Source organism: Ranitomeya variabilis, chromosome 4, assembly GCF_051348905.1.
Source record: "Ranitomeya variabilis isolate aRanVar5 chromosome 4, aRanVar5.hap1, whole genome shotgun sequence".
NCBI classification, from domain to species: domain Eukaryota; kingdom Metazoa; phylum Chordata; class Amphibia; order Anura; family Dendrobatidae; genus Ranitomeya; species Ranitomeya variabilis.
The window spans coordinates 640,418,213-640,562,391 of record NC_135235.1 but is presented as its reverse complement, the minus strand read 5'-3'; the positions used below and the strand labels follow the sequence as shown (position 1 = coordinate 640,562,391).

General features: G+C 44.3%; 2 protein-coding genes across 3 annotated transcripts; both read right to left on the bottom strand.

Annotated features, from left to right (window-relative positions):
• Window positions 1-23,894: 23,894 nt before the first annotated feature.
• LOC143767370 (uncharacterized) lies at window positions 23,895-77,072 on the bottom strand. The gene is made up of 8 exons (XM_077255657.1): window positions 76,996-77,072; window positions 51,917-52,063; window positions 51,611-51,787; window positions 51,404-51,527; window positions 51,226-51,320; window positions 46,082-46,172; window positions 26,448-27,773; window positions 23,895-24,093 (listed from the first exon to the last, which is right to left on the bottom strand). The coding sequence occupies exons 1-7, from the start codon at window positions 77,020-77,022 to the stop codon at window positions 26,695-26,697; spliced, it is 1,740 nt and encodes a 579-aa protein (XP_077111772.1). The 5' UTR covers window positions 77,023-77,072; the 3' UTR covers window positions 23,895-24,093; window positions 26,448-26,694.
• Window positions 77,073-96,591: 19,519 nt separating this feature from the next.
• On the bottom strand, window positions 96,592-135,638 carry LOC143767371 (uncharacterized). 2 transcript variants are annotated; one of them, XM_077255659.1, is made up of 7 exons: window positions 135,562-135,638; window positions 115,877-116,026; window positions 115,588-115,764; window positions 115,381-115,504; window positions 115,205-115,302; window positions 114,108-114,198; window positions 96,592-99,973 (listed from the first exon to the last, which is right to left on the bottom strand). In XM_077255659.1, exons 2-7 carry the CDS (start codon window positions 115,931-115,933, stop codon window positions 98,799-98,801), a joined length of 1,722 nt encoding a protein of 573 aa, XP_077111774.1. In that variant the 5' UTR covers window positions 115,934-116,026; window positions 135,562-135,638; the 3' UTR covers window positions 96,592-98,798. The 2 variants fall into 2 exon arrangements, with proteins under 2 accessions (XP_077111774.1, XP_077111775.1); XM_077255660.1 differs by having other exon boundaries at window positions 96,592-99,970; window positions 135,562-135,624.
• Between the last annotated feature and the right edge of the window lie 8,541 nt (window positions 135,639-144,179).

The following is a 144,179-nucleotide window of genomic DNA, read 5'->3' as shown; positions in this document are numbered from 1 at the left end:
GGCGATCTTTTTGTGCTAAGATGGGCATTGATTTGTCGTTTTCATCTGCCTTCCATCCTCAGACTAATGGTCAAACGGAGCGAACTAATCAGACACTGGAGGCTTATTTGAGATGTTTTGTTTCTGCGGACCAGGATGATTGGGTGACCTTCTTGCCATTGGCGGAGTTTGCCCTTAATAATCGGGCTAGTTCCGCTACTTTGGTTTCGCCATTCTTCTGCAACTCTGGTTTTCATCCTCGTTTCTCCTCGGGTCATGTTGAGTCTTCTGACTGTCCTGGGGTGGATTCCGTGGTGGATAGGTTGCAGCGGATTTGGAATCATGTGGTGGACAACTTGAAGTTGTCATAGGAGAAGGCTCAGCGTTTTGCCAACCGCCGCCGCGGTGTGGGTCCCCGACTTCGTGTTGGGGATTTGGTTTGGTTGTCTTCTCGGTATGTTCCTCTGAAGGTTTCCTCTCCTAAGTTTAAGCCTCGCTTTATTGGTCCTTATAAAATTTTGGAAGTTCTTAACCCGGTTTCTTTTCGTTTGGATCTTCCGGTGTCGTTTGCCATTCACAATGTGTTCCATAGGTCTTTGTTACGGCGGTACGTTGTGCCTGTGGTTCCTGCTGTTGAGCCTCCTGCTCCGGTGTTGGTTAAGGGCGAGTTGGAGTACGTGGTGGAGAAGATCTTGGATTCTCGTCTCTCTAGACGGAGGCTCCAGTATTTGGTCAAATGGAAGGGCTATGGTAAGGAGGATAATTCCTGGGTGGCCGCCTCTGATGTTCATGCGGCCGATTTGGTTCGTGCCTTCCACGCTGCTCATCCTGGTCGCCCTGGTGGTCTTGGTGAGGGTTCGGTGACCCCTCCTTAAAGGGGGGTACTGTTGTGAACTATACTTTTTGGCTCCCTCTTGTGGTCACTAGTGATTTGGCACTTGGATTGTCTTTTACCAGGTTGGTGCTCACCTGCTTCGTTAGGCCTGGGGTGTTGCTATTTAAACTTCTTGGATTCTCAGTCCAGTGCCTGGCATCGTTGTAATCAGTTCACTTCTGTTTGCTCCTGTCTTCAGGTCCTGGTTCTTTGCAAGATAAGCTAAGTCCTGCTTTCGTACTCTTGATCATTTGCATTGTTCATATTTTTTGTCCAGCTTGTACAATATGTGATTCCTGTTATTGCTGGAAGCTCTAGGGGGGCTGATATTCTCCCCCCACACCATCAGTCGGTTTGGGGGTTCTTGGATATTCAGCGTGGATATTTTGCAGGGTTTTTTGCTGACCATATAAGTCTTCTTACTATATTCTGCTATTAGTCAGTGGGCCTCTCTTTGCTAAATCTAGTTCATTCTTACGTTTGTCTTTTCTTCTTACCTCACCGTTATTATTTGTTGGGGGCTTGTATTACTTTGGGGTCTTTTCTCTGGAGGCAAGAGAGGTCTTATTTTCCCTGATAGGGGTAGTTAGTTCTCCGGCTGGCGCGAGACGTCTAGAACCAACGTAGGCACGTTCCCCGGCTGCTGTTAGTGTTTGCGCTAGTATCTGGTATATGGTCAGCCTAGTTACCACTTCCCTATGAGCTGGTATTTATGTTTTGCAGACTTTGCTGTAATCTTTGAGGTTCCCTGCCATTGGAACCATAACAGCCTCCCTCATGGAAGCAGGCAATATTCCCCTCTCCAGTGACTCCTCAAACACCCCACAACAATCTGGTCAACAACTCTTCAGAAAGGACATCATAGATCTCAACAGGGACGCCGTCAGCCCCCGGAGCCTTCCCTCCCGCCATGGACCTCAAAGCACCCTCCAGCTCTTCCACCGTAAGCGGCCTATCTAACGAATCTCTATCCTCAGCTTCCAACCTAGGTAAATTAGCTTCCTCTAGAAATTTGGCAATTTCACCTTCCCTCTGTCTCGTATGTGATGCATACAATTTACTATAAAAACCCTTAAAACCTTCCAAAATTTGGACCCCCTGTGTTACAATGCTTCCATCTTCTAATTCCAGAGCATGTACATGTGTCGAGTCCCTCTGAGCGGACGTCACTACTGACAGCAGGTGACCTGTTGTGATCCGCTTTTTGGCTCCCCTGGTGGTGGCTGGTGGTACTGGAGACTTGTGTGTGCTTTTCTGCCTCAGCTCACCTGCTTCCATCAGTTTTGGGAGTTCCCTATTTAGCCTTGCTCTCCAGTCACTTCCTTGCCGGTCATCATTGTAACCTGAGTCATTCAGTTGCATGTTCCTGCTACTAGTCTGCTGATCAGCTAAGTGGTCTCTTGTCCTTATTGTTTTGTTTTTCTTGTCCAGTCTACAGTTTTGTCATTTCCTGTTACTGGAAGCTCTTGTGGACTGAAATTGCCACTCCTGTGTCATGAGTTGACACAGGAGTCTTAAAGTAATTTCAGGATGGGTTTTTTGAAAGGGTTTTTCAGCTGACCGTGAAGTCCTCTTTTGTATCCTTCCTCTATCTAGTAAGTGGACCTCGCTTTGCTAAATCTACCTTCATACTGTGTATGTCTTTTCCTCTGAACTCACCGTTAATATACGTGGGGGCTACTATCATCTTTGGGGAATTTCTCTAGAGGTAAGCCAGGTCTGTTCCTTCCTCTTCCAGGCGTAGTTAGTTCTCCGGCTGGCGCATGGCATCTAGGCAGCCGTAGGAATGCTTCCTGGCTACTGTTAGTTGTGTGGTAGATTTAGGTCACGGTCAGCTTGAGTTTCCATCACCCGAGAGCTAGTCTGTTATTTTTGTGTTTCTGATGTTCCCATGCCATTGGGGAATCATGACAGTGACCCACCTTCTCCCCTTCCGCATAAAAGGCCTCTCTTTGGAAAGCTCTCGCCCTCTCTGCTTTGCGTAAGTGTACCGTAATTTGTTAACCTCCTCCTGAGCCATCTTCATTCGGTTCATGGTGTCCTGAGAACGTAGATTACTCAGTGCAGCCTCCGCTGCCTTCAATTCCTCCAATATAACTTTGTCAGACTCCCTTGTTTGTGTTTTATGCCTAGATATCCCTTTAGATAATACTCCCCTCAAATAGGCTTTCATGGTGTCCCAAACCACATGTTTCGCTGCGCTACCATCATTAAATTTAAAAAATTCTCCTATCTCTTCCCCAATCTTTCCCATGTCAAGAATTTGTAACCAGAAGGGGTTAATCTTCCAACCCAATTTAGCCATCACCCCAGGGCCTTCAATTTGCAGTGTTACCACCAATGGACTATGATCCGACACTACTCTAGGCATATATTCTATCTCCTGTACCAACCTATCCATTCCTTCATTACCCAGAGCCATATCGATACGGGATAGAGAGCCATATGTCGCCGAGTAACATGAGAAACAGTATGTATCATTATGACGAACTCTCCATAAGTCTCTCCATGCCACCTCTTTCAAATAACTACCAAACGCTGTTAAATTCCCCTCCTTCCTCAACATAGCATGCTGCCCCCTATCCCAATGGTCATCAATAATATTGTTCATATCCCCAATTATGAGCAACGGGACTCCTCCCCACCTGGCAGATATATTTAGGATTTCCTGTAGTTTTTTCCCTGAGTACGGTGGAGGAATATACACCGACACGACACATAACAGCCTAGCATATATCTTACACACCAAGAATACATATTGTCCATCACTATCTATTACAACCTCCACTTCCTCGAACGGCACACTTGTATGCACAAGTATTGACACTCCTCTAGCATAGGCCGAGAATGTCGCATGATATGCCTTTCTCACCCATCTTTTCTGCAATAAACTGTTTTTTTCCTTAACTAAATGAGTCTCTTGAAGGCATATCAGCGAGGGTCTCTGCTTCAAAATATATTGCAGAATAGCCTTACGTTTGATGTCATTCGATAGACCCCTAATGTTCCAGCTCAAAATTTTAACTTTATCCCCCATCATTTTGCATAATGGAGAATCTGCTCAACTTCCTTCCGTTGGTCTCCCTTACCCCTCTAACCTGAACCCCCCTACCCCAAACTCCCCCCCAAGCCCTCATTATTACAAACAAAACCCTTCCCTTACCCTTCCCTTCCCACTACCCTTCCCGTCCCACAATAACTTCCTCCCCCAAAACTTTTTACCAATCAAGAAAAAATCTCCTACTCCCTCTCTGTATGAGAAAGGGGAACGCGCTGTCGCAATCCCAACAGTGACTCAAAAGTCAACACCAGCTCCCAATAGGTTTAACACTCTCCTTCGGTCGTTCCTCCCTCCGCCCTTCAGAAACAGAATATAGAAACAGTTGCGCCGCCGAACACAACTTTAACACACAGGAATCACATATCAGACTCCTCTAGTAATAAACCAGAATAAATCAACAACTCAATTTTCTTTCCCTCCCCCAACCATCAAAATAGCCTGAAGTTGACGTCTGATCTTCCTCAGCGGATCTTTTCTGCTCCAATACGTTTTGCATTCAGATCCAGCCAATGAGACACCTCCTCAGGATTTTGAAAAAAGTGGACCTTTTCCATGGCCACCACACGTAGTTTAGCCGGATACAGCATAGAATAAACCAGACCCAGTTCACGTAAGCGTCTTTTTGCCTCTCCGAACTTCATCCTGAGCTTCTGTACAACTGTGGAATAATCAGGGTATATAGATATTCGGTTGCCATCAATAGATAATTCCTCCATATTTCTGGCTTTTCTTAGCAAAATATCTCGGTCTCTGTAATTTAGAATTTTGGCTAGAAAGGTCCGTGGGGCGGAGCCAGGGGGCAGAGGTCTGGTCGGCACCCAGTGAGCTCTTTCTACTGCAAATAATTTAGTGAGACTGTTACCTCCAACCTTAGTTTTCAGCCATGTCTCGATAAAGTCAGTGGGGTTGGTCCCTTCTGCCTTTTCAGGCACACCAACAATTCTCAAATTGTTCCTGCGCGAACTATTTTCTAAATCATCAGTTTTAAGTTCCAACTCCGCAATGCGCTGGACATATTTTTTCTCTCTTTTTGTCAGTTCAGCAATTTGATCTTCTGCACCTCCCACTCGCTCCTCCAGCATTTCAACTCTCCCCTCCATCTTGTGCATAGCCGAGCGAAAAGAGGTAACTTCCCCTTTAAGGTCATCCACCTGGGCAGTTAGGGTTGTCAATGCAGTCTTACAGAATAATACTGCAGAAAATATGTCTTTCAGGGTTGGCTCCCCAGCCCCCTCATCACTCAGAGACCCCATTTGTGCAGCATATTCCTGGGTCAGTTCAGTAACCACATTCAGTGGAGCAATCCTCATAGCTGGTATTGCAATAGGTGTTATGGGGGCTCCGCTCACCATCCCTTCTGTCTGTGCCCCAGACCTCACATCCATTTGCCCCCCTAAGTCTGCCGCTCCTCCTGTTACCTCTCCACCGACTCCCTGCATCGTCCGTCCTGAGTCCTCTGCTCTGGCGAATTGCTCCAATCTGGCGATCACCTCAAGCCGCCTCTGGTATGCAGCATCTGCCCTTGCCGCTTCTTCCACAGCGCTGCCGGCGCCATCTTGGGAGCGCGTGCTGCCCGCCATCCCGACTTCTTTCTGCCTCCTACGTGTCATTCCTTTCCGTCCGCACAGTGCGGCCTGTACCCTCCGCTCCCCGGATGTCCAGGAGCACTCTCTCCGGCTTTTGGCGTTCGGCGGCGCCTCCGAAATGTCCGGATCACCGTTCGGGCAGCAGGGAGAGGTCCGACACACGTCCTCTTACATCTCCTGCTAGGCCACGCCCCAAGCTCATGTATAATCATTCTAATCGCTAGGTCTAAAAGAAAGGTTAATTCCAGGAAAGAATAATACGTGCAAAATAGCCCAATTTGTATCCCTAGATGAGTACAAAGGGTGAACCAATTCTCAAATATATACATATACGCATATATATCTCTTGTGCTCTAAGTTGCAGAGCCATGCGATACATATAGGGGTATAAAAGTAAGGATAGTGACTAAGTACCACTGAGAATACCGGTGACCCCGACCGCAGTGCAAGACACCTAAAGGAGCAGATATCCCAGGCCAGCAGCTGCCATACCTCATATGAAGAAAATGCCCGGGTGATTAGAGTCCGTGGTGCGGTACTGGGTGGCCGCACGTGTCTTCTTGTATACGCGCTAGGTGATCCCAGTGAAAAAGAACTTCCGGTGACTGGGAGGAAAAGAAATGCAGAGTGCGCAAGCGCATGCAATCATAAAGAGCTGAATGGGAGAGGAAAATGCTGAGTGCCTCTGTAGCAACCGTGCATGCGTGGCTAGTGGGGATCCGTGCCTGCCTGCTGTAAAGGGGAAAAAGGAGAAAGAAAACAGCCATTATATAGTGACAGAACTCCTATATTAACCTATCCGTACAGGTAAATACTGGCATAATGTAAATAAATGTAAATAAACAGACCCCCAGGATGATATATGCATGGGAAGAACATATAAAGGTCACATGCAATTATAAGGTTATACCTACTCAATAACAAAATTGTCAAAGTTATTGATATCTATGGACATTTCTTATGCAGATTAATATATAAAAAAAATAATTCATATTTAATATCGGAATATATAGCAAAAGGTCTGTATGAAATAGGCACCATCATAATTATTTAATAATTATTTAATACATGGCCTCGTATTCCCTATTTAGAACCAATGGAAAAAGTGTCTGTAACTTATGAATCCAGTAAGCTTCAAACACCTTAAGTTTATTGACCCTGTCGCCCACTCTTCTGGATAGTGGGACACAATCAATAACCTGAAACCTAATTTGCGCTATAGTATGATTATTTTGGGAAAAATGGGCAGGAATAGGTAACAGGTTGCGCCCACACCTAATAGTGGATTTGTGTTGAGATATGCGGTCTTGGATATGTTGGGTAGTCTCACCCACATATCCGAGACCGCACGGACACTTAATTAGGTACACTACATAATAGGAATCGCACGTGTAATGTCCTTTAATTGGGAATCTGCGACCTGAGCGTGGATGTGTGAAAGAATCCCCCTTAGAGACATTAGAGCACTGCAAGCACCCTAGACATGGGAAAGTCCCATTGCGTGGGGTGCTAAGAAATTTTTGTTTCACCACGGGCTTAGATGGGCCAACATCTGCTCTTACGAGAAAGTTCCCTATATTTTCTGACCTCTTATTACAAATAATGGGTCTGGTGTTAAACTCGGGAACGTCAGGATAGGAATTTTGTAAAATATTCCAATGTTTCAATATACATTGGTGGATACATTGTTTAAAGCGATGGAATACATTCACAAAAGCAATCCTAGGAGTCTTCGGTGCAACCAAAGATATTGTTGTCCCATCTTTTTTATCATGAATAGTAGATGTATAGCCCCTATCGTGAAATTTCATGTCCATCTCCCTGTGTCTATGGCGGCAAATGACTGGATTTGAGACAATTCTTTTAATCCTGTCATGTTGGGACTTAGGTAATGCCCTTTTAATATGTCGGGGATGACTACTTGTATATAAAAGTAGACTGTCCTTATCAGTAGGTTTAACATACAAGTCGGTTTCAACCCTACCATCAGTCTGTACAGAGTGATAATCATACTGCATAGAAAAAGAAATGCCAGATGTACTGGAATTCAAATCCCCATGGAAGCATAACAGGGTTTCAACATTACCAGTCCAAATAAGGAACACGTCGTCAATAAAACGTTGCCAAAATATCACATTTGAGAAAAAGAGGGTGACAGTACACAAAGGAAGTCTCGATAGAGTTCATAAATATGTTGGCGTATGGGGGCGTGACATTGGACCCCATTGCTGTGCCTTTCTTTTGTATATAGTACTGGTCCTCAAACAATTTTTTTTTGTAAGAATCAATTTTAGCAGGTCTTTACAAAATTGTAACTGATTATCTGTGAAATTCGTATATAATGTAATAAATCTAATTACTGATTCAAGGCCTTCTTGATGCCCAATGTTGGTATACAAACTCGTAACATCCATCGCCACTAGTAGGCAACCGGGAGGTAAGAGGCCCAAATCATTCAATCATTTTAGAAAATGTGTGGTATCCTTCAAATAAGATCTCATATTGGATACAATTGAAGATAAGATTTTTTCTAGTGTCATTGGTAAAGGTGACAGAATTAAGTTGGTGGAAGTAACTATAGGTCTCCCGGGAGGTCTAAACACATTTTTGTGAATCTTTGGGAGTGTATAAAACACCGGAATAACCGGATGAGAGTTAATCAGAAAATCCCCCAGTTTGTGGTCAATAGTTTCCAGTTGCTGATAGTGTGTTACCAACTCTCTAATCTGTCTAGCTATATCAAAAGTAGGATTATTGGGTATGGGTGTATAGGTACTAGTATCCCCAAGATTTGAGCGGATCTCACCAATGTAGTAGGACCGGTCTAACACCACAATGGCACCACCCTTATCCGCAGGTTTTATAATTAAATTCCTGTTAGTTTTTAATCAAGTAATGACCTATATTCCTCCTTAGACAAATTATTTTTTACTTTAATGAGACCCTTGTCTATTGTTTTCAAAATGGTTTTAACATCTCTTTGCACAACTTCAATAAAAGTCTCCACGGGATGATATGACCACGGTGGTTGAAATGTACTAGGAATCTTCAGACCTAAGGATTTTAATGAAAAACGCTTTTGTACCGATGATATGCTAGCAATGGTGTCCTGTGACTTGTCAGAGAAATGTGCTTAAAGTGTTATGACCCCAATGGCGAGGGTCTCAGAGGAACGTGGAAGTCTGCAGAATACAAAAATCCAGCTCATAGGGCAGTGGTAACTGGGTTGACCATATATCTACTCCTAACGCCAACACTAGAAGTAGCCGGGGATCATTCCTACGTTGATTCTAGATGACACGCGCCAGCCGGAGAATCTAGCTACCCCTAGTAGAGGAAAACAAAGACCTTTCTTGCCTCCAGAGAAGGGGACCCCAAAGCTGGATAGAAGCCCCCCACAAATAATGACGGTGAGGTAAGAGGAAATGACAAACACAGAAATGAACCAGGTTTAGCACAGAGAGGCCCGCTTACTGATAGCAGAATAAAGAAAGGTAACTTATATGGTCAACAAAAACCCTATCAAAATCCACACTGGAAATTCAAGAACCCCCGAACCGTCTAACGGTCCGGGGGGAGAACACCAGCCCCCCTAGAGCTTCCAGCAAAGGTCAGGATATAGATTAGGAACAAGCTGGACAAAAATACAAAACCAAAACAAATAGCAAAAAGCAAAAGGCAGACTTAGCTGATATAACTGGAACCAGGATCAGTAGACAAGAGCACAGCAGACTAGCTCTGATAACTACGTTGCCAGGCATTGAACTGAAGGTCCAGGGAGCTTATATAGCAACACCCCTAACTAACGACCCAGGTGCGGATAAAAGGAATGACAGAAAAACCAGAGTCAAAAAACTAGTAACCACTAGAGGGAGCAAAAAGCAAATTCACAACAGTACCCCCCCCTTAGTGAGGGGTCACCGAACCCTCACCACGACCACCAGGGCGATCAGGATGAGCGGCATGAAAGGCACGAACTAAATCGGCCGCATGAACATCAGAGGCGACCACCCAGGAATTATCCTCCTGACCATAGCCCTTCCACTTGACCAGGTACTGAAGCCTCCGCCTGGAGAGGCGAGAATCCAAGATCTTCTCCACCACGTACTCCAACTCGCCCTCAACCAACACCGGAGCAGGAGGCTCAGCAGAAGGAACTACAGGCACAATATACCGCCGCAACAAGGACCTATGAAATACATTGTGAATAGCAAACGACACAGGAAGATCCAGACGAAAAGATACAGGATTAAGGATTTCCAATATCTTGTAAGGCCCAATAAAACGAGGTTTAAATTTGGGAGAGGAGACCTTCATAGGAACAAAGCGGGAAGAAAGCCATACCAAATCCCCAACGCGTAGTCGGGGACCCACACCGCGACGGCGGTTGGCAAAGCGCTGAGCCTTCTCCTGTGACAACTTCAAGTTGTCCACCACATGATTCCAGATCTGCTGCAACCTATCCACCACAGAATCCACCCCAGGACAGTCAGAAGGCTCCACATGACCCGAAGAAAAGCGAGGATGGAAACCAGAGTTGCAGAAAAAAGGCGAAACCAAGGTGGCGGAACTAGCCCGATTATTAAGGGCAAACTCAGCCAATGGCAAGAATGTCACCCAATCGTCCTGATCAGCAGAGACAAAACACCTCAAATAAGCCTCCAAAGTCTGATTGGTTCGCTCCGTCTGTCCATTAGTCTGAGGATGGAAAGCAGACGAAAACGACAAATCAATGCCCATCCTACTACAAAAGGATCGCCAGAACCTGGAAACGAACTGGGATCCTCTGTCTGACACAATATTCTCAGGGATGCCGTGCAAACGAACCACGTTCTGGAAAAACACAGGAACCAGATCGGAAGAGGAAGGCAGCTTAGGCAAAGGAACCAAATGGACCATCTTGGAGAAGCGATCACATATCACCCAGATAACGGACATGCCCTGAGATAGCGGAAGATCAGAAATGAAATCCATGGAGATATGTGTCCAAGGTCTCTTCGGGACAGGCAAGGGCAAGAGCAAACCGCTGGCACGAGAACAGCAAGGCTTAGCTCGAGCACAAGTCCCACAGGACTGCACAAATGACCGCACATCCCTTGACAAGGAAGGCCACCAAAAGGACCTGGCCACCAGATCTCTGGTGCCAAAAATTCCCGGGTGACCTGCCAACACAGAGGAATGAACCTCGGAAATGACTCTGCTGGTCCACTTATCCGGGACAAACAGTCTGTCTGGTGGACAAGACTCAGGCCTATCAGCCTGAAATCTCTGCAACACACGTCGCAGATCCGGAGAAATAGCTGACAAGATAACTCCATCTTTAAGAATACCAACAGGATCAGTGACTCCAGGAGCATCAGGCACAAAGCTCCTGGAAAGAGCATCGGCCTTCACATTCTTTGAACCTGGTAAATACGAGACAACAAAATCAAAGCGGGAGAAAAACAATGACCAGCGGGCCTGTCTCGGATTAAGGCGTTTAGCAGACTCGAGATACATCAGATTTTTGTGATCAGTCAAGACCACCACACGATGCTTAGCACCCTCGAGCCAATGACGCCACTCCTCAAATGCCCATTTCATGGCCAACAACTCCCGATTGCCCACATCATAATTTCGCTCGGCAGGCGAAAACTTCCTAGAGAAAAAGGCACAAGGTTTCATAACAGAGCAACCAGGGCCTCTCTGCGACAAAACGGCCCCTGCCCCAATCTCCGAAGCATCCACCTCAACCTGAAAGGGAAGTGAGACGTCAGGCTGGCACAAAACAGGCGCCGAAGTAAACCGGCGTTTCAACTCCTGGAAAGCCTCCACGGCAGCAGGAGCCCAGTTAGCTACATCGGAGCCCTTCTTGGTCATATCCGTCAAAGGTTTCACAATGCTAGAAAAATTAGCGATAAAACGACGGTAGAAGTTAGCGAAGCCCAAGAACTTCTGAAGACTCTTAACTGACGAGGGCTGAGTCCAATCAAGAATAGCTCGGACCTTGACTGGGTCCATCTCCACAGCAGAAGGGGAAAAAATGAACCCCAAAAAGGGAACCTTCTGTACACCAAAGAGACACTTTGAGCCCTTGACAAACAAAGAATTTTCACGCAAAATTTTAAAGACCAACCTGACCTGCTCCACATGCGAATCCCAATTATCAGAAAAAACCAAAATATCATCCAGATAAACAATCAAAAATTTATCCAGATACTTCCGGAAAATGTCATGCATAAAGGACTGAAAAACTGAAGGCGCATTGGAGAGCCCAAAAGGCATCACTAAGTACTCAAAATGACCTTCGGGCGTATTGAATGCGGTTTTCCATTCATCACCTTGCTTAATGCGCACAAGGTTGTACGCACCACGAAGGTCTATCTTGGTGAACCACTTGGCACCCTTAATCCGGGCAAACAAGTCAGACAACAGCGGCAAAGGATACTGAAATTTGACAGTGATCTTATTCAAAAGCCGATAATCAATACAAGGTCTCAAAGATCCGTCCTTTTTTGCCACAAAAAAGAATCCCGCACCAAGAGGGGAAGAAGACGGACGAATATGTCCCTTCTCCAGAGACTCCTTGATATATGAACGCATAGCGGTATGTTCAGGTACCGACAGATTAAACAGTCTTCCCTTAGGAAACTTACTGCCCGGGATCAAATCTATAGCACAGTCACAGTCCCTATGAGGAGGCAGTGCACTGGACTCAGACTCACTGAAGACATCCTGATAATCAGACAAATACTCCGGAACTTCCGAAGGCGTAGAAGAAGCAATAGACACAGGCAGGGAATCCCCATGAATACCACGACAGCCCCAACTTGAGACTGACATAGCCTTCCAGTCCAGGACTGGATTATGGGTCTGTAACCATGGCAGCCCTAAAACAACCAAATCATGCATTTTATGTAAAACCAGGAAACGTATCACCTCGCGGTGTTCAGGAGTCATGCACATGGTAACCTGTGTCCAATACTGCGGTTTATTTGCTGCCAATGGTGTAGCATCAATACCCCTAAGAGGAATAGGATTTTCTAATGGTTCAAGAGTAAAACCACAGCGCTTAGCAAATGAGAGATCCATGAGACTCAGGGCAGCACCTGAATCTACAAACGCCATGACAGGATAAGATGACAGTGAGCAAATCAAAGTTACAGACAGAATAAATTTAGGTTGCAAATTACCAACGGTGACAGGACTAACAACCTTAGCTATACGTTTAGAGCATGCTGAGATAACATGTGTAGAATCACCACAGTAGTAGCACAAGCCATTCTGGCGTCTATGAATTTTCCGCTCATTTCTAGTCAGGATTCTATCACATTGCATTAAATCAGGTGTCTGTTCAGACAACACCATGAGGGAATTTGCGGTTTTTCTATCACATTGCACCGAATTAGGTGTCTGTTCAGACAACACCATGAGGGAATTTGCGGTTTTCCGCTCCCGCAACCGCCGGTCAATTTGAATAGCCAGTGCCATAGTATCATTCAGACCTGTGGGAATGGGAAAACCCACCATAACATTCTTAATGGCTTCAGAAAGGCCATTTCTAAAATTAGCGGCCAGTGCACACTCGTTCCAATGTGTCAGCACGGACCATTTCTGAAATTTTTGGCAATACACTTCAGCCTCGTCCTGCCCCTGAGACATAGCCAGCAAGGCCTTTTCTGCCTGAATCTCAAGATTGGGTTCCTCATAAAGTAAACCGAGCGCCAGAAAAAACGCATCAAGATCAGCCAATGCCGGATCTCCTGGCGCCAGCGAAAAAGCCCAATCCTGAGGGTCGCCCCGTAAGAACGAAATAACAATTTTTACTTGCTGAGCAGAATCTCCAGATGAACAGGGTCTCAGGGACAAAAACAATTTACAATTATTCACGAAATTCCTAAACTTAAACCTGTCTCCGGAAAACAGTTCAGGAATCGGTATTTTAGGTTCTGACCTAGGATTTCTGATAACATAGTCTTGTATGCCCTGCACACGAGTAGCCAGCTGGTCCACACTTGTAATCAAGGTCTGGACATTCATGTCTGCAGCAAGCATAGCCACTCTGAGGTAAAGGGGAAGAAGAAAAAAAAAAAAAAAAAAACTCAGAATCTTCTTTCTTATAATCCCTCTTCTGCAATGCATTAAACATTTAATACTGGCCTGGCAAACTGTTATGACCCCAATGGCGAGGGTCTCAGAGGAACGTGGAAGTCTGCAGAATACAAAAATCCAGCTCATAGGGCAGTGGTAACTGGGTTGACCATATATCTACTCCTAACGCCAACACTAGAAGTAGCCGGGGATCATTCCTACGTTGATTCTAGATGACACGCGCCAGCCGGAGAATCTAGCTACCCCTAGTAGAGGAAAACAAAGACCTTTCTTGCCTCCAGAGAAGGGGACCCCAAAGCTGGATAGAAGCCCCCCACAAATAATGACGGTGAGGTAAGAGGAAATGACAAACACAGAAATGAACCAGGTTTAGCACAGAGAGGCCCGCTTACTGATAGCAGAATAAAGAAAGGTAACTTATATGGTCAACAAAAACCCTATCAAAATCCACACTGGAAATTCAAGAACCCCCGAACCGTCTAACGGTCCGGGGGGAGAACACCAGCCCCCCTAGAGCTTCCAGCAAAGGTCAGGATATAGATTAGGAACAAGCTGGACAAAAATACAAAACCAAAACAAATAGCAAAAAGCAAAAGGCAGACTTAGCTGATATAACTGGAACCAGGATCAGTAGACAAGAGCACAGCAGACTAGCTCTGATAACTACGTTGCCAGGCATTGAACTGAAGGTCCAGGGAGCTTATATAGCAACACCCCTAACTAACGACCCAGGTGCGGATAAAAGGAATGACAGAAAAACCAGAGTCAAAAAACTAGTAACCACTAGAGGGAGCAAAAAGCAAATTCACAACATTAAAGTCTCAAAGTCCTAAAAAAAGATGCAGATCCTGGTCAACCTGGAATGTATCAAAGTGAGGTACTGGACAAAAGGTTAAACCTTTTTGTAAAAGTGTCATTTCAGTGGGGGAGAGGATCTGAGAGGAGATGTTATAGATGATATTATTGGAGGTGGGGGTATCCCTACCTGAGACCTCGTGATCGTTCTCTGTCGAACTGTATTTTCTCTTTCCCCTCTGCGTCTTCCTCGGTGCGGACGGGTACGACGTGCCTCTAAAAAAGATGCTCGTGGAGTTCCAAAGTCGCTGTCCGAGCTGGTAGAGATAGAACTGTTGTTTCTCTGAAATGTTCTTGGTCCTCTGAAGGAGCCAGTGGAGCACCATCAATACACTTGGTTATTTCTATAGTCGTTGGTGTCTCTTAGAAACTTCGTCCTCTTCTTGTTTTGTAGACTATTAAGAAATTCAGAAATAATATTATCAAGCTTAGTTTTCAGTACCTTGAAATCCTCAGGTGAGGTAGTATCAGTCAGTTGTTGTTCAGCCGCGGAGATTTTTCCTTCTGTAAAAAAATCAATTGTCAGAACTATAAGGTCCATAGAACATTTATTGAGGATGGATTCGAATTTGACACAATAATCGGTGTTTTCTTGGAACAATGTCGGTCTAAGTGGGACCCTGAGGCCTCGAGGGATGAGTTGTACTTTATGATACTCCGCCAATGTTGTCGAACTCCACGAGCATCTTTTTTAGAGGCACGTCTTACCCGTCTGCACCGGGTATCATAATTTCCTATTGGTTTAAAAAATAGCGTTTCTGTATCTAGCAGTTGTACGACTGGTGCAATCCGGGTAGAGAAAATCTTACATGGCAATTTAGCAGGAGCAATAATCTTCAATACTGCTCTTTTGGAGTGTGTCAGCAAGAAGATTGAAAAAAATTATAATTTTCTATTAGCTTAAAAAATAGCGTATCTTTATCTAGCAGTTGTGCGACTGGCACAATCCGTGTACAGATAATATTACGTGACAATTTAGCAGGGACAATAATCTTCATTACTCTGCATTTGGAGTGTGTCAGCAAGACAATTTAAAAAAATTATAATTTTCTATTGGTTTAAAAAATATATATTTATCTAGCAGTTGTGAGACTGGTGCAATCCAGGTAGAGATAATGTTACGTGACAATTTAGCAGGGGCAATAATCTTCATTATTTTGCATTTGGAGTGTGTCAGCGAGACGATTGAAAAAAAAAATCATAATTTCCTATTGGTTTAAAAAATAGCGTTTCTGTATCTAGCAGTTGTGCGACTGGCACAATCCGGGTAGAGATAATCTTACATGACAATTTAGCAGGAGCAATAATCTTCAGTAGTCCACATTTGGAGTATCTCAACAAGATGATTGAAAAAAATCATAATTTCCTATTGGTTGAAGAAATAGTGCAGCGCCCCAGAGTCCTGGTCGTTGCAGTACTGTGGCTCCGCCACTACGGGGAGCTATGGTATGTCTGATGGCACTGAAGGAGTTCATCTGATCAGGTATCACAGACACCAATACATTTCACAGTCGGGCCTCCGGGGGGAGCTAAGGGTTCTATTCACTAGGCCACTCCCCACCATAGTGGGTAAACTGGGGGTCAGGCAGGAAGTTAGATCAGAAAGCTGACTGGGTTGGAACCAGGCAACACCTTGTGGCAGAGGGTGTTGTGGGGGAAGATACAGTAGGGTCTCTGTCAGGGGTGGGATCCTGACAGAGGCTTGGCAACTTGAACGAACGTAACGGGACCGTGCCTGCTCAGCATAGCGGCGGTGCCCAAGGAAGGATTAGAAGCGAGATAGATTGTGCTGAGTGAGAAACGAGATCAAGCAAAAGGAGAAATACCAGTAGGAGTCGTGCTGTAAGACCGAAGCAACATCCTACTGAGGCGCACTACCGGTGGCCGGAACGCCGAGGGAGTATCATAACATTCAGCTTCAAGCAATACTCCAAACAGCGGCAGGACAGTCAGTTTAAGGCGGGCTGTCTAACTTAAATCACCTATGCAGTCTTGGGGGGCAACTTGTGGAGAGGGGCGACTCTAGGGTCCCGGAAGAGCTCCGAGCCTACCTGTCAAACGGGTGCCGTTCCAACCAGAACATCAGGGAGGGACGGAGGATTAGCAGAACATCATCTAATCGAGTTGTGAGGGAACTTAAGAAACAGACACAACAGTTGTGGGGACTTTCCGTAAGCACAGCAGGGAAGGACCACAACACATAGCGCTAGAAGGAAGGCACCGATTTCCACCTGTGAAGAGAACTCTGGAGGTGCCATTGGACCGGCCGGACTTGCGCAGCCTGGTGAACCGTGTTCTGGACTGAGGACCCAGAGATCATCAGTAAAGAGGTAAAGAGACTGCAACCTGGTGTCCTCATTATTTACTGCACCGCACCATCGACATCCGTCACATCATCTACTGTGCGCCCCTCGGCAGGGTCACGGATCGGGCCTAGCCACCGTGACAACCCCAGAGCAGAGACTCAGAGGCCCGGTACCGGGTACCCCTCGGCCCTGCGGCAGTGGGGGGGCGCTACAATAGCATATCCTTATCTACCAGTTGTGTGACTGGCGCAAAGCCTGCATAGATACGTGACTATTTACCTGTAATTTATCTCAGTCTGCGGTTCACGTGTATAATCAAGCTGCGATCTCCAAAAAAATAGCCACACACTGCTAGATACAGTGAATTTATACGTAAGACCTTTGTAAGGGTACTTTTGAAAAATAAAGCCAGTATTTTTTAGTTTCATAAGCATAATGCATTCAAGATGATAAAGTGTGACATTAACTGACGTGGATGTGGTGGTGCCCGCCAAGGCCGTGTGACAGATCCGAAGGTGACTATATCTCGTTCTAGGTTCATGTCAAAATTTGGTCAGCGCACTACACCACTAACAAACCCAGACAAGTGTGAGGATATTGTGGGTTGGATGGCAGACAAAGGCTCCAGTGTGTTGACAAGCAGCAGCACAAAGTCTTCCATACAATCTCATCTCAGTAGCCAAGAGGCTGGACCTCTGAATCCTCAACCTGGTCCTTCTTCCTCTCACCATCAAGAGGAGACATATGACCCCAATGCTGGAAACTCTGAGGAACTGTTTACGTTCCCTTGTAATTTGTCAGGCCTCTCAACATGCATCATTAAAGAGGGTCATGAGGTGGAGTGCAGTGATGCCCAAACATTTGAGTACCCACAGCTAGGTGGAGGACAATCATGAGGCACAGTTGCCATCCGGTCAGCCTCAGCTTTTTTAATCGCAGCTCAGAAGGAGAATCAGATTGACAAATTGGAAGAAGACATGGTTGATGATGAGGTCACTGATCCAACCTGGCATGGTGGCACGCCTAGCGAGCACAGCAGTGCAGAGAGGGATGGATGGATCTGTAGCAAAAAAAAGTGCAACATCTGCAAAACCAAGCTAAGAAGAGGCAAGAACAATGCCAACCTGAGCACCACCAGCATGAAAAAGTACATGGCAGCTAAGTACCCCAGTAGGTGGCCGGAATGCACGGGTACCAAATCTGTGTCTGAGGGTTAAACCACTGCCCCTTCCCCTGTTTTATGGCCTTCCCAATTTAATGACCATGAAGCAGGCACTGGTGCCTCCTGCCCAAAACCAGTGGTTGCACACATAACAGTCAGTAACCACGTCCACCTTGTTGTCCCAGCACAGTGTTCAGTTGTCCATGCCCCAGACATTTACTACAAAGCAGAACTATCCAGCTACCCACTCACAGGCCCAAATGATAAACACCCACATTGCCAGATTTCTAGCCCTGGAAATGTTGCTGTTTCAACTTATGGGAACTGAGTCTTTCCGTGACCTCTTGGCAGTGGCAGTCCCACGATACTCGATTCACAGCCGACACCATTTTTCCCAGTGTGCCGTCTCCGCATTACATAAGAACATGTTACACAATATCAGCCATGCACTGGCCAACCCAGTAACAGGAAAGGTCCACCTAACCACAGACATGTGGACAAGTTCTTGTGGTCAGGGATGATATATTACCCTGATGGCACACTGGGTTAACCTGGTGGAGTTTGGGACAGAGTCAGAGGCTGGAACATCACACATCTTAACTACACCAAGAGCAGCGGGCCCAACTTCCATCATAATATCTCCTCATATTCAACTTACTGTCTCTCCTCCTCCTCAGCGGAACTAGCCTCACCATCAGTACCCAGATGGGAAATCTGCAGCACTGCCTTGACAAAGTGGACGAATGCTCTACTGAAGCTCATCTGTTGAGGTGAAAAAGCTCACAACTCAGCCGAGCTGTTGAAAGGGTTAAAAGAACAGACTGATCAGTGGCTCTCCCTGCTGAACCTCCAACCAGGTCTGCTTGTGTGCGATAATGGGGGTACTTGGTGGCGGCTTTAAAGCTCGGCAAACTGATACATGTTAAATGCATGGCCCACGTGCTGAACTTGGTTATACAGCGTTTTTTAAAAACATACCCTGACGTGCCTGACCTACTTGCCAAGGTACACCGTTTCAGCGCACATTTCCAAAAGTCATCTCAGGCTTTTACCGGTTTAGCTTTGCTGCAGCAGCGCTTTAATTTGCTTTGTCACAGACTGATTGGTGACCTGCCCACACATTGGAATTTGACCTTCCATATGTTGGCAAGGCTGTGAGCAGCAGAGGACAGTCTCTGAATTCCAGCTTCTCAGTGCCCATCAGAGTAACACTCAGCCCCCACACATAACAACTGCCGAGTGGGCGTGGATCGTTGACCTATGTGAGGTTCTTCAAAACTTTGAGTACGGCACCAAGATGATGAGCACTGATGATGCTATTATGAGCGTAACCATCCCACTGCTCTGTCTATTAAAACGTTCACTGCAGAATCTGAAAGAGGAAGCTTTGAATGCCGAAAAGATGGCTATGAAGCAAGATTGTACAGTGGCTGATACCACACAGCCCAGCCTCACACAGTATTCTCAGGCCACATGGAGTGATGATGAGGAATAGGAGGATGAGAAACAGTATCTTTTGCTCTGCATTACAGAGAGGACTCCCAATCTCAGCTTAATGCCTGTCATCATGGGTGGCCTGAAGGAGGAGGAGCCTATGTGTCATGAGGAGGAGATGATGGTTACTGTTCTTCCTGATGAGGACACTGAACATTTGATACTTTGCAGTCTGGCACAGATGGCAGAGTTCATGTCCAGAATCCTTTCCCAAGACCTTCGTGTGAAAGGTTTTGCACCTTTCTTGACCCACGGTACAAGGAGAATTTTGCTTCTCTAATGTCGGAGGCAGACGTGCCATTTTCAAGTGCGTGCATGCCAGAGGGCAGTAGTGGAAGACTTGCTCAAAATATTACAATCAGACAACAGTACTGGCTCTTTTCGCCCACAAGGATTACAGGGGAGGTCCACAAACACCAGGTGCAACTCAGGGGGGAAAATGTCCACCAACTGTGGCATTTTCATGAGACTGACCCATTAACAGGGGCTATATGTGGGTGTAACTATGACGAAGAGGGAGAAGTTGACCAAGATGTGAAGGACTACATAAGTGACCTTACCAGCATCTTTCCTGATCCTTCAGTACCCTTTAACTATTGGTTTTTCAAGTTACACACTTGGCCTGACCTCTCCTTGTACATCTCGGAGCTGCTGACATGCCCTATCGCGAGTGTGTTGTCTGAGCGGGTTTTTAGTTCGGCAGGTGCACTCATAAAGGATAGGCGCACACGGCTGTCAAAGGAAAATGCAGACAGGCCGACTCTTCTAAAATTGCTGGATTTCCTTAGATGACGGCAATGTTATGGAAAAGCAGGCCAACATTTTTGGGGGAAGTTGTTTTAACGTCCATCCCTTACCATCCAAAATCATGTTTTCAGGAAATCAACTCCTCCTCCTCCTGCGTCTGCAACAAGTACTTAAGTGTTCATCTATGAATACCCTACAGGGGTATTGTTTTGTACTTTTTGAAATCTTTGCACATTTTGCAATGGTGAAACTTGTACTCTCTATCTCTACCTCTTGTAATAACCGCTAAGTGTATTGTGATGTCCAAATAATGGCATCTTTCAGCTGGTCTGAGAGAGACCCTTTGGCTAACTGCAAAATGTATTGTGAGGTCCCCATGACTGTCTCTTTCAGCATGTATGATACAGACCCCTTTGGTAATTTTTGGAAGCATTTTTACATTGTGCAATGGTCACATTTCTACTCCCTATCTCTACCTCTTGTAAAAACTGCAAAATGGATTGTGAGGTTCCCATCACTGCCTCCTTCAGCGTGCATGATACAGACCCCTTGGGGTAATTTTTGGAAACCTTTGTACATTGTGCAATGGTCAAATTTCTACCCTCAATCTCTATATATTCTATTATTCTATTTTTTTTTACTGTGTTGCCCTTCTCACGGTCTCTTAAGCTTGTACCTGTAGCCTGATGTTGATTTTTGGGTCTGCACTTGGACATTTTGGAACATCAATGCATTATTATGCTCCACACAATTCTTCAGGTTTCAGCCTTACACAGAATAATATGAGTAATGAAACATGCTCTATATATATGCTGCTTGCTCGAAAATCTTACCCACACATCCCTTTATAAAGGGAAATTTGACATATCTCTGTTAGCATATGCCATATACTGCTCATATGCGCAGCATCCCAGTAGGTGAAAAAAATCTGTGTTTGATGGTGAAACCACTGGCCCTTCCCCTGTCTTACATCCTTCCCAATCTGCTGTCCAGGAAAGAGGCACTGATGCCTCCTGTCCACAACCTGCAGTTGCACAGACACAAGTCAGCAACCATGTCCAGTTCATTGTCCCAGCACAGCGTTCAGTTGTCCAACTTGTCCCTTATCAGCATATATGTCTGTTCAAACATTGTTAGTTTGATAGGGTATACATATTTGTTATCACTTTACATTGTCCAGTGCTGGACAAAGACCATCGCTGTCTTTTCCAGGCTCCTAAATGAGACTTACGATTTTTATTAAACTGTCGCTTCCTTTACATTTTCTAAATTTGGGTCCTTACAAAAAAATAGTGGTGGGGTATTGGCCAGTTTCTGTACTTTTAAGCATGTCTAAGGGTACTGTCACACAGTGCCATTTTGATCGCTACGACGGCACGATCCGTGACGTCGCAGCGATCGTATGATTATCGCTCCAGCGTCGTAGACTGCGGTCACACGTTGCAATCACGGCGCTGGAGCGATGCCGAAGTCCCCGGGTAACCAGGGTAAACATCGGGTTACTAAGCGCAGGGCCGCGCTTAGTAACCCGATGTTTACCCTGGTTACCAGCGTAAACGTAAAAAAAAAAACAGTACATGCTCACATTCCGGTGTCTGTCCCCCGGCGTCTCAGCTTCTCTGCACTGTGTAAGCACAGCGGCCGGAAAGCAGAGCGGTGACGTCAGACGTCACCGCTGTGCTCGCTTTCTGGCTGTCCGGCGCTCACAGTGCAGAGAAGCTGAGACGCCGGAGGACAGACACCGGAATGTAAGTATGTACTGTTTGTTTTTTTTACGTTTACGCTGGTAACCACGGTAAACATCGGGTTACTAAGTGCGGCCCTGCGCTTAGTTACCCGATGTTTACCCTGGTTACAAGCGAACACATCGCTGGATCGCTGTCACACACAACGATCCAGCGATGTCAGCGGGTGATCAAGCGACGAAAGAAAGTTCCAAACGATCTGCTACGACGTACGATTCTCAGCAGGGTCCATGATCGCTGCTGCGTGTCAGACACTGCGATATCGTAACGATATCGCTAGAACGTCACGAATCGTACCGTCGTAGCGATCAAAATGGCACTGTGTGACAGTACCCTAAGAGACTGGGTTAATACACGCCACAAACGTATTCAGGCTGCAGTCTTACACATATTGGAACATGGTCATTGCCACGCTAAGGCCTTTACCTGAGCTCTGTAGCACTGCCTGTCACCTGAGTAATACCCTCCATAGACCTCAACACTCTCTGGGACATATCCTGTAATTACTCCATTGTTGCTCAAAACCATGCAAAGGATACATTCTGCCTGGTTGGACAGTTTTCAGAAGAACTGTGTAGGCTTTAGCATATTGCCCGCAAGAGCAGAGTCCTCTCCCATCTGTATCAGTTTGTCATTCTTAGTTTGCTTAATGTAAATGACGTCTATAATTTGTATGTAACCCCTTCTTATGTACAGCACCATGGAATCAATGGTGCTATATAAAAAAAAATAAATAATAATAATAATAATAAATTGGTCAATGGCACTCTTGTCTCTTTACCTTGAGGAGTCTGCTTCCAAATAAAATGAGGCTTGTACATGTTCCTGATATGAGCTTCAGGCCTGCCAGACTGAGCACAATACAGGCCCTTGCTTGCATATATAACACAGGTACTTGGATGCAGTGACAGAGGCGTGGGGCGGGGGTTAACTATTATTTACCTAATTAACAGTAATAAACTCCTCGCATCGAGATAACAGTGAATGGGGATGCAGGGTAAACAGTATAACTACTATTCAATACAGTCTTTATATCAGGTTTAACTTGTCATAGCTCCGCTGTCCATTACTCTCTGGAAGTCGAACAGGTGATGAGATACTGGCGGAGGCCAGTGTAGCGTCTTCGGGCCTCCTCGCCCAACACATGGTCTCACTTCTGGCGGCAGAGGGCAGTCACCGGCTTTGCCCGCTGAGCCCTTAGTCCATCAAACTGCGCAGCTGAAGAGTGAAGCACTCTGCAATATTCCAATCAGCGTATGTTCCTCTGAGCAGCCACCACCTGGATATCCATATTGCAATGCTCTGCCAGGCGCGCGTCTTCCCTGCACGCCTGCTGGTACTTGTGAGTCTTTACTGTGCCCATCCTTGATCTGTGCTCTGCGGCTGGGAGCCTTTCTCAACAAACTCCCGCTCGGCGTGCTCTGACCTGTATGCTCGGTGACGCTCCACAAGTCCATACTGCACCCGGCCCTTATCAGTGCGGCACAGGTCCTCTTTCACTTAGCCCTCCGGCGGGAAGCCCTCTCTTTTCCTGCCCAAACCTCCTTATACTCCCCTGACTCTATTTTTGAAAGCATTGTTACTGTGCAGCATTTTTACCACAACTGCCAAAAACGTTTGCAAAGTACTCTAAGGCTACACTGCTGCATGTTTGACACTGCCTGTTTTTGCTTCATCCAAAATACAGCGTTTTACAGTTTAGGCAAAGTTGATGGGATTTATAGATATCTCATGCCCACCATGCTTATTTGTAATGCTGCATAAACTGACCTGTGGTGCGTTATACATATTCGTGGCATGTCAATTACTCTTGCGGGTATATTGAGCTTTCTATGGAGAATTTCTCCATAGACTTGCATTAGTTGCGGAAATTATGCAGGTAAAAAACGCACGTGCATTTTTAATGTATTTCCGCTGAGAAAACACCTCAAAGACGCATGTAATCTGCACCTAGATATGTCAATAAAATTTTGTCAAAGCCAAATACCAAAAAGTATCAAAACAAAGCAGCTTTATTTAAATATTTAAACATGACATTCCAACAAGACAAAATTCAGAGAAAAAAATGCATGTTAAAAAATGCACTCAAAAACGCAATAAAAAAAGCAAGTGACCTACTTTAAATAATAGGGGCAGAAATGGTGCAGAAATTCTGCAATATCAAAACGCACCAAAAGCGTTTGGGAACGTAGACTTAGGCCGGCGTCACACTGGCGAGTTTTACGGACGTAAGAGCGCAGAAACTACGTCCGTAAAACTCGCATAACATACGGCACAATTATTCTCAATGGGGCTGCTCCTATTAGCCGTATATTACGGTTCAGTATTATACGGCTTTCTACGGCCGTACAAAATCGCAGCATGCTGCGTTTGTCAGCGTACTGCGCAAAAAAAATCGCCAATGAAAGTCTATGGGGGCGAGAAAAATACGGATTCCACACGGACCAGCAGTGTGACTTGCGAGAAATACGCAGCGGTGTTAGTGAAAAGTCGGTAATTCAATTGCCGGCTTTTCATTTCTCCTGCACAAACCCGACAGGATATGAGACATGGTTTACATACAGTAAACCATCTCATATCCCCTTTTTTTTGCAGATTCCACACTACTAATGTTAGTAGTGTGTATGTGCAAAATTTCAGCGCTGTAGCTGCTAAAATAAAGGGTTAAATGGCGGAAAAAATTGGCGTGGGCTCCCGCGCAATTTTCTCCGCCAGAGTGGTAAAGCCAGTGACTGAGGGCAGATATTAATAGCCAGGAGAGGGTCCATGGTTATTGGCCCCCCCGTGGCTAAAAACATCTGCCCCCAGCCACCCCAGAAAAGGCACATCTGGAAGATGCGCCTATTCTGGCACTTGGCCACTCTCTTCCCACTCCCTGTAGCGGTGGGATATGGGGTAATGAAGGGTTAATGCCACCTTGCTATTGGAAGGTGACATTAAGCCAGATTAATGATGGAGAGGCGTCAATTATGTCACCTATCCATTATTAATCCAATTGTAGGAAAGGGTTAAAAAACACACACACACATGATTGAAAAGTATTTTAATGAAATAAACACAGCGGTTGTTGTAATAATTTATTGTTCTCTCAAATCCATTTGCAGTCCCTCGCTTGGCAACATAATAAACGCACAAGATACATACCTTCTGATGTACTGTCAGGTCCAACGATGTAATCCATCTGAAGGGGTTAACTAATATTACAGGCAGGAGCCCTGCTATAATGCAGCTGTGCTCCGTGCCTGTAATCCCCGGCGAATGAATGAAATCTAGGTCATTGACCTACATTTCCTTCAGTCGCGGTGATGCGCCCCCTGGTGGATGTCCTCATATGACCTGGAGCGTGGGAAAAAGTTCCCAGGCTGCAGTTCATGAGAACATCCACCAGAGGGCGCCTCACCGCGAATGAATGAAATGTAGGTCAATGACCTACATTTCATTCATTCGCAGGGGAATTACAAGCACGGAGCACAGCTGCATTATAGCAGGGCTCCTGCCTGTAATATTAGTTAACCCCTTCAGATGGATTACATCGTTGGACCTGACAGTACATCAGAAGGTATGTATCTTGTGCGTTTATTATGTTGCCAAGCGAGGGACTGCAAATGGATTTGAGAGAACAATAAATTATTACAACCGCTGTGTTTATTTCATTAAAATACTTTTCAATCATGTGTGTGTGTGTTTTTTAACCCTTTCCTACAATTGGATTAATAATGGATAGGTGACATAATTGACGCCTCTCCATCATTAATCTGGCTTAATGTCACCTTCCAATAGCAAGGTGGCATTAACCCTTCATTACCCCATATCCCACCGCTACAGGGAGTGGGAAGAGAGTGGCCAAGTGCCAGAATAGGCGCATCTTCCAGATGTGCCTTTTCTGGGGTGGCTGGGGGCAGATGTTTTTAGCCACGGGGGGGCCAATATCCATGGACCCTCTCCTGGCTATTAATATCTGCCGTCAGTCACTGGCTTTACCACTCTGGCGGAGAAAATTGCGCGGGAGCCCACGCCAATTTTTTCCGCCATTTAACCCTTTATTTTAGCAGCTACAGCGCTGAAATTTTGCACATACACACTACTAACATTAGTAGTGTGGAATATGCAAAAAAAAGGGGATATGAGATGGTTTACTGTATGTAAACCATGTCTCATATCCTGTCGGGTTTGTGCAGGAGAAATGAAAAGCCGGCAATTGAATTACCGGCTGTTCACAGATATCGCGCTGATTGAAATCTAAATACAGAATATATATATATGTGTCACAATGACATATATATATATATATATATATATATATATACTGTATATATGTTTTCCCGAACATTTGAGCACATAAATCCATTAGATGTCGGTTTTGCAAGCCTGCGCGAAAATCTCGCAGTACGGATGCCATACGGATTACATACGGAGGATGCCATGCGCAAAATACGCTGACACACCCTGACTACGGATCACTATTTTGGGAACATTTCTCCGTATTACGGCCGTAGTACGGACGTATAATACGTGGCGTATTGTCTTACGCCAAGTGTGACGCCGGCCTTAATGTTAATTTTGCAAACATTGTTCATGTATAGGTGAATCATTTATAAACAAATTGCTTTTCCATAAAAAATAATCATTAATATTTGAATACATTTACTAAGCATGATCTAGTAGTCTAAATTGTTTTCTCTTTTAGGCATGTGAATTTTCTTCAGGATAAATTGTTTTCTCTTTTATGTGACTTTTCTTCAGGATAACTTGTATTTTTTCTTTCATAGCAATGTAATTATAATAAGAAATTGTCTACTTAAAACCATTTCCACATTCTAAACATGGGTATGGCTTCTCCCCTGTGTGATTTCTCTGATGTCTAACAAGATCTGACTTTTTCATAAAACCTTTTTCACATTCTGAACATGAAAATGGTTTCTCCCCTGTGTGAATTTTCATATTTGTATCAAGGTGTGATTTTTGAACAAAACTTTTCCCACACTCTGAACATGAAAATGCTGTTTTCTTTGTGTGACTTTTCTGATGTGTAACAAGGCTGCGTTTCACATTAAAACATTTTCCACATTCTAAACATTGATATGGCTTCTCCCCTGTGTGAATTCTTCGATGTGTATAAAGATGTGATATCTGAACAAAACTTTTCCCACACTCTGAACATGAAAATGGTTTCTCTCCTGTGTGAATTCTCAGATGTATATCAAGATTTGATTTTTGAACAAAACTTTTCCCACACTCTGAACATGAAAATGTTGTTTTTACTGTGTGAATTATCTGATGTGTAACAAGTCTTCGTTTCACATTAAAACCTTTTCCACATTCTAAACATTGATATGGTTTCTTCCCTGTGTGAATTCTCTCATGGCTGACAAGTTCTGCTTTCCTGCTAAAACATTTAAAACATTCTGAACATGAAAATGGCTTCTCCCCTGTGTGAATTCTCTGATGTCTATTAAGATCTGAATTCTTGATAAAACGTTTTCCACATTCCGAACATGAATATGGTTTCTCTCCTGTGTGAATCTTCAGATGTTGCACAAGATGTGACTTCTGAACAAAACATTTCCCACATTCTGAACATGAAAATGGTTTCTCCCTTGTGTGAATCCTTAGATGTCGCGCAAGATGTGATTTCCGAGCAAAACATTTCCCACATACTGAGCATGATAATGGCTCCACCGCTACATGAGCATTTATATGTTTAACAGCTATTCCTTGACTTTTCTTTTGCACATTGGTCGTTGATGAAGCAGGAGAAAGAATCCACTGAAAAGAATCAGATGCTAAACTGTGAAGAGCCTGACGTGTATTTGGGATAATGCAATGTTCTTGACGATTATCTGTTATGATACCATGACCATTTGCTGCAAAATCTAAAAATATCAGAAATTCATAGATATGTTAATAGTATGCAATTGAAGAAAAATGAAAACAGTATTTTCAAAACAGCGTGTTTTGTTTAGACTCGCATATGAGGGCTATGCTCAGAAAAACACGCAGATAATCACCTTGTCTGCTATCAATGAGGATTAACCCCTTTACGACCTATGCCATATAGGTATGTCACAGATCGCCTCCCCGTTTGATGACATGTCAGTTGATTTCATCAGCTGACATGTGTCCATAACAGCCACGAGTGGATTCGCTGTTAATATGTTAAATGCTGCTGTCAGTCTCTGACAATGGCATTTAACATGATAGCTCCGGAAGTGCATCATTAACTTCGCCAATCGGCACCCATCTCACATGACCGTGGGTTGCCAATGGGTTGGCATGACAACCCGGGGTCTGCAGGAGAACCCTGTGGTTGCCATTGCCAGATTACTATGAGTGCCGCCCTGTGGCCAGAGCTCATAACAGATGAGCATTTTAGCTACACATAGCAGGGCTACTGCTCTGCTATGTGTAGCACGGGTGATACTATGATCGCAGCTTCTAGTCTCCCATGGAGATCATTAACTCCTTAACCCCGGGAGCTTTTTTCGTTTTTGCGTTTTCGTTTTTCACTCCCCTTCTTCCTAGAGCCATAACTTTTTTATTTTTCTGTCAATATGGCCATGTGAGGGCTTGTTTTTTGTGGGACGAATTGTATTTTTGAACAACACCATTGGTTTTACAATGTCATGTACTAGAAAACGGGAAAAAAATTCCAACTGCAGTGAAATTGCAAAAAAAGTGCAATCAGACACTTTTTTGTTTAGCTTTTTTACTAGGTCCACTAAATGCTAAAACTGACCTGCCATTATGATTCTCCAGGTCATTACAGGTTTATAGACACCAAACATGTCTAGGTTCTTTTTTATCTATGTGGTGAAAAAAAAATCCACACTTTGTTAGAAAAAAAATGGGGTATTTTCCAATACTCGTAGCGTCTCCATTTTTCGTTGGGTGGGTGAGGGCTTATTTTTTGCATGCTGAGCTGATGTTTTTTATGATACCATTTTGGTGCAGATACAGTCTTTTCATCGCCCGTTATGGCATTTTAATGCAATGTCATGGTGACCAAAAACAAGTAATTCTGGCTCTTTTACTTTTCTCTCGCTACGCTGTTTAGCGATCAGGCTACTCCTTTTTGTAATGATAGATAGGGCAATTCTGAACGTGCAGATACCAAATATGTGTATGTTTGATTTTATTTTTATTGTTTTATTTTGAATGGGGCGAAAGGGGGGTTATTTGAACATTTCTTTTTTTTTTTTTTTTTTTTTTATATTGCAGCAGGCCCGGATCCAAGATGGCCGGGGCATCCGGGTCCTGCAGGGAGGTGGCTTCACTGCGCCTGCTCAGACCAGGCGCCAGGAAGCCTTCAGGAGGTGTGCACGTCAGATTGCCGATCTGATACAGTATACAGCAAAGTGTCAGATCGGCGATCTTACACTATAACATGATGCCCCCCCCCCCCCCCCGGGGCAATGTTATAGTGTAAAAAAAAAATATATTCACATGTGTAAAAAAAAATAAAAAAAATCCCCCCAAAAAATTAAAAAAATAAAATAAATATTGTCCCTATAAATACATTTCTTTATCTAAATAAAAAAAATATAAAAGTACGCATATTTAGTATCGCCACGTCTGTAACGACCCGACCTATAAAACTGTCCCACTATTTAACCCCTTCAGTGAACACCGTAAAAAAAAAAAAAAAAAAAAAAAACGAGGCAAAAAACAACGCTTTATTATCATACCGCCAAACAAAAAATGGAATAACACGCGATCAAAAAAATGGATATAAATAACCATGCTACCGCTGAAAACTTCATCTTGTCCCGCAAAAAACGAGCTGCCATACAGCATCATCAAAGAAAAAATAAAAAAGTTATAGTCCTCACAATAAAGCGATGCAAAAATAATTATTTTTTCTATAAAATAGTTTTTATCGTATAAAAGCGGCAAAACATAAAAAAATGATATAAATGAGGTATCGCTGTAATCGTACTGACACGAAGAATAAAACTGCTTCATCCATTTTACCAAACGCGGAACGGTATAAACACCTCCCCCAAAGGAAATTCATGAATAACTGGTTTTTGGTCATCCTGCCTCACAAAAATCAGAATAAAAAGCGATCAAAAAATGTCACGTGCCTGAAAATGTCACCAATAAAAACAACAACTTGTCCCGCAAAAAACAAGACCTCACATGACTCCGTGGACCAAAATATGGAAAAATTATAGCTCTCAAAATGTGGTAACGCAAAAAATATTTTTTGCAATAAAAAGCGTCTTTCAGTGTGTGACGGCTGCCAATCATAAAAATCCACTAAAAAACCCACTATAAAAAGTAAATCAAACCCCCATTCATCACCCCCTTAGTTAGCGAAAAATTAAAAAAAGTATTTACTTCCATTTTTCCATTAGGGTTAGGGCTAGGGTTAGGGCTAGGGTTAGGGCAAGGGTTAGGGCTAGGGTTAGGGTTGGAGCTAGGGTTAAGGCGACAGTTAGGGATGGGGCTAAAGTTAGGGTTAGGGCTAGGGTTAGAGTTAGGTCAAGGGTTAGGGTTGGGGCTAGGGTTAAGGCTACAGTTAGGGTTGGGGCTAAAGTTAGTGTTAGGGTTGGGGCTAAAGTTAGAGTTAGGGTTTGGATTACATTTATGGTTGGGAATAGGATTGGGATTAGGTTTAGGGGTGTGTCAGGGTTAGGGGTGTGGTTAAGGTTACCATTGGGATTAGGGTTAGGTATGTGTTTGGATTAGGGTTTCAGTCATAATTGGGGGGTTTCCACTGTTTAGGCACATCAGGGGCTCTCCAAACGCGACATGGCGTCCGATCTCAATTCCAGACAATTCTGCGTTGAAAAAGTAAAACAGTGCTCCTTCCATTCCGAGCTCTCCCGTGTGCCCAAACAGGGGTTTACCCCAACATATGGGGTATCAGCGTACTCAGGACACATTGGACAACAACTTTTGGAGTCCAATTTCTCCTGTTACCCTTGGGAAAATACAAAAATGGGGGCTAAAAAATAATTTTTGTGGAAAAACAAGATTTTTTATTTTCACGGCTCTGCATTATAAACTGTAGTGAAACACTTGGGGGTTCAAAGTTCTCATAACACATCTAGATAAGTTCCTTCGGGGGCCTAGTTTCCAATATGGGGTCACTTGTGGGGGGTTTCTACTGTTTAGGTACATTAGGGGCTCTGCAAACGCAATGTGACACCTGCAGACCAATCCATCTAAGTCTGCATTCCAAATGACGCTCCTTCCCTTCCGAGCTCTGCCATGCGCTCAAACGGTGGTTCCCCCCACATATGGGGTATCAGCGTACTCAGGACAAATTGGGCAACAACTTTTGGGGTCTAATTTTACCTGTTACCTTTGGAAAAATGCAAAACTGGGGGCTAAAAATAATTTTTGTGGAAAAAAAAGTATTTTTTATTTTCACTGCTCTGCGTTATAAACTGTAGTGAAACACTTGGGGGTTCAAAGTTCTCAAAACACATCTAGATAAGATCCTTGGGGGGGTCTAGTTTCCAATATGGGGTCACTTGTGGGGGGTTTCTACTGTTTAGGTACATTAGGGGCTCTGCAAACGCAATATGACACCTGTAGACCAATCCATCTAAGTCTGCATTCCAAATGACGCTCCTTCCCTTTTGAGCTCTGCCATGCGCTCAAACGGTGGTTCCCCCCCACATATGGGGTATCAGCGTACTCAGGACAAATTGGACAACAACTTTTTGGGTCCAATTTCAACTGTTACCCTTGGAAAAATGCAAAACTGGGGGCTAAAAAATTATTTTTGTGCAAATTTTTTTTTCAAAGCTCTCACAAAACATCTAGTTGACTTCCTTAGGGGGTCTACTTTCCAAAATGGTGTCACTTGTGGGAGGTTTCAATGTTTAGGCACTTCAGGGGTTCTCCAAACGCAACATGGCGTCCCATCTCAATTCCTGTCAATTTTGCATTGAAAAGTCAAACGGCGCTCCTTCCCTTCCGAGCTCTCCCATGTGCCCAAACAGTGGTTTACCTCCACATATGGGGGTATCAGCGTACTCAGGACAAATTGTACAACAACTTTTGGGGTCCAATTTCTTCTCTTACCCTTGGGAAAATAAAAAGTTGGGGGCGAAAAGATCATTTTTGTGAAAAAATATGATTTTTGTATTTTTACGGCTCTGCATTATGAACTTCTGTGAAGCACTTGGTGGGTCAAAGTGCTCACCACACATCTAGATAAGTTCCTTAGGGGGTCTACTTTCCAAAATGGTGTCACTTGTGGGGGGGTTTCAATGTTTAGGCACATCAGTGGCTCTCCAAACGCAACATGGCGTCCCATCTCAATTCCTGTCAATTTTGCATTGAAAAGTCAAATGGCGCTCCTTCGGTTCCGAGCTCTGCCATGCGCCCAAACAGTGGTTTACTCCCACATATGGGGTATCGGCGTACTCAGGACAAATTGTACAACAACTTTTGTGGTCCATTTTCTCCTGATACCCTTGGTAAAATAAAACAAATTGGAGCTGAAGTAAATTTTTTGTGAAAAAAAGTTAAATGTTCATTTTTATTTAAACATTCCAAAAATTCCTGTGAAACACCTGAAGGGTTAATAAACTTCTTGAATGTGGTTTTGAGCACCTTGAGGGGTGCAGTTTTTAGAATGGTGTCACACTTGGTTATTTTCTATCATATAGACCCCTCAAAATGCCTTCAAATGAGATGTGGTCCCTAAAACAAAATGGTGTTGTAAAAATGAGAAATTGCTGGTCAATTTTTAACCCTTATAACTCCCTAACAGAAAAAAATTTTGGTTCCAAAATTGTGCTGATGTAAAGTAGACATGTGGGAAATGTTACTTAAGTATTTTGTGTGACATATCTCTGTGATTTAATTGCATAAAAATTCAAAAGTTGGAAAATTGCGAAATGTTAAAAATTTTCGCCAAATTTCCATTTTTTTCACAAATAAACACAGGTAATATCAAAGAAATGTTACCGCTACCATGAAGTACAATATGTCACGAGAAAACATTGTCAGAATCACCGGGATCCGTTGAAGCATTCCAGAGTTATAACCTCATAAAATGACAGTGGTCAGAATTGTAAAAATTGGCCTGGTCATTAACGTGCAAACCACCCTTGGGGGTAAAGGGGTTAACCAGATGACTAAACGGTATAGCAAGAAAAAGAAGTCAAAACTCAGGACAGAATTACATTTTTTTGGGTCGCCACGACAACATCAGCTCAGCGCACTAAAAACAAGCCCTCACCCAACCCGAGATCATGAAAAATGGAGATGCTACGGGTATCGGAAAATGACGCAATTTTTTATTTATTTATTTATTTATTTATTAACAAATTTTGAAATTTGTTTCACCACTTATGTAAAAAAGAACATAGACATGTTTCATAGTGCTTAAGGTTGAAGGAAAACTTTAAGTCCATCTAGTTCAACCCATAGCCTAACATGTTGATCCAGAGGAAGGCAAAAAAAACCCATGCAGCAAACACAAAGCTCCAGCTATAAGCCAGTCCTGTGGTACAGACCCTGTTATTATGGAATCTTTAAAGATTAAAAATAATGGTCTATCAATGACTGTACTTAATTCCTGCAGTACTCGGGGGGTGTATCCCATCCGGGCCCGGAGATTTGTCAATTTTAGTGATTTTTAGACGCCGACATACTTCCTGCTGGTTGCAGTGATGTTTGGTGTCTATGAACTCGTAATGACCTGGAGAATCGTAATGGACGGTCAGTTTTAGCATTTAGTGAACATAGTAGAAAAACAAAGCAAAAAACATTTTTTTTTTAAATTTTCCAGTACAAGATATGTTAACCCCTTCATGACCCAGCCAATTTTGACCTTAATGACCTAGCCATTTTTTGCAATTCTGACCAGTGTCCCTTTATGAGGTAATAACTCAGGAACGCATCAACAGATCCTAGCTATTCTGAGAATGTTTTTTCGTGACATATTGGGCGTCATGTTAGTCATAAAATTAGGTAGATAATTTTTGCATTTATCTGTGAAAAAATTGGAAATTTGGTGAAAATTTTGAAAATTTCACAATTTTCAAAGTTTGAATTTTTATTCTGTTAAACCAGAGAGTTATGTGACACAAAATAGTTAATAAATTACACTATCCACATGTCTACTTTACATCAGCGCAATTTTGGAAACCAAATTTTTTTTTGCTAGGAAGTTATACGGGTTAAAATTTGACCAGCGATTTCTCATTTTTACAACAAAATTTACAAAACCACTTTTTTTTAGGGACCACCTCACATTTGAGGTCAGTTTGAGGGGTCTATATGGCTGAAAATACCCAAAAGTGACACCATTCTAAAAACTGCACCCTCAAGGTGCTCAAAACCACATTGAAGAAGTTTATTAACCCTTCAGGTGTTTCACAACAACGGAAGCAACATGGAAGGAAAAAATGAACATTTAACTTTTTAGTCACAAAAATGATCTTTTAGCATCAATTTTTTTTATTTTTCCAAGGGTAAAAGGAGAAACTGGACCTCAAAAGTTGTTGTACAATTTGTCCTGAGTACGCCGATATCCCATATGTTGGGGGGAACCACTGTTTGGGCGCACGACAGGGCTTGGAAGGGAAGGAGTGTCATTTGACTTTTTGAATGAAAAATTAGCTCCAATCGTTAGCAGACACCATGTCGCATTTGGAGAGCCCCTGTGTGCCTAAAGATTGGAGCTCCCCCAAAAGTGACCCCGTTTTAGAAACTAGACTCCCAAGGAACTTATCTAGATGCATAGTGAGCACTTTGAACCCCCAGGTGCTTCACAAATTGATCCTTAAAAATGAAAAAGTCCTTTTTTTCACCAAAAAATTATTTTAGCCTCAATTTTTTCATTTTCACATGGGTAACAGGATAAAATTGATCCTAAAATTTGTTGGGCAATCTCTCCTGAGTACGATGATACCTCATATGTGGGGGTAAACCACTGTTTGGGCACACAGCAAGGCTCGGAAAGGAAGGAGCGCCATTTGACTTTTGAATGAAAAATTAGCTCCAAACGTTAGCGGACACCATGTTGTGTTTGGAGAGCCCCTGTGTGCCTAAACATTGGAGCTCCCCCACAAGTGACCCCATTTTGGAAACTAGACCACTAAGGAACTTATCTAGATGCATAGTGAGCACTTTCAACCCCCAGGTGCTTCACAAATTGATCCGTAAAAATGAAAAAGTACTTTTTTTCACAAAAAAATATTTTAGCCTCAATTTCTTCATCGGGGTTCGGAAGGGAGGGAACACCATTTGAATTTTTGAATGCAAGATTAACTGGAATCAATGGTGGTGCCATGTCGCGTTTGGAGACCCCTGATGTGCCTAAACAGTGGAAACCCCTCAATTATAACTCCAACACTAACTCCAACACACCCCTAACTCTTATCCCAACTCTAGCCATAACCCTAATCACAACTCTAACCCCAACACACCCCTAACAACAGCCCTAACCCGAACACACCCCTAACCCTAATCCCAACCCTAACCCTAACCACAACCCGAACCCCAGCACACCCCTAACCCTAATCCCAACCCTAACCATAACCCTAACACCAACACACACCTAACCCTCATCTTAACCCTATTTCCAACCCTAACCCTAATCCCAACACTAACTCTAATTCCAACCCTAACCCTAAGGCTATGTGCCAACGTTGCGGATTCGTGTGCTGATTTTTGAACACCGTTTTTGAAAAATCAGCAGGTAAAATGCACTGCGTTTTACCTGCGGATTTACAGTGTTTTATGTGCGTATTTAACCGAGGATTCCTATTGAGGAGCAGGTGTAAAACGCTGCGGAATCCACACTAATTGACATGCTGCAGAAAATACAACACAGCATTTCCGTGCGGTATTTTCCGCACCATGGGCACAGCGGATTTGGTTTTCCATAGGTTTACATGGTACTGTAAACGTGATGGAAAGCTGCTACGAATCCGCAGCGGCCATTCTGCTGTGGATCCGCAGCCAAATCCACACCGTGTGCACATAATTCTAACCCTAATTCTAACCCTAACCGAAACCCTAATTCTAATCCCAACCCTAGTTGCAACCCTAACCCTAATTCTAACCCTAACCCTAATTGCAACCACAACCCTAATTGCCACCCTAATTCTAACCCTAATTGCAACCCTAACCCTAATTGCAACCCTAACCCTAATTCTAACCCTAACCACAACCCTAATTGCAACCCTAACCCTAACTCTCACCATAATTGAAACCCTAACCCTAATTGCAACCCTAACCCTAGTGGAAAAATAAAAGTAAATATATTTTCTTTATTTCATTATTTCCCCTACCTATGGGGGTGATAAAGGGGGTGGTTATTTACTATTGTTTTAATTTTGATCACTGTGATAGGTTCTATCACAGTGATCAAAATGTACCTGGAATGAATCTGCCGGCCAGCAGATTCGGCGGGCGCACTGCGCATGTGCCCGCTATTTTGGAGATAGCGGCCCCCATGGAGAAGACGGACGGACACCCAGAGGGACACCGGAACTCTGTAGGTACGGAGGGGTGAGATTGGACCACGGGGGGGTGTGAGATCGGACCGCGGGGAGGTGAGATCGAACTGCGGGGGGAGCGAGATTGGACCGTGGGGGGAGCGGATGGGAGGACAGAGGGGAGAGGAGGGCAGCGGAGGACAAGATGGAGGACGGAGGGGAGGAGATCGGTGGCGGTGGCAGATCGCGGTCTCCAGCCATGGCCGATGCAGCATCGGTCATGGCTGGATTGTAATATTTCACCAATTTTCATTGGTGAAATATTACAATTGCTCTGATTGGCTGTTGAAAGTGAATCAGTCAATCAGAGCGATCGTAGCTACTGGGGGGCGTAGCCACCCCCCCTGGGATCAAGTACAACTACTTCTGTACCTGCACGGTGGGTGAAATGTCAGTTAACCCTTTCACCTGACCTGCAGGAGTGTGATCCTGCCATGACGCCACATAGGCGTCACAGGTCTGATTGGCACCGACTTTCATGATGCCTACGTGTCTTTACAGGTTGTGAAGGGTTTAATATCAATGGTGTTGTTCAAAAGTACAACTCGTCCTGCAAAAAACAAGACCTCACATGGCCATTTTGACCAGAAAAATTTAAAAGTTATGGCTCTGGGAAGAAGGGGAGCAAAAAATGAAAATGCAAAACCAAAAATACCTCTGGTCGTTAAGGGGTTAAACTTGTAATAATTACATCAAGTTTATGAAAAAGCTCATTATTTATGGTGTTGACCCTTATATTTCCAGTATTCTGCATTTTTCCCTAATCCTGACTGATGATGAGGCGTTCTTATCTAAATCAGTGCTTGGTGTTTACTACAATTTCTGTGTTTTTGGTTGTCCACTTGTGTTTGAGGTTTGAATTCAGGTTCTCAATGGAATTGTGATCTTGGGAGTTTCCTGGTCATGGACCCAAAATTTCAATGTTTTGTTCAACAAGACACTCCGATATCGTTTTTGTCTTGTGGCCTGGTCTCCATCATGCTGAAAAAAGCAATTATTGTTCTTAACCAAAATTGTTCCTAGATGGTTGGAAGAAGTTGCTCTTGGAGGATTTTTACATCCAATTCTTTATTTACAGAAGTGAATTTTGCGCGAGACCCCTCCATGGATGAAGAGCAATAACACACATGAATGGTCTCAGGATGCTTTACCGTTGACACTACACAGGACTCATGGTAGCGCTCGCCTATTTTTCTCCGGACAATCATTCTTCCAGATGACCCATAAAGTCTGAAGGGGGTTTCATCAGAAAAAAATTATGTTATCCCATCCTCAGCAGTCCAATTCTTCCTGCATATTCTGTCCTAGTTATAGGACCAGGATGTTACGTATAATATAAGGCAATTCCTGAAATCGACCGTGATGCAAATCTAGAGATGCACACGGATCCATAAAAGTCTGCTTTTTTTAATGTCAATTTTTAAATGTAACTCAAACACATTTTAATAACCCACTGTAGTGCAACAGGTTGGTGCAGTGTGACAAACAGGCAGTGACCACAGGAAAAGTTCAAAAACAAAGTATCTTTAATGTCCAACGTACTCACAAATGGAAAACAAATGGTATCCTCCAGATCGCAGCCGGGAATGAAGACAGTCCGTATCCGAGACCGGTTGCCGAGGGCGACTGCACCACCATGCTAAGCTGAGGTGTGACAGACCAATTGGCTTCGCTTGGCTCTGTGTTACCTCACACAGGCTGAGCCTTGCAGAGTCACCTGCTCTGCAAGTTTGCAAACCAAGACTAACACACCTAACCTTTTGCTGCAGGGTTTTTTAAATGAAATTTGTGGCGATGGGCCACTTATAAGACCCGGCCTGGAGGGAGCAAACTGCTCCACTACCATCCTGTAGTTCGCTCCAAAAATAAAAGCCCATGCCGGGTTTTCTTAAATCTGCCTTGGGCAAATAGCTTGCTAGACTTACTTTTATTTTGCACTGCAATCACAGCTATGCCTGTAACTGCAATGCACTCCAGAGGCATCTCAGTCTGCGGGAGACATAGCGACCCTGGCCGCATAATGAGTCCTACTATAAAATGCTGGTGCAAGGAATCTTTTCTCATTCCTTTTTTGATAAAGCTAACGCGAATCACGCGTCAATGGGGTGTGCCTGGCTCCGTGGCATCTCAATTACTTCCATCATGGGTAAGCACTAACATAATTAATGGCAATTTTCTCCTTTTTGTGTGCAATGTCACTATGATAGCCCCAGGGATTTTCCTATGATAGGTTTTTTATTAACCAGACTTTTGGCTGTGGGCTGTCTGTTAGTATAAGGCTGGAGACACACTAGCGATTTTAAAATCATTCCGATTTTGATGTAGGAGAGTCGGACGAGTCTAGTGCAAGTGTCATGCGAGTGTAATGCGTTTTTTTATGAGAGCACAATCCGATTTTTCACACCCAGCATCCGATTTACATCAGAATGCAGTGCGATTGCTATATGATTGCAATGTCATTTTAAAGGGCCACTGTCACCCCCCTCCAGCCGTTATAAACTAAAAGAGCCACCTTGTGCAGCAGTAATGCTGCAGTCTAACAAGGTGGCTCTTTTAGTTTTTGATTCATTTATTACCTCAAAAAAGCGTTTTAAAAATTGGCCACAAATACCAGATATAGTATCTGGAGGCGGTCCGAAGCGTCTTCTATGAATCTCCCAACTGCCGTCACTCTTCTCTTCAGGGGCGATGGTCGCCGCCCCCTGCGCGCTGTTGCTTCTTAAATCCGGCGCCTGCGCTGTGCGTGCCTGCCTGGGGCCTGCGCAGTGTTCATTGTCAGTCACATCTCAGATGCCGGGTGCCTGACTGCGCCTGTGCGCGCAGTGTGCCCACCCTGTTCCTGAATCCCCGCCCCGCACTGTGTTATTCATTATGCACAGTGCGGGGCTGGGGTTCCTGGGCATGCGCACTGCGCTTGTCAGACGCTCCCCCGGTCCCTTGCCTTCCAGCGTTGTTCTTTGTGGCTGTTCAAAACGTCGGCAATGAAACCTGTATATTCCGGCAATGCTGGTTGTTGTAATAATTTATTGCTCTCTCAATCCATTTCCAGGCCCTCGCTTGGCAAAATAATAAACGCACAAGATACATACCTTCTGATGTCAGATCACGTCCAACGAGGTAATCCATCTGAAGGGGTTAACTAATATTACAGGCACGAGCTGCGATAAACCACTCGCTCGTGCCTGTAATCCCCGGGTGCTGAAAGGAAAGCTAGATCTGTACTTACATTGAGTCGCGGTGATGCGCCCCTGCTGGATGTTCTCATGAACTGCAGCCTGGGAACTTTTTCCCACGCTCCAGGTCATATGAGGACATCCACCAGGGGGCGCATCACCGCGACTGAAGGAAATGTAGGTCAATGACCTACATTTCATTCATTCGCCGGGGAATTACAGGCACGAGCGAGTGCATTAGCAGGGCTCGTGCCTGTAAAATAATTAACCCCTTCAGATGGATTACATCGTGGGAAGTGATCTGACATCAGAAGGTATGTATCTTGTGCGTTTATTATTTTGCCAAGCGAGGGCCTGGAAATGGATTAAGAGAGCAATAAATTATTACAACAACCGCTGTGTTTATTTCATTAAAATACTTTTAAATCATATGTGTGTGTGTTTATTAACCCTTTCATACAATTGGATTAATAATGGATAGGTGTCATAATTGACGCCTCTCCATTATTAATCTGGCTTAATGTCACCTTACAATAGCAAGGTGGCATTAACCCTTCATTACCCCATATCCCACCGCTACAGGGAGTGGGAAGAGAGTGGCCAAGTGCCAGAATAGGCGCATCTTCCAGATGTGCCTTTTCTGGGGTGGCTGGGGGCAGATGTTTTTAGCCACAGGGGGGCCAATAACCATGGACCCTCTCTAGGCTATTAATATCTGCCCTCAGTCACTGGCTTTACCATTCTGGCGGAGAAAATTGCGCGGGAGCCCACGCCAATTTTTTCCGCCATTTAACCCTTTATTTCAGCAGCTACAGCGCTGAAATTTTGCACATACACACTACTAACATTAGTAGTGTGGAATATGCAAAAAAAAAGGGGATATGAGACGGTTTACTGTATGTAAACCATGTCTCATATCATGTCGGGTTTGTGCAGGAGAAATGAAAAGCCGGCAATTGAATTACCGACTTTTCACTAACACCGCTGCGTATTTCTCGCAAGTCACACTGCTGGTCCGTGTGGAATCCGTATTTTTCTCGCCCCCATAGACTTTCATTGGCGATTTTTTTGCGCAATACGCTGACAAACGCAGCATGCCGTATAATACTGAACCGTAAAATACGGCTGATAGGAGCAGCCCCATTGAGAATAATTGTGCCGTATGTTATGCGAGTTTTACGGACGTAGTTTCTGCGCTCTTACGTACGTAAAACTCGCATGTGTGACCCCGGCCATATTCTTCAGCTCTGGCAAAAATTAAGAGACCACTGCAAAACTTTAAATTTGTCTTATTTTTCTTTTTATAGGTATATTTCTGAGTAAAATGTAAATTGATCTTTTATTCTATAAACTACTGACAACATGTCTCCGAAGTTCCAAGCAATAAAATTTGTATTTATTTTCTGAAAATGAGAAATGGTCAAAATGAAAAAAAAGCATTGGTTGCGGGCCTCAAATAATGCAAAAAAAAGAAGTTCTTAATCATTTAGAAGCAACAATACTAATGTTTTATCTCAGGAAGAATTCAGAAATCATTATTTTATGGAATAACCATGATTTTTAATCACTGCATTCATGCGTCTTGGCATGCTTTCCACCAGTCTTTCACACTGCTTTTGGGTGACATTATGCCACTCCTGATACAAAAATTTAAGCAGTTCTTTGTTTGATGGCTTGTGACTATCCATCTTCCTCTTGATTACATTCCAGAAATTTTCAATGGGGTTCAGGTTTGGAGATTGGGCTGTGAGCCCACATCTTTATCGGGACATGTCAACTGTTTTGAACAAGTGACATGCGCCCGCAATATCCACGGGTGGAATCACGATCCACCCGCAGCTATTAACCAGTTAAATGTCGCTGTCAAACTTTGACAGCAGCATTTAAATCTCGCTTTCGGCCATCGGGTCAAAAATACGCGCACCTGTGACTCCCGTCACATGATCGGCGGTCATCGGTTCGTCTCCATGACAACCAGAGGTCTCCTTGAGATTTCTATGATTGTCAGTGCCGGATTGCTATGAGCACCACCCAGTGGTCGGCGCTCATAGCAAGTCAGCAATTCAGCTATATAGAGGTGATCTGAACATCGTCTCTACGTAGCTGAGCCGAGTTGTGCCAGCTTCTAGTCACCTATCGAGACCATTGAAGCATGGCAAAAGTAAAAAAAAAGTTTTTAAAAATATAAAAAATAAAAAATATATAAGTTTAAATCACTCCCTTTTGCCCCATTCAAAACAAAACAATAAAAAAAATCAAACCTACACATATTTGGTATGGCAGCGTTCAGAATCGCTCGATCTATCAATAAAAAGAAAGGATTAAAATGATCACTAAACAGTGTAGTAATAAAAAAAGTCAAAACGCCAGAATTACGTTTTTTGATCACCGCGACATTGCATTAAAATGCAATAACGGGCGATCAAAGAACATTTCTGCACCGAGATGGTATAACTAAAAACATCAGCTAGGCACGCAAAAAACAGGCTCTCACCCAACCCGAGATCACGAAAAATGGAGGCGCTACGGGTATCGGAAAATTGTGTAATTTTTTTTCCTTGCAAAGTTTGGAATTTTTTTTCACCACTTAGATAAAAAAGAACCTAGACATGTTTGGTGTCCATGAGCTTGTAATGACCTGCAGAATCATAATGGCAGGCCAGTTTTAGCAATTAGTGAACCTAGCAAAAAAAGCCAAACAAAAAAACAAGCAAGGGATTGCACTTTTTTTTTGCAATTTCACTGCACTTGGATTTTTTTTCCCGTTTTCTAGTAGATCACATAGTAACATAGTTATTAAGGTTGAAGGAAGACTTTAAGTCCATCTAGTTCAACCCATAGACTAACCTAGCATGCCCTAACTTGTTGATCCAGAGGAAGGCAAAAAAAAACCCATGTGGCAAAGAGTAAGCTCCACATTGGGGGAAAAAATTCCTTCCCGACTCCACATATGGCAATCAGACTAGTTCCCTGGATCAACGCCCTATTAAGGAATCTAGTGTATATAACCTGTAACATTATACTTTTCAAGAAAGGCATCCAGTCCCCTCTTAAATTTAAGTAATGAATCACTCATTACAACATCATACGGCAGAGAGTTCCATAGTCTCACTGCTCTTACAGTAAAGAATCTGCGTCTGTTATTATGCTTAAACCTTCTTTCCTCCAGACGTAGAGGATGCCCCCTTGTCCCTGTCTCAGGTCTATGATTAAAAAGATCATCAGAAAGGTCTTTGTACTGTCCCCTCATATATTTATACATTAACATAAGATCACCCCTTAGCCTTCGTTTTTCCAAACTAAATAGCCCCAAGTGTAATAACCTATCTTGGTATTGCAGACCCCCCAGTCCTCTAATAATCTTCTCTGCACCCGCTCTAGTTCAGCTATGTCTTTCTTATACACTGGAGACCAGAACTGTGCACAGTATTCTAAGTGTGGTCGAACTAGTGACTTGTATAGAGGTAAAATTATGTTCTCCTCATGAGCATCTATGCCTCTTTTAATACATCCCATTATTTTATTTGCCTTTGTAGCAGCTGCCTGACACTGGCCACTGAATATGAGTTTGTCATCCACCCATACACCCAGGTCTTTTTCATTGATTGTTTTGCCTAGTATTTTACAATTAAGCACATAATTATACATCTTATTTGCTCTACCCCAAGTGCATGACCTTACATTTATCCCCATTAAAGCTCATTTGCCATTTATCAGCCCAAGCTTCTAGTTTACATAAATCATCCAGTAATATAAAATTGTCCTCCTCTGTATTGATTACCCTGCAGAGTTTAGTGTCATCTGCAAAAATTGAAATTCTGCTCTGTATGCCCCCTACAAGGTCATTAATAAATACGTTAAAAAGAAGAGGGCCCAATACTGACCCCTGTGGTCCCCTCCTGCTAACCGCGACCCAGTCCGAGTGTGCTCCATTAATAACCACCCTTTGTTTCCTATCCCTGAGCCAGCTCTTAACCCACTTACACATATTTTCCCCTATCTCCATTGTTCTCATTTTATGTATCAATCTTGTGTGGCACCGTATCAAAAGCTTTTGAAAAGTCCATATACACTACATCCACTGGGCTCCCTTGGTCCAGTCCGGAACTCACCTCTTCATAGAAATTGATCAGATTAGTCTGACAGGAACGGTCCCTAGTAAACAAATGCTGATACTGGGTCATGAGGTTATTCTTCTTCAGATACTCCAGTATAGCATCCCTTAGAATGCCCTCCAGGATTTTACCCACAGTAGAGGTTAAGCTTACTGGCCTATAATTTTCGAGTTTAGTTTTTGTCCCCTTTTTGAATATTGGCACCACATTTGCTATACGCCAGTCCTGTGGTACAGACCCTGTTATTATGGAGTCTTTAAATTAAAAAATAATGGTCTATCAATGACTGTACTTAATTCCTGCAGTACTCGGGGGTGTATCCTATCCGGGCCCGGAGATTTGTCAATTTTAGTGATTTTTAGACGTCGCCATACTTCCTGCTGGGTTAAGCAGGTGACATTTAATGCGGAATATTTGTTATCACTGATCATATTGTCTGCCATGTGATTTTCTTGTGTAAATACTGATGAAAAAAAGTCATTTAGCATATTGGCTTTTTCCTCATCCTCATCCACCATTTCACCCAGACTATTTTTAAGGGGGCCAACACTATCATTTTTTAGTTTCTTACTATTTATATAGTTAAAGAATATTTTGGGGTTATTTTTACTCTCTCTGGCAATGAGTCTCTCTGTCTCAATCTTTGCTGCCTTGATTTGCTTTTTACAGAATTTATTTAATTTTTTGTATTTATTTAATGCCTCCTCACTACCTACTTCCTTTAATTCTCTAAATGCTTTCTCTTTGTCACTTATTGCGCCCCTTACAGCTCTATTTAGCCATATTGGTTTCATCCTATTTCTAGTATGTTTATTCCCATACGGTATATACTGTGCACAGGTCCTATCCATGATGCTAATAAATGTCTCCCTTTTTCTTTGTGTATTTTTATGTCTCAGGATATCGTCCCAGTTAATTGCACCAAGATCATCTCTCATCCGTTGGAAATGTGCCCTCCTGAAGTTTAGTGTCCTTGTAACCCCTCTACTACACATGGTAAAACCAATGGTGTCGTTCAAAAGTACAACTCGTCCCGCAAAAAATAAGCCCTCATACGGCCATATTGACGGCTCTGGGAAAAAGGAATGAGAAAAACACAAACGCAAAACCGAAAAAAGCTTCAGGGGTGAAGCTGTTAAAGTGGGGTAACTTCGTCACACGCCTCGTCTATCTGTGGGCTAAATATTGCGCCATTTGAGGGCTCCATTTAATTTTTTTTGCTATGCTTCTTTATTGACACAATTTTGCTGTAAAAAAATACAGGCCAAATAATTTAACGTCTGGTATCTCCGTCACATGCCTCACCTATCTGTGGGATAAAAATTGGGGCATTTTTTAGGCTCCATTGAACTTTTTTTGCTGTGTCATAGCCGAGTTATTCACACTCTTTTGCTGTTTAAAAAAAAAAAAGGCCAGATAATTTAAAGTGGGGCACCTTCGTCACAAACCTCATCTGTTTGTGGGCTGACAGGCTGACTCTTATAAAAGTGAACAAGGGCTGTGCACTGTGTGGCCATTATACAGTGTTGAGCATCATGTGTCACCATTATACAGTATGGAGCACTGTGTGGCCATTATACAGTTTGGAGCATCATGTGTGGCCATTATACAGTATTGAGAATCATGAGTGGCCATTATACACTATGGAGCATCATGTGTGGCCATTATACATTATGGAGCATCATGTGTGGCCATTATACAGTATTGATAATCATGTGTGACCATATTTTTTTGTTTATAATTGTTTATGAAACATTGTGATCAGCAGTGCTAAATGGGTGTGGTTGGGACGTGGATATGGGTGTGACTAATTGTGAAATGGTTTGGTCAGAGGTGTGGCGTAAAATTCGCCGAGGCGCGCGCAAACTTTGTCCCTCTTTCCCTTCTTCTAAAGTTGGGAGGTATGATATGTTTTATTGTGCGCCTGGAAAAGTGGCGTAAGACTCTGATAACATTGTTCACAGCAGTGACCTGGGAGTCAGAAATGCTTCCAGGGGTCTTCCCCATGATGTTCACATGTCAGTTGTGCACTGTTCCCATCGATTTCCACGTTTTTAGACCCTAAAAAGACCCCCGATAAAATGATCTTGGACAGAACAGTGCAGCCTGCGGCTCACTGGTAATGTTTCTGCCCTCCATATCAGTCGAGAGTTTGGAATCCCTGGAACTGTGAAACATAAATTAAAAGACATCCACTAACCACAGTGTCCAGTGTTAGGGCTGTGAATACAAATGATCACTTCTACAGAGAAGACCACGCAAAATAGTGTAACAATTTTTTTTTTCCGTTTAAGCATTTCATCTGGATCTATAAACCCACATAAAAAACCATGTAAACAAAACACAAAATTTGAACCTAATACGGAAGCAGCCACTGACAGAGGAATTTGTGACTTCTCGGCATTTAGTGGTCACTACTCACCTGTGTGGTTATCTGTAGGAATCTCCTCTTTACACCACTCATCCCCCCTCACATATGTCTCTGTAGTATTAATATGGGGCAGATCTTCACCCTGAAACAAATATTGTAAAAGTCACAGACAGATGGAGAAGTTGTTAGAAATGATTTAGAAAATAAAAAAATATAAAACATTGACATGACGTTCACAAATGACATGACAGCAACAGTCATCACATAGCTGCAGGTCTCTTGTATAAATCCAGACTGTTGGCTCTTAACCCCTTCATGACCCAGCCTATTTTGACCTTAATGACCTGGCCGTTTTTTTGCAATTCTGACCAGTGTCCCTTTATGAGGTAATAACTCAGGAACGCTTCAACGGATCCTAGCGGTTCTGAGATTGTTTTTTCGTGACATATTGGGCTTCACGTTAGTGGTAAATTTAGGTTGATAATTTTTGTGTTTATTTGTGAAAAAAATGAAAATTTGGCAAAAATTTTGAAAATTTCGCAATTTTCAAATTTTTTATTTTTATTCTGTTAAACGAGAGAGATATGTGACACAAAATAGTTAATAAATAACATTACCCACATGTCTACTTTACATCAGCAAAATTTTGGAACCAAAATTTTTTTTTTGCTAGGAAGTTATACGGGTTAAAATTTGACCAGCGATTTCTCATTTTTACAACAAAATTTACAAAACCATTTTTTTTAGGGACCACCTCACATTTGAAGTCAGTTTGAGGGGTCTATATGGCTGAAAATACCCAAAAGTAACACCATTCTAAAAACTGCACCCCTCAAGGTGCTCAAATACACATTCAAGAAGATTATTAACCCTTCAGGTGCTTCACATCAGCAGAAGCAACATGGAAGGAAAAAATGAACATTTAACTTTTTAGTCACAAAAATTATCTTTTAGCAACAATTTTTTTATTTTCCCAAGGGTAAAAAGAGAAACTGCACCCCCTAAGTTATTGTACAATTTGTCCTGAGTACGACGATACTCCATATGTGGGGGGGAACCACTGTTTGGGCGCGCGACAGGGCTCGGAAGGGAAGGAGCGCCATTTGACTTTTTCAATGAAAAATTGGCTCCAATCTTTAGCGGACACCATGTCGCGTTTGGAGAGCCCCTGTGTGCCTAAACATTGGAGCTCCCCCACAAGTGACCCCATTTTGGAAACTAGACCCCCAAGGAACTTATCTAGATGCATAGTGAGCACTTTAATCCCCCAGGTGCTTCACAAATTGATCCGTAAAAATGAAAAAGTACTTTTTCACAAAAAATTTCTTTTAGCCTCAATTTGTTCATTTCCACATGGGCAAAAGGATAAAATAGATCCTAAAATGTGTTGCGCAATTTCTCCTGAGTACACCGATACCTCACATGTGGGGGTAAACCACTGTTTGTGCACACGGCAAGGCTCGGAAGGGAAGGAGCGCCATTTGACTTTTGAATGAAAAATTTGCTTCAATCGTTAGCGGACACCATATCGCGTTTGGAGAGCCCCTGTGTGCCTAAACATTGGAGCTCCCCCAAATGTGACCCCATTTTGGAAACTAGACCTCCCGTGGAACTAATCTAGATGTGCGGTGACCCCTTTAAACCCCCAAGTGCTTCACAGAAGTTTACAACGCAGAGCCGTGAACTTAGACCCCAATAGTTGTTGTGCAGTTTGTCCTGAGTACGCTGATACCCCATATGTGGGGGGAACCACTGTTTGGGTACACGTCGGGGCTCGGAAGGGAAGTAGTGACATTTTGGAATGCAGACTTTGATGCAATGGTCTGCGGGCATCATGTTACGTTTGCAGAGCCCCTGATGTGCCTAAACAGTAGAAACCCCCCACAAGTGACCCCATTTTGGAAACTAGACCCCCCAAGGAACTTATCTAGATGTGTGGTGAGCACTTTGAACCCCCAAGTGCTTCACAGAAGTTACAACGCAGAGCCATGAAATTAAAAAATTATTTTTCTTTCCTCAAAAATTATGTTTTAGCAAGCAATTTTTTATTTTCGCAAGGGTAACAGGAGAAATTGGACCCCAATAGTTGTTGCCCAGTTTGTCCTGAGTATGCCGGTATCCCATATGTGGGGGTACACCACTGTTTGGGCGCTTGTCGGGGCTCGGAAGGGAGGGAGCACCATTTGACTTTTTGAACGCAAGATTGGCTGGAATCAATGGTGGCGCCATGTTGCGTTTGGAGACCCCTGATGTGCCTAAACAGTGGAAACCCCTCAATTCTAACTCCAACACTAACCCAAACACACCCCTAACCCTAATCCCAACTCTAGCCATAACCCTAACCACAACCCTAACCCCAGCACACCCCTAACCCTAATCCCAACCCTAACCCCAACACACCCCTAACCACAACCCTAACCCCATCACACCCCTAACCACAACCCTAACCCCAACACACCCCTAACCATAACCCTAACCACAAGCCTAATCTTAACCCTATGTCCAACTCTAGCCCTAAATCCAACCCCAACTCTAATTCCAACCCTAAGGCTATGTGCCCACGTTGCGGATTCGTGTGAGATTTTTCCACAGCATTTTTGAAAAATCCACAGGTAAAAGGCACTGCGTTTTACCTGCGGATTTCCAGTGTTTTTTGTGCGGATTTCACCTGCGGATTTCCAGTGTTTTTTGTGCGGATTTCACCTGCGGATTCCTATTGAGGAACGGGTGTAAAATGCTGGGGAATCCGCACAAAGAATTGACATGCTGCGGAAAATACAACACAGCGTTTCCACGCAGTATTTTCCGCACCATGGGCACAGCGAATTTGGTTTTCCATAGGTTTACATGGTACTGTAAACCTGATGGAAAACTGCTACGAATCCGCAGCAGCCAATCCGCTGCGGATCCGCAGCCAAATCCGCACCGTGTGCACATAGCGTAATTCTAAGGGTATGTGCACATGCTGCGGAAAACGCTGAGGGTCCGCAGCAGTTTCCCATGAGATTACAGTTCAATGTAAGCCTATGGGAAACAAAAAACGCTGTGCACATGCTGCGGAAAAAACTGCGTGGAAACGCAGCGGTTTACATTCCGCAGCATGTCACTTCTTTCTGCGGATTCCGCAGCGGTTTTACAGCTGCTCCTATAGAAAACCGCAGTTGTAAAACCGCAGTGAAATCCGCAGAAAAACCACGGTAAATCCGCGATAAATCCGCAGCGGTTTTGCACTGCGCATTTATCAAATCCGCTGCGGAAAAATCCACAGAGGACCAGAATACATGTGCACATAGCCTTACCCTAACCCTATAAATATATTTTATTCATATAATTATTGTCCCTACCTATGGGGGTGATAAAAGGGGGGTTCATTTACCATTTTTTTTTATTTTGATCACTGTGATAGGTTTTATCACAGTGATCAAAATGTACATGGAACGAATCTGCCGGCCGGCAGATTCGGTGGGCGCACTGCGCATGCGCTCGCCATTTTGGAAGATGACGGCGCCCATGGAACAGACGGACGGACATCGGGAGGCTTGGTAAGTATGAGGGGGGGATCGGAGCACGGGGGGAGAGGACAGGAGGATGGGGGAGCGGACAGGGGGACGGAGGGGAGCGGAGCACAGGACGGAGGACTGGGGAGGAGATCGGTGGCGGTGGGGGGGGGGCAGATCAGGGTTTCCAGCCTTGCCAATGATATTGCAGCATCGGCTGGATTGTAATATTTCACCACTTTTCATAAGAGAAATATTACAAATTGCTCTGATTGGCTGTTGCACATTCAACAGCCAATCAGAGCGATCATAGCCACGTGGGGGCAAAGCCACCCCCCCTGGGCTAAAGTACCACTCCCCCTGTCCCTGCAGATCGGGTGAATTTGGAGTTAACCCTTTCACCCGATCTGCAGGGACGCGATCCCTCCATGACGCCACATAGGCGTCACAGGTCGGATTGGCACCGACTTTCATGACGCCTAGGTGGAGTCACAGGTCGGGAACGGGTTAATTCTAGCCAGCAGTCTTCATAACCAGAAAATTGTGTGAAGATCCAGACAACATCTAATGTCTATGATTAGCTTTATCCTCTCATGTCCACCAAGTATTAAACATACATCGAATGACCACATTATTAGTAACATCTAGTAGAAAATTGGAGCTTCACAACCTCAGCAAATCATCCTGTCACAGATTCCACTAGATGATGAAATAGTTCTGCAGGAATATTGGTCCATGTCAATAGGACAGCTTCTAGTAGTTACCACAAATTAGATGGAGGCACTGACATGCCCTAAACAACCGATTCTACATCCTTCCTTAATGCTCTATTTGATTAAGACCAGGAGAATATAAAGGTCGGGGAAGTATTTCATGACTATACGACTCTTGTGGCATGGTGCATTGTCCTTCTACTGTAAGCTCTAGTGTAGAACATCCATCTACAGTAATCAGAGGATCCAGAATTTGCCATTAAAACATTCTCTGCACAATCACTCTACCTCCACCAGCCTCAAAATGTTGACACCTGATAGGAAGAATACACAGATTCATGCTGAATGTGCCAAATTCTGATCCTCCTGGTTCAGAACAAATCTGGATTCATCTGATCAGACAATGTTTTCCACTGTTCAGTGATATAATTTCTGTTCTCTTTTGCTCATTTAATTTTTTCCTGTTTACCCGTTTTGTCTGCTGTTATGGCCCATCTGTGCTAAGAAATGACAGTTCAGACACATTAGTTGAACATCGTCATTGTATTCAGCTGCAATTTACATCACGGTGCACCACCTGTTACTCTGAATGATTCTTGATATATTGCTCGAGGAGTTATTTTTGTCAACCGATTCCACTTTCAATGGATGTTTTTTCTCAATCACAACAATCTCAGTATCCTCCAGACAGTATAGTACGTAAAAACCTCATCAGATTAGCAGTGTCTGAAATTACCTTGACTTGTTCAAAGTTACTCAGATCGCTCGATTATCCCATTTTTGTGTGGATTCACACCAAAACAGATCATTTCATATTATTCCCTGCTGCACTTCAGGGTCACAAGTCAAATTTCCACCCATGAAGAGGGATGTGTCTCTAATAAGTTATACATTCAGACTATAATACTGGTGGATAAAAGAGGACTGCACACAAGACCTTCTACACATAATAAGGAAGATTTAATGGCACCTTGTCTTAATCTACCTGATGATGCTGAGGGACATTGGGATTTTCTTGTTTACTTTCCTGCGGAAGAGGACGGGGACATCTCTCTGGTGTTGTCCTTTTACTGGATAGAACTGGAGAAAACACATACTGGAATTGATTTCATTCTTTTCACACAGATAATTATAGGCCGTGTGTATTTAGTCCTGTCTATTACCTGGTGATGTGAGAGGCTGGGGAACCTCCATCATGACGTCCTGGTACAGATCTTTGTGTCCTTCTAAATACTCCCACTCCTCCATGCTGAAATAGACGGTGACATCCTGACACCTTATAGGAACCTGACACATATAATGGTACCATCATCACCCCGATCCCTTCATAGCGTTTCTGTATAATGTTCCCGCATTCCCAGCACTGTCACCTCTCCAGTCAGCAGCTCAATCATCTTGTAGGTGAGTTGTAGGATCTTCGGGTCTTTGATATCCTCATGTATCAGGGGATGAGGTGAAGGCCCCGTGATTGGGCCCAGGGGTCTTTCACATCCCTCAGACAGAGGGGCCTGACAGCGCTCACTAGGGGTTTTCACTAATATGTAATCCTAGTTATGAAGAGACACATTAATAAATCTCACTACAGACATTTCCAGAGTCCTAACCTCTTCATTTCTGTCCATCTGTTATTCCAATAAATGAGAATGATGTAATGTGATGTCATCAGAATCTCTCACCTCTCCAGTAAGCCAGAAGAGCATCTCTAGGGTGAGGTCTAACATCCTCGCCGCCATCTTGTTCATGTTCCTATCCGTCCTTGACAGGTCAATCAGGAAAATTTTCTTATATAGATCTCCACTGAAAGGATCCGATATTGTAAGGACCTGAATGGAGAGTAGATGACAACATAACATCATAAAGATCCTATGTAAGAAATCTCCGGAGCTGTTACCGGCATCATATGATCATTATATCCAGTTATGGCCCCATCCTGCCCCCCGGTATAACACACAGTCCCATTATAGTCACATACAGAGATTTATCACATAATATCTCCAATCCAGCACCAAAAACACAGAACAAATCTAAAAGGAAAATCTAAATTATCTGAAACTTTCTTAAATATTCCATAAAAACAAGACATAAAGTTATACATCCACAGAGATCGGGACAGTAGGACCGGGGAAGTCAGTAATGGAAATGAGTGAATTTGTTCGGAAAACGCTCACCAATCTCAAATTTGGCATGAACGTAGCATATTCGGATTCATGTTCTGTGTCACAAGGATTTTTACTCTAAGTTCGGTTAATCTATGCATTTTCACTAATGATTTTGTTATTACTTTGGCTAGGATAGTGGTGATGTATGATGAGCGGCAGGGGGCAAGGGGAGATGTTTGATGAGGGAAGGTGGGGTGGAGAGGTTAGAGGAGCAGCGCGCTCTTTTTATTCCCCCTTAACTTTATGTATGTTGATTCCGGCCGCCAATCAGGACTCAGAAACCATCCACAATGTCATGACATAAAGTCTTATGTGATTGGCTGCCAAAGTCACATGTGAATATGTTGTTTTGCTGGCGCCATTGTCACAGTGTCACAGTGCAGAGATGTCGCTCCTGCGCTAGTGCTGCTGCTGAAATCTGAATCAGAAGGCTAGATTTCCACTTAAAAATCATTAGGCCTAATATTGGGCAGCAGCCATGAGGCCCAATTAGCTAATCCAAATCGATTGTGATAAAACTATGTTTCAGTGGCCAATCAGAAGGCCAAATTTCCACTTAAAAATTATTAGGCCTAATATTTGGGTGCAGCCACGAGGCCCAGTTAGCTTAAAAAAATCAAGGTCGTTGTGAGAATGGGAATAGGCTTGGTGTTCGACGTGTACTTGGGTAAGGTGTTAATGTTAATGAAAGCTCAACTGAACAAACACCACATCTCGTCCTATCCAAAGACCACTGACAACATCTGTTACTGGCCGACCTACTTGACTCTCTTTCTTTGGCAGCCACACAGCGGTACGTCGTGCAGATGAGGCTCAGAAAAAGCATGTTCTCCAGTGGATGGCAAGCGCTGCATTAAGTGGCCTCTCCTCCTCTTTCTTGACATCACACACAGTACAATTCTCAGAGGGAGCACACCAATCAACCTTGTTTTCCCCTGCGTCACAAATTTCCAAACGATCAACTTATTGTGGGGAACAACAGATGGGCTATTCTGCGGAGCTGTTCACACATTCTATTCCATGGGCATCAGAGGTATGCTCCGAAGAACCACAGTATCTAGAGGAGGAAAGCATTTGCACCGATGCCCCAAACTTTTCATGATGGATAAGGGGCCAGACAAAGTAAGGTCCGAGCAGAATTCAGACCCTCGTCACCAGACTTTAACCACCAAGGGTGGAAGTAATCCTGATGAGACTCATATCTGAGGTGCACTGTATGATATATATATTTTTTGAATTTATCTACTATATAATTGTCTAAGGGTCACTTCCGTCCTTATGTCTGTCCTTCTGTCTGTCTGTCTTTCTGTCACGGATATTCATTGGTCACGGCCTCAGTCTGTCATGGAATCCAAGTCGCTGATTGGTCTCACCAGCTGCCTGTCATGGCTGCTGCGACCAATCAGCGACGGGCACAGTCCGATTAGTCCCTCCCTACTCTCCTGCAGTCAGTGCCCGGCGCCCGCTCCATAATCCCCGCAGTCACCGCTCACACAGGTTTAATGCCAGCGGTAACGGACCGCGTTATGCAGCGTCAATAGTAAAAACATCTAATGTTAAAAATAATAAAAAAAATAAAAAATCATTATACACTCACCTTCCGCCGCCTTTCCCGCTCCTGGCGACGGTCCGGTGACCGGTCCATGCAAGAGGCAGGTTCCGTTGGCAAGAATGGTCTGCGAGAAGGACCTGCCATGACGTCACGGTCATGTGACCGCGACGTCGTCACAGGTCCTGCGCACCTGCGTGAGAAGGACCTGCCGTGACGTCACGGTCATGTGACCGCAACACGGTCATGTGACCGCGAAGTCATCACAGGTCCTGCGTGCCTGCGCGAGAAGGAGACGACAGAACTACAAGGGGCTCTCGGAAAGTGAGTATATGTTTATTTTTTAACCTGTGACATACGTGGCTGGGCAATATACTACATGACTGGCCAATATACTACGTGGCTGGCAATATACTACGTGGCTCTGTGCTGTATACTACGTCGCTGTGCAATATACTACATGGCTCTGTGCTGTATACTACGTCACTGGGCAATATACTATGTGGCTCTGTGCTGTATACTATGTTGCTGTGCAATATACTATGTGGTTGGGCAATATACTACGTAGCTTGGCAAAATACTATGTGACTTGCCAATATACTACGTGGCTGGGAAATATACTACGTGGCTCTGTGCTGTATACTACATCGCTGTGCAATATATTACGTGGCTCTGTGCTGTATACTATGTCACTGGGCAATATACTAAGTTACTGGGCAATATACTACGTAGCTTGGCAATATACTATGTGACTGGCCAAATGTGGCTGGGCAATATACTACGTGGCTCTGTGCTGTATACTACGTCGCTGTGCAATATATTACGTGGCTCTGTGCTGTATACTACGTCACTGGGCAATATACTACGTGGCTGGGCAATATACTACGTGGCTGGGCAATATACTACGTGGGCTGGGCAATATACTACGTGGGCTGGGCAATATACTATGTGGGCAGGGCAATATACTACATGGACATGCATATTCTAGAATACCCGATAGGTTAGAATCGGGCCACCATCTAGTATATATATATTTTGCTTATATAGATATGTATATATATATATTCTTGATACATTATAACATGAGATATAAATGTATGATTTCAGTAGATTATACGTATTGTTACCTGGGAAGTTGCTTCTTTTTAATTTATTTTTATTATATACATTATTGGTTGTTTACTTTAACGGTGCGGGCACCTCTTGTATGTGGTGTTACCCTTGACCACTTTTGTCAATAAAGGTATTTTAACTCTTTACTTTCTTGTCCTGTATTATCTTGGATCAAATGTTCGGATTCTCTCTTTTTTTTCTTTTTTCCTGTCAGTACTAGTGATGAGCGAGTGTACTCGTTGCTCGGGTTTTCCCGAGCATGCTCGGATGATCTCCGAGTATTTGTTAGTGTTTGGAGATTAAGTTTTCATCGCCTCAGCTGAATGATTTACAGCTATTAGCCAGGCTCAGTACATGTGGGGGTTGCCTGGTTGCTAGGGAATCCTCACATGTAATCAAGCTGTCTAGTAGCTGTAAATCATTCAACTGCGGTGATGAAAACGTAATTTCCAAACACTAACAAATACTCGAGCAATGAGTATACTCGCTCATCACTAGTCAATACACATGCAGGTGTCGGCTCTGCAGGTGGAGATATGGTGAGCACCCTCCCACCCACTCTATGAGTGCCCACATAAAACCAGCATGGAAGTGGACATGACTGCTGCTTTTGTTTCACCTAGTACAACACATCTTTCTCAGTCCACCATAACATCTACGCCTGCACCTCACTTACAGTCCAGCAGTTTATCCTGTTCTCTGTACTCCACCCTCTCTCATCAGAGCAGCCAGCCCTCGGTCCCACAGTTGTGGTCACGTAAAAGAATGTTTCCTCCTACACATGCTAAAGCTAAGAGCTTGAACTCCTGGATCTCCAATCTGTTTGCTACGGAAATGCTGCCTTTCCGCCTGGTGGATACAGACGGCTTCAGAAAGTTGATGGTTGCAGTCCCCCAGTACCAGTTGCCCAGTCACCATTACTTTCTAAAAAAGCTGTGACTGCGCTAAACCAGCATGTCACCAACATCACCAGTTCTCTGAAAAAAATCTATGTCTGCCAGGGTGCATTTCACCACTGACACCTGCACGAGCAAACATAGGCAGTGGTGTAACATCTCACTGACTGGGCACTGGGTGACTCTGGTCAATATGGGGACAGGCAGTCAAGGAGCTGCTCCACAAGTCTTTAAATTCCCAAGGCATGTGGGGCAAACCTCTGTACATAACACTTCTTCCACTGCTTCTGGCTACTCCACATCCTCTAGGGCCTCCACCCGTTCCCACAACCTCTCCCTTAATCCGACACACATTCAGTGTCAGTGTGGAACACCCGCCAGGTCCTAGGGGTACTCGGTACGGAGTCCGGTCGTTATTAAAGGGGAGGTCACGGTGGCGGTGATCCGATCTGTGATCCTGGGCACCCAAGTAAAAGGGATTGCCTTTAAAGGGATTTGGAAGGTGGTAAAAGTTTGTGACACCACCTGTGGTACTTGGTCAGGTGCAACCGACGCTGCTTAAAGGGGTCCTCTGGGGGTGATGGTACTGCAGCAAAGATGGTATCGCTTCCCACAGGTGAAGCTGGGACCCCAGGGCTCCCGGTGTGTTTTGGCTAGGATGGTGTGCTGCCAGAATAAACAGAGGACAGAGGGTTGCAGTCTCTTTACCTGGTTTACTTGTTGTAGTAAGCCACAGTTCAGGGTACCAGAAACAGGTGACAGTGGAGTCCAGGCAGCTTGAAAACTAGTAGAATCCCCTTTGCAGGTCAGATTGGGAGCCTTCTACTATGCGCTGAATAATAGTCCCTTGCTGCCTGGGGCTTCTTGACAAGGTTCTCTTTTACTCTGTCCTGGAACAGGTTCTCCATGGTAGGCAACTTGAGCCGTTCCTTGGGGTCTCTATCCACAGTGACTCCAGGATCTGGACGTTGCTATACCTCAGGGAGTAATGTGAGCAAGTCACTTCCAATTTCCTGCCCTTTGGTTCTGTCGTGTGACTTGTAGTTCCACACAGCCTCGGGCTCCCGGTGCCCAGGATCCGCGCTCTAGCTTAGAGGGAGCCCAATCGCAGCTCTCCTCTAGCTCCTAACTTCTACTGTGCTTCTTCACTGTTCCGTCTGTTACAGACTAACTCCTCCTCCAGACCAGAATGTATATATAACTAGGGAATCTCCCCTGAAACTGGGTTCAGAGCTCCCCCTTCTAGCCTGGAGTCAGAATGTGTTGCATGCACAGATTCCCTGCCAAAGGGATTCCCCCTCATCTCCAGGCATGGCATCACCCTCCCCGAGAGGAAGGCAATATCATTGTGCTACCTGAACTCCTGGGGTGCCACAAGTGCAGTGCAGATAGCATCACCCCCACCTCCATACTGCACAGCCATGGCTCACCGCAATCAGGCAGTGTTCAAATTAATATGCCTTGGAGTCACATAGCTCAATAGTTGTGGACAGCTATCCAGGCTAAGTTAGTGCAATGGCTGTTTCCACTGATCTTGGAGCCATTGAAGGCCATGCCAGGGAATGACAGTGCAAACGTGGTGGCGGCCCTACACCAGGGCAACCTCATACACGTGCCTTGCATGGCTCACGTCCTCAACCTGGTGGTACAGCAATTTCTACGCCACTATTCCAGCCTGGATGCACTGCAGGTGCCGCAGAAAGCACAGTCACTGTGTGCTGATTTTCACTGATCACACCACACAGGTGATCGACCTACCAGTTAATCATTTGATTTGCAATGTTCTGACACGGTTGAATTCCACTCTGCACATGTTGCAGTGACTATGGCAGCAGTGATGAACCCTGGTGCAGTATGTTCTTTTGTATAGCCTGTGCCAACATAGTACGGACGTGGTGCAAATCACACTTGCAAAGTGGGCACAGATGAAGGACCTCTGCACCCTTATGCAAAGTTTCAAAATGGCTACTAAGATGGTTAGTGCTGAAAATGCCATCATCAGCAATCAGCATAACTATTCAGGTCATCTACATGATGGAGCACACTTGAATAGTCTGCAATAAGAGGTGATGGTCCCAGAGGATGAGGTGGAGTCAGAGGAGGATGCAGAATAGATAACAAAATTACACATTTCTGGACTGTCATGGCACAGGTGGGTGCCATGGGAGGGTGGCTTACAGCGATCAAGGGGGGCTCATGGTACCATACAAACTGTTAGTGAAGGTGCAGGGGCCAAAGAAAAAGTGGTAGAGGATGAGGTGATGGACACGCAACAGTCAGGAGATTAAGAGGACAATGATCCCCTCTCTATTATCAGTAGTTGACACTGAGGGGATGGAGTAAGCAACATTGAGTGTTACCCCGCCACCAATACACTATGGACTTGGACCTCATGGAAGTGCCAGACAAATGAGCGTCTTCTTGTAGCATTATCTTCAACATGAAGCATTAAGCTTAGGGTTAGAAATAGTGCTAACTACTGGGTTGACACTCATTTAGATCCATTGTACAAGAGTAAATTTAGCCAGATGCCCCCCCACCCCACCCGGAACGGGATGCGCGCATGCTGGAGTATCAGGACACGCTTGTAGACAATCTTAATTGTGATTTTCCTCAAGACACAGTGCATCCCAGTTCTAGATTTCCATCCCCTGGTACATCAAGGTTTCATCGCAAAAACATTAGGAGCAGTGTGTCAAGCAATTTCTGTGAGTTGTTTCACACATTTTTTAGACCTGCCTGCGCACCAGCAGAATAGAGTACAAGTCTGACACGTTGTGAACGACTGGAGAGATGCAGGACAATCTGGAGCTCAATATCAATGCCATCAGGTGGAATTTGTACCCTTTTGCATTTTGGACTTCAAACATGGAAAAGTGGCCTGAGCTTACCTGTGAAGCCTTAGAAGTTTTGTCATGCCCTGCAACCAGCGTTCTCTCAGAACGTGTCTTCAGCTCTGCTGGTGGTGTCCTGATGGATAAGCACATCTAACTGTCCCCTGAAAGTGTAAACTGTTTAACTTTCATCAAAATGAACAAGTCACTGATCTCCAATGACTTTTGTACCCCAGTTGCAGACTTGGCAGACAAGGCAATGGTGTCGTTTTTAATGTCATGCATTGATCTCGCGTTATTGCGGTCTGGGCCATCTTTGTGATTTCTTCTGTGCCTGCTGCTGCTATTGCTGCTGATGTTGCAAACAATTTTTTTGAAATGTGGAAACTTCAAGTTGGGTCTCCATCTAGTGGGTTGCCGTATAAGTAGGGCTCCCAGACAGGCAGGCCTGCACTCACTTTCATTCAACTACTTGTGTTACTTTACTTACATTTTTCTACCAATAATTCTTTATGAAAGTGATGTTTGCGCCATCTGGGTATGATTGGAATAATAATAAAAAAAAACTAGGGGTGTTGCATGAGGTATCAGGGCTCCCAGCTAAGAAGGCTTACTTGAATTCCAAGCTGTGAATTCTAGGTCAGATCCTGATACCTCATGCATGGCTGACTCCTTCTTTGCCATTATAAAAAGGTTCTACTGTGGGTCAGTTGATGCCACTTTTCATGGTGTCTGCCCCTAATTTGAGCTTTTTATCCCCCCTCCCACACACACACACGAAGGTGTTGTCTATACATTTGGTTTTGCCTCCCACTGAATTCTAGCGAGATTTGGACACATTTGCCAAATCCAAACAATATTAGATTCTCTCATCTCTAGTCAGTAACAGATAATGATACAACATTAAGGCCGGCGTCACACCTAGCGTATAAAAATACGGTCCGTTAAAGGCTAGATACGCAGAAATGTTCCCTGAACAGTGTTCCGTATGTCATCTGTCATCGCAACTTTCCAAAATGGACATTTAACAGTTTTGAGGCATGAAATTAATTTAAATCATCATCAGCAACCCAATTTATTGCCTCTTCAACAGGTGGCAGCCTCCAGTCTGGCCATTTTGTTGCTGTGCTTCTGTTGGTGTGCTGGTGGTTCTTTGGCAACATGTCAGACCTACTTCATTTCACCCCAACTGAGCGTGTCTTATATAACTGGGTTTGTCACCCCGCTTTGGCCAGCCATACCCAGTGATAGTGGATCCGAGGAGGAGGAGATGAATGTGGGTCCATCCGCGTTTGAGGCAACGTCTCACTAAAGGCCATTTCCACCGGCTATATGCATCTCTGCGGACACATCCCAACAAATTTTTCCAGTATTGTTGCATGAGTATTACCACATTTGATATTTTGTTGGAGACAGTGCACCCTAGGATAACATTTCAGGACACCAGGATGCGGAAATGTATATCTGCAGAAGAGCATCTTCTCCTTACTTTACGGTATGTATTCCTCATCCTCACATACTCTTGATGATGATGTGATGTTGATGATGTGTCTCTAATAAATGAGTTATTTAATTATGCTTAGCATCTGATGTAAATTTATTATTAATATATCTACAAACTCAACTAAAATATTAGTTAGAATATGTAGTTAATGTTAAATTCACATAGTCAGTGTTAATTTTTGAAGGTACTGCTAGCCTGGCTTGTTAGTTCCACACAGTACTTGTGTGGTCTAGGAATGTTCTAAATCATTCAAACCTTGTAATTGTGTTTTTTGTCTGCTTTCAGCTTCCTGACAACTGGCCTTTGATATGCTGCCCTAAATCTGGAATTTTTAATTGGGAGGTCAACTATCTCCGGCATAGTCCGGTTTACCTGTGTTGAAATATGGTCCAGACTACACCAACTGGTCATGCCTGTGCCCAAGATGGAAGACTGGATGCGGATTGCTTGTCGCTTTCAGGAGCATTGTCAATTCCCAAATTGCATTGGAGCCCTTGATGGCAAACACATCAGTGTGCGTAAGCCGCCGAACTCAGGGTCTATAATTATAAGCAATATTTTTCGGTAGCCTTGTTAGCTGTGGTTGACAGTCACTACAGGCTTATAATTGTAGATATTGGGGCCTATGGGAGAACTGGAGACTCAAGAGTCTTCAATTCTCCCATTATGGGTCGGCGGCTGCGCAATAGCCAGTTGGACCTACTACCACCAAGTCAACTTCCAGGCTCCAATGTAGAAGCTGTGCCGTATGTCCTTGAGGCAGATGAGGCCTTCCAGTTAACATGTCACGAGGCCATATCCCCGTCGAAACATGGACCACCGGCGGCGGATATTTAACTTGCGTCTATCATGTGCACAGTGACTGGTGGAGTGCGGCTTTGGCATTCTTTGTGCCAAATGGCAGGTCCTCCAGTCAGCCATTCAGCTGAGTGAAGGCAACGTCAATGAAGTAAATAAAGCTTGTGTAGTCCTACATAATTTCACCAGACTACATGAATGCTCCTCATATGATGGTGTTGAAGGTGTGTTGGGCAATGTGGGTAGGCCTACACCACATGTCATCCCTCAGCGTCGTCCACTTTCAGGACTGGAAGTCCGTGATATCTTTACAAATTATTTTGTTACACCTCAGGGTGCTACTCACTGGCAAGATCATGCTGTCTCTATGTTATAATTTAAAAATTTGTTTATACAGTTAGGTCCATATATTTGGACAGAGACAACATTTTTCTAATTTTGGTTATAGACATTACTACAATGAATTTTAAACAAAACAATTCAGATGCAGTTGAAGTTCAGACTTTCAGCTTTCATTTGAGGGTATCCACATTAAAATTGGATGAAGGGTTTAGGAGTTTCAGCTCCTTAACATGTACCACCTGTTTTTAAAGGGAACAAAAGTAATTGGACAGATTCAATAATTTTAAATAAAATGTTCATTTTTAATACTTGGCTGAAAACCTTTTGTTGGCAATGACTGCCTGAAGTCTTGAACTCATGGACATCACCAGACGCTGTGTTTCCTACTTTTTGATGCTCTGCCAGGCCTTCACTGCAGTGGTTTGCAGTTGCTGTTTGTTTGTGGGCCTTTCTGTCTGAAGTTTAGTCTTTTACAAGTGAAATGCATACTCAATTGGGTTGAGATCAGGTGACTGACTTGGCCATTCAAGAATATTCCACTTCTTTGCTTTAATAAACTCCTGGATTGCTTTGGCTTTATGTTTTGGGTCATTGTTCATCTGTAGTATGAAACGACGACCAATCAGTTTTGCTGCATTTGGCTGGATCTGAGCACACAGTATGTCTCTGAGTACCTCAGAATTCATTCGGCTGCTTCTGTCCTGTGTCACATCATCAATAAACACTAGTGATCCAGTGCCACTGGCAGCCATGCATGCCCAAGCCATCATACTGCCTCCGCCGTGTTTTACAGATGATGTGGTATGCTTTGGATCATGAGCTGTACGACGCCTTTGCCATACTTTTCTCTTTCCATCATTCTGGTAGAGGTTGATCATGGTTTCATCTGTCCAAAGAATGTTCTTCCAGAACTGTGCTGGCTTTTTTAGATGTTTTTTCAGCAAAGTCCAGTCTAGCCTTTTTATTCTTGATGCTTATGAGTGGCATGCACCTTGCAATGAACCCTCTGTACTTACTTTCATGCAGTCTTCTCTTTATGGTAGATTTGGATATTGATACGCCTACCTCCTGAAGAGTGTTGATCATTTGGTTAGCTGTTGTGAAGGGGTTTGTCTTCACCATGGAGATTATTCTGCGATCATCCACCACTGTTGTCTTCCATGGGCGCCCAGGTCTTTTTGCATTGATGAGTTCACCAGTGCCTTCTTTCTTTCTCAGGATGTACCAAACTGTAGATTTTGCCACTCCTAATATTGTAGCAATTTCTCGGATGTTTTTTTTCTGTTTACGCAGCATAAGGATGGCTTATTTCACCTGCATGGAGAGCTCTTTTGACCGCATGTTTACTTCACAGCAAAACCTTCCAAATGCAAACACCACACCTCAAATTAACTGCAGGCCTTTTATCTGCTTAATTGAGAATTACATAACGAAGGGATTGCCCACACCTGTCCATGAAATAGCCTTGGAGTCAATTGTCCAATTACTTTTGGTCCCTTTAAAAACAGGGTGGCATATGTTAAGGAGCTGAAACTCCTAAACCCTTCAACCAATTTTAATGTGGATACCCTCAAATGAAAGCTGAAAGTGTGAACTTCAACTGCATCTGAATTGTTTTGTTTAAAATTCATTGTGGTAATGTCTATAACCAAAATTAGAAAAATGTTGTCTCTGTCCAAATATATATGGACCTAACTGTATATATAAATCGTTTTTTCAGTTAACTTACTGTGTGTGTTGATTTGACTTATTTAAGAAATGGTTTTTAATCTAATTAGGTATGGTGCATTAATTATTGTAAGAAGAAACATAAATTGGCTTTTAAAACGCTTTTATAACGCCAAAAACAAATTTGGTATTAACCAAAACAATATTCAACTCATATGGCTTTTGTGGCCATATCAATTTGGCAAAACATATTTTGAATATATACTTTAGCTATCAAAGCATAAAACGTTGGTGGAGGTGATGGCGGCAATACAAATTCAGTATCTTGCTGCCTTTGCTGGCCAAATTGTCCTTCACCCTTTGTGGGTGCATAATCTTGGCCATGCTGTACGTTTTGGCCATGGTCAGATTGCTGAGTAGCAAAGTGACCATATGGATATTGGACATGAGACTCCTGGGAATTATGGAACCCACGTGACTCATACCCCCCAATATGGCCATGTCGTCCAAACCCAGGTTGGGATCAGATTCCAACACTGGGTCTGTTCAAGTGGCCATATTGAGCAGGTTGGGTATAGGATGCCATTTGTGACTGTTTGTGGCAATGGTTGGTTTTGGTGGGGAAAGGGTTGAGGTGTAGGCACACGTGGAGGAGGTGCATCAGATCCCTGCTGAGCATGCACTTGTGGGGTTGCTTGAACTCTCATGAGGTTACGGCGTGTCAGCTGCCACCTCTCCAAAAATTCAAACACCTCATATGGGGTATTGGGGGGGTGCATGCATCAATAAGGATCTGAATGTACCCTCTCACACGTAGCCTCACCTCACGGGGTAGGGGACGGAGGTACCGGGCCAGGCTGCGGGAATATGTCACCTCACCCTCATCCTGGGCAGCCCTGGACAGATAGTTCAGAACCCCCCGTAACCACATGCCTCCTTGTATCATGGATCTCTCCTCTTCGTCGCCCACGGCAAAATATCACAGCGGGCTGTGGGGAGGCCTCCAGTAGTAGAGTAGCGCTGCTGCTGTTTCCCGGATCTTCCAGGCTGATGGGTGCTGGTCACCAAGGAAATGTGTCATGGTTCCCAATGGCAAGGGAACGTAAAAAACACATAAGTAACGAACGAGCTCTCGGGTGATGGAAACTCGAGTTGACCGTGAGCTAAATCTACCACACAACTAACAGTAGCCAGGGAGCATACCTACGGCTTCCTATATGCCACGCGCCAGCCGGAGGACTAACTACGCCTGGTAGAGGAAGAAACAGACCTGGCTTACCTCTAGGGAAATACCCCAAAAGATGATAGCAGCCCCCCACATGTAATAACGGTGAATTAAGAGGAAAAGACATACACAGTATGAAAGTAGATTTAGCAAAGAGAGGTCCACTTACTAGATAGCAGAAGGATACAAAAGAGGACTTCACGGTCAACTGAAAACCCTTTCAAAAACCATCCTGAAATTACTTTAAGACTCCTGTGTCAACTCATGACACAGGAGTGGCAATTTCAGCCCGCAAGAGCTTCCAGCTACAGAGAATTACAAAAACTGCAAACTGGACAAAAGGTACAAAACAAAAGGACAAAGTCCACTTAGCTGATCAGCAGACTAGTAGCAGGAACATGCAACCGAAGGCTCTGGTTACAATGATGACCGGCAAGGAAATGACTGGAGAGCAAGGCTAAATAGGAAACTCCCAAACACTGATGGAAGCAGGTGAACAGAAGAAGCAAAGTGCAAACAAGTCACCAGTACCACCAGCAACCACCAGGGGAGCCCAAAAAGCGGATACACAACAGTACCCTCCCCTTAAGGAGGGGCACCGAACCTTCACAAGAACCGCCAGGGCGATCTGGATGAGCCCTATGAAAGGCACGAACCAAATCCGAGGCATGAACATCAGAGGCAGTTACCCAAGAATTATCTTCCTGACCATAGCCTTTCCATTTAACCAGATATTGAAGTCTCCGTCTGGAAATACGGGAGTCCAAGATCTTCTCCACGACGTACTCCAATTCACCCTCCACCAGCACAGGAGCAGGAGGTTCAGTAGAAGGAACCACCGGTACCTCATATCTCCGCAACAACGACCGATGGAACACATTATGGATAGCGAAAGATGCCGGGAGGTCCAAACGAAAGGAAACAGGGTTAAGAATCTCCAAAATCCTATAAGGACCGATGAACCGAGGCTTAAATTTGGGAGAAGAAACTCTCATAGGGACAAAACGGGAAGACAACCACACCAAGTCCCCAACGCGAAGGTGGGGACCAACACGACGACGACGGTTAGCAAACTGCTGAGTCCTCTCCTGGGACAATTCCAAATTATCCACCACTTGTCCCCAAATCCGATGCAACCGATCCACCACCGCATCCACTCCAGGACAATCCGAAGATTCAACCTGACCAGATGAAAAACGCGGATGAAACCCTGAATTGCAAAAGAAAGGAGAAACCAAAGTGGCAGAACTAGCCCGATTATTAAGAGCAAACTCCGCCAACGGCAGAAAGGCAACCCAATCATCCTGATCCGCAGACACAAAACACCTCAAATAAGTCTCCAAAGTTTGATTAGTTCGCTCCGTCTGGCCATTGGTCTGAGGATGGAATGCAGACGAAAAGGACAAATCAATGCCCAACCTGGCACAGACTGCCCGCCAAAATCTAGACACGAACTGGGTACCCCTGTCAGAAACGATGTTTTCCGGAATACCATGCAAGCGAACCACATTTTGAAAAAACAGAGGGACCAACTCAGATGAGGAAGGCAACTTAGGCAATGGCACCAAATGAACCATTTTAGAAAAACGGTCACACACCACCCAGATGACAGACATCTTCTGAGAAACAGGGAGATCCGAGATAAAGTCCATAGAGATGTGCGTCCAAGGCCTCTTCGGAATAGGCAAGGGCAACAACAACCCACTAGCCCTAGAACAACAAGGCTTGGCCCGAGCACACACATCGCAAGACTGCACAAAAACACGCACATCTCGAGACAGGGAAGGCCACCAGAAGGATCTAGCCACCAAATCTCTGGTGCCAAAAATTCCCGGATGACCTGCCAGAGTAGAAGAATGAACTTCCGAGATGACTCTAGTGGTCCACTCGTCAGGAACAAACAGTCTACCAGACGGACAACGATCAGGTCTATCCGCCTGAAATTCTTGCAAAGCACGTCGCAAATCTGGAGAGACAGCAGACAAAACCACTCCATCCTTAAGGACACCAGCAGGTTCAGAATTCCCAGGAGAGTCAGGCTCAAAACTCCTAGAAAGAGCATCTGCCTTCACATTCCTAGAACCTGGTAAGTACGAGACCACAAAATTAAACCGGGAAAAGAACAACGACCAACGTGCCTGTCTAGGATTCAGGCGCCTGGCAGACTCCAAATAAATTAAATTCTTGTGATCAGTCAAAACTACCACCTGATGTCTGGCACCCTCAAGCCAATGACGCCACTCCTCAAATGCCCACTTCATGGCCAAAAGCTCCCGATTACCAACATCATAGTTTCGCTCGGCGGCCGAAAATTTTCGCGAAAAGAACGCACAAGGTCTCATCACTGAGCAGTCGGAACTTTTCTGCGACAAAACCGCCCCCGCTCCGATCTCGGAAGCATCGACCTCAACCTGAAAGGGAAGAGAAACATCAGGCTGGCGCAACACAGGGGCAGACAAAAAGCGGCGCTTAAGCTCCCGAAAGGCCTCCACGGCAGCAGGGGACCAATTGGCAACATCAGCACCCTTTTTAGTCAAATCCGTCAGAGGTTTAGCAACGCCAGAAAAACCAGCTATAAATCGACGATAAAAATTAGCAAAGCCCAAGAATTTCTGGAGACTCTTCAGAGAAGTAGGCTGCGTCCAGTCGTAAATAGCCCGAACCTTGACAGGGTCCATCTCAATAGAAGAAGGGGAAAAAATATACCCCCAAAATGAAATTTTTTGAACCCCAAAAACACACTTTGAACCCTTTACACACAAAGAACTCTCCCGCAAAACCTGAAAAACCCTCCTGACCTGCTGAACATGAGACTCCCAGTCATCAGAAAAAATCAAAATATCATCCAAGTACACAATCATAAATTTATCCAAATATTCCCGGAAAATATCATGCATTAAGGACTGAAAGACAGAAGGTGCATTAGAAAGGCCGAAAGGCATTACCAAATACTCAAAATGGCCCTCAGGCGTATTAAATACGGTCTTCCACTCATCCCCCTGCTTAATTCGCACCAAATTATACGCCCCACGAAGATCAATCTTAGAGAACCACTTAGCCCCCCTTATGCGAGCAAACAAATCAGTCAGCAAAGGCAACGGATACTGATATTTGACTGTAATTTTATTCAGGAGACGATAATCAATACAAGGCCTCAGAGAGCCATCCTTTTTAGAGACAAAGAAAAAACCGGCTCCTAAAGGTGATGAAGAAGGACGAATATGTCCCTTTTCCAGGGACTCCTTAATATACTCGCGCATAGCAGCATGTTCAGGTACAGATAGGTTAAACAAACGACCCTTTGGAAATTTACTGCCAGGAATCAGATCTATGGCGCAATCACAATCTCTGTGAGGAGGGAGTGAACCAATCTTAGGCTCTTCAAAAATATCACGATAATCAGACAAAAATGCCGGAATCTCAGATGGAATAGATGACGAAATGGACACCATAGGATTGTCCCCATGAGCCCCCCGACATCCCCAGCTTAACACAGACATAGCCTTCCAGTCAAGGACTGGGTTATGAGACTGTAACCATGGTAATCCAAGCACCAAAACATCATGTAAATTGTACAACACAAGGAAGCGAATCACCTCCTGATGGTCTGGAGTCATACGCATAGTCACTTGCGTCCAGAACTGTGGTTTATTACAAGCCAAAGGTGTAGAATCAATACCCTTCAGAGGTATAGGGACTTCCAGAGGCTCTAAATCAAACCCACAGCGCCTGGCAAAGGACCAGTCCATAAGACTCAGAGCGGTGCCTGAGTCCACATAGGCATCCACGGTAATAACTGATAATGAACAAATCAAGGTTACAGACAAAATAAATTTGGACTGTAAAGTGCCAATTGAAATGGACTTGTCAACCTTCCTAGTACGCTTAGAGCATGCCGATATAACATGAGCAGAATCACCACAATAGAAGCATAACCCATTTTTACGCCTATAATTCTGCCGCTCGCTTCTGGACATAACTCTGTCACATTGCATTTTCTCTGGCGTCTCTTCAGAAGATACCGCCAAATGGTGCACGGGCTTGCGCTCCCGCAAACGCCGATCAATCTGAATTGCCATTGTCATGGACTCATTCAGACCTGTAGGTGCAGGGAACCCGACCATAACATCTTTAACGGCATCAGAAAGGCCCTCTCTGAAATTTGCCGCTAAGGCGCACTCATTCCACTGAGTAAGCACAGACCACCTACGAAATTTTTGGCAGTATATCTCCGCTTCATCTTGCCCTTGAGATAGGGCTATCAAAGCTTTTTCAGCTTGAATCTCCAAATTAGGTTCCTCATAAAGCAACCCTAAAGCCAGGAAAAACGCATCCACATTGAGCAACGCAGGATCCCCTGGTGCCAATGAAAATGCCCAATTTTGAGGGTCACCTCGCAGCAAAGAGATTACAATCTTAACCTGCTGGACAGGATCTCCTGAGGAGTGAGGTCTGAGAGAAAGGAATAATTTACAATTATATTTGAAATTCAAAAACCGAGATCTATCTCCGGAAAACACTTCTGGTGTAGGGATTTTAGGTTCAGAAATAGGAGCATGTATAACAAAATCTTGTAAATTTTGAACCTTCGTAACAAGATTATTTAAACCTGCAGCCAAACTCTGGACATCCATGTTAAACAGCTAAGGTCAGAGCCATTCAAGGGTTAAGAGGAGGTAAGAAGCAGCTAGACAGCAATTAAGGGCTAGGCAGCAAAACTCTGAGGGAAAGAAAAAAAAAATCTCCCTTCAACACTTCTTTTTCTCCTGCTTCAGCCCAAACAATTAACACGTTGTGGGCCGGTCATACTGTCATGGTTCCCAATGGCAAGGGAACGTAAGAAACATATAAATAACGAACGAGCTCTCGGGTGATGGAAACTCGAGTTGACCGTGAGCTAAATCTACCACACAACTAACAGTAGCCAGGGAGCATACCTACGGCTTCCTATACGCCACGCGCCAGCCGGAGGACTAACTACGCCTGGTAGAGGAAGAAACAGACCTGGCTTACCTCTAGGGAAATACCCCAAAAGATGATAGCAGCCCCCCACATGTAATAACGGTGAATTAAGAGGAAAAGACATACACAGTATGAAAGTAGATTTAGCAAAGAGAGGTCCACTTACTAGATAGCAGAAGGATACAAAAGAGGACTTCACGGTCAACTGAAAACCCTTTCAAAAACCATCCTGAAATTACTTTAAGACTCCTGTGTCAACTCATGACACAGGAGTGGCAATTTCAGCCCGCAAGAGCTTCCAGCTACAGAGAATTACAAAAACTGCAAACTGGACAAAAGGTACAAAACAAAAGGACAAAGTCCACTTAGCTGATCAGCAGACTAGTAGCAGGAACATGCAACCGAAGGCTCTGGTTACAATGATGACCGGCAAGGAAATGACTGGAGAGCAAGGCTAAATAGGAAACTCCCAAACACTGATGGAAGCAGGTGAACAGAAGAAGCAAAGTGCAAACAAGTCACCAGTACCACCAGCAACCACCAGGGGAGCCCAAAAAGCGGATACACAACAGAAATGGCTTCTGCATTGACGGTATCCGAACCCACTATAGCCACTCTGTATCTCCTCCCTAAAATACACAAGAGTTCCACGTCGCCACCCGGTAGGCCTATAATCTCTGGCAGGGGAAACTTCCTTGAGAATATTAATAGATGGATTGATTTCCACCTCCAACCCTTGGTTTCTAATCTTCCCTCCTTTCTTAAAGATACAGGGGAATTGTTGCGCAGGGTCGATGGTTTGTGTTTTGGTAGTGATACTCTACTAGTTTCAGCAGATGTTGAGTCCCTCTACACGAACATCAGACATCGTGACGGTATTGCAGCCGTCAAATATTATCTTGAAACTTCTACACTTTCTTGCGGCTTGAGGGAACTCCTGCTGGAACTACTGGAGTTCACCCTTACTCACAATTTTTTTGTGTTTAAGGGGTCCTTCTACCTGCAGCTCCAGGGGACGGCTATGGGGGCGTCCTTTGCGCATTCCTATGCTTGTCTCTTCCTGGGGCTGTGGGAGAGGGACCTCTTCCTGTCTGACGAACAGGGGTCGGTGGATCATGTCCCACTTTGGACACGATACATCGACGACATCTTCTTTGTCTGGCAGGGCACATCCATCGACCTTGCGCAATTTATTTCTACACTGAATAGCAATGACCATAATGTCCACTTGACGTTTACATGGAGCACTGATAAAATAGATTTTTTGGATGTCACCATCTCCATAGACGCCGTGGGTATGGCTCAGACAGACATTTTTCAGAAGTCCACTGCCACCAATACGCTTCTCCATGCTTCCTCTGGACATCCATCCCATATGATCAGGTCTGTCCCCATTGGACAGTTCTTGAGATTACGCCGTATCTGCTCTACTGAGGCAGATTTCGAAAAAAGAGCTTCGGAATTAAGAGAACGGTTTCTGTCACGTGAATACAGTGGTAGATTAATTAAGAAAGCGTACCATAGGGCTAAATACATTTCCCGTCATCAATTGCTGTATGGGACTAGATCTGATACTGGACGTCAAGGTGATCAAGTGAGGTTTATTACTACCTTTAACTCGCAATCCAGTAGAATGAGGTCTGCGCTTGAAAAAGTATGGCCAATCATCGTTGACCCCATAATCAGCAAGTTTCTCCCTGACAAACCGTCTATTACTTTCCGTCTCTCTAAAAACCTTACAGATCACCTGACACAGAGTCATTATATGGGACCACATCCATCTACATTCTTGGATGGTGGCCGTGTTGGGGGTGGTTGTGTCCCTTGTGGCAGATGCATTGCCTGCCCTAATATTGATCGATATGCTACCTTCACGGACTCCTGCGGCAAAAGAACTTTTGATATCAGACAACGTATCACTTGTACTACAAGATATGTAGTATATTATGCTTCATGCCCATGTGGCTTAATATACGTTGGTCTGACAACACGCCAGCTGAAAGTCCGGGTTAGGGAGCACGTCTTGGGGATTCTGGCAGCATCTGAGCACACGGACACTTCCACCCTCAAGACGTTACCACGACATTTTAAGACCTTTCATGCCTGTGATGGCTCGTTATTGCGGGTGCGTGGCATTGATGCCCTCCGGATTAATATTCGGGGAGGTCAGTTATCAAAGCGTTTGGGTATGATGGAATCACGCTGGATGTGGACTTTAAAGACAGTCCATCCACATGGATTGAATGAGAATCTTTCCTTCGCTCCCTTTTTGTAGTCGCCCCGCTCCTGCGCATCTGATAATGTTTTGGAATGCTGCACTGTTTTTATATTTTATCTTTTGTATTATGTGATTTTAATATGTGGTTTTCTTTCTAGTATATGTATGCCTTATGTGTGATTACCATCGGAGTTGTACCTTTTGTGAGGAAGATGACACTTGACACGACAGGGGACACTATCCAAATTTATCAGTGTTGTTCTCCCTTTCTGATCGTCTTCTGCTGCTTACATCGGGGACTGTTTTTATGTTTGGACTATATATACAATTTTGTGATACACTGTTATTTCATATATGGTTCCCTATATGTATGCAGTAGGGTCATTAGATTTATAACTTAATGTTATCCATAAGGGGTATAGATTCCCTCTGTTGTGTCATTATATTTACGCTGAGTGTATATGTCTGTCTTTGTCCTCTTTGGGGAGTATTGTCATATTTGATATTTGTATTTGATAGATATACACTCACCGGCCACTTTATTAGGTACACCATGCTAGTAACGGGTTGGACCCCCTTTTGCCTTCAGAACTGCCTCAATTCTTCGTGGCATAGATTCAACAAGGTGCTGGAAGCATTCCTCAGAGATTTTGGTCCATATTGACATGATGGCATCACACAGTTGCCGCAGATTTGTCGGCTGCACATCCCAAAGATGCTCCATACAAGGCAGGATGGATCCATGCTTTCATGTTGTTTACGCCAAATTCTGACCCTACCATCCGAATGTCGCAGCAGAAATCGAGACTCATCAGACCAAGCAACGTTTTTCCAATCTTCTACTGTCCAATTTCAATGAGCTTGTACAAATTGTAGCCTCAGTTTCCTGTTCTTAGCTGAAAGGAGTGGTACCCGGTGTGGTCTTCTGCTGCTGTAGCCCATCTGCCTCAAAGTTCGACGCACTGTGCGTTCAGAGATGCTCTTAGGCCTACCTTGGTTGTAACGGGTGGCGATTTGAGTCACTGTTGCCTTTCTATCAGCTCGAACCAGTCTGCCCATTCTCCTCTGACCTCTGGCATCAACAAGGCATTTCCGCCCACAGAACTGCCGCTCACTGGATTTTTTTTCTTTTTCGGACCATTCTCTGTAAACCCTAGAGATGGTTGTGCGTGAAAATCCCAGTAGATCAGCAGTTTCTGAAATACTCAGACCAGCCCTTCTGGCACCAACAACCATGCCACGTTCAAAGGCACTCAAATCACCTTTCTTCCCCATACTGATGCTCAGTTTGAACTGCAGGAGATTGTCTTGACCATGTCTACATGCCTAAATGCACTGAGTTGCCGCCATGTGATTGGCTGATTAGAAATTAAGTGTTAACAAGAAGTTGGACAGGTGTACCTAATAAAGTGGCCGGTGAGTGTATACAGTTATATTGTGATATGTTTTATCCACATTCGGCATTTGTTTATGTTTGTTCACATTCTTGTCCGTCATATGGTTACCTGCATTTCTTCTTTACGAGTGCGCTTTTTTCACTTATGTGCTAGTTGGCACCATGACTCCGCTCCCTGTTGTCAGTCTGCTGTTCAGTCAAGTGGGGCCCCACGTGTTCCGACATCAGCTGAACGGGTAGCGGCGCATTCGGGTGATATAGTCGCTGCCATAGCGACGCTCTTCTATTTCCGGATCTGGGTTGTCACGCGGGCTCTTACCAGCTGAACCGGCAGTGACGTACATAGTTGATCGTCGCTGCTATAGCGACGTTTCCGGATGGATACCATTTATATGTGTATCCGTTACTAAGGTGACGTCATTCTACTTCCGGTTTTGCGGTAATCACATGGACTATATAAGATGGCACACATGTATCTACGGCACGCCCCCTGAGGAAGGTTTCTTAACCGAAACGCGCGTCGGGGTTAGCTGTGGACGGCGTGGTGACTGGCGTGTACACTTTGCTATGTTTCCCATTACCCTTTTTCATGATATATTATTTCTGCCTTATATGGATTGTCACCGGGATAGTTAATTATGGGTACACATCTGCTAATGGCTGTGCTGTGCATTAGCCGTGATATGTTTATTTTTGATGGTACCCTCCATCTATACATCTGATGTATGTTCTGTCCACTGCTCTCATTGGGCATTTTTCAGTGTCGCATTGTTGCATGTTCCCCCATGTTTCCCCTGAATCTGTTCAATAATTTTATTATAATAAAGCATTTTTGATACTTTGGACAAAAAAATTGCTGTTGGTGCTTTTTGTTTTTTCTTAGTGAGTTTTGCAGTTTGTCCTGTAACTGTCCATATGAATAGTGGGGGTTACTTTTTGGCTCTATTGGAGGGCCTTTTTCTTTGCTATTTTTTTCCCGAATGAATATAATGTCATTTTTTGTATATTTATCATGATGGGTGCTGGTGCAGCTTCTGGGCCTGTTGTTGGAGGAGCTTCTGGTGCTGGTGCAGAAGGACCTGGAGGGATGCAGCTGGAAGGCTCAGAAGATGGGCCAGCCACCTCTTTACCTTCCCCGACCAGATCAGTTATGGCCTCAGAATCCGACCCTGTCTCCCTCTCAGTGAGGTTGGACTGAGTTCTGTTATGAAAATGTGAAATAAAAAAGAAAAATTAAATATGTGAGCATAAAAAACATATGTGTAATGTGTTGTGATGTATGAACTTAAGGTCTGAGATCCATACTGGGATCAAGAAATGACAGGAGGTCATAATAGATATATTTTCTTTTTTAGATGCGGAAGGACCACTCCTGGCCCGCTGCTGCCTTTCCCTCCTGTAATGGTCCCTTATGCTGCGTCAGCGTCTCATAACATCTTCCACTGCAATGACAGACAATAAAATAATGTATAAGGGCGTTGGGCACAGTGGAACAACAAGTTTACAGAGATTGTAACATAGTCATGTGGCCTAGTAATCTGGATTTAAGGGGATAGTGTGAAAACATGTTATTTAGTGCAGTTTATAATATTATTTGAAAAACATGAGTGAACTTACTTATTTGTTGCTGTCCCTCATGTGGCCACTGTTCAAAATCCGAAAAAAGTAGCCCACATATCCTCCTCCATGCCGCCTCTTTTCTGGCCCGGTTGGAGTAGTTGGCATCTCTCTGGTCCCATATTTCTGGGCTTTCTTGGACCAAGACAAGAAGCAGTTCAACGTTTATGAGAGAAGCCATGCTGCAGGACTCTGTGGAGGCGTTCTTCCGGGATGTGTGGATCGCTTTTTGAGCTAATTAGCATGTCTAAGCTTCCTGATAATGGCTTGGCCCATTTCCTGTCACCTGGAAAAGGCTTGCGTATTTCTCACAAGTCACACAAATGGTCCGTGTGTAATCAGTATTTTTCTCGCCCCCATAGACTTTCATTGGCGTAATTTTGGGGGAGCACGCTGACAAACGCAGCATGCTGCGATTTTCTCAGACTGTAAAATACGGCCGAGAAATATACGGCAGATAGGAGCTGCCCCATAGAGAATCATTGGTCCGTGTGCAATGCGTTGTTTTTGCGCCTCTCCCCAGACTGTATTTCTCTCTAGTGTGACGCAGGCCTATGGCTATGTGCAAACGTTCAGGAATGTCTGCAGAATTTTCTTGAACAAAACCGGACTTTTTCTCCAGGAAATCAGCTCGCGTTTTTTCACATTTTTATCGCATTTTTTGAGTGTTTTATTCACGTTTTTTTCCGGAGCTTCCCAATGCAATAATATAGGGGCAAAAATGCAAAAATCTGCAAAATTAATGAACATGCTGTGTTTTTTACAGCAATGCGGGTTTTTTTGCAGAAAAAAATGCAGCATGTGCACAAAAATTGCGGAATACATTCAAATCATGGGATGCTTAATGAAAGCTTTTTTTTAGCTTTTTTTTTCATGGAAAACGGCCGAAAAAAATCCTGAACGTGTGCATATAGCCTTATTATATCTCCCGACAGTGACAACATGGCGGTGGAGATATGGTGGATAATGGAGACTGTACAGTAACAGAGCAAAATATTTAGAATTGAGAGTCCTCAGTGGTTGATACCTTTTAATGGCTAACTGAAAAGATGGTAACAAATTGCAAGCTTTCGAGACTACACAGGTTTCTTCATCAGGCAAAGACTAAAAGAAATTCTGAAGAATCATATTTATGCACAACATAGCACAGAAAAAAAAAAAAAACAACCATGGATAAGACAGGTGACATGAAGCAGAATTACCATGGGTGATAAACAGTTATGTCCATAAATATTGGTCCAGTTCTTAGATAAGGAATGTTTTATTTTCCTCTGATTGGGGTTGGTTCTGTTGTGATGACCCCACATAGTCTAAGGGGCAAGCTCCTTAGTTGATGTAAAAAGACATAAATCCATGCGACATATTCATTCCTGCAGTGAGACTGTCAAAGGTCGTCATCAGTTTATATTCCCAGACTCTTCTGTCTCTCTTAGATTTGAAGCTACCTTTTAACACAAGTAATTTCATGTCCATAATGTTATGATTCGGGAGACAAAAATGTATTGCCACAGGTAGATCCATTCTTTTTTCTCTTATTGTATGGGGGTGAGAATTCATTTTTGTTCTAAGCTTTTTCCCTGTCTCCCCCACACACAGACCCCCAGTTGGACATTTAGTACAAATGATTAAGTACACCAAATTAGATGTGATGCAGCTGACAGGGCAGAAACTGAGAACAAGGATGAACTCTCACCGCCATACAATAAGAGAAAAAAGAATGGATCTACCTGTGGCAATACATTTCTGTCTCCCAAATCATAGCATTATGGACATGAAATTACTTGTACTAAAAGGTAACTTCAAATCGCAGAAAGACAGGAGAGTCTGGGAATATAAACTAATGATGACCTTTGACACTCTACCTGCAGGAATGAATGTGTCACACGGATTTATGTCTTTTTACATCAACTAAGGAACCTGCCCATCAGACCATGTGGGGTCATCACAACAGAGACCCTAATCACAGGACAATAAAACAATTCTTATCTAAGAATTGGCCCAATATTTATGGACGTAACTGTTTATCACCCATGGTAATTCTGCTTCATGTCACCTGGCTTATCCATGGTTTTTTCCCCTCTTCTTTTTTTTTTCTACACTATGTTGTGCATAAATATGTGATTCTTCAGAATTTGTTTTAGTCTTTGCCTGATGAAAAGACGTATGTAGTCTCGAAAGCTTGCAATTTGTTACCATCTTTTCAGTTAGCCATTAAAAGGTATCAACCACTGAGGACTCTCAATTCTAAATATTTTTATATCAACTGGCTAACACGGTACCAAGATATATATCTTTCCTGTATCAGTAACAGAGCAGCGAGCGCCGTCAGGAGGGATGTGACCCAATATAATCAAATACAGACAGATCCTGATATAGCGACACAGACGGGAACACGTTCTGTCTCCTGGAATGTGACGGCAGCACTGAGGGGGTTAATGTCCCCCGCCCAGTAATGGGGAATCTCCAGCACCTACCTCCACCTGCAGAGCCGCACACCACATATATGGCTGTTCTGTGCGCACAGGACCTGTGATGAGGTCACAGGAGGGGAGGAGTCATTCTAAGAGTTTTCAGGAAATGATTTGTAACATGTGACTACTTGACCCCTCCCCTCCTGTGACATCATCACAGGTCCTATAGAAACAGAACAGCCATATAAGCTCTGTCAAAAATTAAGAGACCACTGCAAAATGTTCAGTTTTCAATGTTTTAACTCAGGAAGAGTTCAGAAATCAATATTTTGTGGAATAACCATGATTTTTTTTATCACAGCTTTCATGCTTCTTGGCATGCTTTCTACCAGTCTTTCACACTTCTTTTGGGTGACCTTATGACACTCTTGATACAATAATGTAAGCAGTTCTTCTTTGATGGCTTGTGACTATCCACCTTCCTCTTGATCACATTCCAGAGGTTTTCAATGGGGTTCAGGTCTGGAGATTGGGCTATCCATGACAGGGATTTGATGTGGCGGTCCTTCATCCACACCTTGATTGACCTAGCTGTGTAGCATGACGCATTGTCCTGCTGGAAGAACCAGTCCTCAGAGTTGGGGAACATTGCCTGAGCAGAAGAAATCAACTGTTTTTCCAGGATAACCTTGTATGCGGCTTGATTCATACGTCCTTCGCAAAGAACAACCTGCCCAATTCCAGCCTTGCTGAAGCATCCCCAGTAGGGTTGAGCGACTTTGACTTTTTTAGGGTCGAGTCATGTTTCGCAAAACCCAACTTTTTGAAAAGTCGAGTCGGGCGAAATCGGCCGATTACTGCGAAAAGTCGAGGATCGTCCGGAACATGAAACCCTATGCACGTCAATGGGGACATTTTTTTTTTCTTTCTTTCTTTCTTTCTTTCTTTCTTTCTTTCTTTCTTTCTTTCCTTCTTTCTTTCTTTCTTTCTTTCTTTCTTTCTTTCTTTCTTTCTTTCTTTCTTTTCAGAAGCCGTGACGTCATGGAAGGTGCTGAACGCGCTCATTTTAAACAAAGAAGGCTGCCGGTTACCAGCGGTGATGTCCAGGGGCCTCCGGACAGGTGAGTATATCAATATTTTGTATTTTAATTCTTTATTTTACACATTAATATGGATCCCAGGGCCTGAAGGAGAGTTTCCTCTCCTTCAGACCCTGGGAACCATCAGGGATACCTTCCGATACTTGAGTCCCATTGACTTGTATTGGTATCGGGTATCGGTATCGGATCAGATCCGATACTTTGCCGGTATCGGCCGATACTTTCCGATACCGATACTTTCAAGTATCGGACGGTATCGCTCAACACTAGTTGTAACTTGTATTGTTTAAGATTATTGTACTTGTTTTTATTATGTATACCCCTCCTCACATGTAAAACACCATGGAACAAATGGCGCTGCAATAATAAATAATAATAATTAGGGTGAAATAGGGAGGGTTTCATCCACTACCAAAACGTAAAAATCAGCTATTTGTTGAGGGAAATAATTGTCAGGACTCTGAACATTTTGATTACCTTTTGTGCATTACTGCCCTTTTCCAAGATGGCGTCTTTGGTCTCATGTGCCCTGTGTCTTCCGGCTATATAACTCCACCCCAGCCTTTAGTCTGTGCTAGAGTATTCTGCCTTGCATCCAGCTCCTGACCCCGGCGACTCCCTGGCTTTGCACCTGCTCCTGTGAACCTGTGTGGAGATCCTGCTACTCAGCTCCGTGTTTCTGCTGCATACATCGGTTTCCAGTAATCCTCCATCTGGCTGCTTGTGTTTGTTTCCATCTGCATTTGCTGGACATGTAAGCTGTTGCTGCTCTGCAGAAACCTGAGACTATTACCCAGGCCTCCCTGGTTGTGCTAAGATATTATTTGAACTGCCTTATAAGCATATATGTGTTTGGACTACCAAGGACTTATTCGTGTCAAGTATCCTCAAGAATAATTGTGCTTCATAGACTTTCTGCGTGATTGCATTTTCCTCTGAAGTTTCCTATAGACTGTTAAGCTGCATTTAATATTTACACCAAGTGTTGTGGACTTGATTTTCTGTCTGCACCTATTTGAACCACCGTGTGATAATATAGACTTTACCACTTATAAAACTGTGTCCTGTAGTTGTCTTGTTCCATGCAAAGAGTCTCCTGAGTTATCCCTTATAATTATTACAGGATACTCTAGCCTCGAAAGAGGAGACTGCTGGAACAATGACTGTAGAAAGCAGACTAGAGCAGGTGTTCTCCATAATTAGATCACTGCAGAAAGATGTGGAAGGTCTGCAAAAGAAGTTTGGAAGCTTTCAACACAATCAACAAGTGTTTGGACAAACTTTGCAGGACTTAAGCACCCGAATGGCAGTCCAGGAAAACAAACTTGTTGGCATGGAGTCCCAATATGGACGGGCTTTTCAGGACATAAGCACGCAAATAGCTGCACAAGCGACTTTACCCTCTGGGCAACCGCCACCAGCTAGCCCACCTAAGTTGCCCCCATTCAGATTTAATGGTGATTGCGACAAATTTCGTGGCTTTGTGAATCAATGTATGCTATATTTTGATGTGCATGCTGACCGTTTTCCTAATGATAGATCCAAAGTATTGTGTGTAATAATGCTGCTGACCGCACCAGCGCTCGCCTGGGCGAATCCGATGATTGAGTCTCGTGACCCACGGTTAAATAATTTGGATGATTTTTTGGCCTCTATGGCATTAATGTTTGATGACCCTAATCGCCGTGCAACCGCTGAATCTGCTTTATTGTCTTTACGCCAAGCTAAACCTTCTGTTATTGAGTATGCTACTGAATTCAGGAGATTAGCGGTAGATACTAATTGGGACAGTTATGCACAATTACCTATTTTTAAAAGGGGTCTGTCTAGCATTGTAAAGGATGAATTAGCTCGCTCTGAATCACCACAAGAGCTAGAAACATTTATACAGCATTGTGTGCGCATTGACATTCGCCTTACTGAGCGTAGGCAGGAGAAGTTCGCGGCATATAACCGTATTTCTAACTTTTCCCTTCCTTCCAAAGAGCCTGTAGGTAAAGCATCTCGAGAGGTAGAGGAGGTGCCCATGCAAATTGAGTCTGTTCAGAGGCGCGAGAGTAATGAGCGCCGGGAGCATCGCCTTAGAGAAAGTCTATGTTTCTACTGCGGCCAGTCTGAGCACTTTCTAATCAACTGTCCCAAGTGTCCCAAGCGGCCTAACAAGGTGCTAGCAGCAGTAGGGGAGTATGACAACTATGATGATGAATCTGACATCTCTGAATGTAGCCTGCCTTTAAACGCTGTATTCCATTCACTTTCTATGACTTCACCAGCCAAGGTGCTAAATGAAATGAACTCTCACTGTTCTCTCCCAATTAAGATCCTGTGTACAGGACAGTGGATTTCCAGTGCAGCTATGATTGACTCTGGTGCAGGTGGCAATTTTATGGATATCGCATTTGCCAAGGAACATGGTATTGAAATTCAGCAAAGAGCCTCTTCAATTATCATGGAAACAGTGGATGGGTCACCTTTAATCTCCGGGCCTGTGGATCAGGAGACCGCACCCCTTGAGATTTTGTTGTAGCCTAATCATCAAGAGCAACTCTCTTTCTTGTTAATTTCTTCTCCTCATTTTCCTGTGATTTTAGGCATCTCTTGGCTGCGTTCTCAGAATCCAACTATCAACTGGGAGACCAAGGAGATTATCTTTCCAACAAGGAGCAACTCAGCATTAACTGAAGCTGTCCCCGAGTCCACAGCTACAGAACCACCGGCACAGGTATTTACTTTACCTTCAACATATAAAGAGTTCTCTGACATCTGTGACAAGAAGAATGCAGATCAGCTTCCTCCACACAGGCATTATGACTGTCCCATTGAGTTGCTTCCTGGGGCAGCTATTCCTTTTGGTAACGTATATCCTTTGGTGGCACCTGAGCTTCAAGCCTTAAAGGAGTATATTGATGAAAATCTGGCCAAAGGCTTCATACGTCCTTCTTCCTCACCAGCAGGGGCACCTATATTTTTTGTAAAGAAGAAGGATGGGTCCCTGAGACCCTGTGTGGACTATCGAGAGCTCAATAAGGAAACCATACGGAATCGTTACCCTTTGCCTCTGATTCCCGAATTACTGCAAAGAGTCCGCCATGCTAAGGTGTTCTCTAAACTGGATCTTCGTGGGGCTTATAATTTGGTGCGTATTCATCCAGGGGATGAGTGGAAGACAGCATTCAGATGCCGGTATGGACACTTTGAATATCTCGTGATGCCCTTCGGGCTTTGTAATGCCCCTGCAATGTTTCAACACCTTGCTAATGACATTTTCAGAGATTTGTTGGACCAGTTTTTGGTGATCTATTTGGACGATATTCTAATCTTTTCTGACTCTCTACAGGAACATGAAGAACATGTCAAAGCTGTTTTAAGACGTCTGAAAGAGAACCATCTGTATATCAAGCCGGAGAAATGCGAGTTCCATCGTTCTGAGATACAGTTCTTAGGTTATATCATCTCTCCCCTGGGGCTGAACATGGAATTTGGTAAGATTAAGGCTATCCTTGACTGGCCGGTACCCAAGAACGTTAAGGAGGTGCAACGTTTTATTGGTTTTGCAAATTTCTACAGATGTTTTATTCCAAATTTTTCTGATATTGTCCGTCCCATTACTTCCTTGACAAAGAAGGAAAAGCCCTTTAAGTGGTCATCACAGGCTGAAGAAGCTTTTGATCGGCTTAAGATCTGTTTTACCTCAGCACCGCTGTTGATACACCCAGATCCAACACTTTCTTTCATTGTGGAGGTGTACGCTTCTGATAATGCCTTGGGGGCTATTCTCTCCCAAAGAACTGGAGAGAAGGAACTGATACATCCTTGTGCTTTCTTTTCCCGTAGACTAACCTCAGCAGAGAAGAATTACGATGTGGGAGACAAGGAATTGCTGGCTATTATTGCGGCTTTCAAGGAATGGAGGCATCATCTGGGGGTCTATATCAATGGACTTTATTGTGGAGCTGCCTACATCGGGGGGCATTAATACGATCATGGTGGTAGTTGATCGCCTGACTAAAGCTGCTCATTTTGTTCCATGCACCGGCCTCCCCTCAGCTAAGGATACAGTGAACTTGGTTATTCAGAATGTCTTCCGGCTGCATGGGGTCCCGGATGAGATCATCTCTGACCGTGGAGTACAGTTCACTTCAAGATTCTGGAAGGGGTTTTGCTCTGCACTCAATATTAATGTCAGTCTCTCTTCTGTTTACCATCCCCAGACCATTGGTCAGACTGAGCGTACCAACCAGACGTTGGAACAATATCTAAGTTGCTATGTTGGCCATCTCCAAGATGATTGGTTGGAGTTACTGCCATTAGCCGAATTTTCATACAACAATTCTCAGAGTGCCTCCACTAAGTTCACTCCTTTCTTTGCCAATCTGGGTTATCATCCATGTATCTTACCTAGGTCTCCGATTAATTCTCCGGTTCCAGCAGTTGGGGAAAGGCTGACTGAGATGAGGCAAAATCTGGAGGTTCTGAAGGAATCTCTGACCACGGCTCAAGAACGTTATAAGAGATCGGCTGATAGATTCCGTAAACCTGCACCCATGTTCAAGGTAGGAGATTCCGTGTGGTTATCAACTAAGAATCTGAAGTTAAACGTTCCTTCACAAAAACTAAGACAGAAATTCATTGGCCCTGTCAAGATCAACGGTATTGTGAGCTCTGTAGCCTGCCGTCTGAAGCTGCCTAGGACTATGAAGGTACACCCAGTTTTTCATGTATCTTTACTAAAGCTTGTATCTCCTAATACCTTCCAGGGACGTGTTGTGCCACCTCTGCAGCCTGTGGTGATTGATGGGCAAGAACAATTTGTGGTGGAGGAAATTATTGATTCCAGGATTCGCAGGAATCGGCTCCAATATCTGATAAGATGGCAGGGATATCCCCCTGAGGAAGACTCTTGGGAACCTGTGGAAAACATCAATGTCCAACAGAAGATCTCTCGACTTCATCAAAGATTCCCTGAGAAACCAGGTCCGGGATCATCCTGAGGCCGCTTCTAAGGAGGGAGCAATGTCAGGACTCTGAACATTTTGATTACCTTTTGTGCATTACTGCCCTTTTCCAAGATGGTGTCTTTGGTCTCATGTGCACTGTGTCTTCCTGCTATATAACTCCACCCCAGCCTTTAGTCTGTGCTAGAATATTCTGCCTTGCATCCAGCTCCTGACCCTGGCGACTCCCTGGCTTTGCACCTGCACCTGCTCCTGTGAACCTGTGTGGAGATCCTGCTACTCGGCTCTGAGTTTCTGCTGCATACATCGGTTTCCAGTAATCCTCCATCTGGCTGCTTGTGTTTGTTTCCATCTGCATTTGCTGGACATGTAAGCTGTTGCTGCTCTGCTTAAACCTGAGACTATTAACCAGGCCTCCCTGGTTGTGCTAAGATATTATTTGAACTACCTTATAAGCATATCTATCTGTGTTTGGACTACCAAGGACTTATTCTTGTCAAGTATCCTCAAGAATAATTGTGCTTCATAGACTTTTTGCGTGATTGCATTTTCCTCTGAAGTTTCCTATAGACTGTTAAGCTGCGTTTAATATTTACACCAAGTGTTGTGGACTTGAGATTCTCTCTGCACCTGTTTGAATCACCGTGTGATAATATAGACTTTACCACTTATAAAACTGTGTCCTGTAGTTGTCTTGTTCCATGCAAAGAGTCTCCTGAGTTATCCCTTATAATTATTACAGGAACACAAGCAGCCAGATGGAGGATTACTGGAAACCGATGTATGCAGCAGAAACTCAGAGCTGAGTAGCAGGATCTCCACACAGGTTCACAGGTGCAGGTGCAAAGCCAGGGAGTCACCAGGGTCAAGAAATGGATGCAAGGCAGAATACTCTAGCACAGACTAAAGGCTGGGGTGGAGTTATATAGCAGGAAGACACTGCACATGAGACCAAAGACGCCATCTTGGAAAAGGGCAGTAATGCACAAAAGGTAATCAAAATGTTCAGAGTCCTGACAATAGTACAGGTAGTACCAGCATATACAAAACCATTTTTGGGGGAGCTACATAATATTCCTGTGTAGCTGCCAATAATATTTTTTTTACCGCTAAATAATACTCCTCAGTGCCAGCATATAGTAAATTCCATTTTAAAATCTAATTGCTAAATAACATTCCTTGTCTATTGCTTAAAATAGCTAATATTTGTCTAGCGGTTGTGCGACTGGCGCAATCTGGGTAGAGATAAACTTATGTGGCAATTTAGCAGGGGCAATAACCTTCATTACTGCTAATTTAGAGTGTGTCAGCAAGATAAGTGAAAAAAATGTCTTTTGAGTTAAAAAATAGCGTCTTTATCTAGCAGTTGTTTGACTGGCGCAATCCAGGAAGAGATAATCTTACATTGCAATTTAGCAGGGGCAATAATCTTCATTACTGCGCCTTTGAAGTGTGTCAGCAAGACGATTGAACGATAATCAGAATTTTCTATTGGTTTAAAATTAGCATATCTTTAGCAGTTGTGAGACTGGTGCAATCCAGGTAGAGATAATCTTACGTGACAATTTAGCAGGGGCAATAATCTTCATTACTGCACATTTGGAGTGTGTCAGCAAGACGATTGAAAAAAAATCATAATTTCCTATTGGTTTAAAAAATAACGTTATAGTATCTAGCAGTTGTGCGACTGGTGCAATCCGGGTAGAGATAATCTTACATGACAATTTAGCAGGGGCAATAATCTTCAGTAGTCCGCATTTGGAGTATGTCAACAAGATGATTGAAAAAAAATCATAATTTCCTATTGGTTTAAAAAATAGCATATCTTTATCTACCAGTTGTGTGACTGGCACAAAACCTGCACAGATACGTAAACGTGACAATGACCTGTAATTTACGTCAGTCTGCGATTGACATGTATAATCAAGCTGCGATCTCCAAAAAAATAGCCACACATTGCTAGATACAGTGAATTTGTACATAAGACCTTTGTAAGGGTACTTGTGAAAAATAAAGCCAGTATTTTTTAGTTTCATAAGCATAATGCATTCAAGATGAGAAGGGGTGACGTTAGGTGATGTAGATGTAGTGGTGCCCGCCAAGGCCATGTGACAGATCCGAAGTTGACTGTATCTCGTTCTAGGTTCCTGTCAAAATTTTGTCAGCACGCTACACCACTGAAGAACCCAGACAAGTGTGAGGATATTGTGGGTTGGATGGCAGACAAAGGTTCCAGTATGTTGACAAGCAGCACCACGAAGTCTTCCACACGATCTAGTCTCAGTAGTGGAGTCTGGGCCTCTAAATCCTCAACCTGGTCCTTCTTCCTCTCACCAACAAGAGGAGACATATGACCCCAACCATGACCAATCTGAGGAACTGTTTATGTTCCCTAGTAATTTGTCAGGCCTCTCAACGTGCACCATTAAAGAGGGTCATGAGGAGATGGAGTGCAGTGATGCCCAAACATTTGAGCACCCACGACCATGAGAAAGGCATGTTGTGTCAATTGATGTCTGAAGAGGTGGAGCATAATCTTGAGGCACAGTTGCCATCAAGTTAGCCTCAAATTGCCGCTCAGAAGGAGAATCAGATTGAGGAATTGGAAGACGACATGGTCGATGATGAGGCCACTGATCCAACTTTTCATGGTGGTATGCTTAGCGAGCACAGCAGTGCAGAGAGGGATGGATCTGTAGCAAGAAAACAGGCAAGAAGAGGTAGTGGTTTCTCCAGAGGTAGAACACGGTCAACTGTTCCACAGAACCCCCCACTCGGCTAGATAACAGGCAAAAGGTGCGTTCTTCCCCTGTATGGCAGTTTTTTCTGAAAGTCTTTCAGATGAAATAACTGTGATTTGCAGCATCTGCCAAACCAAGCTAAGAAGAGGCAAGAACAATGCCAACCTGAGCTGTTTTGAATTCCGTTCTCGAACTCCCTCCTGTGGTCATGAATGGTACTTCGGTGAGTTCTGTCCATGGACTCCCTCTGGTGGCTGTGAGTGGAGCTGCTGGTTCTGAGATTCCTTTTCCACCTGCCCTCGTTTAGGGCTAGGTTGGATTCTCTATTTAACTCCACTCAGATCGTTACTCCATGCCAGCTGTCAATGTTCTAGTACTGGTTCAGATCTCTCCTGGATCTTTCTGAGGACCTGTCTACTCCAGCGAAGCTAAGTTCCTGCTTGTTCATTTGTTACATATGGTTTTTCTTGCTAAGGTCTAGTCCAGCTTGCTATCATGAAACTGCCTGGCTAGCTGGAAGCTCTGGGGGTGCAGAGTGGCACCACCGCACCGTGAGTCGGTGCGGGGGTATTTTTTGCACACTCTGCGTGGTTTTGTAGTTTTTTGTGTTGACCGCAAAGATCCCTTTTCTATCCTCAATCTGTTTAGTTAGACTGGCCTCCCTTTGCTAAAGCCTATTTCATCCTGTGTTTGTGATTTCCTCTTAACTCACAGTCAATACTTGTGGGGGGCTGCTTTTACCTTTGGGGAAATTTCTCTGAGGCAAGTGAGGCTTTGTTTCCTTTCTTTAGGGGTAGTTAGCTCTTAGGCTGTGAAGAGGCGTCTAGGTAGAGTCAGGCACGCTCCACGGCTATTTCTAGTTGTGTTGATAGGAGTAGGGTTTGCGGTCAGCAGAGTTCCCATTTCCCCAGAGCTCGTCCCGATTGCGTGTTTAACTATCAGCTCATTCCTGGTGCACCTAACCACCAGGTCCATAACAGTACAGCTGGCCCACAAAGTGTTAATGCATCTCAATAGAGGGAAAAGAGAGTTCTGAGACCATTTTTTTTTTTTTTTTTCTCTGCAGTGTATTGCCTTTCTTTTCCCCTTAAACTCTGGGTGGTTCAGAACTCAGGTGTGGATATGGACATTCAAGGTCTGTCCTCTAGTGTAGATCAACTCGCTGCAAAGGTACAAAACATTCAAGATTATGTAGTTCAGAATCCTATGTTGGAGCCTAGAATTCCAATTCCTGATTTGTTTTCTGGGGACAGATCTAAATTTCTGAGTTTCAAAAACAATTGTAAACTGTTTCTTGCTCTAAAACCCCGCTCTTCTGGTGACCCTATTCAGCAAGTAAGAATCATTATTTCTTTGTTGCGTGGCGACCCTCAAGACTGGGCATTCGCCCTGGTGCCAGGAGATCCTGCATTGTGTAATGTAGATGCGTTTTTTCTGGCGCTGGGATTGCTTTATGATGAACCAAATTCTGTGGATCAGGCAGAGAAAATTTTGCTGGCTTTGTGTCAGGGTCAGGATGAAGCGGAGGTATATTGCCAGAAGTTCAGAAAGTGTTCTGTGCTTACTCAGTGGAATGAGTGTGCCCTGGCAGCAATTTTCAGAAAGGGTCTTTCTGAAGCCCTTAAGGATGTTATGGTGGGGTTCCCCATGCCTGCTGGTCTGAATGAATCAATGTCCTTGGCCATACAGATCGGCGCTTACGTGAGTGCAAAACTGTGCACCATTTGGCGGTATGCCTGAGCCTATGCAATGTGATAGGACTTTGACCAGAGCTGAACGGCAAGAATATAGACGTCAGAATGGGCTGTGTTTTTACTGTGGTGACTCCACTCATGCTATCTCTGATTGTCCTAAGCGCACTAAGCGGTTCGCTAGGTCCGTCACCATTGGTACTATACAGCCTAAATGTCTTTTGTCCGTTACTCTGATTTGCTCTTTGTCATCCTATTCTGTTGTGGCATTTGTGGATTCAGGCGCTGCCCTGAATTTGATGGACTTGGAGTTTGCCAGGCGCTGTGGTTTTTTCTTGGAGCCCTTGCAGCATCCCATTCCTTTGAGGGGAATTGATGCTACGCCTTTGGCCAAGAATAAGCCTCAGTACTGGACCCAGTTGACCATGTGCATGGCTCCAGCGCATCAGGAGGATATTCGCTTTTTGGTGTTGCATAATCTGCATGATGTGGTCGTGTTGGGTTTGCCATGGCTGCAGGTCCATAATCCAGTATTGGATTGGAAATCAATGTCGGTGTCCAGTTGGGGTTGTCAAGGGGTACAAGGGGATGTTTCATTGTTGTCAATTTCTTCCTCCACTCCTTCTGAAGTCCCTGAGTTTTTGTCGGATTACCGGGATGTATTTGATGAGCCCAAGTCTAGTACCCTACCTCCTCATAGGGATTGTGATTGTGCTATTAATTTGATTCCTGGTAGCAAGTTCCCTAAGGGATGACTTTTCAATTTGTCTGTGCCAGAACACGCCGCTATGCGGAGTTATATAAAGGAGTCCTTGGAGAAAGGGCATATTCGCCCGTCGTCGTCACCATTGGGAGCAGGGTTCTTTTTTGTGGCCAAGAAGGATGGTTCTCTGAGACCTTGTATAGATTACCGCCTTCTTAATAAAATCACGGTCAAATTTCAGTACCCTTTGCCTCTACTGTCTGATTTATTTGCTCGGATTAAGGGGGCTAGTTGGTTCACCAAGATAGACCTTCGAGGGGCGTATAATCTCGTGCGTATTAAACAGGGCGATGAATGGAAAACAGCATTTAATACGCCCGAGGGCCATTTTGAGTACCTGGTGATGCCATTCGGCCTTTCTAATGCTCCCTCTGTGTTTCAGTCCTTTATGCATGACATCTTCCGAAAGTATCTGGATAGATTCATGATCATATATTTGGATGATATTTTGGTCTTTTCGGATGATTGGGAGTCCCATGTGAAGCAGGTCAGAATGGTGTTCCAGGTCCTTCGTGCTAATTCCTTGTTTGTGAAGGGATCTAAGTGTTCAGAAGGTTTCCTTTTTGGGTTTCTTTTTTTCCCCTTCTACTATCGAGATGGATCCTGTTAAAGTCCAAGCTATTTATGATTGGACTCGGCCTACATCTGTGAAGAGCCTTCAGAAATTTCTGGGCTTTGCCAATTTTTACCGTCGCTTCATCGCTAATTTTTCTAGTGTTGTTAAACCATTGACTGATTTGACCAAGAAGGGTGCTGATGTGGTGAATTCGTCCTCTGCGGCCGTTGAGGCTTTTCAGGAGTTGAAACGTTGTTTCTCTTTGGCTCCTGTGTTGTGTCAGCCAGATGTTTCGCTCCCTTTTCAGGTCGAGGTTGATGCTTCTGAAATTGGAGCAGGGGCTGTTTTGTCTCAGAGAAGTTCTGATTGCTCTGTAATGAAGCCATGCGCTTTCTTTTCAAGAAAGTTTTCGCCTGCTGTGCGTAATTATGATGTTGGCAATCGGGAGTTGTTGGCTATGAAGTGGGCATTCGAGGAGTGGCGACATTGGCTTGAAGGAGCCAAGCATCGCGTGGTGGTCTTGACAGATCACAAGAATCTGACTTATCTCGAGTCTGCCAAGCGGTTGAATCCTAGACAGGCTCGTTGGTCGCTGTTTTTCTCCCGTTTCAATTTTGTGGTTTCGTACCTTCCGGGTTCTAAGAATGTGAAGGCTGATGCCCTTTCAAGGAGTTTTGTGCCTGATTCTCCTGGGGTTCCTGAGCCAGCTGGTATTCTCAGAGAGGGGGTAGTTCTGTCTGCCATCTCCCCTGATTTGCGGCGGGTGCTGCAGGAGTTCCAGGCTGATAGACCTGACCGTTGTCCAGTGGAGAAACTGTTTGTCCCTGATAGATGGACTAATAGAGTTATCTCTGAGGTTCATTGTTCGGTGTTGGCTGGTCATCCTGGGATTTTTGGTACCAGAGATTTGGTGGCTAGGTCCTTTTGGTGGCCTTCTTTGTCACGGGATGTGCGTTCTTTTGTGCAGTCTTGTGGGACTTGTGCTCGGGCTAAGCCCTGCTGTTCTCGTGCCAGTGGGTTACTTTTGCCCTTGCCAGTCCCGAAAAGGCCCTGGACGCATGTTTCCATGGATTTTATTTCAGATCTTCCCGTTTCTCAAAGGATGTCGGTCATCTGGGTGGTTTGTGATCGCTTCTCTAAAATGGTCCATTTGGTACCCTTGCCTAAATTGCCTTCTTCCTCTGATTTGGTTCCATTATTTTTCTAACATGTGGTTCGTTTGCATGGCATTCCGAGGAACATCGTGTCTGACAGAGGTTCCCAGTTTGTTTCAAGGTTTTGGCGTTCCTTTTGTGCTAAGATGGGCATTGATTTGTCTTTTTCTTCGGCTTTCCATCCTCAGACAAATGGCCAAACCGAACGAACCAATCAGACTTTGGAAACCTATCTGAGATGCTTTGTTTCTGCGGATCAGGATGATTGGGTGACCTTCTTGCCATTGGCTGAGTCCGCCCTTAATAATCGGGCCAGTTCGGCTACTTTGGTTTCGGCTTTTTTTTGTAATTCTGGTTTTCATCCTCGTTTTTCTTCAGGGCAGGTTGAGCCTTCGGACTGTCCTGGTGTGGATTCTGTGGTGGACAGGTTGCCGCAAATTTGGACTCATGTGGTGGACAATTTGACCTTGTCCCAAGAGAAGGCTCAACGTTTCGCTAACCGCCGTCGCCGTGTTGGTCCCCGACTTCGTGTTGGGGATTTGGTTTGGTTATCATCTCGTTATGTTCCTATGAAGGTTTCTTCTCCTAAGTTTAAGCCTCGTTTTATTGGTCCTTATAAGATTTCTGAAATTCTTAATCCTGTATCATTTCGTTTGGCCCTTCCTGCTTCTTTTGCCATCCATAATGTGTTCCATAGGTCGTTGCTGCAGAGATATGTGGCGCCTATGGTTCCCTCCGTTGATCCTCCTGCTCCGGTGTTGGTCGAGGGGGAGTTGGAGTATGTGGTGGAGAAGATTTTGGATTCTCGTATTTCGAGACGAAAACTTCAGTACTTGGTCAAATGGAAGGGCTATGGTCAGGAGGATAATTCCTGGGTTGTTGCCTCTGATGTCCATGCTGCCGATTTAGTTCGTGCCTTTCATTTGGCTCGTCCTGATCGGCCTGGGGGCTCTGGTGAGGGTTTGGTGACCCCTCCTCAAGGGGGGGGGGTACTGTTGTGAATTCCGTTCTCGAACTCCCTCCTGTGGTCATGAATGGTGCTTCGGTGAGTTCTGTCCATGGACTCCCTCTGGTGGCTGTGAGTGGAGCTGCTGGTTCTGAGATTCCTTTTCCACCTGCCCTCGTTTAGGGCTAGGTTGGATTCTCTATTTAACTCCACTCAGATCGTTACTCCATGCCAGCTGTCAATGTTCTAGTACTGGTTCAGATCTCTCCTGGATCTTTCTGAGGACCTGTCTACTCCAGCGAAGCTAAGTTCCTGCTTGTTCATTTGTTACATATGGTTTTTCTTGCTAAGGTCTAGTCCAGCTTGCTATCATGAAACTGCCTGGCTAGCTGGAAGCTCTGGGGGTGCAGAGTGGCACCACCGCACCGTGAGTCGGTGCGGGGGTATTTTTTGCACACTCTGCGTGGTTTTGTAGTTTTTTGTGTTGACCGCAAAGATCCCTTTTCTATCCTCAATCTGTTTAGTTAGACTGGCCTCCCTTTGCTAAAGCCTATTTCATCCTGTGTTTGTGATTTCCTCTTAACTCACAGTCAATACTTGTGGGGGGCTGCTTTTACCTTTGGGGAAATTTCTCTGAGGCAAGTGAGGCTTTGTTTCCTTTCTTTAGGGGTAGTTAGCTCTTAGGCTGTGAAGAGGCGTCTAGGTAGAGTCAGGCACGCTCCACGGCTATTTCTAGTTGTGTTGATAGGAGTAGGGTTTGCGGTCAGCAGAGTTCCCATTTCCCCAGAGCTCGTCCCGATTCCGTGTTTAACTATCAGCTCATTCCTGGTGCACCTAACCACCAGGTCCATAACACTGAGCACACCAGCATGCAAAAGCACATGGCAGCCAAGCACCCTAGTAGGTGGCCAGAACGCCTGGTGTTATGGACTGGTTATTTAGGAGCGACATGCGACTAGCTCTGAGCAGGTGGTAACTATACAGACCGCAGTTTCTGATCTTAACACAACACTAGCAGTAGCCGTGGGATGTTCCTGTCACTCCCTGGACACCTCGTCACAGCCGGAGAACTAGCTACCCCTAAAGGTAGAAACAGGAAAGCTATCTTGCCTCAGAGAAAATCCCCAAAGGATAGGACAGCCCCCCACAAATATTGACTGTGAGAGGAGAAGGAAATGACATACGTAGTATGAAACAAGATTTAGCAAAGGAGGCCACTTCTAGCTATATACATAGTAAGGAAAGAACACTGTGCGGTCAGTAATAAAAACTAGAAAAAGTCCACCGCAGAGATATGCAATAATCTCCACACCTGACTAAAGGTGTGGAGGGCAAAATCTGCAGCCCAGAGCTTCCAGCTTAGCTGAATAGATCCATACTGATAAGCTGGACAAATGAGCAAAACATAGAATGTGCTGAACAATAAAGTCCACAACAAATGGACTGCAAAAGGACAAGCAAGGACTTATCTTTGCTGAACTGGACAGAGTGTCAGGGAAATCCAAAAGAGCAGTGGCTCCAAGCAGGAACAATTGACAACTGGCATTGATTGAGGGATAAGGCCAGACTAAAATAGCCGAGCCAGAAAGACGATCAGTGGAAGCAGCTGCTAATGCTAAATCCAAGAAGCAGCTATACCACTCAAAACCACAGGAGGGAGCCCAAGAGCAGAATTCACAAAAGTGCTACTTACAACCACCGGAGGGAGCCCAAGAGCGGAATTCACAACAGCCTGGGTACCAAATCTGTGTCTGAGGGTGAAACCACTGCCCCTTCCCGTGTTATGGCCTTCCCAATCTGATGACCATGAAGCAGGCACTGATGCCTCCTGTCAAAAACCAACAGTAACACACACAACAGTCAGCAACCATGTCCACTTCATTGTCCCAGCACAGCGTTCAGTTGTCCCTGCCCCAGACATTTACTAGAAAGCAGAAATATCCAGCCACCCACCCATAGACGATAAACACCCACATTGCCAGATTGCTAGCCCAGGAAATGTTGCTGTTTCAACTTGTGGGAACTGAGTCTTTCTGTGACCTCTTGGTGGTGGCAGCCCCACGGTACTTGATTCCCAGCCAACACTATTTTTACCAGTGTGCCGTCCCTGTGTTACATAAGCACGTGTTACACAATATCATCCATGCTCTGGCCAACTCAGTCACAGGAAAGGACCACCTAACCACAGACATGTGGACAAGTTCTAGGGATGATATATTTCCCTGATGGCACACTGGATTAACCTGGTGGAGTCTGGGACAGAGTAAGAGCTGGGACATTACACATATTAACTACACAAAGAATAGCGGGCCCAACTTCCATCAGGGTTTCTCCTCATTCCAGTTACTGTCTCTCCTCCTCCTCTTCCTCAGTGGAACTAGCCTCCCCATCATTCCCCAGAGCAAAATTGTACAGTGGCTGATACCATACAGCCCAGCCTCACATAATATTCTCGGGCCACATGGAGTGATGACAAGGAAAAGGATGAGGAGGAACAGGACATTTTGCTCTGAGCTACAGAGGGGACTCCCAATCTCTGCTTCATGCCTGTCATCATGGAAGGCCTGAAGTAGGAGGAGCCTATGCATCGTGAGGAGGAGAGGATGGTTACTGTTCTTCCTGTGAGGACACTGAACATTTGACACTTTGTAGTCTGCCACATATGGCAGAGTTCATGTCCAGATGCCTATCCCAAGACCCTCGTGTGAAAGGCTTTGCACCTTTCTTGATCCACGGTACAAGGAGAAATTTGCTTCTCTAATGTGGGAGACAGATGTGCCATTTTCAAGTGCCTGCATGCCACATTACTCTGGTGGAAGACTTGCTCAAAAGATTACCCTCAGACAATGGTGGTGGCAGAGGTACCGGCTCTTTTCACCCAAAAAGATTACAGGGGAGGGCTGCAAACACCAGGTGCAACTCAGGGTTGAAAATGACCACAAACTGTGCCATTTTCATGAGACTGTCCCATTAGCAGGGGCTATCTGTGGGTGTAACTATGACGAAGAGGGAGAAGTTTACTAAGATGGTTAAGGACTACTTAAGTGACCTTACCAGTGTCCTTCCTGATTCTTCAGTGCCCTTTAACTATTGGTTGTTCAAGTTGCACACTTGGCCGACCTCTCCATGTATGCCTGCTGCCATGCCCTATGTGTGTTGTTTGGGCGGGTTTTTAGTTCGGCAGATGCACTCATAAAGGATAGGCACACACGGCTGTCAATGGAAAATGCAGACAGGCTGACCCTTCTAAAATTGAACAAGGGCTGGATTTCCTCTGACTTTGAAAGCCCTTCGGATGGTAGCAACGTTATGTAAATGCAGGCCCAATTTTTTTTTGGAATATGTCTTAATGCTCATCCCTTACCATCCAAAACCATTTTTTCAGGAAATCAACTCCTCCTCCTGCTTCTGCAACAAGTACTTAAGTGTTCATCTATGTATACCCCACGTGGGTATTGTTCTGTATTTTTTGAAACCCTTGCACATTGTGCAATGGTGAAACTTGTACTCTCTATCTCTACCTCTTGTAATAACCGCTAAGTGTATTGTGATGTCCCCATCATGGCATCATTCAGCTGGTCTAAGAGAGACCCCTTGGCTAATTTTTTGGAAACCTTTGCACATTGTGCAATGGTGAAATATGTACTCTCTAACTCTACCTCTTCTAATAAATGCTAAGTGTATTGTGATGCCCCAATAACGGTGCCTTTCGCCTGGTCTGAGAGAGACACCTTGGGTAATTTTTGGAAAACTTTGCATTGTGCAATGGTGAAACTTACACTCCCTATTGTAATAACCGCAAAGTGTATGGTGAGGTCCCCATCACGGTCTCTTTCAGCATGTATGATACAGCCCCCTTGGGGTAATTTTTGGATACCTTTTTACATTGTGCATTCGTCACATTTCTACTCCCTATCTCTACCTCTTTTAAAAACTGCAAAATGGATTGTGAGGTTCCCATCACTGCCTCTTTCAGCGTGCATGATACAGACCCATTGGGGTAATTTTTGGAAGCATTTTTACATTGTGCAATGGTCAAATTTCTACTCTCAATCTCTATGTATTCCATTGTTTTTTACTGTTTTGCCCTTCTCACGGTCTCTCTTTGGGTCTGCACTTGGAAATTTTGGAACATCAATGCATTATTATGCTCCACACAATTCTTCGGGTTTCAGACTTACACAGTATAATATGAGTAATGAAACATGCTCTATATATGCTGCTGGTTTGAAAATCTTACCCACACATCCCTTTATAAAGGGAGATTCAACATACTGTATATGTGTGCAGTGACCTTATGTATAGGTATTGTGTGACTAGGAACATCTGTCCTGAAGGCTGTAGGTTCTCACCCAGGTGTTAATATGTATTTTCCTGAGACAAGTAGACTTCTGTCTCCAATCTCACCAAGGGGTACTGCTAGAAGCCAAGAAGAAAGGGAACATTTGACACCTCCTAGCTCTTGGAAGAGAGATGTCAATTATGGCCTGATAGTATCTCTGTGAGAACTCTTACCCAAAGGATCTCAAGAGAAAATAATATATTCATTGGGGGAACGGCCGTGGTCCAATCAAAAAACAAGCAATTATGATATTAACCTGAGGGGCTGGTCTAGAAACCTGACCTCTAGACCAAAGCTATAAATTAGGGCTGTATACAGAGAATGGTGTACACATGAGGGCAGCCTGAGATGCTGATGTGTTCCACCAACTCTATTCACCCCCCTCAGGGAGCAGAAAGCAAATTACCAGTTAGATGATTTCTCCAGTTTATTTTTATACTGTTTTGCATAAGTTGTATGTCTTTTTATTATCATATTTTCACACTTTTTAATGTAAACACTGAACCTTTTTGTATTAAAGTATAAAACTTTAACAAGTTGAACCTTGAATGTGTTAGCCTTATAAGTGGTAGACATTAGTAGTACTATTTCCGGGACTCATCACCCGTGTATTCGGTGAGTGGTGGCAGTGTGTATGAGCGGGCGTGTGGCCTGGGTCGGTGTGTGATTTATGCTCCCATTACAGCATAGGACAGAGGTTGAATGCTGGACTGAGAGTGGAAAGATAGATTAACCCTTGCAGGCACAACCCAAGTCACGTGCTGAGAGCGGGCACGTGGCGAATTAGTTACACCACAGAGTAGGGGATCCGTGACAGGTATATTGAGCTTTCTGTGCAGAATTTCCCCATAGACTTGCATTAGTTGTGGAAATTCCGCAGGTAAAAAACACATATATTTTTATTGTATTTACATTGAGAAAACGACTCAAAAACACATGTAATCTGTACCTTAATATGTCAATAAATTTTTGTCAAATACCAAAAAGTGTCAAAACAAAGCAGCTTTATTTAAACATGACATACCAAAAAGACAAAACTCAGAGGTAAAAATACATGTTAAAAAATACACTTAAAAACACAATAAAAAAAAATCGCAAGTAACCTACTTTAACCCCTTTCTGCCAGCTGACGGAATAGTACGTCAGCTGGCAGATCCCCTGCTTTGAGGTGGGCTCCGGCGGTGAGCCCACCTCAAGGCCGCGACATGTCAGCTGTTTTGTACAGCTGACATGTGCGCGCAATGAGCGCGAGCGGAATCGCGATCCGCCCGCGCCCATTAACTAGTTAAATGCCGCAGTCAAGCGCTGACAGCGGCATTTAACTAGCGCTCCCGGCCGCGCGGCCGGAGGTGCTCGCACCACTGACCCCCGTCACATGATCAGGGGTCAGCGGTGCATTGCCATAACAACCAGAGGTCTCCTTGAGACCTCTATGGTTGTTGATGGCCGATTGCTTTGAGCGCCTCCCTGTGGTCGGCGGTCAAAGCAACCCAGCATTTTTGCTACATAGAGGTGATCTGTGCTTCACCTCTATGTAGCAGAGGCGATCGTGTAGTGCATGCTTCTAGCCTCCTATGGAGGCTATTGAAGCATGCCAAAAATTTTTAAAAAAAGTGTTTAAAAATATAAAAAAAAAAAAAATATATAAAAGTTCAAATCACCCCCCTTTCGCCCCAATCAAAATAAAACAATTAAAAAAAAAAAACCATACACATATTTGGTATCGCCGCGTTCAGAATCGCCCGATCTATAAATAAAAACAAGGGATTAACCTGACCGCTAAATGGCGTAGCGAGAAAAAAAATCAAACCGCCCAAATTACGTTTTTTTTTGGTCGCCACGACATTGCATTAAAATGCAATAACGGGCAATCAATAGAACGGATCTACACTAAAATGGTATCATTAAAAATGCCAGCTTGGTACGCAAAAAATAAGCCCTCACCTGACCCCAGATCACGAAAATTGGAGACGCTACGGGTATCGGAAAATCGCACAATTTGTTTTTGTTTTTTTTTAGCAAACTTTGGAATTTTTTTTCACCACTTAGATAAAAAATAACCTAGACATGTTAGGTGTCTATGACCTCGTAATGACCTGGAGAATCATAATGGCAGGTTAGTTTTAGCATTTGGTGAACCTAGCAAAAAAGCCAAACAAAAAACCAGTGTGAGATTGCAGTATTTTTGCAATTTCATCACACTTGGAATTTTTTCCCGTTTTCTGTTACACAGCATGGTAAAACCAATGAAGTCGTTCAAAAGTACATCTCGTCCCGCAAAAAATAAGCCCTCACATGGCCATATTGACGGAAAAATAAAAAAGTTATGGTTCTGGGAAGGAGGGGAGCGAAAAACGAAAAAGCTCTGGGGGTGAAGGGGTTAAATAATAGGGGCAGAAATGGTGTAGAAATTCTGCAATATCAAAAGCTCATCATGGGAACGTAGTGTTAATGTTAGTTTTGCATACATTGTTCATGTATAGGTGAATCATTTATAAACAAATTGCTTTTCCATGACAAATAATCATTAATATTTGAATACATTTACTAAGCATAATCTAGTAGTCTAAATTGTTTTCTCTTTTAGGTGAGTCGCCCGTCTGGGCAGTGGGGTCCTGTTGCAATTAAAGGGGTGGTCACGGTGGCAGTGACACGGTCCGTGGCCCTGGGCGCCCAAGTAAAAGGGATGGTCTTTAAAGGGGTTGTAGAAATAATGAAAGTTTGTGACGCCACCTGTGGTTCTCGGTCAGAGGTGATGGTGCTGCAGCAAAGATGGTGTCGCTTCCCACAGGTGAAGCGGTGTCTCCAGGGCTCTCAGTGTATTTGGCAGGGATGGAGAATGCCGGCAAATAAATGGAGGACACATGGTTGCAGTCTTTACCTTGTTTACTGGTGTTAAGCAGCCTCATTCCAGGGTACCGGCAACAGGTATAGATGGAGTCCAGGTAGCCTGAAGACAAGTGGAAGTCCCCTTGGCAGGTCAGTTTGGGAGCCTTCCACTATGCGCTAGTCTATAGTCCCTTGCTGCCTGTAGCTGTCTAACAAGGTCCTCTTTCTTCCCCTGTCCAGGGACAGTACCTGCACGGTAGGCAACTTGAGCTGTTTCTTTGGGGTCTCTGTCCAGTGACATTGGACTCTGATTGCTGCTGTACCTCAGGTATTATGTGGGCAAGTCCCTTTTAGTTTCCTATCCTCCGGTTCTGCCGTGGGACCTGTAGTTCTTCATGACCTCGGGCTCCCGGTGCCTGGTTTCTGCGCTCAGTTTAGAGAGGCCCAGTCGCAGCCTTTCTCTAGCTTTTAATTCCTTCTGTACTCCTTCACTGTCTGCTACCAACTGTCACCTGTCTTCACCAGACTAACTGCCTCCTCCTCCAGACCAGGATGTTTATAGGGAAGTTCCCCTTGAACCGGTTTAGAACTCCCCCTTCTGGCCTGGAGTCAGAATGTGTTGCATGTAAGGTTACCTGCCAAAGGGATTCCTACTGTCTCCAGGCATGGCGTTACCCTCCCCGAGAGGAAGGCAATTCCACTGTGGTACCTGAACTCCTGGGGTGCCACATAGGCAGGATAACTTGTATTTTTTTCTTGCATAGCAATACAATTATAATAACAAATTGGCTACTTCCCTGTGTGTTTTTTATGATGTCTAACAAGATCTAATTTCTTATTAAAACCTTTTCCACATTCTGAACATGGGTAAGGCTTCTCCCCTGTGTGATTTCTCTGATGTCTAACAAGATCTGACTTTTTCATAAAACCTTTTTCACATTCTGAACAAGAAAATGGTTTCTCCCCTGTGTGAATTTTCATATGTGTATCGAGATGTGATTTTTGAACAAAACTTTTCCCACACTCTGAACATGAAAATGCTGTTTTCTTTGTGTGACTTTTCTGATGTGTAACAAGGTTGCGTTTCGCATTAAAACATTTTTCACATTCTAAACATTGATATGGCTTCTCTCCTGTGTGAATTCTCTGATGGCTGACAAGTTCTGATTTCCTGCTAAAACATTTACAACATTCTGAACATGAAAATGGCTTCTCACCTGTGTGAATTCTTTGATGTCTAACAAGAATTGACTTTGTCATACAACCTATTCCACATTCTGAACATGAAAATGGCTTCTCCCTTGTGTGACTTATCTGATGTGTAACAAGTTCTGATGTACTGTTAAAACATTTCCCACATTCTGAACATGAAAATGGCTTCTCCCCTGTGTGAAATCTCTGATGGATAACAAGTTCTGATTTCCTTTTAAAAGATTTACAACATTCTGAACAGGAAAATGGCTTCTCCCCTGTGTGTGTTCTGTGATGTCTAGTAAGATCTGAATTCTTGACAAAACGTCTTCCACATTCTGAACATGAAAATGGCTTCTCTCCTGTGTGAATCTTCAGATGTTGCGCAAGATGCGATTTCTGAAAAAAACATTTCTCACATTCTGAACATGAAAATGGTTTCTCCCCTGTGTGACTCCTCATATGTAGTGCAAGATGTGATTTATGAACAAAACATTTCCCACATACTGAGCATAATAAAGGATCCACCACTACATGAGCGTTCGTATGTTCAACAGCTATTCCTTGACTATTCTTTTGCACATTGGTCATTGATGGAGCAGTAGAAAGTAACCACTGAAAAGAATCAGATGCTAAGTCTTTACTGTGAAGGGTCTGAGGTGCATTTAGGATAATGGAATGTTCTTGACGATTATCTGTTATGTTACCATGTCCATTTGATGCAAAATCTAAAAATATCAGATATCCCTCTGAGCTTCTGGAATAGTTATCTGCTAAGAAAAAAAGTGATTGTTATTTAAAAATAACAGTGCCTTGAAATTAAATTATTATTTATATTATACACTTCTCAACACTGAAATTGCAACATCAAGAAGGAAAAGTCATGGAATCATGAAAATTGTCAAATCCATAGATATGTTAATAGTATGCAATTGAAGAAAAAATTAAACAATATTTTCAAAACAGCTTGTTTTGTTTATGCTCGCGTATGAGGGCTATGCACAGAAAAACATGCAGATATGGCCTGATACAGGATAGATATATATCTTGGTACCGTGTTAGCCAGTGGATAGAAAAATATGTAGAATTGAGAGACCTAAGTGGTTGATACCTTTTAACCCCTTAATCCCATATGACGTACTATCCCGTCGAGGTGGGGTGGGCCTTAATTCCCACCGACGGGATAGTACGTCATATGCGATCGTTTGCGCTCACGGGGGGAGCGCGGCCGATCGCGGCCGGGTGTCAGCTGACTATCGCAGCTGACATCCGGCACTATGTGCCAGGAGCGGTCACGGACCGCCCCCGGCACATTAACCCCCGGCACACTGCGATCAAACATGATCACAGTGTTCCGGCGGTATAGGGAAGCATCGCGCAGGGAGGGGGCTCCCTGCGGGCTTCCCTGAGACCCCCGGAGCAAGGCGATGTGATCGCGTTGCTCCGAGCGTCTCTTATCTCCTATCTCTGCAGGCCCCGGATCCAAAATGGCCGCGGAGCTGCATCCGGGTCCTGCAGGGACTACTTCCGGGTCCAGTGCAGGCGCTAGTAAGCCTGCAGCGCTGTCAGTCAGATCGCTGATCTGACAGAGTGCTGTGCAAACTGTCAGATCAGCGATCTGTGATGTCCCCCCTGGGACAAAGTAAAAAAGTAGAAACAAAAAATTCCACATCTGTAAAAAAAAAAAAAAATCCTAAATAAAGAAAAAAATATATATATTATTCCCATAAATACATTTCTTTATCTAAATAAAAAAGAACAATAAAAGTACACATATTTAGTATCGCCGCGTCCGTAATGACCCAACCTATAAAACTGTCCTACTAGTTAACCCCTTCAGTGAACACCGTAAGAAAAAAAAAAAAACGATCAAAAAAAACGCTTTATTATCATACCGCTGAACAAAAAGTGGAATAACACGCAATCAAAAATATGGATATAAATAACCATGGTACCGCTGAAAATGTCATCTTGTCCCGCAAAAAACAAGCCACCATACAGCATCATCAGCAAAAAAATAAAAAAGTTATAGTCCTCAGAATAAAGCGATGCCAAAATAATTATTTTTTCTATAAAATAGCTTTTATCGTAAAAAAGCGCCAAAACATAAAAAAATGATATAAATGAGATATCGCTGTAATCGTACTGACCCAATGAATAAAAATGCTTTATCAATTTTACCAAACGTGGAACGGTATAAACGCCTCCCCCAAAAGAAATTCATGAATAGCTGGTTTTTGGTCATTCTGCCTCACAAAATCGGAATTAAAAGCGATCAAAAAATGTCATGTGCCCGAAAATGTTACCAATAAAAACGTCAACTCATCCCGCAAAAAACAAGACCTCACATGACTCTGTGGACCAACATATGAAAAAATTATAGGTCTCAAAATGTGGAGACGCAAAAACTTTTTTGCTATAAAAAGCATCTTTTAGTGTGTGACAGCTGCCAATCATAAAAATCCGATATAAAAAAAGCTATAAAAGTAAATCAAACCCCCCTTCATCACCCCCTTAGTTAGGTAAAAATAATAAAATTAAAAAAATGTATTTATTTCCATTTTCCCATTAGGATTAGGGCTAGGGTTAGGGTTAGGGCTAGGGCTAGGGTTAAGGTTGGGGCTAGGGTTGGAGCTAAAGTTAGGATTAGGGTTGGGGCTAAAATTAGGGTTGGGGCTAAAGTTAGGGTTTGGATTACATTTACGGTTATGATTAGGGTTAGGGGAGTGTTAGGGTTAGGGGTGTGGTTAGGGTTACCGTTGGGATTAGGGTTAGGGGTGTGTTTGGATTAGGGTTTCAGGTAGAATTGGGGAGTTTCCACTGTTCAGGCACATCAGGGGCTCTCCAAACGCGACATGGCGTCAGATCTCAATTCCAGCCAATTCTGCGCTGAAAAAGTAAAACAGTGCTCCTTCCCTTCCGAGCTCTCCCGTGCGCCCAAACAGGGGTTTACCCCAACATATGGGGTATCAGCGTACTCGGGACAAATTGGACAACTTTTGGGGTCCAAGTTCTCTTGTTATCCTTGGGAAAATAAAAATTTGGGGGGCTAAAAATCATTTTTGTGGGAAAAAAAAGGATTTTTTATTTTCAAGGCTCTGCATTATAAACTTCTGTGAAGCACTTGGTGGGTCAAAGTGCTCACCACACATCTAGATAAGTTCCTTAGGGGGTCTACTTTCCAAAATGGTGTCACTTGTGGGGGGTTTCAATGTTTACGCACATCAGGGGCTCTCCAAACGCAACACGGCGTCCCATCTCAATTCCAGTCAATTTTGCATTGAAAAGTAAAATGGCGCTCCTTTCCTTCCGAGCTCTGCCATGTGCCCAAACAGTGGTTTACCCCCACATATGGGGTATCAGCGTACTCAGGACAAATTGTACAACAGCTTTTGGGGTCCATTTTCTCCTGTTACCCTTGGTAAAATAAAACAAATTGGAGCTGAAATAAATTTTGTGTGAAAAAAGTTAAATGTTCATTTTTATTTAAACATTCCTATAATTCCTGTGAAACACCTGAAGGGTTAATAAACTTCTTGAATGTGGTTTTGAGCACCTTGAGGGGTGCAGTTTTTAGAATGGTGTCACACTTGGGTATTTTCTATCATATAGACCCCTCAAAATGACTTCAAATGAGATGTGGTCCCTAAAAAAATGGTGTTGTAAAAATGAGAAATTGCTGGTTAACTTTTAACCCTTATAACTCCCTAACAAAAAAAAAATGTTGGTTCCAAAATTGTGCTGATGTAAAGTAGACATGTGGGAAATGTTACTTATTAAGTATTTTGTGTGACATATCTCTGTGATTTAAAGGCATAAAAATTCAAAGTTGGAAAATTGCTAAATTTTCAAAATTTTCCATTTTTATCACAAATAAACGCAAGTTATATCGAATAAATTTTACCACTATCATGAAGTATAATATGTCACGAGAAAACAATGTCAGAATCACCAGGATCCGTTAAAGCGTTCCAGAGTTATAACCTCATAAAGAGACAGTGGTCAGAATTGTAAAAATTGGCCCGGTCATTAACGTGCAAACCACCCTTGGGGCTTAAGGGGTTAATGGCTAACTGAAAAGATGGTGACAAATTGAAAGCTTTCGAGACTACTCAGGTCTCTTCATCAGGCATAGACTAAAAGAAATTCTGAAGAATCACAAATTTATGCACAACACAGCACAGAAAAATGCCATAGACAAGACAGGTGACATGAAGCAGAATTACTATTATGTGAGTGATAAACAGTTATGTCCATAAATATTGGAGGAGTTCATAGATAAGGAAAGTTTTATTGTCCCCTGATTGAGGTCTGGTTCTGTTAAGATGACCCCACATGGTCTGAGGAGCAAATTTCTCAGTTAATGTAACAAGACTTAAATCCATGCGACACATTCATTCCTGCACTGAGAATGTCAAAGGTCATCATCAGCTTATATTCCCAGACTCCTCTGTCTCTCTTAGATTTGAAATTACCTTTTAATACAAGTAATTTCATGTCCATAATGTTATGATTGGGGAGACAAATGTATTGCCACAGGTAGATCCATTCTTTTTTCTCTTATTGTATGGCGATGAGAGTTCATCCTTGTTCTCAGATTCTGCCCTGTCTCCCCTACATACAGACCCCCAGTTGGATATTTAGAACAAATAATTAAGTACACCACATTAGAGGTGACGCAGCTGATAGTAGGATACTACCTATCAGCTGACACCAGTGACTAGAGGTAAACGTTAAAACTGCGATCACAGCTGCACGCTCACGCTGTCTTTTGACTGACCGGTGATGATTTTACCGCCGAACAGAAGCGATATTTGCTGCACTTTCATGAACCAGAACCTGGTACCCGAACCCGAACTGTTTGTAACTGTTGGGCAGAACCCACCGGATCCAAACATCCAGGTGTTCGCCCATCTCTAGTTGTCTCCCATCAAGAATATTTACGATGACTCGGCAATTGCACAGGAGGCTGCTAGCAGCGGACCTTGATGATTTGCCCAAATGCATTTAGAGTGGTAGAACATTCCTTAGGCAACTATTAGTAACCTCACTGATAGCAGACAAGATATGGATGTGTAAGGATTTCTGCATGTGGCATCCTTAATCGACACTGAATAAATCGAGATTTTGTAATATTTTGTTTTCAGTTTTTCATCACTTGTAGATCATTACCATGTCTATTAATGCTGCAATTTTCAGAAATACATGATTTTTAATTCTTGGTGTTGAAATTTCAATGTTATACATTTTATGACATTACCATGCACCATACAATTCAATTATGAGTCCATTAACACAGTAAGCAACAAAGCAGGGATTATTAGATTATCTCAGGCCACCAGGTTACGTTGCTTCAATTTTTCACTTTTGCTGCAGCCATCTTCTCTGTAAGTTCATGTTTCACTTTGCCTGTCATCCATTGTTTTCAGTTACATGATCAGTGCAAAATCATAATGGGGAGTGGATTCCAGTGCTATTCGGTGGTGTCTGTTTTATACACTCTCTGACAGCTACATGCAGTCTACCAAAGAGCAAGATGTCACGATTTCCACTCTGTTTCTGTCTTTTTGTTACTTTGTATTGGAGCTGTCAGTCTGTGCTGGGTCTGTGATGCAAACACCTGTGTTCATTTTCCTTAATCAGGCTTCTACTTAAGCATGTTTGACACTGGAGGAAGGACCTATCGTACACTTGCTGTTGCCTGTGAAACATTGATCCCTCTGTGCTCGGTGCCTGACCCTGCTTGACTTGATTCTTTTCCCGGACTCTGACCCTTTGCTTGTGACCTGACTTTGCTTGTGCCTGCTCCCTATATATGTTTTGTCTCTCTAGCTTTTCCTGACCTCAGCTTGTGTATTGGACTTCGTCTCTGACATCCCTTTGTCGTACTGCGCCATTTCCTGGACTTGACTTTGGATTGTTTGACCTCCCTTTACTCACAGGATGTAGTATATATATATTTACTGCCGTGACTCGCATCACACAAGACACATGTAATGAGCAATATGGTCATGTACAAACCATGACTTTGGAGCAATAGTATAGATTTGTACAGTCGTTGCTAAGTTTTGATATCTGCACAATTTTGTTTTTCACAAACTTTGCTGCTTCAGTGTTTTTCGATCTTGTTATGGTTGCTAAAGTACATTGATCAGCATTTCATAACGGTTTAAACTTGTAATAATTACATCAAGTTTATGCAAAAGCTCAGTATTCATGGTGTTGACCCTTATATTTCCAGTATTCTGCATTTGTTTTCCTGGCAGCTGGATATCAGGTTGTAGGCCAAATCCTAACTGATGACTACCGTTCTTATCTAATCAGTGCTTGGTGTTTACCACAATTTCTGTGTTTTTGGTTGTCCACCCGCTTTTGAGGATTGATCACAGGTTTTCAATGGGATTGTGATCTTGGGAGTTTCCTTGTCATGGACCCAAAATTTCAATGTTTTGTTCAACGAGCCACTAATCAATCGTTTTTGTCTTGTGACCTGGTCTCCATCATGCTGGAAAAAGCATTGATGGTTCATCAACAAAATTGCTCCTGGATGGTTGGAAGAAGTTGCTCTTGGAGGATTTTCAGGTCCAATTCTTTATTCATGGTAGTATTCTAAGGTAAAATTTTGTGCGAGACCCCTCCACGGATGAAGAGCAATAACACACATGAATGGTCTCAGGATGCATTACCGTTGGAATGACACAGGACTCATGATAGTGTTCGCCTATTCTTCTCCGAACAATCATTCTTCCAGATGTCCCAAAAATTCTGAAGGGGGTTTCATCAGAAAAAATAGTTTTACCCCATCCTCTGCAGTCCACTGCAGTCCAATTCTCCCTGCATAGGCTGTCCTGGTTATAGGACCATGATATTGCGTGTAGTATAAGGCAGTTCTTGAACCCGACCGTGATGCACATCTACAGATGCACACGGATCCAAACAAGTCTGCTTTTTTTATTGTAAATTTTGAATGCACCATATTTTTCAGACTGTAAGATGCACCAGACCATAAGACACCCCCCCAAATTTTCAGAAGAAAAATAGGGAAAAAATTAATGCATTAAATGAGGGTCCGACTTACAATCCGAATTCAGCTTACCGGGGTATAGGGTGTGATCGGGAGCGCTGGAGTGGGGTCACAGGAGGTATTCGGTGGTCTGGGGATGATCTGACTCATCCCAGGCTGGTGCATCAGGTTCGGTGGTGTGGGGGCTCCACCATTTTGTGAAAGCCTGGAGCCCAAACACATCCATCCCAGGCTGGTGCGTGGCAGTTTTGGAGGTTATCAGTGGTGCAGGGGCTCCACTAACATTTTTGAAAGCCCGGAACCCCCTGAACTTCCATTGCTGTAATGCTGTGGTCTCCAGGAAAATGGCTGCCGGAGGCGGCGCATATGCAGAATGATATCTCGGCACCGAGATCTCGTCTCTTGACATCTCAATCTACACATGAGTCGCCTCCGGCAGCCATTTTCCTAGAGACCAACGCATAACAGCAATGGAAGTGTGGGGGCTCCAGGCTTTCACAAAATGTCGGCGGAGCCCCCGCACCACCGAGCGTCTCCGAAACTGCCACGCATCAGCCTGGGATGAGATTCCTGGTAAGTACATCTGGACTATAAGAGGCACACCCCCATTTTCCTCCAAAATTGTTTAGGTAGAAAGTGTGTATTATAGTCCGAAAAATACGGTAACTGAAACAAATTTTCATAACCCACACTTATGAAATGCAAGGTCTCCGACAGGGAGATTTCTGAAGCACTTTGTGGAAATTTGATGTAAATGTAGATAATAGCTTTAGGCAGGAATAGGAACACATTTAAGAGTGCAGTGTGACCTTTCCCTGAGTTATTGTGTCTGACTACATTTACCTATTTACCTCATTGCACTGAATAGATTAGTCAGGGACACGTGTGCACACCTTTTTCATGTAACACCCAGAGAGACAACTAGGCACACAGCACTTCAGAATGAGAACGTAGCATAAGGCCTCAATCAGACAGCTTCTTTTTTTTTTTGGTCATATGTGAAAAAATGTGGGGGGTTTTCATTATGTTGGAACAACTTTTGGGTCCATGTGTCACTTTTTATAATTCGTGTATTATACTTTTTTCTTATATGTTAAATACAAAAAGAGATTTTTCAAACCTTCTCATATCAACTGCTCAGTGAAGGATAGACAGTGCCCAGACGACACATGGATGGCATTTGAGTGTTTTGAGTTTATTCACAGACCCATTCACATTAATGAGAACATGTCATCCTCGAATCAGATAAAAAAATGGACAGACTTAGACTGTGTTCACACTTGGGAGTTTTGTCAGTTTCATTGTAGGAACAGACAAAAAAGAATTCATGATCGAAACCGATCTGCTGCAAAACTGATGCAAATGACAGGAGAGTGGCCCCATGGATTATTATGGGGTCCATTGGAGTTCCAATATATGTCCTTTTTTAGAATAGAAAACTAAAGTTCTGCATAATGCACTTTTTTGGAATTCTAAAAATTGACCTGGAAAACATGGATATTATTTACTGGTAATGTGTTTTTTTTGTAACCCATGACGGCACCATGAGAGAGGGGATCTGCCCTTCAAGACAAAAAGGGCAACTCCTCTCTCCACATCATTTGGTTTACAGAGCACGAGAGGGAACTCCCAGGTTAGTGTACACACCTAAATCATACATCTATATTCCCATTCATCCTTAACATCCACCAACACCAAAAAAGGGTGTATGAACAAAAGCAAAGATCCACTGATTAAAGAGTGCTTAAAAAGGGAGGGAATATAAGGGTGCCATCATGGGTTGTAAAAAAAACACATTGCCGGTAAGTAATATCTGTGTTTTTCAGTCACCCATGACAGCATCACGAGAGAATTACAGAGAATTATTTTTCTCTTACGGAGGGACCATAGCTTGTAGAACCCTTCTCCCAAACGTGAGGTCAGAGGAAGCACATAGATCCAGTCTATAGTGTTTATAGAAGGTGGATGGAGAGGACCATGTGGTCGCCTTACAAATCTGATTGATGGAGACATCCGTCTTCTCTGCCCAGGATGCCGCCACGGCTCTTGTGGAATGGGCCTTCAAACCTTCTGGGATGGCCCTACCTGCACTGACATAAGCTAGCTTAAGAGCCTCTCTGACCCATCTTGCTAAGGTCCCTTTGGATCCCTTAAGACCTCTTCTAGAACCCTGGAACGATACAAAAAGGGCCAACAGTCTCCTCCATGGTTCTGTAACCTCTAAATACCAAAGCCAACCTCTCCTAACATTTAGGTTGTGTAATTTATCTTCCTTAGGATTGCTAGGGTTAGAACAGAAAGATGGTATTATAATCTCCTGTGACTTGTGAAATTTTGTAATGACCTTAGGGAAATATAAGGGGGTCTAAACTCGAAACAACCCAATCCTCCAGAACTTGAGTGTAAGAGGGATCTGCTGACAAAGCGTGGATGCTGCTTATTATGCGGGCTGATGTAAGGGCTACTAGCAGAGATGTTTTTCGTAAGAGTATCCTATCTGAGGCAGAAGGTAAGGACTCAAATGGGCCTTCTGTTAATGCTGTCAAAATGAGATTTAAGTCCCAAAGAGGGGCTCTACAGGCAGGAATTGATCTAGCTCTACTACAGGCTTTGATGAACCTGGTGATCCATCTATTATCTGCCAGGTCACAACAGGTATAGCACCCCTAGGGCTGAGACATGCACCTTAAGGGTGCTAACTGAAAGACTGAGCTCTAGCCCTTTCTGAAGGAACTCCAGGATAAATGTTAAAAGGGATCTCCCCCACCAGATCCAACCCTGAGGAGAATAAGAATTTCTTCAAGGTCCTCCCATAGATCCGTAGATTGTGGTTACCGGCTTTCTACTGCTAAGAATTGTAGAAACTAACCTAGCCAAAAATCCCTTTTTTTAAGATCAACCTCTCAAATTCCAGGTTGTTAAATGCAGCCCAGACAGCAGAGGATGGAGAAAAGGTCTCTGGGACAGAAGATTCTGGTCCTCCCGGAGAACCTACGAATCCGAGATTGACATTGTTTTCAGCCAAAAGAACCACTGCCTCTTTGGCCAAAAGGGAGCTATGAGGATAATTCTTGCTTCGACTTCCCTGATCTTTATCAAGACTGATGGGATGAGACACACCGGGGGACAAGCATAAAGTAATCCGAGGGTCCATTTCATCCTGAAGGCGTCCACCATGTGAGGGTTCTCTCCTGTGTCCAAAGAGCAGAATTTCCGGACCGGATCGAAGGAGGAAATGTTAGCCTATTCGAACAACTGGGAACAACTGAGAGCTCCTAGTAGTGGGGAGGGCATTAAACGAGCTGCTGCCTTTTCTGCGGGGTCCCCATGTGAGGAGCTCTCAGTTGTTCTCAGTTGTTCGAATAGGCTAACATTTCCTCCTTCGATCAGGTAGCCTGTACCTAATAGTAGTCAAGGTGGGCTCCCCACCCCCTGGGACTGGCATCCATTGTAACCACCCTGGATACATTATTTACCCCGGGAACTCCTCTGGGTGCTAAATTTAATCCTAGCCACCATTGGCGAGAATGGATCACTGCCCAAGGAAGGATCAGCCTGCCTTCCAACCATCCCTGCAACATCACTTCCTTCTTTAGGACACATCACTCTAGATCTCGAGAATGAACTGTGCCCATTTCACAGCTGGAATACAGGCGGTCAGAGAACCCAGCAAAGACATCACTTTCCTGAGGGACATTTCCGGCTTCACCACTGCAGATGAAATGAGGCTTCTGATATTCTTTTCTTTCTCTTCTGGGAGGTGGCATTCTTGTCTTACCGAATCTATTACTAGACCCAGGGAGACCTGTGATGTTAATGGTTGTAGCATGGAATTTTTGAGATTCATACGCCACCCTAACCTTTCTAAGGAATGAGTCCCCCACAATCAGGAAGTCGTCCAGATATGGCACCACCAGTATGTCCTTTTCCCAGAGATGAGCTGTTACCTCTGATATTTTTGTAAATATCCAGGGACCTATTGCTAGCTCAAAGGGGAGTGCCATGTATTGGAAGTGTCTGGTTTCTGATTATATTTGCACTGCTACTCTGAGGAATCTACGATACTGGGTGTAAATTGGTAGAAGAGAACCTTCACTTTTTTAATCAGAAATAAGGGGGAGTAGAACCTATTTTTTATTTCCCCTGAAGGAACTTCTTCCAACACGATTCTCCTTGAGTGCCAGGACCTCGCTTTCCAGCACCAGTTGTTTGTGCGGGGACGGCTGCGTAGGGGTTTCGATGTATCTTTCCCGCAGGGAGGAATGGAATCTTAGTTTTAGGCCTGATCGTAGGATGTGAAGGATCCAGGCACTGGAAGAAATTCTTTCCCAAGTCGGGAGGAAAAGAGAAAGCATTCCCCCCACCCGGGAAGTCGAATCATTGAGGGTTTTTATTGGCTTCCTGGGAGGGTCTCATGAAGAAGAAACCCCTGCCTCCCCTAGATGGTTCTTCCAGCTTATCCCGATCTTTGGATAGCTTCTTGAGGGCATAATGTCCCTTCTGAAAGGATCACCGAAATTATGGAAAGTGGTTTTGGGGAAACCCTGTCTGATGTCCCCAGCTTTATCTAGCATTTCCTAGAGGGCAGGCCCAAGCAGGAATTGACCATCACAGGTGAGAGTACAGTTTAACTTTTGCCTGCCTGTCCCCTGGCCAACACTTTAGCCAGACCGCCCTACGACCCGCATTAGACAGCGCATTTGATCTGGCTGCCAACTTAGCCGAGTCTGCACAAGCAGGAATACTGCTGCCCCTTTAATGGTTGAGATCGAGGCTAGGATGGTATACCTTGGGACCTTTTGCTCCAATTGATCTTCCAAGTTATCTAGCCAAAATCTGAGATCTGGCTGTGCAAGCTGCCACAATCGCTGATCTTAGGGCACCTGCGGAGGACTCCCATGCTGGTCTGTCAGTCTTTCTATTCAATGGGTCCTTTAGCAAACCCAGAATCTTCAAAAGGCAGGGAGCACCTCCTGGATATCTTGGATATTGCTACATCCAGCTTAAAGGCTTTCTCCCAAGAAGTAGCAGCTTTTTCTTCAAAAGGATATTTCATTTTAAAGGAAGCCATAAATGGCCCTTTTCTGTCTGGTCTATCCCACTCCCTCTAAATGAGGTTCTGCACCTGTTCATTCACTGAGAAAGTCTGGCGTTTTCTCTGCTCGAGACTCCCGAACATTAAGTCCTGAACTGACCTCTTGGATTTCTGGTTTACCAGAACCATTGTGGACCTTATGGACTTAAATAACTTATCTGTTTCCTCTAAGGAAAAACAATGTCAACTCTCCGCGTCACTGTCAGATGAGGTGGAACTTCGATCAGATTCTCACAGGCCCTCTTCGTCTGACCCTGCAGAATCATCCGGTGATGAAGGGGACATCCTAAATCTCTTTTTTCTCCTAATGCTCCTATCTTCTGAGTGGGCCAGTGAACTTACGGATCTCTGTACCGCCGTTTTAGTCAAGGATCTCAGGCTGGCAGCAAAATTAGGGGAATCCTCTGAAATAGTCTGGTCTATACATGTTTGACAAGGCTTTTTTGACCATATTCTTGACAGCCCCTGTCCACAGAGGGGGCACTCCCTATGTTTTGTCTTCCCAGTACACTTCCTAGGGACCTCCTATCTCCCGCCCCAGAACACAAAATAAAGGCAGAGAGAGATATGGAGAAAAAAATTAGAAAAAAAGACCATTAGCTTGCTGAACTTTCTTGTAGATGACTCACCACTCGAAAGCTTTAGGCTATGTGCACACTCTGCGGCGTGCTCTGCAGGTTCTCCCGCAGCGGAATTGATAAATCTGCAGGGCAAAACCGCTGCGGTTATCCCTGCAGATTTATCGCAGTTTGTTTTGCGATTTCCGCTGCGGGATTACTCCTATACTATTGATGCTGCATATGCAGCAATATGCAGCATCAATAGTAATGGTAAAAATAATAAAAATTGGTTATACTCACCCTCTGATGTCCGGATCTCCTCGGCGCTGCACGCGGCGCTCCGGTTCCAAAGATGCTGTGCCGAGAAGGACCTTCGTGACGTCACGGTCATGTGACCGCGGCATCATCACGGTCATGTGACCGCGACATCATCGCAGGTCCTGCTCGCACAGCAACCAGACCGGACAGCCGCATGCAGCGCTGAGAGGTGAGTATAGCATCATTTTTTATTTTAATTCTTTTTTTTTTTACACTCTTTATGCTTCCCAGGGCCTGGAGGAGAGTCTCCTCTCCTCCACCCCGGGTAGCAACCGCACATTATCCGCTTACTTCCCGCATCGTGGGCACAGCCCCATGCGGGAAGTTAGCGGTTCAATGCATTCCTATGGGTGCAGAATTGCTGCGATTCTGCACAAAGAAGTGACATGCTGCGGGTTGTAAACCGTTGCGTTTCTGCGCGGTTTTTCCCGCAGCATGTGTACTGCGGTTTGCGGTTTCCATAGGGTTTACATGTTAATGTAAACGCTATGGAAACTGCAGCTGGACCCGCAGCATCAAAATCGCAGCGGATCCGCGGTAAAAACCGCGAAGTGTGAACATGGCCTTATACGGGTACTGCATCAGGAAGCTGGATGATGTCCGAAAGGTCTCCCCTGGAGACTGCAGACTCCTCAATCCTACTAGAGCTGCGACGACTCCTGCTGTACCTCACATGCTGCCCAAATGACCCCCACTGCTGCTGCCTCTTGGATTTGCATGTGGCTGCTACGGTGCCTGCTTCCTATGGGGATGAGATGGGCGTCTCCTGTCCAGCTTTTACAGCTGCTGCTGTAGTGGTGGTTGCACAGGCTGCTCCAGTGGTTGCTGTACCTCCATCTTGCCCACATTTCTGCCTGCCGGAGGTCCCTTTACATACCATCGCCACGTAGGTGCCGCTGGCCAGCACGCAGCCACTTCTGGTACCTGACCCTAGAAGTCGTATGCAAGCGCGTCATTTGGACACGACCTCCGGGGGCTGCGCACTTCCGGTTCGTGCATCCGACGGGCATCAGCCTGGATCCTGCTGGTGCTCTGTATTACAATGCTCTCATGGCGCCCCCTGAGAAGCCCCCACCGATGTGAGGGTTACTGTACACCGCGTTTGCCGTGACGTTCTGCATCTGCAGCCATTCTCCATATTCTCTTCTCCCTGTTGCACTGTATGCTTTATGCCCCGGGGATACGTGGGTGATGGGTACCAGCAATAGTCTGAGCCCCGCTCACACTCGCTCAAGGAGGGCACCCCAGTGGGGCCTCCGTGGTGCTTGCAGCACACTCTGGTGTTGGCCACAGCAGAGCCCATCCTCTGCCAAACAACTGACCACCCCAGGGCCAATAATCATCTTCTTCTTTAACCACTGATTTCCTGAGGGTTTACCATCAAGGACAGGAAACCAACTGATGCCGAGAGAGGAGCCGACCTTTTTATCTTGAAGGTTTCCTATCCTTGAAGGGCAGATCCCCTCTCTCGTGGTGCTGTCATTCGTGACTGAAAAATATAACTACCAAATTTATGTACCAGTATATTATAGACTGTAAAGAATGCTACTGATGTTATAACACTGATAAAATGATCTTGGACAGAACAGTGCAGCCTGCGGCTCACTGGTAATGTTTCTGCCCTCAATATCAGGTCTGAGTTTGGAATCCCTGGAACTGACAAACATAAATTAAGACACATTCACTAACCACAGTGTCCAGTCTTAGGGTTGTGAACACAAAAGAATTACTTCTACAGAGAAGACCATGCAAAATAGTGTAACAAATTGTTTTTCTGTTTAAGCATTTCATCTGAACCCATAAAATCCACGCAAAAAAACTGTAAACAAACACAAAATTTGAACCCAAGACGGAAGCGGCCACTGAGAGTGGAATCTGTGACTTCTCTGCATTTAGTGGTCACTACTCACCTGTGCGGTTATCTGTAGGAATGACATCTTTACATCGCTCATCACCCCTCACATTTGCCTCTGTAGTATTAATATGGGTCAAATCTTTACCCTGAAAGAAATTGAAAAAAGTCACAGACAGATGGAGAGGTTGTTAGTAAGGATTTAGAAAAAAAAAAAGATCAAAAATTATCATGTCGATCACAAATGACATGACAGCAATAGTTATCACATAGCTGCAGGTCTCCTGTATAAATCCAACTTGTTGGCTCCTAATTCTAGCCAGCAGTCTCTATAACCAGAAAATTGTGTGAAGATCCAGACATCTAATGTCCATGATTAGCTTTATCCTCTCATGTCCACCAAGTATTAAACATACATCAAATGGCCACATTATTAGTGACATCTAGTAGAACATTGGAACTTCACAACCTCAGCAAATCATCCTGTCACAGATTCCACTAGATGATGAAATAGTTCTGCGTGAATATTGGTCCATGTCAATAGGACAGGTTCTAGTAGTTACCACAAATTAGATGGAGGCACGTGCATGCCCTAAACAACTAATTCTACATCCTCCCTAAGATGCTCTTTTGAATTAGGACCTGGGCAATATAAAGGTCGGGGGAAGTATTTTATGACTATACGACTCTTGTGGCATGGTGCATTGTCCTTCTACTGTAAGCTCTAGTGTAGAACATCCTGGAATCAGAGGACCCAGAATGTGCCATTAAAACATTCTCTGCACAATCACTCCACCTCCACCGGCCTCAAATGATGACACCTGATAAGAAGAAGACACGGATTCATGCTGAATGTGCCTAAAAAAACCTCATCAGATTAGCAGTGTTGGAAATTACCTTGACTTGTTCAAAGTTACTCAGATTGCTCGATTATCCCATTCTTGTGTGGATTCACACCAAAACAGATAATTTTATATTACTTCCTGCTGCATTTCAGGGTCACAAGACAAATTTCCACCCATGAAGAGGGACGTGTCTCTAATAAATTATCCATTGAGTGTATAATACTGGTAGATAAAAGAGAACTGAACACAAGACCATCACAGCCTTCTACACATAATAGGGAAGATTTCATGGCACCTTTTCATAATCTACCTGATGATGTTGAGAAACATTGGAATTTTCTTGTTTACAGTCCTGTGGAAGAAGAGGACGGGGACATCTCTCTGGTGTTGCCTTCTTACTGGATAGAACTGGAGAAAACACATACAGGGCTGAATTCATTCTTTACATACAGATATAGGCCGTGTGTATTTAGTCCTGTCTATTACCTGGTGATGTGAGGGGCTGGGGAACCTCCATCATAACGTCCTTGTACAGATCTTTGTGTCTTTCTAAAAACTCCCACTCCTCCGTGGAGAAATATATGGTGACATCCTGACACCTTATAGGAACCTGACACATACAATGGTACAGTCAACACCCCGATCCCTTCATGGCGTTACTGTATAATGTCCCAGCATTCCCAGCAGTGTCACCTCTCCAGTCAGCAGCTCAATCATCTTGTAGGCGAGTTCTAGGATCTTCTGGTCATTGATGTCCTCATGTATCAGGGGATGAGGTGAAGGCCCCATGATTGGGCCCAGGGGTCTTTCACATCCCTCAAACACAGGGGCCTGACAGCGCTCACTAGGGGTTTTCACTAATATGTAATCCTGGTTATGGAGAGACACATTAATAAATCTCACTAGACATTTCCTCACCTCTTCATTTCTGTTATTCCCATAAATGAGAATGATGTAATGTGACGTCATCAGAATCTCTCACCTCTCCAGTAAGCCAGAATAGAATCTCTAGGGTGAGGTCTATCATCTTCGCCGCCATCTTGACCCTGTCCCTAGCTATCCTTCACAGGTCAGTCAGGAAAATTCTCTTATATAGAAGATCTCCACTGAAACGATCTGATAATGTGGGGACCTGAATGGGGAGAAGATGACGATGTAACATCATAAAGATTCCATGTAAGAAATCTGCGGAGCTGTTACCGGCGTCACATGATCACTACATCCAGTTAGGGCCCCGTCCTGCCCCCCCATATAACACGCAATCCAATTATAGTCACATACAGAGATTTATCACAGAACATCTCCAAATCAGCACCAAAATCACAGAATAAATCTAAAAGGAAAATCTAAATTATCTGAAACTTTTTTGATATTCCATAAAAAGAAGACATAAAGTTATAAAGTGCAGGGAACATCCAGAGATCGGGATGGCAGAATCGGGGACGTCAGTAATAGAGATGAGCAAACTTGTTTGGAAAATGTTTGCCAATCTCAAATTCGGTATGAATGTAGCACATTCGCATTCGCATTCAGTTTCATGAGCGTTTCCACTAATGCTTTTGTTATTACTTTGGCTAGGATAGTGGTGATGTATGATGAGCGGGGGAGGGGGTTTGTAGAGGTTAGAGGAGCAAGTGAAGAAGTTAGAGGAGCGGCGCACTCTTTTTTTTTTTCCCTTAACGTTATGTGTGTTGATTCCAGCAGCCAATCAGGGCACAGAAACCATCCACAATGTCATGACAAAAGGTCTTCAGTGACTGGCTGCCAAAGTCACATGTCTCTGGCCATATAAAAAGCGGATATCTTGTTTTGCTGGTGCCCTTGTCTCAGTGTCACAGTGCAGAGATGTCACTCCTGCGCTAGTTCTGGTGCTGAAAATGAACTTGTCCTGTGTGAATTCGATCTCCCAGCATCGAATTAGATTGTGCAAAAACAGTGTGGCAGGAAGGAGCAAGACGTGTTTTGCAGGAGCTCCTATGGGCTGCAGCTATAAGGGAGAATTTGAGCCCTAATGTCCGGATTCTCGCCTCCCAAACTGCTCCCCCGGTTTACCAATTACCCAGAGAACATTCGGGGAATAACGCCGGGATCCCCGGACTTCATGGTGGAGTGAAGGGGAATCTCAGACTGAGGACGAGGGCTGGGACTGTTTGCAGCCGTCATCTTGGACACGAGGGAGAGCTTCCTCACCTCATGCCTCTGCTCCTGTCGGGCTCCTCAGTCGAGAACTTCGGCTAACCACGGGAACGTGCTTTGGGGAGGATATCCTCCGATGCCCCTATGGAGTCACTCGCCCTCATCAACATTTCTCCAGAGTCAGTGGGGTGTTCAGTGAGGTGCATGCTGCAGGCCCTGTGAGGCTCTGCAGTGTGAAGCAGCAGGCTCTCCGTCCCTGCTACACAAGGTGGTGCAGTACATGCCTTAAGGTACTGTTACACTAAACGACTTACCAACGATCACGACCAGCGATACGACCTGTCGCCGGCAGTAACAGCGGTGACGTCACCGCTGTGCTCTGCTTTACGGCCGGCGCTGACACAGTCAGTGCAGGGAAGCTCTCGGCAGCAGCGCATGCATATTAGCAGCGCTCTTGCCGAAAGCAGTTTTAACCCTGTGGACGCCGGGGGATGTGACAGACATCAGAATGTGAGTATGTTATATTTTTTTTTTTACTTTTACAATGATAACCAGGGTAAATATCGGGTTCCTAAGCGCGGCCCTGCGCTTAGTAACCCGATATTTACCCTGGTTACAAGTGAACACATCGCTGGATCGGCGTCACACACGCCGATCCAGCGATGACAGCAGGTGATCAGCGACCAAAAAAAGGTCCTGATCATTCCCATCGACCAACGATCTCCCAGCAGGGGCCTGATTGTTGGTCGCTGTCACACATAACGAGATCGTTAGCGGGATAGTTGCTACGTCACCAAAAGCGTGACGTTGCAACGATATCGTTAACGATATCGTTATGTGTGACTCAGCCTTTAGTCCTGTCAGCCCTGATCTTTATCTCTATCTCGCACTGCCTGGAACAGAGGAAAATTAGCTGGAGACAGATGCTAGATATCTGCCCCTCCCCCCTCTAAAGTCCTCACATTGTGCAACACTGGCACTGAAATATATACATGAGACTTGGTGAGGTGACAGTGTATTCTGGATATAAACTTTACAAGAGGCCAAAGTCTAGAGGAGACCCTTTGTGTTGGGGGTGGATTAGTGCACCCTTCAATTGGGCAGTTGGGGGGGTCTGCGGTGCATACGCACACTGGAGCTTCTGGATAATCTTTTTTTTTATTACACATACCATAATATACTTCAATACAAAAATACCCAGACTCATATTGTTCAGTATGCCAAGCAAGTGTCGCCTAGCTACCTACATACCACTCCATGCTCAATGTACTAAAAAAGGAGAAACAGGAGTTTGTGGTAAAAAAACTTGTAACAAATCTTTATTAACACAATCAAACATATATTAACAGACAAATTTTAAAAGATGAGATGAAAAAGGACACCAACGCAGGCAACGCTCAGTACCATGTTAAATACCCGTCCAAAAGAACTCAATCAAAATGTGTTACAAATAACTCCATCCAATGCAAAGTCCATCCACACACTCCCAATGTCTATGGAGGGAGGACGATAATCATTATGACATAGTGGCTAATGCACAATAATATACGGGAATCCATCTTCCATGCTGCCACCTAAGTACATATAGTCATAACATCAATGTATATCAAGTTGAATGGGGGGTAGCCTTACCCATACCGAGGCACACCACTGGACGCACCCCAACGCGCGTTTCACCGCTCTAAAGCCTTGCTTTCTCCCCTTGAAAACATACCTCCCTGACTCAATAGAGGTATGGCGGGAAATTTATAAAACTCATTATTTCAGCGTTCCTAGGGATAATAAACATAGAAGCCACCTTCACAGATGGCTTTTTACTTTAATAGGCCCTTGGGGGGGGGGGGGTGTAACAGGTTCCCTCTAACTATCCCGTTGTGATTCTGCTACTATCTAGTGTCCAGACACGATATTACGTCTGAAAATTTCTTGGACATACAGATGAATTACCCTGGAAATTTCCCTGTCTTCTAACATGGGATAACTAATGCTGCAAAATATGGGTCTGTGAGATTTCTGGTTCAGACGCCGACCATATGAATTCTAATCATCGCATATGTTTCATCTGGCCATCTGATTTTTGAGCGTTACACACCTTCAGATAATTCTATTTGCGTATATGGACCGCCATTTACTTCGCAGTGGGCAAAAACAGCCCGTTTCCTCCTGTCTTGTTGATGTTTCAAACATTCCCAAAATGGCTCCCACTTTTGATCAAGAGGATCAATCACCCCAAACTGAGGGTGGGGAGAAGTTGGGCCATCTCTTTAATCAATCTCACACCTCTATTTCAAAATGAAAGGGGAGATACTAATGAATCCTTCATATTTGGCAGCTGAGGTCACGGCCAAATTACTGCCGGAAATTAAAAATATTATTCAATCCACTGCTTAATACTGGATCTACAGGATAGACACGACGAGCAGGCTGAACAGCTGACTGAATTGGAAACGTGTGTGTTGAGCATTGAAGATGATATACGTGATGACCATGCCAAAGTGATAGCCATCGTCTGTGAAAACACAATATTGAGAGATTGTATCGATGACCTATGCAGTGTTCCCCAACTGCAGTCCTCAAGAGCCACCAACAGGTCAGGTTATCAGGATTTCCTTAGTATTGCCCAGGTGATGGACTCGTTGCCTGTGCAGGTTCTGTAATTATCACCTGAGCAATACTAAGCAAATCCTGATAACCTGATCTGTTGGTGGCTCTTGAGGACTGGAGTTAGGGAACACTGACCTAGAGAATCGCTCCCGTAGAAGCAATCTACGTTTAGTGGGACTATCGGAGTCATATTTATGGGATACCCTAAAGTCACTTTGTGAAGATGATGTTTCAAGGGATATAAATCTATCCGAGGGCAGAAGGGTGGAAAGAGTCCACAGAATTGGTCTTCCGCCATCTACCTCTGCAGATCGGGAAGCTTTAAAACCACGACAGGTCATCATGAAATTTCTGAATTTAAATGATAAAATGGTCATTATTCGTGCCTATGAACAGCTGAACCATCTGCTGATGATTAGTGATGAGCAAGCATACTCGTTACTCGAGATTTCCTGTGCATGCTCGGGTGATCTCCAAGTATTTGGATGTGCTCGGAGATTTAGTTTCTGTCGCCGTAGCCGTATGCGGCTTCTGGACAGCCTGAGTACATGTGGTGGTTGCCTGTTTGTTAGGAAATCCCTACATGTATTCAGGCTGTCTAGCAGCCGCAAATCATGCAGCTACGGCGACAGAAACTAAATCTCAGAGCACATCCGAATACTCGAAGATAACCCGAGCATGCTCAGGAAATCTCGAGTAACGAGTATGCTCGCTCATCACTACTGATGATACAAGGCCTTAAGATTTTACTCTTTGAAGACTATTCTATAGAAGTAACTAGAAAATGCAAAGTGTTAGCTCCATATGCACCAGGCTCTACAAGGAAAAAAATCTGCTTTCAGCTCCTCTACCCAGCGACTTTACGACTGAAAGATTCTGAGGGTGCTTTTCATGAATTCATATCACCTGACAAGCCAGAGGCTTTTGTAAACAGGCTTTTATGTTCTACAGCCAGCTCTAATCGAGCCCCTCAAGCTGCTGACGATTCTCAACGACCACGAACCTCAGAGGGTTCTACAAGAGTGACAAATAAAGAATAACAAAAACCTACCAAATATAAGAGAAAAAATGTTTCATTTTCTCTCTCAAACTAAGAATTCCTGTCAGATAACTCAGCCCATCAGGATGACTCTATGTTATTATGAGAATCAGCTAAAGTGGTACTTTAGGGGAAAATTTTGGCGTATACTTTTAGACATAAAAAAAGTTCTTAAGAAATATGGTGAACTATCTAATGAATTAAAACAAACTTATAAGAAATTCGTACTCGATCCGTCCCTCATAAATAAAAACCTCTGGACACAAAAACATAATCTAACCAATATGCAGATTTGAGGGAAAAATGTATTTATCTACATCAGAAGCTTGCTTTTATAGATTTGGAAATAAATTGGGGAGAATGATGGCTATTTTGCCTAAGAGGGTGAGAAAACCACAGGGAATCCTCCAACCGTAAAAAACACGAAGTTCACACTAAAAAAAACGTAAAAAACACGAAGTTCACACTAGGCCTAAAACAAATATCTGATAGCTGGGCAAAAAGTACTAAGTCTCCTTAATAATAGTTAAATTATCCAATTAAAGCTGGAGAAGAAGCAGCAATAACGCGAAACGCGCGTTGGGGGTTCCCACACGTGGTCTATCGGTACTGAATTTGCTCTAGGGTTCATATGTGTTTTTGACGTGATGGTTGCCTTACACTATTACAGTACAGTACTGTTATATTGCACTATTTTTGTACTTTAAAGTAATCTTTTTTAGTATGTACTTTACTGATATCGTAGCATGGTCATATACAATTAGTAAACAGTGCTTGGCACTCTCTGCAAAAGGCATATAAACAACTATAGGGAGGCATGTGAAGTAAGACGTGTGTTCTCAATCATTAATAGGATAATATACCTTGTGTATCACTAGATGACAGTATAATAATAAAAAATGACCATCTTATGCATTTTGTCTATGATTTTGAATAAATCATGAAATTAATTATAGAGACCTATGAATGCACACTGTCTTCTTTCTCTATATTAGTATTTTAACAATATATCCATATGGGTAAAAAGTATGTACAGTTCCGTGTTTACACACTGAGGGCAGCCCTTTGAGAAAAATTATGTATGAAAATTTTTTGTACTACTATTGATACCACTTCGTACCTGAATGTACCATGTGTTGTTAAATCGTGTACTACCTTATAATGTCTAGGTTTTAATTAATTGTTTTATAGAGTTCCCCAGCTTTTTTTTTTGATAGGATAATTTAACCCTAAAACAATTAATGATATTTTGGGTTCCTTACATAGACTAGTGATGAGCAAATATACTCGTTACGCAAGATTTCTCGAGCACGCTCGGGTATCCTCCGAGTATTTGTAAGTGCTCAGAGATTTAGTTTTTATGACCGCAGCTGAATGATTTACAGCTACTAGCCAGTATAAGTACATGTGGCGGTTGCCTGGTTGCTAGGGAATCCCCACATGTAATCAAGCTGGCTAAGAGATGTAAATCATAAGAGATGTAAATCATTCAGCTGAGGTGAGGAAAACGAAATCTCCGAGCACTAAAAAAATACTTGGAGGACCCCCTAGAATGCTCGGGAAATCTCGAGTAACGAGTATATTAGCTCATCACTAATAAAGACCGATATAAAAATGCGGAACAAGCTTCCTCCTCTTCAGAAACACTCCTAGAAAAGGTCAAATTGCCCTCTTTCACAGAAGAACAAAAGCTTAAACTGAATAAACCTATCTCTTTGGAAGAGGTCACCAATACAATTAAACAACTGAAACTAAAGGTACCGTCACACTAAACGATATCGCTAGCGATCCGTGACGTTGCAGCGTCCTCGCTAGCGATATCGTTTAGTTTGACACGCAGCAGCGATCAGGATCCTGCTGTGATGTCGCTGGTCGCTGAATAAAGTCCAGAACTTTATTTGGTCGTCCGATCGCCGTGTATCGTTGTGTTTGACAGCAAAAGCAACGATACCAGCGATGTTTTACACTGGTAACCAGGGTAAACATCGGGTTACCAAGCGCAGGGCCGCGCTTAGTAACCCGATGTTTACCCTGGTTACCAGCGTAAAAGTAAAAAGAACAAACAGTACATACTCACCCGGCGTCATACCTCCCCCAGCGTCTGCTTCCTGACACTGACTGAGCGCCGGCCCTAAAGTGAAAGTGAAAGCCGCTCTGCTGTTAGGGCCGGAGCTCAGTCAGTGTCAGGAAGCAGAAGCTGGGGGACGCTGGGTGAGTATGTACTGTTTGTTTTTTTTACTTTTACGCTGGTAACCAGGGTAAACATCGGGTTACTAAGCGCGGCCCTGCGCTTAGCAACCCGATGTTTACCCTGGTTACCCGGGGACCTCGGCATCGTTGGTCGCTGGAGAGCGGTCTGTATGACAGCTCTCCAGCGATCAAACAGCGACGCTGCAGCGATCAGCATCGTTGTCGCTATCGCTGCAGCGTCGCTTAATGTGACGGTACCTTAAATAAAGCCCCTGGCCCAGATGGCTACACAAACGAATTCTACAAGCATTTAGCTTCTGAAATTTCCCCATTCTTAGAAACGATTTTTAATAAATTATCTCAGGGAGATCCCATTTTTCCTTCCGCAAATATGGCCTACATAAAATTATTACTGAAACCAGACAAAGACCATATCCAAAATAATGGCCGATAGACTGGCTTCCATTTTACCTCACCTCATATCTCCTGTTCAGGCATGTTTTGTAAAAGGTGGCTCAGCCATATTGAACATCAGAAACATACTTCTGGAACTGGATAAGATTAATTCCTCATCTGATTTAAAAGGTTCCCCTGCGATCATCTCATTAGATGCAGAAAAGGCCTTCGATAACATTAGGTGGGAGTGGTTATATAGGGTTTTAACCAAAATATCTTTAGGCCTTCTTTAATTACATATCTAATTTATATTCATCTCCAAGGGCTCAGGTATACACTCCGGGTTTTTTGTCAACTCCCTTCCCCCTTGAAAAAGGAACGAGACAGGAATGTCGATTGTCCCCCCTCCTCTTCAACTTAGCACTGGAGCCCTTAGTCCATATTTGATCAGATCTGAACACTTTCGGGAATTCAAACTAATAAGAAGTCAATTCAGGCTGCCTTTTTTGCGGATGACGTCATTCTATGTATATCTGATCCCACTCAACATCTGCCTATAGTGCTTGACTTACTTAAAAGTTTCGGTTCTTACTCTGGCTTCAAAATTAATAGAAAAAAAAAGAGAAATACTTCCACTAACTTTACTCAACTAGGTCTTTGGGAGGTATAACATTAGCTCCATCGTATATAACCTACGGTATTTGGGAATTAAAATAGGCCGATTACCAACATCTCTATACACCCTAAATTATCTCCCTCTAATTAAAAAAAAATACTACTAAGCTAAAGGCATGGCACAATTTACCTTTATCTTTTATGGGGAGGGCACACTTGGTGAAAATGATCAGTACAGCCAGGCTCATGTACCAACTACAAACCTTACCATTACTCCTGAAACATTCTGACGTCACCATACTCAACATGGCCTTCAGCCACTTTATATGGAGGGGGTAAATGTCCTAGGATTAGTCTGTGTATGGCGATGGAGTCTAAGTACGTCGGAGGTATCTATTTTCCAAAGCATTCGAAGCTATAATCTTGCCTGCCTCTCTCGCTATATAATAGACTGGCTTCACAAGAGACATACCGTATATACTCGAGTATAAGCCGAGATTTTCAGCCCAAATTTTGGGGCTGAAAGTGCCCCTCTCGGCTTATACTCGAGTCATGATCGGTGGTGGGGTCGGCGGGTGAGCACTGTCATATACTTACCTAGTCCCGGCGATCCTGGCGCTCCCCCTGCCTGTCACACTGTCTTCGGTGCCGCAGCCTCTTCCCCTGAGCGGTCACGTGGGACCGCTCATTAGAGAAATGAATAGGCGGCTCCACCTCCCATAGGGGCGGAGCCGCCTATTCATTTCTCTAATGAAGCGGTGCCGGTGACCGCTGATAGAGAAAGAGGCTGCGGCACCAAAGACAGGCAGGGGGAAGGAGCGGGACGCCGGGAGCAGGTAAGTATGTCATATTACCCTGTCCTCGTTCCACACGCCGGGCGTCGCGCCATCTTCCCGGCGTCTCTCCGCTCTGACTGTTCAGGCAGAGGGCGCGATGACGCATATAGTGTGCGCGCAGCCCTCTGCCTGATCAGTCAGTGCGGAGAGACGCCGGGAAGATGGCGCCGAGGAGCTGCAAGCAAGACAGGTGAGTATGTTTTTTTTTTTTTTTATTGCAGCAGCAGCAACAGCTATGGGGCAATAATGGACGGTGCAGAGCACTATATGGCACAGCTATGGGGCAATAACGGTGCAGAGCACAATATATGGCACAGCTATGGGGCAACGGTGCAGAGCACTATATGGCACAGCTATGGGGCAACGGTGCAGAGCACTATATGGCACAGCTATGGGGCAACGGTGCAGAGCACTATATGGCACAGCTATGGGGCAATAATGGTGCAGAGCACTATATGGCACAGCTATGGGGCAATGGTGCAGAGCACTGTATGGCACAGCTATGGGGCAATAATGGTGCAGAGCACTGTATGGCACAGCTATGGGGCAATAATGGTGCAGAGCACTATATGGCACAGCTATGGGGCAGTAATGGTGCAGAGCACTATATGGCACAGCTATGGGGCAATGGTGCAGAGCACTATATGGCACAGCTATGGGGCAATGGTGCAGAGCACTATATGGCACAGCTATGGGGCAATGGTGCAGAGCACTATATGGCACAGCTATGGGGCAATAATGGACGGTGCAGAGCACTATATGGCACAGCTATGGGGCAACGGTGCAGAGCACTATATGGCACAGCTATGGGGCAATAACGGTGCAGAGCACTATATGGCACAGCTATGGGGCAATGGTGCAGAGCACTATATGGCACAGCTATGGGGCAATGGTGCAGAGCACTATATGGCACAGCTATGGGGCAATGGTGCAGAGCACTATATGGCACAGCTATGGGGCAATGGTGCAGAGCACTATATGGCACAGCTATGGGGCAACGGTGCAGAGCATTATATATATGGCACAGCTATGGGGCAACGGTGCAGAGCATTATATATATGGCACAGCTATGGGGCAACGGTGCAGAGCATTATATATATGGCACAGCTATGGGGCAACGGTGCAGAGCATTATATATATGGCACAGCTATGGGGCAACGGTGCAGAGCATTGTATATATGGCACAGCTTTATGTGGAGTATCTATGGGGCAATGGTGCAGAGCATTGTATATATGGCACAGCTTTATGTGGAGCATCTATGGGGCCATAATGAACGGTGCAGAGCATTATATGTGGCACAGCTTTATGTGGAGCATCTATGGGGCCATAATGAACGGTATGGAGTATCTATTTTTAATTTTGAAATTCACCGGTACCTGCTGCATTTTCCACCCTAGGCTTATACTCGAGTCAATAAGTTTTCCCAGTTTTTTGTGGCAAAATTAGGGGGGTCGGCTTATACTCGAGTATATACGGTACCTATTCTGATTACAAACTGGAATCTGACTATGCCTGTCCATTTAATTTAATAGCCCTTCTCCATTCCCGGTTTGCCTTGTTACCCCCAGGAATTAAAGATCGATTATTCTTAGGGATACTAAAAACTTGGAAACTCAGTAATGAAAAAATTTGGTTTATCTTTTAGAGTCTCAAAACACCTTCCTCTATGGCGTAATCCTGAAGGACCTCTGCACCCTTTTGCAAAGTTTCAAAATGGCTAAGATAAAAAGAAGCCAAAATCCAGTCTGGTGCCGGCGCTACCGAAAATTGTAACATGTGATAGATCGGCTTATTTAAAAAAAATTTTATTCTAAATGTACCAAGCAAAAAAAACGCGTTTTGGCTTCAAAAAAGCGTTCATTAGTTAAAATACACATCCATACTGGAACAATAACCGTGTCTTTTTGAACCCTTTTTACAAAGGAAAAAAACTAGCACCAATACTCCACTTGATTTGCTTACTCCGCTTAATTAGATTAACTCTTTAGCACAGGATAAAGGATATAATTCACTAAGAGAAAAAAAGGAATTTATATGTAAACGTGAACCACATATCTTAAAAAGTTGTACTCTAGTGAAAGGTAATCATACATTATGAAGCAAAAAAAACAACAATCGAAGAAGATCTGACAACTGATTCTGTCATGTCGGACGCTGTTCACACTAGGGCATCCGACAGACAGCAGTAATTCCACTTACGTCCACTACACGCTCAGTGGCGTCGGCTAGATTTTATCCAGCTTGCTCTGGGTTAATCTAGCTGGTAATCAGGTTGGAGGCTAGGTCACGCCCACGGCCTTTAAATAGTCGCTCTGGACTTTGGGCGTCGCCGATTATAGCTTGTGCTTTTTGCCTAGTGATTCCGGTCTGGAGTGGTGGTCTTGTTGTAGGAATATCGTATCTGGTGGTGTATAATCCCTTGTCATATTCCTCCTTCATATTTGTATTTGTTTTGCCCTGTGCACATTATAATGTATTCCTGTGTGTCTGCGGCGTGGTGCGTTTTTCAGTTTTCCCTGTCTGTGCTTTCTGTGGGGATTGGTGTGTGGTCTCTTCACTGGGTGGCGGGTGGTGGTTTCAGCTTAGGGCTGAAACAGGAGTCAGGGTCAGGCCTGGCGGCCCAGACATGCACACCTTTAGTGTAACTTCTGGGAAAGGGACAGACAGAGTTTCCCTAGCCTGAGGGATATCACAGGGGCCCGGATAACCAACCTTAGTCTACCCAGTTCCCCCATGACAGATTCTTGGTAAGAACAATTATGGTGGCAGAAAAAAAAATAAAAAATAAAATAAAAAAATAAATTGTAATACACCTGATCGCTATATTAATAGGTATTAATATCTCTAAACTTTCTCGTTCACATCGCTCAGATTATTCAGGTGTAGGGCTTGTAACCGAAATATCCAAAAAGATTCCTTCTTGTTTAATATTTGATTGCGATTCAGCACTCGAGAAGGTGTAATTTCTACTGGTGTAACTGTTATTTGGAATTTTTTATTGTGCGTTAATAACATGTGCCGCGACAAGCTATGCTGAAGGAAAACGATTTTTGTATTGTGATGGTGTCCATTGATTCTTGCTCTGACTGTTTGTGTTGTGCGGCCACCATATTGGAGGCCGCAACAGCACATGATTACGTACACAACATAGTCACTGTCGCAAGACAAATGTTGCTTAATCTCAAAGACCTCACCCGTACTAAATGAACTGATCAAGTAAGCCCCAAGATGTTGCATGTATAGGAATTACTCAATCCACATTTCTAGACGCCCGGAGTTTTTATCAGAATCTTTGCATATGCACCTTGCACTAATTTTTTGGGATATTTTTTCTCAAGAAATCTGGCCTTAAGAATTTTTGCTTGTTCCACATAGTCAGGCTACACAGTCAGCCTCACTACTGCAATTCTTTAAAATGCATAGAAATTGACTATGTGGTACATTTTGCTTCCATTTGCAACAAAGCACACTACGGAATTCCAAAAAAAAGCTACTATCTACGTTTTTGAAAAAGGGTTTTGTCACTATGCGGCTGTCTTTGTGGCTAACTTCAAGATCTAGAAAAGTGATTTTATTTTTATCTAAATTTGCAGTAAAAGTAATTTGTGTATAGTTTGTTAATTAATTCCCATGCTTGTTCTTGTTTTTTTTTTTTTTTTGCTTTATAATGTATGATTACCTTTCACTAGAGTATAAGATTTTTAAGATATGTGGTTCACATTTACATATACCATATATATGCAGCACTCCAGGTGACCGGTTGCTGCAGTGATGTTGCTTTTCCTTCGGGAAAGGTGATGTCATGCTCAGAGGCAAAGGAGTTCTCTTCACCAGGTAAGGCACTTACATGCAACACATTCTAAATCCAGGCCAGGAGGGGGAGCTCAAGACACGGATTCTGGGGAGCTTCCCTAAACTATATGTTTCTTGACCTAGAGGAGGAGCTAGCAAGTTAGACACAGGAGTTGTAGGGAGAAGTTGGAAGGAGAAGGACTTCTGGAGCAGACTTGAGAGGCCTGGCAGCCACGAGGGAGCTGAAGCCTCTGGGAAGGAGCAACCTGTTAGGTTGCATGTGAAGCAGCCCGGAAGGGAAAGAGAACAGGAGAGAGGCAGAGCTCAGAGGGGAACAGTGGAAGGGCACCTTAGGAGCTGAAGCGCAGTATTACCTGTCCCAGGACAGGAGGAAACTGGAGGACTTTGTAGGAAGCTTAAAGCAGCAGGGACCTCACCTAGAAAGGCGAAATTAGGAAAGACTCATGGACCTCTACTGGGAAAGGAGAACTTTCACTTGCCTCTGAGCCGGCCGGACCACCATCATCCGTGCCTGGTACCCTGGACTGTGGCCAGCAACCTACAGTAAACCAGGTAAAGACTACAACTTGTCTCCGCCATTTTGTTCACCGGCTACACCATCTACGCCACACACCAAAGGACCATTGGGGACCCCGTTTCACCTGTGGGAAGTGTAACATCTGGGCTGCCGCAACATCCCCCAGGGGACCCCTTTAAAAGCAGCGTTGGTCCTATTGCTGACCAAACTCCACAGGTGGCGTTACAACAAACTTTATCCCTTTAAAGACCTTTCCCTTTAACGTTGATGCCCAGGACCACGGACCGGGTTGCCACCGTGACATCCCCCTTGAAAGACCAGGACCCGGTACTGAGTACCCCACAGCCCTGGAGGCGCGTCATATACTCGTGTATAAGCTGAGATTTTAAGCACAATTTTTTGTGCTGAAAATGCCCCTCGGCTTATACATGAGTCAATTGTTCAGAACGCTGGCGGGGGAGGCGGAGCGGCATAGCAGCGGCAAGAGGCGGCGGCTGTGGCACAGTGACAGCTGCAGCCGCCGGCTATCAGAAGACATCATACTCACCCTCTGTCGCTGCATCTCCGTCCCTGCATGTCCGTTGTCTCGGTACCAGCGGCTCTCCTCTCCTGTGCTGAGCGGTCTTGTGGTACCGCTCATTACCTTACCGTGATTAGAGGAGAGCCGCCGGCTCCGTGACAAGGGAAAGTGATGCAGTGATGGAGGGTGAGTATGACGGGGAGGGGGGGGCAATGTGAGCCATGCATATACAACCAGGTTAAGGAGGGAGCCGAGCCATGGGGGACGGGGGAGCTGAGCAATACGGTACAGGGGGAGCCACATACCAGGACAGGATGAGGGGACCCACACATACCAGGACAGGACAGGGAGAGCCAAGCATAGCAGGACAGGGATGAGGGGGACAATGCATACCCGGCTTATACTCGAGTCAATAAGCTTACCCAGTTTTCTGTGGCAAAAGTAGGTGCCTTGGCTTATACTCGGGTCGGCTTATATTCGAGTATAAATGGTAAATTCCTTTTCCTCTTAGGGAATTATATCCTTTTTCCACCTGTGCTAAAGAGTTAAACTAATTAAGAGGAGTAAGCAAAATAAGTGGAGTGTTGAGGCTAGTAACAACACCCCTCCCTTTTCCTTTGTAAGGCTATGTGCACACATTGCGGATTTTGCTGCGGATCCGCAGCGGATTGGCAGGATTCGCAGCACTTTTCCATGCGTTGTACAGTACCATGTAAACGTATGGAAAAGAAATCCACAGTGCCCATGGTGCGGAAAATACCCCACGGAAACACTGCATTGTATTTTCCGCAGCATATCAATTCTTTGTGCGGATTCCGCAGCGGTTTACACCTGCTCCTCAATAGGAATCCGCAGGTGTAAAACCGCAGGTGGAATCCGCACACTAATGCGCAACGTGTGCACATAGCCTAAAAAGGATTCATAAAGACATGGTTATTGTTCCAGTATGGATGTATATTTTATCTGGTTAAAGCTTTTTTTCAAGCCGAAATGCGTTCTTTTTACTTGCTACATTTAGATTTTTTTTTTTTTTTTTTAAATAAGCCGATCTATCACGTTACAATTTTTGGTAGCGCCGGCACCAGACTGGATTTTTGCTTCTTTTCACTTTTCACCTGTGGACAATTGAGGATTGCTTCGTTGACCAAGAGCCGTGCAGCAGACCGAGCTACTAGGACCTTGGTTGGGATACTCTCCCAATACACTGGTTCTTCTACCTCAGTTTGGTGAGTGCATTGTGTGGGGGTAAACCACTGTTTGGGTGCATGGCAGAGCTCGGAAGGGAAGGAGTGCCATTTGACTTTTCAATGCAAAATTGGTTGGAATTGAGATGGGACGCCATGTTGCGTTTGGAGAGCCCCTGATGTGCCTAAACATTGAAACCCCCCACAAGTGACACCATATTTTTCCACAAAAATTATTTTTTAGCCCCCCGTTTTGTATTTTCCCAAGTTTAACAGGAGAAATTGGACCCCAAAAGTTGTTGTGCAATTTGTCCTGAGTATGCTGATACCCCATATGTGGGGGGTAACCACCTTTTGGGCACATGGCAGAGCTCGGAAGGGAAGGAGCGCCATTTGGAATGCAGACTTAGATGGAATGGTCTGCAGGCCTCACATTGCGTTTGCAGAGCCCCTAATGTACCTAAACAGTAGAAACCCCCACAAGTGACCCCATATTGGAAACTAGACCACCCAAGGAACTTATCTAAATGTGTTGTGAGAACTTTGAACCCCCAAGTGTTTCACTACAGTTAATAACACAGAGCCGTGAAAATAAAAAATCATTTTTTTTTCCACAAAAATAATCTTTAACACCCAGTTTTGTATTTTTCCAAGGGTAACAAGAGAAATTGGTCCCCAAAGGTTGTTGTCCAATTTGTCCTGAGTACGCTGATACCCCATATGTGGGGGAAACCACCGTTTGGGCGCATGGCAGAGCTCGGAAGGGAAGGAGCGCCATTTGGAATGCAGACTTAGATGGACTGGTCTGCAGGCGTCACGTTGCATTTGCAGAGCCTCTGATGTACCTAAACAGTAGAAACCCCCCACAAGTAACCCCATATTGGAAACTAGACCCCCCAACAAACTTGTCTGGATGTGTTGTGAGAACTTTGAACCCCAAAGTGTTTCACTACAGTTAATAACGCAGAGCCGTGAAAATAAAAAATCATTTTTGTCCCACAAAAATGTTTTTTTAGCCCTCCAAATTTTTATTTTCCCAAGGGTAACAAGAGAAATTGGATGCCAGAAGTTGTTGTCCAATTTGTCCTGAGTACGCTGATACCCCATATGTTGGGGTAAACCCCTGTTTGGGTGCACGAGAGAGCTCGGAAGGGAAGGAGCACTGTTTTACTTTTTCAACGCAGAATTGGCTGAATTGAGATCAGACGCCATGTCGCGTTTGGAGAGCCCAGATGTGCCTAAACAGTGGAAACCCCCAATTCTAATTGAAACCCTAACCCAAACACACCCCTAATCCCAACCACAACCCCTAACCACCAACCCTAACCACACCCCTAACTCCAACACATCCCTAACCCTAATCCCAACCATAACCACACCCCTAACCCTAATCCCAACCGTAAATGTAATTCAAACCCTAACCCTAGCCCCAACCCTAACCCTAGTCCCAACCCTAACCCTAATCCTAACCCTAGCCCCAACCCTAACCCTAGCCCTAACCCTAATGGGAAAATGGAAATAAATACATTTTTTGAATTTTTTTATTTTTCCCTAACTAACGGGGTGATGAAGGGGGGTTTGATTTACTTTTATAGCAGGTTTTTTAGCGGATTTTTAAGATTGGCAGCTGTCACACACTAAAAGACTCTTTTTATTGCAAAAAATATTTTTTTGCGTTACCACATTTTGAGAGCTATAACTTTTCCATATTTTGGTCCACAGAGTCATGTGAGGTCTTATTTTTTGCGGGACGAGTTGCCGTTTTTATTGGTAACATTTTCGGGCACGTGATGTTTTTTGATCGCTTTTTATTCTGATTTTTGTGAGGCAGTGTGACCAAAAACCAGCTATTCATGAATTTCTTTTTTTTTTGGGGGGGGGGCGTTTATACCGTTCCGAGTTTGGTAAAATGGATAAAGCAGTTTTATTCTTCAGGTCAGTACCATTACAGCGATACCTCATTTAGATTTTTTTTTTATGTTTTGGTGCTTTTATACGATAAAAACTATTTTTTAGAAAAAATAATTATTTTTCCATCGCTTTATTCTGAGGACTATAACTTATTTTTTTGCTGATGATGCTGTACGGCAGCTAGTTTTTTGCGGGACAAGATGACGTTTTCAGCGGTACCATGGTTATTTATATCTGTCTTTTTGATCGCGTGCTATTCCACTTTTTGTTCGGCGGTATAATAATAAAGGGTTGTTTTTTGCCTCTTTTTTTATGGTGTTCACTGAAGGGGTTAACTAGTGGGACAGTTTTATAGTTCGGGTTGTTACGGACACAGCGATACTAAATATGTGTACTTTTATTGTTTCTTTTAGTTTAGATAAAGGAATGTATTTATGGGAACAATATATATATATATATATATTTTTTTTTTTTTTTCTTTATTTAGGAATTTTTTTTTTTTTTTTTTACACATCCGAATATTTTTTTTTTTTACACTATAACATTGCCCCGGGGGGGGGGGGGGGGGGGGCATCATGTTATAATGTAAGATCGCTGACCTGACCTTTGCTGTGCACTGTGTCAGATCAGAGATCTAACGTGCACTCCTGGAGGCTTCCCAGCACCCTCTCTGAGCAGGCGCTGGTAAGCCACCTTCCTGCAGGACCCGGATGCAGCCCCACGGCCATTTTGGATCCGGGGCTTGCAGGGAGGAGACGCTCGATACAAGGTGAGCATATCGCCTTGTACCGAGGGTCTCAGGGAAGCCCGCAGGGAGCCCCCTCCCTGCGCGATGCTTCCCAATGCCCCCGGAACGCTGCGATCATGTTTGATCGCAGTGTGCCGGGGGTTAATGAGCCGGGGGGCGGTCCGTAACCACTCCTGGCACATAGTGCCGGATGTCAGCTGCGATAGTCAGCTGACACCCGGCTGCGCTCCCTCCGTGAGCGCAGCTGATCGCGCTGGACATACTATTCCGTCACTGGGAATTAAGTCCCAGGTCACCTTGACGGGATAGTACGTCCAATGGGATTAAGGGGTTAACCACCAGGTCCTCATTGAAACTTCAATTCCAAGAAGTAAATGCTGGACCAGACTCTGATACCTCATGCACGGCCCATGGCTGGCTGCTTGTGTCTGCTACTAATTTTAGCTTTTTGACCCCCCCCCCCCCCCCCGAAGGTGTTGTCTATATGTTTGGTTTTGCCTTACATTGAATTCTAGTAATATTTGGATACATTCGCCGAATCCAAACCGAAATGTTAGGACATTATAAGGGTTAAAAGTTGGCCAGCAATTTCTCATTTTTTCAACAAAATTTACAAAACCTATTTTTATGGACCACATCACATTTGAAGTGAGTTTGGGGGGTCAAAATAACAGAATATACCCAAAGGTGACACCATTCTAAAAACTGCACCCCTCAAGGTGTGCAAAACCACATTCAAGAAGTTTACTAAGCCTTCAGGTGCTTCATGAGAACTAAAGCAATGTGGAAGGAAAAAATGAACATTTTACTTTGTTCACAAAAAAATTACTTTGGAACCAAACTTTTTTAATTTTCACAAGGGTATCCGGAGAAAATGGACCACAAAATTTGTTGTGCAATTTCTCCTGAGTACGCCGATACCCCATATATGAGTGAAAGCCACTGTTTGGGTGCATGGCAGGGCTCAGAAGAGAAGGAGCACCGTTTGACTTCTTGAACGCAAAATTGACTGGAATCAATGTCGCGTTTGGAGACCCCCTGATATACCTAAACAGTGGAAAAAACCCCAATTCCTCCTCCAACCCTAACACTGCCCTAACCCCAACACATCGATAACCCTAATAATAATCCTAACCCCAACACTACCCTAACCCCAACACCACAACCCTAACCCCAACACAACCCTATCCCCAACCCTAGCCTCAACCCTAACCCTAGCCCAAACCATAACTCTAACCTCAACCCAACCCTAACTATAACCCTAGCCCCAACCCTAACCCTAGCTCAATCCTAACTCTAACCCTAGCCCCAACCCTAATCCTAGCCCCAACCCTAACTCTAGCTATAACTCCAACAATAAGCCTACCCTTAGCCACAACCCTAACCCTAATGGAAATAAATACTTTTTTAATTTTATTATTTTTACCTAACAGGGTGATAAAGGGGGGGGTTTCATTTTCTTTTTTTTTTTTTTGATCACTGTGATAGGGTCTATCACAGTGATCAAAATGAACCAATAGGAAAAATCTCCTATTGTTGCCGGGTGCCGGCCGGCAGATGCACTGCGCATGCACCCATTTTCTTCCCAGAAGACACCGATGGCAAGGGGACAGGACCAGGGGATGCAGGAGGGTCCAGGGACACCAGACTTATCAAGAGGTTCGGGGGACACCATTTCTCTTTCTTCTGATATGCTAGATCATATCACAGGAGAGAGAAATAAATGGGAAATCAGGTTTTTTTTTGCGGTCGCCATTATTCGGTGAATAATGGCGATCACAACACTGGGGACGGTAAAAAACAACCAGAATCATATTCTCCTGTTACCCCCGGTGGCCGAGACCCTGGAGATTTTCCAACGCTGGGAGTAGCTATAACCTTATTTCTCAGCGCCCTTAAAAACATATTGGTGGTCATTAAGGGGTTAATATCTCCTGATAGTGACAACATGGAGCCAGCGATGGCCATAATGGAGACAGTACAGTAACAGAGCAGCGAGCGCCGTCAGGAGGGAAGTGACCCAGTGTAATCTAATACAGACAGAGATCCTGATATGGCGACACAGACGGGAACACGTTCTGTCTCCTGGAATGTGACCGCAGCGCTGAGGGGGTTAATGTCCCCTGCGCCCAGTAATGGGGAATCTCCAGCACCTACCTCCACCTGCAGAGCCGCACACCACATATATGGCTGCTCTGTGCGCACAGGACCTGGGATGAGGTCACAGGAGGGGAGGAGCCATTCTAACTGCAGGAATTTATGTGTAACGTGACCCCCTGACTCCTCCCTTCCTGTGACATCATCACAGGTCCTGTAGGAACAGAACAGCCATATATCTGGTGTAGTGTCTCGGTTGCGTCTAGTTTGGAGTTGATTTTTTGTGGTCCTCAAAAAATCAACTCCATTGTAGCTGATTCACTAGTGAGCCGTCTAGATCGGAGTGGATTTTTTGAGGCCTCATTTTATCAACTCCACTCTAGACGGCTCACTACTGAAGTGACTAGATCGGAGTGGATATTTTGTGGTCCTCATTCCAGCCACTCCACTCTAGATGGTTCACTGGTGAGGTGACTAGATTGGAGTTGAATTTTTGAGGCCTCACTGCAGTCACATGCCTTTGATTACCTCATTTTAGCCACTCCACTCTAGACAATTCACTAGTGAGGTGACTAGATCGGAGTGGATTTTTTGATGATCTCTCTGCAGCTTCTCCATTCTAGACAGTTCAGTTACTACAGTGACGTCCCTCAAAAAATCAGCTCCAATGTTCAGAATGGAGCGGATTCCAGGAGCCTCATAGACTGCAATGTAGTGGAATTGGAATGTATACATACACATTGTGTGTGTGCGTGTGTGTGTGCGTGCGTGCGTGTGTGTGTGCGTGCGTGCGTGCGTGTGTGTGTGTGTGTGTGTGTGTGTGTGTATGTGTATATGTATATATATATATATATATATATATATATATATATCTCAGCTTTACAATTGTAATAATATAATACTTCTATTTTTTAGATACTTGCTTAAACTGTTATATTTGTTATGTATTTCCAAAGGGCCAAATTTTTTTTTCATGATTAATCAAACTGACATTTTATTATTGCTTTTTATAATATAAATAATTGCACATAGCGCGGTTTGTTGATTTTTGCTAGAATTTTACTTTTGCTGTATTACCAGTCCTGGCCGCAGCACCGACATTGGAGGCCACAGCACCGACATTGGAAGAGTGGACGGAGCCTCACGGGGAAAAACGTAACATAGCGCATCAACAGAGTCCTCATAATTAACATTGGATCGGAGTGGATTTTTTGAGGACCTCATTTTAGCAACTCCATTCTAGCTGATTCACCATTGAGCCGTCTAGATCGGAGTGGATTTTTTGAGGACCTCATTTTAGCCACTCCATTCTAGCTGATTCGTTAGTGAGCTGTCTAGATTGGAGTGGATTGTTTGAGGACCTCCCTGTAGCCTCAAATCTGTACAGTTTGATGCTGAGGTGACTGGAATCGAGTTTTTCAAAGAGTGAGCGGAGCTTTGCAGGGAGAAACATAACATAGCACAGCAACAGAGTCCTCATAATTTACAATATTGGATCGGAGTAGATTTTTGAGGACCTCATTTTAGCCACTCCATTCTAGCTGATTCACCATTGAGCCGTCTAGATCGGAGTGGATTTTTTGAGGACCTCATTTTAGCCACTCCATTCTAGCTGATTCATTAGTGAACCGTCTAGATCGGAGTGGATTTTTTGAGGACCTCATTTTAGCCACTCCATTCTAGCTGATTCACCATTGAGCTGTCTAGATCGGAGTGGATTGTTTGAGGACCTCCCTGTAGCCTCAAATCTGTACAGTTTGATGCTGAGGTGACTGGAATTGAGTTTTTCAAAGAGTGAGCGGAGCTTCGCAGGGAGAAACAACATAGCACAGCAACAGAGTCCTCATAATTTACAATATTGGATCGGAGTAGATTTTTGAGGACCTCATTTTAGCCACTCCATTCTAGCTGATTCACCATTGAGCCGTCTAGATCGGAGTGGATTTTTTGAGGACCTCATTTTAGCCACTCCATTCTAGCTGATTCATTAGTGAACCGTCTAGATCGGAGTGGATTTTTTGAGGACCTCATTTTAGCCACTCCATTCTAGCTGATTCACCATTGAGCTGTCTAGATCGGAGTGGATTGTTTGAGGACCTCCCTGTAGCCTCAAATCTGTACAGTTTGATGCTGAGGTGACTGGAATTGAGTTTTTCAAAGAGTGAGCGAAGCTTCGCAGGGAGAAACAACATAGCACAGCAACAGAGTCCTCATAACTTACAATATTGGATCGGAGTAGATTTTTGAGGACCTCATTTTAGCAACTCCATTCTAGCTGATTCACCATTGAGCCGTCTAGATCGGAGTGGATTTTTTGAGTACCTCATTTTAGCCACTCCATTCTAGCTGATTCATTAGTGAACCGTCTAGATCGGAGTGGATTTTTTGAGGACCTCCCTGTAGCCTACAATCGTGACAGCTTGGTGCTGAGGTGACTGTAATTGAGTTTTTCAAAGAGTAAACGGAGCTTCACAGGGAGAAACATAACACAGCGAAGCAACAGAGTCCTTGTAATTTACTACATTGGATCATAGTGGATTTTTTGAGGACCTCATTTTAGCAACTCCATTCTAGCTGATTCACCATTGAGCCGTCTAGATTGGAGTGGATTTTTTTGAGGACCTCATTTTAGCAACTCCATTCTAGCTGATTCACCATTGAGCCGTCTAGATCGGAGTGGATTTTTTGAGGACCTCCCTGTAGCCTACAATCGTGACTAGTGTTGAGCATTCCGATACCGCAAGTATCGGGTATCGGCCGATACTTGTGGGTATCGGAATTCCGATACCGAGATCCCATACTTTTGTGGTATCGGGTATCGGTATCGAAACAACACTAATGTGTAAAAGAAAGAATTAAAATCAAAAATATTGCTATACTCACCTCTCTGACGCAGCCTGGACCTCACCGAGGGAACCGGCAGCGTTGTTTGCTTAAAATGCGCGCTTTTCCTTCCTTCCGTGACGTCACGGCTTCTGATTGGTCGCGTGCCGCCCATGTGGACGCGACGCGACCAATCACAGCAAGCCGTGACGTAATTTTCAGGTCCTTCTAGGCATTCAGTATTTTAAAATTACCTTCCGGCTTTGTGATTGGTCGCGTCGCGGTCACATGGGCGACGCGACCAATCACAAGCCGTGACGTCAAGGGAGGCAGGAGACGCACGCATTGTTGAGGTGAGTATAGCAATATTTTTTATTTTAATTCTTTATTTTACACATTAATATGGTTCCCAGGGCTTGAAGGAGAGTTTCCTCTCCTTCAGACCCTGGGAACCATCAGGAATACCGTCCGATACTTGAGTCCCATTGACTTGTATTGGTATCGGGTATCGGTATCGGATTAGATCCGATACTTTGCCGGTATCGGCCGATACTTTCCGATACCGATACTTTCAAGTATCGGACGGTATCGCTCAACACTAATCGTGACAGCTTGGTGCTGAGGTGACTGTAATCGAGTTTTTCAAAGAGTGAACGGAGCTTCACAGGGAGAAACATTATAGAGCGATGAAACAGAGTCCTTGTAATTTACAACACTGGATCGTAGTGGATTTTTTGAGGACCTCCTTTTAGCAACTCCATTGTAGCTGATTTACTAATTATTTATTACTAGATGGTGGCCCAATTCTAACTCATCGGGTATTCTGGAATAAGTATGTAGTTTATTTATGAAGATTTTAGAATAATACAATGAATACACAGGATTCGGCTGGCCGGGCGCGACCAATTAGCGAACCGTGGTTCAAATCCCACGCCAATTTGCGGCCGGACTGCACGTGTCGCTGATTGTTCGTGGCCGACAACATAGTATATAGCACAGCCACGTAGTATATAACAGCCCACGTAGCATATAACAGCTCACGTAGCATATAACACAGCCCACATAGTATATAGCACAGCCACGTATATAGCACAGCCCACATAGTATATAACAGCCCACGGAGTATATAACAGCCCACATAGCATATGACACAGCCATGTAGTATAAAACAGCCCACGTAGCATATAACACAGCTCACGTAGTATATAACAGCCCACGCAGTATATAATACAGCCCACGTAGTGTATAACACAGCCCACGTAGTATATAGCGCAGCCACATAGTGTATTGCACAGCCACGTAGTATATAAGTCCACACAGTATATAATGCAGCCCACGTAGTGTATAACACAGCCCACGTAGTGTATAACAGCCCAAGTAGTATATAGGGCAGCCACGTAGTATATTGCACAGCCACATAGTATATAACATCCCACGCAGTATATAATACAGCCCATGTAGTGTATAACACAGCCCACGTAGTGTATAACACAGCCCACGTAGTATATAGCGCAGCCACGTAGTATATAGCAATGTGGGCACCATATCACTGTTAAAAAAAAAGAATTAAAATAAAAAATCATTATATACTCACCCTCCAACGGCCCCCGAATACAGCCCAGGCATTCAGCAATGCTCCTCACGACACTCCGGTCCCAAGAATGCATTGCGGTCTCACGAGATGATGGCCTAACGGTCTCGCGAGACCGCTACTTCATCATCTCGCAAAACCGCAATGCATGGACTGGAGCGTCGCGAGGAGCGTGAAAGGCGCTGGAAGGTGAGAATATAATGATTCTTTATTTTTTTTATTATTTTTAACATTAGATCTTTTTACTATTGATGCTGCATAAGCAGCATCAATAGTAAAAAGTTGGTCACACAGGGTTAATAGCAGCGTTAACTGAGTGCGTTACACCGTGGTCCGTTAACACTGCCAATAACCCAGTGTGAGCGCTAACTGGAGGGGAGTATGGAGGGGGCACTGACTGCAGGGGCGTAAGGAGCGGCCATTTCACTGCCGGACTGTGCCAGTCGCTGATTGGTCGTGGCCGTTTGGCCACGACCAATCAGCGACTTGGGATTTCCATGACAGACAGACAGAAAGACGGAAGTGACCCTTAGACAGTTATATAGTAGATTATAATACATTTTTATACCGCCATTTATTCCACGGTGATTTACATGTGAAAGGGGCAGATATAGGCAAGCACAATAAGCATTAGCAAAACAAGGCACACACAAGTACAGAAGGAGGACCCTGCCCGCGAGGGCTCACAGTCCACAGGGGATGAGTGAGGATACAGTAGGAGAGGATAGAGCTGGTCATGCAGCGGTTCAGCAGACTAAGGATCATTGCAGCTTGTAGGCTTGTCAGAAGAGGTGGATCTTCAGGTTCTTTTTGAAGGTTTCCGTGGTAGGCGAGAGTCTGATGTGTTGGGGTAGAGAGTTCCAGAGTATGGGGAGGCATAGGAGAAGTCTTGTATGCAGTTGTGGGAAGAAGAGATAATAGGGGAGTAGAGATCTTGAGAGCTTCGAAGGTTGTGTGTGAGTAAGTACCGGGAGACCATGTCACAGATGTATGGAGGAGACAGGTTGTGGATTGCTTTGTATGTCAGTTAGGGTTTTGAACTGGAGCCTCTGGACAATAGGAAGCCAGTGAAGGGCTTGGCAGACAGGAGAGGCTGGGGAATAATGGGGAGACAGGTGGATTAGTCGGGCAGCAGAGTGTAGGATGGATTGGAAAGGTGCCAGAGTCCTAGAGGGGAGGCCAGAGAGTAGGAGGTTGCAGTAATCAAGGCGGTAGATGATAAGGGCGTGCACTAGCGTTTTTGTGGTTTCATGGTCATTGAATGCACGGATCCGGGAAATATTACTGAGTTTAAGTCAAAAGGAGGAGGCAAGGGCTATGAGGCTTGAAAGAGAGGGCAGAGTCGAGGATCACCCCGAGGCATCGAGCATGCGGGACTGGGGAAAGTGAGCAGCCATTGACATTGATGGATAGGTCTCATGGAGGGGCAGATTGAGATCGGGAAAGATGATGAATTCTGTTTTGTCCATGTTCAGTTTTTGAAAGCAAGCAGAAAAGAAAGCTGAAATAGCAGACATTGTGGGATTTTGGTAAGGATATGAGGTCGGGTCCAGATTGGTAGATCTGCGTGTCATCGGCGTAGAGATGATACTGTGGGATTCTATGAGCTGTCCTAGGATGAAGGTGTAGATGGAGAAGAGCAGGGGCCCTAGGACTGAGCCTTGGGAACACTGACAGACAGGGGGCGAGGTGAGGAGGTGGTGTGGGAGAGGGAGACATTGAATGTTCGGTCTGTTAGATATGACGAGATCCAGGATAGAGCCAAGTCTGTGATGCCAAGAGATGAAAGAATCTGTAGCAGGATGGAATGGTCGACAGTATTGAAGGCAGAACATAGGTCCAGGAGAAGGAGGACAGAGTAGTGTCGCTTGCTCTTGGCAGTTAGTAAGTCGTTGGTGACTTTAGTTAGGGCAGTATCAGATGAGTGATGCAGTCAAAAGCCATATTGTAACCGGACAAAGAGGGAGCATGAGAGGAAGGAGGACAGTTCAAGATGGACATGCAGTTCAAGTAGTTTTTAGGCATAAGGGAGAAGAGATATTGGGTGATAGCTAAACACAGAGGATGGGTCAAGGGAGGGCTTTTTGAGGATGGATGTGATCGAGGCATGCTTGAAGGATGAGGGGAATTTGAGTGAGAGATTGAAGGTGTGTTAGGATTGGGATGAAGACTGTGGCGAGGTTAGGGATGAGGTGGGACGGGAGCGGGTCAAGCGTGCAAGTGGTGAGATGCGATCTTGACAGGAGGGTGGAGAGCACGTCTGTGGAGATACGGGGTCAGTGGGTGCTCTCATCCACTGGCCCGGCTGTCTTTAGCAAGACTGCATGGACCACGGCTCATACCACTGAACGCCCGCTCTATCTCCCAGTGGGCAATACACTACACAGACAACACAGGGTTACGGTAAAACAGTGTGGCAATACTTTTGAATACTATTGAACCACAACACACAATAGCCAACAGAACACTCCCACCAATTACCCCAAGATGGTGCACATTACAGGGCCTCACCCTTCCGCTGACTCGCCAAGACAATGGTAGATGTTACGTCAGAGCTCCCAGGGTCGCTACTCTATCTGTGGATGCACGCACAGAGAAGGGATAATTACAAGCATAGGGAGATGACCAAGAACTGTCTATAGAGTCCATACAAGGTCCAAAGCCAGTTTACATGATGTCAGAGCTCCCAGGGTCACTACTCCATCTGTGGATGCACGCACAGAGAAGGGGTAACGACAAGCATAGGGAGATGACCAAGAACTGTCTATAGAGTCCATACAAGGTCCAAAGCCAGTTGACACGAGTCACCATCTGGCTTATCTGACCATCTCCATGAAACCAGGTGACCAGCGGGTCCCAAACCTGGCTTTCTCCAAACATATCCATGGTTCAGAGATGGTCACTGGATCAGATCTGTGTCCTTCCAACTGGAGCCGAAAACCCCTAGGTTGTTTCCCATAGAATCCTAGATCAGTGTCCCTCGTGATGGTGCCATGATGAATTGGCTGCAGTCCTTTCTCTTGTCTGTTGGGTGGTTTGCAGAATATCTGGCTGGTAGCTCTGTGTTACTTCCGTCCCCCAGGATGTGTTCTCTGAGTCTTTTTATACCCAAGGCATGCAAGCTATTTTTAGAATTACCCAGGGTCTTTCAGTCCAACATCAAGATAAGGTAAACAATGGTGATGGGATTAAGTAGCAATATTAGCATATAAGCACACATCAATAAACAAAGCTTAACACTCTCAATGTACAGTCACTATTACAGACTAATTTAAGGTACCTTCACACTGAACAACTTAACAACGATAACGATAGCGATCCGTGACGTTGCAGCGTCCTGGATAGCAATATCGTTGTGTTTGACACGCAGCAGCGATCAGGATCCTGCTGTGACATCGTTGGTCGGAGCTAGAAGGCCAGCACCTTATTTCATCGCTGGATCTCCCACAGACATCGCTGAATCGGCATGTGTGACGTGGATTCAGCAATGTCTTCACTGGTAACCAGGGTAAACATCGGGTTACTAAGCACAGGGCTGCGCTTAGTAACCCGATATTTACCCTGGTTACCATTGTAAATGTAAAAAAACCCAAACACTACATACTTAAGGCCCCGTCACACTTAGCGACGCTGAAGCGATACAGACGATGCCGATCGCTGCAGCGTCGCTGTTTAGTCGCTGGGGAGCTGTCACACAGACAGCTCTCCAGCGACCAACGATGCCGAGGTACCCGGGTAACCAGGGTAAACATCGGGTTGCTAAGCGCAGGGCCGTGCTTAGTAACCCGATGTTTACCCTGGTTACCAGTGTAAAATGTAAAAAACAAACAGTACATACTCACCTTCACGTCCCCCGGCGTCCGCTTCCTGCACTGACTGAGCACCGGCCCTATCAGCAGAGCGGTGACGTCACCGCTGTGCTGTGCTTTCACTTTACGGGCGGCAGTCAGTCAGTGCGGGAAGCGGACGGCAAGGGACCTGACGGACACCGGAATGTGAGTATGTAGTGTTTGGTTTTTTTTACATTTACGATGGTAACCAGGGTAAACATTGGGTTACTAAGCGCAGCCCTGCGCTTAGTAACCCGATGTTTACCCTGGTTACCAGTGAAGACATCGCTGAATCCGTGTCACACACACCGATTCAGCGATGTCAGCGGGACCTCAACGACCAAAAAAAGGTCCAGGCCATTCCGACACGACCAGCGATCTCACAGCAGGGGCCTGGTCGCTGGTACGTGTCAAACATAGCGAGATCGCTACTG

Coding starts and splice junctions, on each gene's coding strand:
- LOC143767371 (XM_077255659.1), bottom strand. CDS start 115,933: ATGGCGGCGAAGATGATAGACCTCACCCTAGAGATTCTATTCTGGCTT. Junction 115,765..115,876: donor TATTCTGGCTTACTGGAGAG/GTGAGAGATTCT, acceptor CTCCATAACCAG/GATTACATATTAGTGAAAAC. Junction 115,303..115,380: donor CCAGCCCCTCACATCACCAG/GTAATAGACAGG, acceptor TGTTTTCTCCAG/TTCTATCCAGTAAGAAGGCA.
- LOC143767370 (XM_077255657.1), bottom strand. CDS start 77,022: ATGTGGTGTGCGGCTCTGCAGGTGGAG. Junction 51,528..51,610: donor TTGAGCTGCTGACTGGAGAG/GTGACAGTGCTG, acceptor TATATGTGTCAG/GTTCCTATAAGGTGTCAGGA. Junction 27,774..46,081: donor TCCTACAGATAACCACACAG/GTGAGTAGTGAC, acceptor TGATATTTTTAG/ATTTTGCAGCAAATGGTCAT.